General features: G+C 32.9%; 2 protein-coding genes and 1 long non-coding RNA gene across 5 annotated transcripts; all 3 read right to left on the bottom strand.

The window, feature by feature from the left end:
- Positions 1-40099: 40099 nt before the first annotated feature.
- Positions 40100-43913, bottom strand: LOC143230434 (uncharacterized). The gene is made up of 2 exons (XR_013016439.1): positions 43748-43913; positions 40100-40199 (listed from the first exon to the last, which is right to left on the bottom strand). It is a non-coding gene; the product is annotated as an uncharacterized LOC143230434 (long non-coding RNA).
- On the bottom strand, positions 40802-43749 carry LOC143230433 (uncharacterized). The gene has a single exon (XM_076463978.1). It carries the CDS (start codon positions 43478-43480, stop codon positions 42983-42985), a length of 498 nt encoding a protein of 165 aa, XP_076320093.1. The 5' UTR covers positions 43481-43749; the 3' UTR covers positions 40802-42982.
- A 27844-nt stretch (positions 43914-71757) lies between the features above and the next one.
- Positions 71758-131309, bottom strand: LOC143230432 (diphosphoinositol polyphosphate phosphohydrolase 1-like). Of its 3 annotated transcripts, XR_013016438.1 has the most exons (5): positions 131057-131309; positions 94626-94781; positions 84503-84587; positions 82370-82528; positions 71758-75241 (listed from the first exon to the last, which is right to left on the bottom strand). XR_013016438.1 is itself a non-coding variant. In XM_076463975.1 (4 exons), the coding sequence occupies exons 1-4, from the start codon at positions 131153-131155 to the stop codon at positions 75129-75131; spliced, it is 453 nt and encodes a 150-aa protein (XP_076320090.1). In that variant the 5' UTR covers positions 131156-131306; the 3' UTR covers positions 71758-75128. The 3 variants fall into 3 exon arrangements, 2 of the variants coding, with proteins under 2 accessions (XP_076320090.1, XP_076320091.1); XM_076463975.1 differs by lacking the exon at positions 82370-82528 and having other exon boundaries at positions 131057-131306; XM_076463976.1 differs by lacking the exon at positions 71758-75241 and having other exon boundaries at positions 81136-82528.
- Positions 131310-144179: the final 12870 nt, after the last annotated feature.

Here is a 144179-nt window from a genome sequence, read left to right as displayed (position 1 = left end):
CTGTTGCAGACTTCCAGCGAACCAAAAGTAAATTTATGCACTTCAATGCTAAAATACAGGATTTACCTCTATGTAGAGGAAAGAGTTTAGTATATTGTGTGGCTTTGAACTAAAAAATAATCTACTATAAAATAAGCATTACAACAAAACTTTAGTTAAACCATTTGTGATATATAGACATACCATGCATTTACTATCTTCTTATTTCATTGTAGAAATTTTCAAAATTTTCGTTTGCTATAAGTCTTTTGTTTTTGCGTAAAACGATGTCAAGAAATTCGTTATCTTTTAGCTGCATTAGTTTCTTTTCATTCTATTGAGGTCACACCTGTTCTGCCCCTGTTGTATATGGCTATTATGATGCACATTTTACTGGAATGCAGACGACATTGTCCTTTAATAGTAAATCAGGTGATATATTGATGTTACTGCCTCTCTTGTGTATGAATAACTAGTCAAGAGAATAAAACTTGTCATGATTGGTGAATCCAAAATCTCCATCATGTAAGAAATGGTAAATATAAACATTCGTGTACCAGCTGGGTGAATTGCTTGGGAGGAATATATTTTGAGAGGATAAATGGCAGTTTAACTTGAGCAACAAATCGTGTGAAAGACACTATTCACCACCCAGAAGCAAGTATATGGTGTTTTTGTCTTTTAGATTAGATTAGAGGAATGTAATGGATACAATGAAAACGCTGTATTAACATTGTTTTTATACAAGATGCAATTACAGTGCATGAAAATAGAGAGTGTGCTACGCCTCCCACGTCTTTCGTTCAGCCAGCACTTACCAACAAATCTATCATTTTAATTCGATTGTAAGGGCAAGATAATTGGACAAGTCTGCAAGTTCAGCTGAAGTCCTTTCTCCATACCATATTTCAAAATATTTTTTGGACACTTCCTTTTAGTATACTGATTCATATCTGTTGGAAAAGGAAGCCATTAATGCTTGATAATTGTTAGGGATCACTACTGGAAAACTACTTGATGTCGTTAAAGTTTATCCTTTTAAATAGGCAACTAAATGAATAGCTTATTGTTCACTTGGAAAATTATTTGAAACTGAGTCTGATATGCTTTTCATCATAGTTCATTGGCTTTTAAATTAGGCGGTGTTGTTGAATTGACCAACTAAATTCTGTAACTGGATTTAGTAGTAACATGCATAGAGTTTTCCAGAAATGTGTACAATGTGGATGGAACAAGCACTTTATGTATAAACCATATAATATGTTTTCTTTCATCTTTTGTATTAGATGGTGTTTCAGGTTGGAAATCTTGAGCAGCTGCAGAAAGATGTGTGACTTCTTTTATATTTGTATTTACAAATTTGTTTTGAGATACTTCATTCTGTTCATGACATTCCTTTCTTCCTCAATGATATCTGTTTTACACTTCTTCGATTTTGTCATTATAGTCTTTCTATACTTCATTAATGCCTTTCTGTACTTCTTCAGTCTTATTATCGTAATTCCTCTGTGAGTATTCATGTACTTCACCAGATTTGTCCTGTTGTTAGTGGTCACGTTGTCTATCTATTAATTGTTTGTCTACTTATTGAACATAACTAAAAGCTACTCGAGGGCTAACAACGCTAGCTGTCACTAGTTTAAAACTGATAGACGGAAGGAAATGCAGCTAATCAACACTACCCACATCCAACTCTTGTGTTACTCTTTGCAAACAAAAAGTGGGGTTGGTTGGATATTATAACCCCTCTCGGCTAAAACAGCGAGTATGTTCCGTGACGAGATTGAAACTCGTGACCTCTTATTAGGAGTCGATCACCTTACCCACCATATTACTACAGCTAGTATAAGCTAAGAGAGTAGTACAAACTTACATAGAGGTTGGACAGAGAATATCAGTTCTCCATTGTATTCTTCTTAAGGCATCAGTTTAGACTTTCTCATTTTCAGTCACTCTCTGAATCTCTACTGGGCGACTTCTGCTAGTACTCTTCTCAACTACCAAATCTACATATCAAATAGACAGAGCATTGTCATCAATTTCAAAACAGAATTAAAACCTTAATTTGAATGCAAGTCTCCAACCATGGTTTAACTATTTTGCACACGGCACTATGATTCTACACTAGTCAATTCTGAGAATTCAGCATGCTTCTTCAAGCTCACTAACCAGAATTTCCAAGCACACAATGATCTAGGCCACTCGATCTCTGACCTTTCACATATATTTATTGTTATGAACATCGTTTTGAGAACTCTGGTTCACTTTCTATTACTAAATACCTTAATCATCTCATTACAGGATATGTGATGCAATCATATACATATATTTTTCTAAATTAATTGCGTGTCTCTTATTTAAAAATAATCCTTTTAAGCTTCTTGATTTGTTGGATCATGTACTTCATGTTGAAATAATCGTGTCACTACTTTGTAACACTCTCATACGAATGTCTCACCTGTGAATAAACATATTCCATTAATTTTAAATACCCTTGAAAGCGTAGATTCCTTATATGGTTGATATACACTTCTGAATTTCTCAGCCTTGTTAAACAACATTCAGTTTCATGATTAGTTAAAGTTAATAATACAAACAACTAACAAACAGCAAGCAACTTCTATAATATTTGCTCTACAGGAAGTTATTATATTAATTTCCTCTTAAATTTTTTTAATAAATGAAGTTTTCACTCAGATCTCTTTGTATTTGTCTCAACTAAAAAGTAACGTTTACATATCTTATTTAAGTTTTCTTATTCTCAGTTGTTGCTTTATTTGATTACCTTAGAATATGTCAGAATTCTAATGTCTTTGTTAGTATTATCGTGCCCCGCTGGTATAGCGGCAAGTCTACGGACTTACAATCCAGCGATTCGATTTGCATTGGTGAGCTCAGCAGATAGCCGGAAGTGGCTTTGCTATAAGAAAACACGTCAGTTCTCATCATTTATAAATAACACTGTCTGTTAATTTTATTACTTTTGTCTGATAATCAAACTGATGCACATAGGTTCAGGACATACTACTAATAACGTCCGTTCATGTTTAACATTAAATAACCATGTACCTCGTATCTGGGTTAAGAAAAAGTAAAAGAACTTTGTCTAATGGCAAACAATTTAAATGGCCTATCCGTAGCCTTCAGTGCTATCTCTATAAGAGCTCACCAGATGCACAGCGTTATGTCCGTGAATTCACACCGTAAAAAGTGGGTTTCGATAATATTGGTGGGCAGGTCACAAATAGCCCATTCTGCAGCTCTATGCTTAATTACAATCAATCTTTATAAGTATTCGAAGTTTAACAGTAAACAATAGTTTACTGGTTAAAAGTATATTTCTGGAATGATATGGACTGGAAGTTCTTTTTTTTTTTGGAAAATGTATCAACAAGAAAGTTAGAAGACATAAGAATAACTCTTTAAAAGTATACTTTCATGTATATAGATGTGATCTCTTTATACGTATATTAATTCATATACAGGCACACAAAACGTTCAATGCTAGCAAGTCAAATTGTATTACAAATATACCACATTGTTGATTAACAAGTAGTAGTTATAACTTGTTGATGTTATTACATCAACATTTTTTTTGTTCTCTCATTCAGTATGTATGTCAAGGTGACATCACTGGAGACAGCTGCCAAAATATTCCTGGTAAGTGTTGGTTATCGTACTGTTTTGGCCCGGCATGGCCAAAGGTCGATCTCTGACCTTTCACATATATTTATTGTTATGAACATCGTTTTGAGAACTCTGGTTCACTTTCTATTACTAAATACCTTAATCATCTCATTACAGGATATGTGATGCAATCATATACATATATTTTTCTAAATTAATTGCGTGTCTCTTATTTAAAAATAATCCTTTTAAGCTTCTTGATTTGTTGGATCATGTACTTCATGTTGAAATAATCGTGTCACTACTTTGTAACACTCTCATACGAATGTCTCACCTGTGAATAAACATATTCCATTAATTTTAAATACCCTTGAAAGCGTAGATTCCTTATATGGTTGATATACACTTCTGAATTTCTCAGCCTTGTTAAACAACATTCAGTTTCATGATTAGTTAAAGTTAATAATACAAACAACTAACAAACAGCAAGCAACTTCTATAATATTTGCTCTACAGGAAGTTATTATATTAATTTCCTCTTAAATTTTTTTAATAAATGAAGTTTTCACTCAGATCTCTTTGTATTTGTCTCAACTAAAAAGTAACGTTTACATATCTTATTTAAGTTTTCTTATTCTCAGTTGTTGCTTTATTTGATTACCTTAGAATATGTCAGAATTCTAATGTCTTTGTTAGTATTATCGTGCCCCGCTGGTATAGCGGCAAGTCTACGGACTTACAATCCAGCGATTCGATTTGCATTGGTGAGCTCAGCAGATAGCCGGAAGTGGCTTTGCTATAAGAAAACACGTCAGTTCTCATCATTTATAAATAACACTGTCTGTTAATTTTATTACTTTTGTCTGATAATCAAACTGATGCACATAGGTTCAGGACATACTACTAATAACGTCCGTTCATGTTTAACATTAAATAACCATGTACCTCGTATCTGGGTTAAGAAAAAGTAAAAGAACTTTGTCTAATGGCAAACAATTTAAATGGCCTATCCGTAGCCTTCAGTGCTATCTCTATAAGAGCTCACCAGATGCACAGCGTTATGTCCGTGAATTCACACCGTAAAAAGTGGGTTTCGATAATATTGGTGGGCAGGTCACAAATAGCCCATTCTGCAGCTCTATGCTTAATTACAATCAATCTTTATAAGTATTCGAAGTGTGTCTTCTACAGCTGCAGTTGTTACATCTGCTCATGTAGTTGTAGTTTTCTTTTAATTTTATTCAACGTTTTCTAATTTACTAAGAGCTAAGTAGTGGAAACTTAATTTTGTATCCGCTGTTATGTTGAGAGCCTGAACTAACGTATCTAATTCTGTTCTACTGCTTATTACATAAAAGTTAATTGTTGTAGTTTATTCTGAATCCTTTTATTAAAACCTAACATGTATTAATTTATATATATAAGCTACTTACTGCTTGCTGATAATGCTCAAATTACCTTAGTGGTTTGGGATTTTTATAAGTTTTCTGATAAAGTTTCTTGGTGGGACAGCGATAAGTTCATAGAATACAATACTAAATAGTGGGGTTCGATCTCCCGCGGTGAAAACAAAAGATAGCCCGCTGTGGCTTTGCATTAAAAAATAAGCATATTAATAAACGATTAAGTTTTGAACAAGCTCTTTCAATATCTGTAAATACACGAATATGATGATATTGTAAATTAATAGTTGTTAACATTGGATTCTAAACCTTAGTTGTAAAATTGGTTCAGTAATTACAGTGCTCAACTATTACGTATAAGCATTACCTTCAAACATTGTTTGAATCGGGATTTTATGATAATATTTATATATATAAATGATCTTATTTACAGAAAACTCTTTCAATACTACAATAGATTAAATAAGAGATATACGATATTAATATTCGAATTAATGGATAACATGTTTACAGTGTCAAGCTATCTGAGCTTACATTTCAATTGAACACTTATAGTACCATTTATGAGATAAATTGTAAACTAAATGTAGTTCAGAAACTTTGTAAGAAATAAATTGTCGCTTAGCAAGAGAAAGAAGAAGCAATTTGTAGAAGAAAGACGATGAAGATGGATGGCATAACAAATTAAGAAAGCTTAGCAAAACTTAAGATAATTTAAGCAGAGGGAAAACAGTTGACATAGTCAATTGAAACTTCTGAAGGAACAAAGTAAAGTGACATTTTTTTATATTTTTATAGCACACTGTGATATCATATCCACACACACACTTCCAAAATATCGAGCAACTGCTTGATTATTGTAATTAAATGTTTGTTTTTTAATTACTCGCAAAGCTACACGAGGGCTATCTGCGTTAGACGTCCCTAATTTATTATACAGACTAGAGGGAAAGCAACTAGTCATCACCACCCACCGCCAACTCTTGGGCTACTCTTTTACCAACTAATAGTGGGATTAACCGTCACATTATAACGTCCCCACGGCTGACAGGGCGATTCGAACTCGCCACCCTCAGATTACGAGTCGAGTGTCTTAACCACGTGGCCATGCCGGACCTATTTTAATTAATAATATAAACGTTACTAGGGTTTGTGTAATACGGCAATACATATTTACATACAGGTTAGATAATGCCAATTATTTATTCTATAGTTTTTAAGAGTACTAGTGTCTTATTCTCAATCACTCTTTGAATCTCTGCTTGTCGACTTGTGCTGACGCTATTTTCACCCCAATTTATTTAGCAAACATGATGGCGAGAAATCCACTTGAAATTAAAATGTATTCATAAGACGCCTGGTATGGGTATTTAAACTTTAATTAAAATGAAGTACAGAACAATGCTTCAACCCTCTTAGGTCATCTGCAGTTTAACAAAGAGAGTTTGCAAGTGGCTATTGCTGGGCACATGTCTCAGGGACAAAAGTGTAAACGGGTAAGAGATTGTTGGGACGTTGCACCTAGATGTTAGGTTATTAATGTATATAGGTATAAAGGAGTTCCTTTGTATTGACTCAGTTTTGTGTCTACACGTATAAGTACCGTAAATATATTGTGAAACCACATTTCGTAATTGTATAATTCATAAAATGCTGCCGGAATCACACAAAAGCGCCTGGACATGCCTTTTAATCAACTTCGATAGCCTTAAAGATCGCACCATATGCTTTCTTTTGCTTTTGTCTACATATAAATCATTAAATTATTGTCCAAGTATAGTTTATTTTTTATCATTCATAAGCAATTCCCCGACCAGTATAAAAGTTCACCATGACAGGGAGATAACTGAAAGCCTAATTAAGGTAAAGTAAATAAATAAAACTCCAATAGAATTTAAAATGATATCAAACTATTACTAGTAATCCATAAATGAAATGGTAATACGTATAATCATTATAGCAAATTTCATATTTTTATAAGTGAAAATGTTTGCTGAAATATCCTTAAAATCACAAAAGCGTCAATTTCATTGGATTACGGATATATGAACAATTTGATTTGATGAAAGTGTTCCATTGTCCATTGTGTAACAATTCGGTGCTTTCGGTGAAACAGTCAAGTTCTTCGACGTTCAGAGTGTTTAAACATAACACCGAATAAGTTGCATTGTGAAACTGTGCATGAATTCGTGAATGTGTTATTGTAACTACCAACATAAAACTTGAGAAAAATATAAGTTCAGTTCCTTGTTAAATTAAGCATTTGAAAGGAGAGTGCTGTATCTTTGAAGTTTTGTTAGCCACTTTTATTTTACAAGTTATTTTAACCAGAGTTTGTTAAATATTTTCGTTACTGTTGATTTTGTCGTGTGGTGTTTCTTTCATATGCAAATGTACTGATACACTACCATTCGTTCTGTTACCACTGACGACTTGTAGTAGCACTTTGAAGGCAAATTTGGAAAATATATATTGTGCATACATCGCAGTAACACGTCGTCTAATCAAACATAATTCCATAACGCTGTGAATTTCTTCTAGGTTATTCTCACCTCTTATATCTACAATAAAACGTATATATTTTGTAATAAAATACTTCAAGGTGTAGGTATGTTCTAAACTTCCTGAAAAACACTATCATGCGTTATTGGTAAAGTTCATCGTTTGAGACTTTTGATTTTGCTTAAATTTTCTGAAGCTTATTTTTCATTTCGCAATAAGGAAGAAAGTCGGAAAAATCAGTAATTAAATTAGCTTCAGTAAACGCTTACTATATTATTATCCCAATTGTCCAATAAATGTTAACATGAGGGATAAATTCAAAACCAACAATACACAGTAACACCTTTTTTTCTCGCAAAATTTCAAATACATTTTCGTGTTTAGAAGCATAGTCCTCAGTCATTTTCCGTTTGCGACTTATTGCTCATTTGATGCAGTTGTTTGATAAATTTATAACCACAGTACAAACGAAAAGAGTGATGTAATGTAAGACAAACTGTTACCATTAGCAAAGCTGTTTAATAATGCTAGTAATTAAATTAAGAAGACTCACATAATGATGAAAAACTGGGAGAGCCAGGTAAAATTCTGGAGAAAGCTACACAATGGTCTGATTATTTGTGCTAAGTAAAATCTGATAAGAAAACTTGTTTCAATAGTGGTAATTTGTCAGTGAAAACTAATTACAACTGTGGAAGAGGTAGAAATGTCACCAGACTAAAACTGGTCTTTTAATTTGTTTTTAACTAAATCAGCTGGTACTGTGGATACATCGTAAGGTGCAACAACTGAGATCCCAAACAAGTTAAAGAGATAAACATACAGTTCAGTGTATTTCATTATTTGACTCGATTCAACTAAGTCAGACAGTAAACGATTGTTTCCTAAGTTCACGAGGAAAAGGTTCAAATGCTCTTACTTCACATTGCATGCTGGTCTTATAAAGGCTTTCGTTGTTTGTTAAAAATTACAAGAATAGCGTGGAATGTGAGAACTGTTTAAAGCGCGGAAAGCAAAACTGAAGTACAGACGTCATATTTGATTAATTCTTTGTCACTTTGGTGTCAAACTTGAACAATAGCAACAGCACAACTGAGATATTATTTTCTAACAAAACTTTACATGTTGAAGAATATGACAATATACAGTAAAGTTGAGTTTAAAGCTACGTATAATATTTTAAAGTATAAATGTACATATATTTTCTCCTGTATTTAAATTTACTTTAAGAGCTTTTATTAAAAACAAAAAGTTAGAATTATTGTAGCCCTTAAATTTATTTAAAGAGTAATTAGCACCAAAATAGTTAAGAATCAATAATATGATTCTTTTGGTTACAATAAAACACGTGCCATACTAATGCTCGGTTTCAGATTCAGATCATTCTAAGGAGTTCACACTACGTTTAACAGTTTTAATTGTAACAAGCTTCAGTGAAGTACGACAGGACCATACATCTGGACAAATCTTTAACAGAACTCCTCGGCCCCCTATTGTACATGCATGTCAGTTTTCAAAGTCGTAGAAGTCCGTTGAAGATGTTTTGGGGAACTTATCAGGGATATATACGTATATATCAAATAGGATTCCTGTTTCTCCATTTTCTCAGCCATATGTATCGTGAAAACAGCTAAGGTACTACTTAGCTAGCAAACTTCTAATAGTTTATTTATTCCAAAACCTTATGTACTATTTTGTGATATGCCCAGCTTCACCACAAAGCGGTTTTCGGTCGGAGGACTCAGTTAAGCTGTTACATATAATATATTTTTCCGCAGTATCACTCATAAAAAGAACAATTTATTAAGCATGATATCAGCAGTTAGAAGAAAAACTGAACTGTTACGACATTCTATTGAAAACTTAGTTACTACATAACGCAATGTAACAACATTTAGAGAAAACGTAGTTGTTACTTTCTGCGTTGTAGTATAATACTCAAAACTTAGTTCTTGATACTGTGATGTAACAACATTTACAGAAAACGTAGTTGTTATGTACTATGATGTAAGAAGATACCCGAATAATTTGTCATTGCCGTGTGAAAATATTAAATGGCGTTATCGTCTGTAAATGTACTTCAGAGTTAAAAGCTTAATAATTTTATTCCTTTGGCCTTAAAACTTTGTCGGGTTGCATTTTATCAGGTAATTATTAGAATTACTATTGCTAATTGCTGCTTCAAAATTAGTCGACTGAGACAAATTTCAACTTGAAGCAAGTTGGATGGAATAACTTTGTACTAGGGTGGAAATATTGTTTTTAAAACGTAATACGTGCAAAAAGAATTAAAACTGAACCAGAAAAAGAATATGATCCTTTAATTATTTACTCTCACAATGTTTCAGGAATATTTCTTTACACATGGTTCACTTTCTCAATTTTACGATTGTATTATAAGCACGTATGTATAACCATCATTCAAACTCTGTGATAGATACACTCACTAAATAGACACTGAGGTGCTAAATATCTGAAACCAGACTCAGTTTTCTAGGTCAATGTTTGCATATTTCTTTTGCCATTTTAGTTGGTGGGTCATGAAACTGGTTTTATCACACACGCACATTCTTCACTTTATGACAGTGACACATATCTATCATTCTATGGTAGAACCTCTAGCAGAAAACAAAAGAATTTTAAATGCGAATAAATTGTAGTTTTAATACGTTAAACCACAGTGGTTCCCAAACTTTCTCAGCATAAAACTCTCCAGAATATTTCGTATTGTAACTAAGCCCCCTTCTCCAATCAGCTCATCGGATCTACAGTCATGTGAAAAAGTTAAAACACCCTATGAAAGCCTGTTTGTTTTTGTAATATTTTTGGATATATAGATATTTAATCTCAATTTTAACAATACTGAGAGATTATGGGAATATAACTAAACAATTAAAACTGAAGAAAAGACTTTTCAAGATCTTCTGTAAGTTTTAATTGTTTAGTTATATTCCCATAATCTCTCAGTATTGTTATAATTGAGATTAAATATCTATATATCCAAAAATGTTACAAAAACAAACAGGCTTTCATAGGGTGTACTAAGTTTTCACATGACTGTATAAATACTGAGTATGTTAATATAAAGCTGTATTTTGTATACTTGAAAAGATCCTCTGAAACTTTTCTGTGGTCCCCAGGGGGTCGGCTTACCCGGTTTGATAATTCCTTCATTAAGTTATACGTAACGTGACAAATAAATGCAATTTTAATATGTAATTCTACCAGGGTCATGGATATATATATATTCCTGTTGATTTTGAAATAATTTGCAAAGTTTTGTATCTCACTGCATAACTTAAAGAAGCATCGTGTTGAGAGTTCTTTTTCGTACTTAAGTTAAACTTCTAATACCCGTTTTCTAAGCTGACATTTTCCATCTTAAGTCGAGAGTGTAGGAACTTAAATAGCAGATTTACTGTTGTTGAGTATTTGAGAGTAGGGATTGAAGTAGGTTAAGGACTGAATATGTAAGTCACTTGTAACTATTTTCCGAAATTATTCAATAGTGGGCAAATGCCAGAAGATTGGAAGCTAACTAATTGACTCCTTTTTCAAATAGAAGTGATTAAAAATTGCCACGGTAATTATAGACCCATAACATCAGTTGTGGGGAAAGTTTGAAAAGCTGATATATTGTTTTGCGAAGCCCTTTTACCAAGTTTAAACATTTGTCGGATAGTCAATATGGTTGTACTGAGGGAAAATCATGCCTTAGTAATTTCTTTACATTTTTTGAAGAGGTTACTACTTATGTAGATGATGATATAGGTGTAGATAAAGTTTATCAGGTTTTATAGAACGCAGTTGACAAGGTGTCGTATAAAAGACTTATTAAAATATGGGCATGGCAAATATATTGACTCATTAGACAGAGGACTAGTTAGATGGAAGGAAGCAAAATGTTATTAGAAATGATATTCACTCAAACTTCATTAATATCACGATTGGGGTGTTTCATGGCTCAGTTCTAGGGCCTTTACTCTGTTTTGACTTACATCAATGGCAGAAGAAGGAATGATAAATCAATTTTTTAAATGTGTTACTAAAGTTATGGGTGTTTCTGGCTATGGGGATGCTGCATCAGTTTTGCATTTTCTGATAATTTGGAGAATATATGATGCATAGTCTTTAATTCTATTATTTGCAATATAATCTGTATGGGTTATCACAATTTGAATTATGGGCATAATCCATGAAGAAAATAACTTTAATAGTGTTACTGGCGAAAAAAGTATCTTGGTATTCTAATTCGTCAGTGTTTCAACCCATCCAAGAAATGGTAGGGTAAAGAGGACTTTAGGTTGTATCTAAAGAAATACTAAATACAGTTCAAAAAAGCTTGTAATCCATTGTACAGTTGTAGGATTCATTAATCAGGACACATTTGGAGTACTATGTTAGGTCTTGGAATTTTTATTTTAAAACTTTAGAAATGACACTGAAGTGTTGAAAAGAGCTGTTAACATGATACCTGAGATGAAAATGTTATTATTTAAGGGCAGGCTGAAATCTCTGAACATGTTTGTTTCCTTTTTCTTAGCTATAGTTTTGTGCGCCAGAAATTCCTAGCGTAGAGCACGCGTATACCCAAATCGATTTTATTACTTATCAACCTACACTCAAATCTAAATATATGTCCAAAGTAGGGCATCGTGCGTATTATAATATTATTTCGGACAAGTCTCCTATTTATTATATTACGCACGTTACATATTACTATTTGAAATAACCGGAAATTTTAATTTGAGCTTAATAGTTAATCAAATGTTAATATATGGTCATTCCATGTCAAATCATCCAGGGGACTGCAGGTGACCCCCACAGAATGCCTTGAAAAAATTCACATATGCTCATCTACCCATATAATGCAAAATTGCCAAAGAAGGCTGAAATTTGCTACACTGACAGAACTAATCTCACAGAATTCAAAAATGGTCTCAAACCAAGTTTATTTCTCTTAGGATTTGTATAGTGAGGCTGTAAAATCACCTGAAAACCCAAAATCGTAAAAAACATTGGTTTATTTAATAAGTCATAGCTCTAAGACTTAATATAATACAAAGCTGAGTATTTTTTTTTCAAATTTCCTATAACATATCGGTTGATAAATCAGCAATTGTTATAATTAAAAGACTGTTACATCTCCTGTATCTCTAAACAATAGGTTTGTGCAAAGTGAGTTCAATTTGCGATATTGCAGAAGCTAGCAAGTAAAACTTTGACATGATCCCAAACGTTTCTACCAACTCCGACCTTTTTATCGGAGTTATTCTGGTGTGTCTGTGTGTTGTCGTTAAAACAGACATCCAGGACACTATATTACTGAAAAATGTTTTATCAAAAGCAAGTACATATGATTTGGATAAGAAGAACAATAATCCAATTATTGCAAAGACGTTAATGTATAATTCTCGATGGCGCGTCTTTATATGGAAATTAACCAATACAGGTAAAGAACAATTCTTCCTATATCAAATCTATTAGGAACCATCAGTGTTTTAGCCAACCTGTCAATAAAAATCAATATTGATAATATTCTGCCACTCTCAGAATGATCTCGTTTTGGCCTGTTTGTACGTCTATTTGCAAAACACACAAAAACGGCCACAGTGGCACAGAGTTATTTTCGGACTTAACACACTAGAAACCGGCTATTGATACCCCTGAAGAGGAGAGAACACATAATATATTATATAGTTTTGTGCTTAGCTACAAACAGACAAAAGAACGTATAATGAAGTTACACAACGGTAATAAATATGATGTAACGTATCAGTGATAGACATACTAAATATTTATTTGTTGCATAATAATTTATTTTGAATAGCAAAATACTAAACATTAAATTTATGAACTGTACTTTCGGTCAAACTCATGTCCATAGTTCCATTTAGATCAATAATATAAAACGTTAGCGAATTGAGATTTTCGTGCATTTTAATATTGCAAGCATGTGTGCTGTGTAGTTTAATTTCTACATTCCCCATTTTCACTCTATTGAAAGAATCATATTATGGTTCTACATTATGGATAATAAATGAGCCACAATAAAGTTTTAGCGTTATTATTTTTGGTCATTTTTTACGTACACCCACCGTTCGCTGAGTTATCCGAGCAGTACTAAAACTTTATTCACAGTAAATAAACGATCTACCCAACATCGTTTCACAAGAAATCTAAAAGTATTCATACGAACAAACCATAGTTTGTTGATACTATTATAAAGTTTTGCTATATATATATATATTTCACCAAAGTAATTTATATAAGACGTCAATATGTTACTGTTTAGTTGGCGATAGCATGAACTTTTAGTATTTTGTTCGTCAAGTCACCAATATCAACTTAATAGATTTTAAAAAATTATTACACTGATTATTGTTTGTGCGTTTTAATTATACATTAGTATACTGAATAACTCAGCTTCATTTGTACTAAATTAGGTAATTCATAACTAAAGAGCGAGCCTGGCATGGCTAAGTGGTTAAGGCACTCGACTCGTAATCCAGTGCAGACGTGTGTTTTTGAGCTCCGTAATTTGCTACTTCTTATATTTCGCTAGGCCTCGTTTTCTTAATATTAATTGTTTCTTGTGTTACTAATCGTTTTTGCTGTTTTTTCGCTGTGTAGTAGCGATATCTTCTAATGACGTTGATACGCTTGATGTTATGCGACATACTGTTTTTGTTGAATGTTCTAATGCCAGCCATGGTGAAGTTATCCATGCAGTTTGTTCAACTTTTGGAGCGGCTTCAGTAACTTCAGTTGTTCCACGACCCGGTGGCTATGAGGTTGCTTTCGTTTTATCTGCTGATGTCGATATGGTGATTGATTCTGGTTTATTGGTTAATGGAGTGCATTACTTCACGAATGGGGTTACCAAACGTACAGTTACTGTTTCTTTCATGGATGTACCTGAGTATATCGACGATGCTGTACTTTTGCAGAAGTTGAATGTGAGGTTAAAAGTCCTCTTGTATGGAAACGGGACCAAGGTATTTATTTAGGTGTTTGCCATGTTCGTGTTTCGTTTAGTGCCACATGTACATCTTTGCCATATGTCGTGAAGGTTATTGATCCCCTGAGAAAGGTTGTAATGCTCAAGGTAAAACATGACCATCAAATGAAAGTGAAAGTGCTGGAGATTGTCCCCATTAATTTGCCGGAACTGTCATGAGCAAGGTCACGTGCGTCATCGTTGTCCTAAGCTTGGGGTTTCCCCGCCTCTCCCTCGCGATAGTGTTGTAGTGGCTCAGGCCCCTATTGAAAGTGTAGAATCAGATAAGGGTGATCGATCAACTGACGTTCCACGACAAACAATGGAGGTTTCTCTCCCGCTGAAAGAGGCGGCTACCCATAGTGTCTCGCAGGACAAGTCTTCTCGTCGTTCGACTGTCTCTACAGGTGCGAGAGAACGAGCTAGTAGTCAACCCTCTGTTGGACGCCGACATTTAGACAGCCACTTCCCACCCTTCGAGGTGAGTCTGCCACCAGTGCTGTTGTGGAACCTGTATCTCGCCGATGGAAATATGCGAGTGTGGTGGCGACGGACACTCCTGGGACCACGAAGAAAGGTGGTGGACTGAAACGTTTATCGTACATGACGGTACTGCGTCTCTCTAAGGCGAAGTCTAAGACCGTATCTCAACAGTAGTTACCTATTTGCTAATTTTCTTCTTATTTTTTGTGTCATTACGATATTGTGCAAGTGAATAATGTACTTTTACATAGTACATTTTCTACTACATGTTGATATCTTTGTTCATCTTTTGTACTAGATTAATTTGTTTATTCATACTATGTCTTTTATCTTAGCATGATCCAATCACTTAAGGTGGGTGTATTGAATTGTAACGGTTTGCATATCAGCAAATTGTCGTATTTTTGGATTACTTTTCTGCTAATTTTTATGTGGTGTGTTTACAGGAAACTTTTTTTACTAATGATTTTATTGAAGTTGTCACGGAATATTGGAAGGGTTCTGTTTTTGTCAATAATTCACATAATGGACGTCAGGGGTGGCTATTTTGTTACAGCGACATTTGAGTGACAAAGTTATGCTTGATTTCTCGGATGGGGGTGGTCGAGTGATAACGTTAAAGTTCATATTTACGAATTTATCATTTAAATTGTTATCTGTTTATGCACCACGTGACATTTACGAACGACGGGATTTTTATCGTTCATTAAGATGATTGCTCGGGATTGATAGTAGTTTGGGATTTTAATTGTGTTTTGGATGAAACGCGTGAAAAATTTCCTGTACGTTTATCCCGTGATGCCAGTCGTCTAGCCTTTGAACAGTTCATTACAAGGTTTATTGTTCGGTTTATTGGATGCACATTCATTATTAACATCAAATACCCCTGGTTTCACGTGGAGGCGTTTTGTTCTTGGAGAGTTGATCACTTCCTGTCTAGACAGGGCCTTGATTACGGCTAACCTGCAGAGTACTGTCAGTAGTTTCCATATGATGTGGTTTCCTGGTACCGATCATGCTCTGTTAAGCTTCAAACTTAACTTATCTAAAGTTGTTACGGGTCCAAATTACTGGCACTTTAATAATCAGCTTTTGAGAGATGTTGAATACATAAATACCATCACATTCTTAATCGAAAGAAGCCGTAGTTGGCAAGTATATGGTCGTGACAAGATCTCTTGGTATGCGACCTTAAAAAATGCAATCTGTGATATTACCAAGCGATATTCGCTTCGTCGGGCGTATGACATTCGATTTAACGAACGTAAGTTGGAACATTCCGTTGCTCGTGAGTTACGTAAATTGGCGAGTTACCCTACTCGGTCTAGGGAAAAGTTATATGCATATAAAGAAGACTTGGAGAAATTTGATCATGACGCCATTGAAGGGGCTCGAATTCGTTCACATATTCGTTGGTTCGAGGAGGGCGAAAGGTCAACCTCTTACTTTTTGCGTATGGAGAAAGTTCGGCAGGTTCGGACAGAGTTTCGATCCATGCTTACTGAATGAGGTGTTCGAGGTGGATGATATAGCTGCTGTTTTACATCACTATTATTCTACTTTGTACACTAAAGAAGAAGTTCAGCAGGATGATGTAGATATGGTGCTCAACTTTATCGACAAAACGCTTTCCCCTGAACAAGCTCATATGTGTGATGCACCTTACACGGCCTCGGAATTGTTATCTGCACTTGCTGGTTTACCGACTGGAAAATCTCCGAGTCTTGATGGATTTACATTAGAATTTTACAAGTACTTTTTACCGTTATTTGTAGATGATTTTGTAACCGTCTTGTCCGACCTCTATCACTCCAAACAGTTGATCCATTCTATGTGGATTGGGGTGATTGTTCGGAAGGGCGGGGATCGACGGTTGGCGACTAATAGTCGGCCACTGACGTTGCTGTGTACTGACTACAAGTTATTGGCTAAAGTGCTGGCTCGACGCCTTTCCACCGTAATATCTAGTTTAGTGTCAGTTAATCAATCTGGTTGTAAACCTGGACGGGATGTCATTGATAACCCGTTAACTTTAGTTTTGCTTCTCCAATCTTTGGAACGTACAGGACAGGGGAGGATTTTTTTGAAGCTCAATCAAATGAAAGCCTTTGATCGGGTGAACCATGACTATTTATTTCAACTTCTGGTGCGAGTAGGTTTTCACTCGACTTTTGTTAATTGGATTAAACTATGTTATACTGATATTTCTAGCTGTGTTAAGTTTAATGGCTTTCTCACTGATAGGTTCTCCTTATCTCAAGGTATTCGTCAAGGCTGCCCAATGTCTGCTTTGCTTTATGTTCTCAGTGTTGAACCATTGAGAAATATGTTGGTCCATCATGATCGGATTATAGGTATTGGGGGTGATGGGTTCCTCAACACACCGTCCCTTATTTATCAACATGCTGACGACACTACATTGACTTTACAAGATTCCGATTCCTTGCCATACGTTTTGGATGTTTGTAGTATTTTTGGTCGGGCTTCGGGTGGTAGGATTAATTGGACAAAGAGTCAGGGTCTCTGGGTTGGGAGCTTGGCCTCTTCTGATGAGTATGTCCTGGGAGAGTTGAAAATCTCCCACAATCCTATACGGATTTTGGGTATTGTTTTTCATTCTCAATTTGATGTTATGCTGCAGGATACGTGGCGGGGATTTTTGCGCAAAGTCTCAAGTATCCTGGTGTCCTAGCGATATCGTTCCCTGTCGCTTAAGGGCAAATCTATCGTGGTGAATGCCTTGGTGGCGTCAGTTTTGTGGTATCCATTGCAAATCCTCCCATTGCCACAGCAATTTGAAGCTCGGTTTCGTCAAAGTGTATTAGATTTCGTGTGGCGGGGTGGTATTCACAAGGTTGCTTATTGGATCTTGACCAAGAATTTTGCTAGTTGGGGTATCCATTTGGTAGATATACACGTTCGTAAACTTGCTTTTCGCTTGAAATTGCTGCAGAGATGTTTGGACGGTTCTTGTCCGTCGCCTTTGTGGCAACTTCTTTCTGGGTTTTTCTCTTGTTATGGTGAACTCGCAAGGGGATTTCGGGGTCTTCAACGCCGGATTTTGCCGAGGTATGTGAAGGTCTTGCCAATGTTTATTCAAGAAATGTTTCGTGCATGGAAGGTACTGCTTGGGGATAAAGGGTTTGCCCCTGTTCCTCTTTCATCACATGTTTTTGACGAACCATTGTTTCTCAATTCTGTTCTTGTTGATGCTCGGTCACACACGTTTTATTTTCCTGAATTTATTAAAGCAGGATTGGTCCTTGTGCGACACTTATTGTATGAGGTGCTCCCAGGATTTCTCCCTGTGGAGGCGGTTGTGGAAATGTGTAGTGATGTCGATATGTCGTTGAATGTCAATACTATTGTTTCACATCTCACTTCTTTGACGGATGCATTGCCTGAAGATTGGCTGGCGCTCACGTCTACTCAGCCAGCTCCGCTGCCCTCGACACAGCATGAAATAGACTTGTACTTTGTGGACTCTTCTAATCAACGGGTCCATTTTAGGGGATTAACTCTGAAGCAGTTGTTTTGTTATTTGAATTGTTCACTTGCTCATCATGTCTCTGCTCCATCCTTTTGGGGGAATATTGTTCCTCCAGACGATTGGACACTCATTCGCAAATCTACCTTTTCATCATTTGTGGGTTTTGATGTCTGTACCGTGAATTATTTGTTATGGTTGCGAGCGGTGACTACTAATGTTAAGTTAGTACATATGGATAGGCATCCCACGGGTTTATGCACTTTTTGTGCACTAACGCGGGAAACCATTGACCATCTGTTTTTCATGTATCCTTCTGTCCAGACCTTGTGGTCCTATGTGTATGCTTTACTGGAATTTTATTATGGATGCCCCATCTCCAACTGGGTCTGGAGGAGATGCCAGTTAGTGGGATCTCATCCTCTCTTACCTGGTCGGTGTTTAAATATTTTTCGCTTATTAACTAGTTTGCATGGCTTGTTATCCAATCTGCGAGGTCTGTTCAGTTAACACGCAATCGCAAGCTTCATTTAATTTCGTTCTATAAAGTGCGTTTACGCAAACATATACACTTACGTTATCACAGATGTGTGTTACATGACTCATTAAGTGTCTTTTATTCATTGTATCACTATAACGGTAGGTTGGTTACAAAGGGAGTGCACGGATACCTGTTATGTGCTTTGTTAAGATAAAATGTGTTCTTTTCTACAATTGAGTTTTCTTTTTTTTATCACAGTGTTCCATTCTTTTCTTTGTTTTATTAATGTTTTTCGTGTAATTTGATTTAGATACTTACCGCTAACTATTACTTCTTTTATATTTTCTAATTCATTTTATACCTTTTGTTGTAATTTTTTAACAAGGTGGTATCTTGCAGTGTTTTCTCTCCATGTGATAATTATTTAACTAGTATTTTATTTCATGTATTTTTGTTTATACCCCCTCTTTGAGGTGGGATGAATAAAGAGAAAAAAAATACTCGACCCGTAATCTGAGGGTCGCTAGTTTGAATCCCCGTAGCGCCAAAAATGCTCGCCCCTTTTAGCCATGGGAGCGTTATATGTAACGATCAATCCCACAATTCGTTCGTAAAATAGTAGTTCAAGAGTTGGTGGTGGATAGTGATGACTAGTTGCCTTCCCTCTAGTCTTTCACAGCTAAATGAAGGACGGCTAGTGCATATATAGCCCTCGTGTGACTTTTCGCGAAATTCAAAACAAACTTATCTAACGAGCGTTTTAGTATTTTTATCACTTAAACACTGTTATGAATGATGTGATACCTTCATACTGTAAATGTAGAATAAACTGTAATGTGGGAACCAATATATCTTCTTGCTTTGATCCATTTCCAGACAAATTTGAATGTGACAGAGGAAAGAAAGTTTACTGGTTAAAAGTATATTTCTGGAATGATATGGACTGGAAGTTCTTTTTTTTTTTGGAAAATGTGTCAACAAGAAAGTTAGAAGACATAAGAATAACTCTTTAAAAGTATACTTTCATGTATATAGATGTGATCTCTTTATACGTATATTAATTCATATACAGGCACACAAAACGTTCAATGCTAGCAAGTCAAATTGTATTACAAATATACCACATTGTTGATTAACAAGTAGTAGTTATAACTTGTTGATGTTATTACATCAACATTTTTTTTGTTCTCTCATTCAGTATGTATGTCAAGGTGACATCACTGGAGACAGCTGCCAAAATATTCCTGGTAAGTGTTGGTTATCGTACTGTTTTGGCCCGGCATGGCCAAGCGTGCGACTCGTAATCTGAGGGTCGCGAGTTCGCATTCCCATCGCGTCAAACATGCTCGCCCTTTCAGCCGTGATGGCGTTATAATGTGACGGTCAATCCCACTATTCGTTGGTAAAAGAGTAGCCCAAGAGTTGGCGGTGATGACTAGTTGCCTTCCCTCTAGTCTTACACTACTAAATTAGGGACGACTAGCGCAGATAGCCCTCGAGTAGCTTTGTGCGAAATTCCAAAACAAACAAACAAACGTACTGTTTTGCTAAAGACTGACACATAAGGGGTACGCTTAAGTGTTGTTGTCACCAACAGCTATACAGCATTTGAATGTATCAAATAGGTGAAGATAATATTGGCAATTGGTGGTAAACCACAGTAAATGGAATAAACTGTCAAAAGTCTTTAAGCTCTGCAATAACTACAGTTATAACTTTTTTTCTATTTACTCTAGTTTTTCACTAATTGCTACAAACGATATTGTGTTATGTTATTACAATAATATTGGCACATTTTATCAACATTCAATATTATAGTGGATTGTAATATCGAATTACCACAAAACATTTACACACCTATACAACTCTACAGCAACAGTTATCCATTGAAAAGCTTCAAATGAGACACTAGTAAGGAATGACCCATAATAAAAAGTAACCAAAGTTAACACAAGTTGTTTGCATTCCGGAACCTAGGTCTAATTTGAAGAAAATATGCGAGTGTTGTCAGTTTTGAAAATTTTAGGTGAACTAAAAGGTAAAGCAACATCCAAATCAACAGATCATGTCTATTTGCACTTGAACACAAACAAATAAAGTTATCTATGAACAACGTGTTTCAGAGTTTAGTGCTTTGGACTCTTAGTCGAAATTTCGAAGGTTGTTCGTAATATGTTGTGTCATTGAGCAAGACACTTTTACCTCAGTGACTTCAGTCTACTCGGCTGTAGATGTCATTGTTGAATCTTATGTCCCATTCTGTCACAGAATGAATTTTGGTAACTTTTTCTTGGGCTGAAAAAAGTTTTTAAAGCTTTCTCCAGCATCTGACATTTACAAGTGTTATAGTAAGTAACTTCAAATGGGAACAAAAAACTTCTTTGAAAGTATCTCAAGACATTCTACATAAATACTCATATAAGTATTTTTTTCCTTAAACTTGTGCTATTTAAAACAGTTATCCAATAATCTTGATTTAACAAAGAAGGTTATTGTTTCCTCGATATAAGAGTGTCACATAGATAGAGCACTGAGTTACCCATTCTACCTGTAAGTGGTTAATAGAGTTTATGATATTTGAATAACTATTAAACAATACAGGACTTAATCAGTGCAAATGCTTTAAAAGAAGGGTGTGGTTGTTACACAGAATGTGGGCAACGCCATGCCGTTATTGATTGGGATGCATGGTTCGTTCCACTGGAGTGTCACCTATTTCCAGTTTGTTTTTAATTGCTGTCAAGATTCAGCTATCGGTACATTGGTGAATAGACTCACACGATCGAAACTCATCAATTGTATGCCAGGTGTTATGTCAAATAGATGAAGTGAGTGGTGTTCTTCACGTATAAGGATGAGTTCCCACTCAAGGAAGGTGTTATCTTGACCAGGAATGTACCACATGGATGACAAGTTCAGAGCCAGCAGCTGGCAATCCTTCTTAGTGATACGCCAGTCTGGTGTATATTTGATAAGCCGTTTACGTGTTGTAGTTTACTGTGATATTAATTCAACTCTCACGGTACCAGTTAATTATCCTTTATCGTAGTTCATAATGCTATACATTTTTTATTCACAGATTTAGGTTCTCTTTGCTGTTTCGCGTATGTCCCATCATTCAGTAAATTGCTGAGGTTGTGAGTGTACTTCTCTTCTTCATGACAACAGCGGCCTTTTGTTTCACTGCTGGGAATATGATGACTATGTCATCACTCTTGAGCATTTTCACAGCTGCTCACTCTTCTTTGGACAGATCCACCTGTGGTGTTTTCACCTTTTATTGTGTTTTTCTCTGGCTTTCCATCAAAGTTCCTATCCTTCTTCTTTCCCCAAGCGTGCTGCTGTATCTTCTAGAGAAGCTGCTATCTCGAGGTGGTTGATTCATTTGGTGATGGTTGCGAAGTTCAGCCTCCTGTTGAGTACTGCCTCTTTATACAATGTTAGTTGTCTGTCACTTATGTTAATCACTGCCTATAATAGCTGGTATGTTCGGCTCATTAGTTTTCACATGTCTTTCTTTGATTATTATCATATGATATTGACTATGTAATTAAGATCTGCATCTGTATTCTCAAGACTGCTGGTATGAGTATTAAAACTTTAATTAAAATAAAGTACAGAACAACGTGTCGACCTTCTTGGGTCATCTTCAGGTTAACAGTCTTCAGGTTTCACAGAAATCCTGAGGGGTTTTCTGCAGATACCCTTACCCTCCTTTCCTCAACTTAATCTGCATTTCATCTTTAGCTCTGCAGTTACGTACGTGGTTTCTTTGTTGCTAGGTCTTTATAGGTCAGGATACAGTTTTAGCTCTGGTCCATTTATACCATTGATGTATCTCAGGGAATTACATCTGACAACTTTTCTGAGATGTTATGTATGTGATATAGTCTCTGAAACTTGGTCCATTTATACCATTGATGTATCTCAGGGAATTACATCTGACAACTTTTCTGAGATGTTATGTATGTGATATAGTCTCTGAAACTATTAAGCCTCGAGTGACATGAATCTGCCAACAATCCACCCATATGACTTTTGTAGCCATTTGTCTCTGTCAGAGCTTCATATGCCTCCTATTTCCGTTTACCATTCTTCCCCATCTCAGACCTTACCTGTTTCTATTAATCAGGATACTTCTCATCGATTTTCTCAATGACATATTTCCCAACATCGCCAGTACCAATGAATACCCTGTGAGTTTGGGGCTGGTGGAGACTCAATTGGCTATTTGAGTTTCTTTGTCGCTAGCACCTTTTTATCAACGATCAAAAGGTGATATATATTCTATCAGAAGGATTTGTTATCCCGTTTCTTTACCTACCTCCTATTTCTCCTTGCCCCAATGTATTTCCTTCTCTTCTGGATCCTGTGACCTACTAGCGTATGTCAGAAGCAGTACGAGAACTGATTTTATTACAATAAACAGGCAAACCAGTTTCCCCATCCTTCTGGGGATTTTTATTTCTAACTTCATTGTCGTCCCCAATAAAAGCCAGGATTGGCAGCCAATAATAAAATTATCTCACCTAAGCCACTTTATTGTCCAACTTAAGTTTCCCATAGTCTTTTCTTATCCTGAGGTCGTTGATGCCTCTGACTCTTAGCTACAATTCTCGATAGCACATCGGTTTTGCCCTTACCTTCAGTTTGTCAATCTCAGAGTGGTTTACCGATATTGGGCCCTCCCTTTCAGACTTGCCTCAATACTCTGTGTGTTTTGTTGAACAGTCCGGGCTTTTGCATGCCATTTCCATGCTCTGTGGTTGCAGTTTCATTATTACATGGATGATTGGGTCCTTCCAAGCAACAATCAGCGTTTCAAACTCACCAACTTCTTTGTAATGTAGCTTGGGTGAGCTGGTTGATCAAGTTTATGTCCACTTCATGTCTTTCTCACATGAATATCAGTTGCACACTGCCTTTATTCCTTATTATCTTCGTTCAGTGGGACTTTTTGTTCACCATGCCCATTAGGCTCAGTCAGTTACTGCTCGCAAGGTTATTTTGAAGGGATGTGGTCCTTCATGACTACACTGGTCCCTCTCAGTCTTGCTCACATAAGATCCCTTGAATGTGTGCTTCACAAACAATTGAATCTTGCTTAGAATCTTCTTTCCACTACAGTCTTTCTTCTTCCTTCCCTGCTAGACGATCTTCAATGATGGCTGGAAAAAGAATATATATGTCAGTTGGTATGCCACTTCCTCCCCCACGTCCACATTTACATTTTTTTACAGAGATTGGGCCATGGCTCATTCATCAGCATGTTTTGGGTTGTTGATATGCAGATTAAATGATCTTATATTTTAATGTTCTCAAACTTATAGTCATATATTAGGCATTACATTAATTCATTCTTCTCGCCAATCATTGTCTGATGATGGTTCATTCAGACAATTATACAGTGATGGCACATATAAACCACTGAGGGGGTACCAAGTCCAGAGATTTATGTCTTCAGACGTTAGAACTATTACACTGGCCCACACACCTCACATCTGTCTTATAGCAGGTCATGTGCCGGGTACTTTCAATCTAGTAGTGGATCTTTTGTGTTCCAGTTGGCTCTATCCAATGAAGTGGGCATTAGATCCATTTGCTATCAGGGATCGTTACCATCAGTGGGGTTCTGTCCAAGTATATGTCCTTGTCACAGGCCTCAATACCAAGCTGTTCCTCCACAGGCTTTGGAAGTTAATGTTTTTATCCAAAATGGTCACACAATTATCTTTATGTGTACCCTCCTATTCAAATGCTTCATTGGGTGACTTCTCTTGTCCACTCCACTCCTTGTCTAGTTATCTTCATTGTTCCCTATTGGTTAGCGTAACCTTGGGTTCCAAGGTTACAGTGACTGCTCTTGTCCCTTTTCCACTTTCTCTCTCCTTTCTTCATCAACATTTATCGCATATTCTGCAATTCAACCTACACGTCTTGCGTTTTTGCACCTCAAAAAGTGATCATGAACTGTACATGTATTAATAGATCTGGTCCTTGTCACTTTCTTATTAGTTAGTTCCATATGGCCATCTTCCATGAAAGTAAACCAGTGCAGCAGAAACTCTTCCATTTTTGATCTACTAACAGGAGGTTTTCTGCTGACAAGCTCACGTGGCAGAATTCCACACCTGACTCTTTCACTGGGGTCTTTGTCTCCCTGCTTTCTGGATATCACTTGAACTTATCCCATCCCCTTTGTTTTTCCAGATATCATAACGTTTTTACTTCCCCTCTTACTACATTGCTCATGCGTCACTTCTGAATATGCCACTATTCCAGACCTCCTGCCTTTCTAAATTGAGACATCAATGTGGTCCTACCTTCTCCTACTTTAACACCACCTGAACCACTTTCCTTGTGTTCCTTGTATCATCTGTCCCTTAAAATATATTTAATTCTTCTCTTAGCCTGTGGACATCGATGGTTGGGTTTGTCATTGACATTTCACCTATCCTTTATCACCCTACCTATTTGCTCATTCATCCAGATTGTTCTTTTCTCCAGAAGACTTCAGCAGCTTGGAAATGTTGTTCCTCCTTTTCTTCTATTCGCCTTCCTTCTATATCCCATATTCATTCTTTAGACTTTGGTGCGACTCTTAACTGACAAGTTTTGTTCATATTTTTCTTCTTTCAGGGACTTTTCTCTAATTATTTATCACTTGGATTATGCTCAGTGGCGAGTAGTGCCTGAGCAACTATTGTGTAACTCCAAATATATACAATACATCCGTGTGAACTAATGATCTATCTTCCCTGACTTTGCATGCTCATGATAGACTTGCACTCATTCACAATGTTGCCCTATTTTGTAACAAATATAGCACCTCTTCTCCCTTTTGTCTGTTGAGTTCTTATCTCAACATTGGTGTTGATTTTCTTTCTGGTTTCAACTTTAATTGGTTATTTTTATACTTGCCAGTTATACTCTCTCCAGGGGATTCTAAAATCTGCTCTTCCAGCTTGACCATCTCATCCACGTCTTTTGGTGCTCTTTCCTTTTAGGAATAGTGACATGTCTGTGAAGCACGTGATCATGAACTGTACATGTATTAATAGATCTAATGGTCCTTCAAAAACACTTTCATACTTAGCCATGCCAGTCCATTTTGTAAAGTATCTCCATAGATGTGCCAAAAACTGAAATACAATTTATCCAGTGTCAGGTATGAGATTTCTGAACATCCAACAAAACCTTCCTTGATAAGTTCATAACATTTTCTACAAGACCACAACTTATCATACTCCATGGCATCTTCTAACATCATGCCTGCATACACTTGTAGTCATTTTCCTCTGAAAAGTGGGCTGACTTTGGGCAAATATTTCATATCTCTCCAGAAAAGCACGTGTTGTCTTTCTGTTCATTAGACTTAAGCAACTTTGGTCAGCTGGCCCTGAACCCATTGTCATTTTGTTTGGTGGTCTCAATTTATGCTCTTACTCTCTTTATTTCCAGTCTTTTCTTCTTTATCAGTTTGCATTTTTACTCTCTCTAGTTCCAGTCTCTCTTCTCTTTTCTTTCTCAATTTGTGCTATCAGTCTCTCTACCTTTATTTCCAATCTATCCTTATATTTTTAAATCCTTTTTCCTCTCTTTCCTTCTCTTCTCTTCTCTAGTTATTGATGTTGTTTAACAAATTCTAGCAGATCGCTGTCTTTTAGCTAGTGTTGCTCACCTCTCTCTACTCATTTATCAAAATCAGTCAACATGGTTCCATAGCATGAGTATATTCTCTACACTGTTGTTGCCACCACCACAATTATGCTTATATAGGCCTACTTCTGCTGTCGTTCATGTCTTCTTCTACTGCTATTCACCACTGTATAATCCTTAGTGACTCACCAAAACCACGTTTTATAAACATCTTTACAGTAGATGTCTATGACTTGTTACTGATAAATTTCAATAATAAACAAAGACAGTATCAATCCCCTTGTTTTAAAATAATATTTTCAGAACAAGTCAAATATATGTATAAATATTCGTTACGTTATTGCTTTTCACAGTTGTATCTAGAATGTGAAATAATTGTTGCTTTTTTTGTCAGTCCGCACAGGCTGGTTCAATCACTTTAGAGCTCCTTTGGCAAGACAAATTCTTATCTTCTATCTCTTTTGTTATAATACAAGTTATGAAACTCACTTTAGAAATTGTCCATTACGACTAAAATGACAAGCAGTCTAACTCAACCTTTACTTTCACTCACTTGATGTTTATGTCTTCACATATTTATCACAGATGACAGAAAAATCTACATATATCTAGCCCTCTGGTGGCAACAATATGACATATAACAAAAAATTCAGAAATTATCAATAAGATAACAGAAGCCTTGTACAACAATTCAAGTAAATACACAACATGCGAATCATACAGTTACATAATGAAAGTTTTCATAACTATCACTTTTAATTTATGTAAATATAGATTTTTTTCATTCCTCTTTTTCACAAATAGTTAATTTGTCAAACTTTATTAGTGCTTCCTAAGGAACGTTATTTGCTACAGTTAAGTTACCTTATAAAATAGTTATATTGTACTGTACATGTGATTAATTTACTAGTTTTATTTATATATTGTTAAAGACATAAGAAAGAGTGTAACATAATAGGTGGTTTGATACTTGATGACGAGAAACCCACTTGAAACAAAAATGTATCTCAGAACGGCTGATATGGGTATTAACACTTTTATTGATAAGTAGAGAAAAACGTTTCGACCTTCCTAGGTCATCTTCAGATTAACATTGTTCTCTGCTTATCAATAAAAGTGTTATTACCCATACCAGCCGTTCTGAGATACAGGTGGTTTGATAGTTTGTTGATTAGGGTTGTTGTCATGAAGAATTTCACGTATAAAAAGTATTAATGAATAAACTCGTTTTACTTTATGTGTGTGTGTGTGTATGCATTAATAATCTGTATATTACTTGGGGATTATTTTTATTTTTTAACATGTAAACTTCTGTTTGTTTTATTTTTGTACTACTTGTTGATACTTTTTTTTTTTTCAGTACCCTTATTGCAGGAATCCTCCCATTTGGTGCCTTGTTTATCGAGTTCTTTATATTTAATGTAAGTCAAAATATTTGTGTAACTATTTCAGAAGATATTATAATACCTATTTGTTAGGGGTATGGGATTATACATAAAAGAATGTGCAATAGCAAAATGATTTACTTATATCATCACATGGTGGGTCAGCATTAAGTTTCTAAACTTACTGTACCAAAATTCTGAGTTTGATTCCGCAATTTGTAAATTGCACAGATAGTCTGTTGTATAGCAACCAATAAATACAGAATTATATTGTAACAGTCATTCTAATAATAGCTAATGCAATGCAAGAAATTTATTCAACTTTTTTTACTGCCTTTTCAAATTATGTTTGTTCATTAGGTATATGTGTTTTGATGTAAATAAATTGTATATTTTCAAATCAGGCCTATACGAATACACACTCTGACAGCAAAAAAGTATTAAGCTCATTGTGCTCCTGATTTGAATAGTGATTAACCTGTTCGCAAGGGGATCAGTATAATATACATGAATTTGTCTACACACTTCCACACATCAAGTACTTGCATTGTGCCTTTTAACACAGCATGTATATCTTTTCAAAATTTGGTAGACTTTTAGTAAAGATTACAAGTTTTTGTACATAAAAAAATCAGATTTTTAACAGAATATGTTTGCTAAAGATTTGTGTATGAAAATAGTCTTTTTTGTTACTAGTCTGAGTGCAAAGTGATTTCATGTTATGATTAAAAAACTGTTTTTCGTTCTAAAAATCTGAAATATTAGTTGCGTAATCTCTAAAACCTCCTAAATACATTTCAAGTGCTTGTTTTCAGTAATACTTTATATCTTGTTATTTTCTATATTTTGTGTGGGGTCTGTCACTTGACCAACCTCGTAACCGTCACACACATATATATTATTTTTTATCATATTGAGCTTCTAGTCATGCCGATCTAACATTACATAACTTACATTTACGCAGTTCACGTGCACTTGTTACATATTCAGTAATATAAAATTGACCTGTAGTCGTCCCTGTCTTGGATATGTTTTAGTGGACTAGTAAATTATTAAATGTATTTTTCTTAAAATATAGAACAACAGATCAAGAAGTAACGTAAACAATTATCTTTTCTTGCTACGACCATTTTATTCGGTTGTTGCTGGACATAGATTGCTACGCCTTTTAAAATTTGGTATGTGAGAATATCAAACTTTTTTAGGTTTTATATATATATATATATATATATATACAGTTGAATAACCATAAAATCATAAATAACTACACTGATATCTTAGAATTCCACTACAATTTATAAAGCTTACTAACTAAGATTTATTTAGATTTTATAAAACATGAAACTTCGAGCAAACTAAATAAACAACCTACCTCATCCAAACCTTTGGGAAAAAAAAAAAGCACTCAAGAGACATTCTAAGTTGTTGGTTGGTTATTCACGTCATATATTGAAGTAATCGTATATAAGAGACCGTTTCAAAAAATCGAAAGAGTTGAAAGCGCTACCATGTTTGATTTGATACACAAGTCATATACCTCGGCAAAATAAAAAGATATAAGGTTTTTATTTTATATTATAGTTAGTCAATATTAGTAATTAGAGTTCCTAATTTGTACGAAATTATTCACATCAGGAACATATAATTTTAAACAGTGCTGCATTCATCATACTACGTGTTTCACTAAAATCTATATTTAGGTGTGTTCATTTAATATTTACTTCTAAATTAAGCAATTAACTTATAAATAGCATTAAGGTTTGAGTTATAACCTGCAGTTTTATTCCAAACTTATAGGCATAAATTCGTAAAATAGTAGTTCAATAAAAATTTGAATGCAAGTCAATAAATGCAATGATATGGCCTTTGACCCCTAACCAATTGCAAAAGGGTTAAAGCATACGTTGTCTTTGTGAGAGAACTGTCTCTTTTGGAGTTGAGGAATAGATTCTTGTCCTTGTGATACCACAGAATATTCCTTGCCATTTAAATTGTAGATACATTATAAGAATGGAAAGGTGCTGCTGACTGACCACCTTCTCTCTTTGGTCACTAGTTTTAAATTAGGGATGATAGCCTTTGGTAGTTTTGCCATAATTGGAAATTAGAAATCAAGTACTAGGTACTGTTTTGGCAAGACACATACATGTTTCATGTAAACCAAAAACAAAAATTTGTAAAATGTTTATACAGAAAAATATAAGTTGCATATACTGCGATAATATTACACAAGGTTTCTTAAATGAGTAGTATTGCATTCTGTATCTCTTGTCTTTAGATTTTAATTTTATTCCCATATTAAAATCATCAAACATTATAAAACAGATTGTAATATAAATTATATAAAAATCTGCTGATAAACTGTTTGACTAACTGTAATTTGAATTCATGTAAAAGTCTGTGTTTTAATTTTGTGCAAAATTACGCGAGGGCTATCTGCGCTAGCCGTCCTAATTTAGCAATGTAAGACTAGAAGGAAGGCAGCTAGTCATCACCACTCATCGCCAACTCTTAGGCTACTCTTTTACCAATGAATAGTGGGATTGATCGTCACATTATAACGCCCCCACAGCTAAAAGGGCGAGCATGTTTGGTGCGATGGAGATTCGAACCCGCGACCCTACCATACCAGGCCCTCATGTAAAAGTTTGCCAAATTCATATATTAGATGGCATTACAGTAAACAATTTTTTCTATTTTCTGAAATAAACAAATATTTAACTTTTTATAACGTGCTGTGGTACCTAATAAATTGGTTTTAACAATAAAATTTACTTAAATAAATCTATAAATACATCTGAATTAAAGTTTTATAGCAACTGATTATAAAACAGTGTAAATAACGACTACCAATGTAATATATCATAGCTGAACTCTGCTAATTTTTATATAGGCAGAAACTATGAAATTTTAAATTGTATCAAAAGTTCTTTTGCAATTTTGGAAAATCAGTTCTGTTATCTTTTAGAGTTCCCCTTCCTCATCATGGTTTAATTTCAGTTGTGTGGAGAGGTGGGTATTTTCAAATTATTGGTTATGTAATTTATCTGATGACTACAAAATTACTTTCCACAGTACTATACCTATATGTCTAACACACTCACTACAGATTTGGTGAAACTGACCTGGTATGTAACCCCAATGTGATCTTTATAGTTTTCATACAATAATTTGTATGTTTTGTGTATATTTACAAACTTTTCCAAGCTTTAAGTAAACAGAAAGTCGTTTGTAGAAAAAAATCAGAATTTTTAATGAAGTAGCTTCAATAAAAACTTATTCATTAATTTATGGAATCAAAAGTGTTGACTGCTCTGATTTTCATTCTAAAATAAAAAATACCTTCCTTCATCTAAACATTGTAAAATTTCATTTGTGTATCTGGGAAATCTTTCAAATAAATTTCTAACATTTTCTTTTCCACTAAAACTTTATATTTTATCTGTTATTTTCCCTACCATAACATTAAATGAAGTTGGTCAATTTGACCAATCTAGTAACCACCATGAAAAATTAAGAAGTCTAAATTATTCTTTCTCTTTCTACAACAACTTGATATTATAATATGAAACTACAGTTGTTTATCCGAAATAGCTTAAACTTCTACTTAAATTTTATTGCCCTTTCAATCGTGTCTAACAAATATCCTGCTACACTTGACGAATGTATATCTCACATTACCCTATTGAATTGTTATATATGGACTGTTCCCGTGCACCTTATGAAAGATTTTGATTATTATTTTTTCTTTACTTTACCTGATCTAACCTAATGGCTCTTGTCACATAATTAGAAAGCCAGAAAGATTGCACTAGTTAGTGGAAATTGTACACTTTTAGCATGCCATTAGTCTCTGTCTTTGGTACATTACATATTGAAATAAAAATTTCTTATTACATTACAACCATTAGTATAAAAATAAGGATTACATGTCATTAAATGTTGACAGCAAAAGAAAAGAAGACAGACGTAATTATATATTTCTTATTTTATTATTGTTTATTTTACCTAATCTAATCTAAAGAGATACCGATTTTCAGATTTAGCAACTGTTGTTATAATAATAATAGTAAAAATATTTTGCATGATTCACATGCAAGCAACTTGTAGTAGCTCATGGATAGTGTAATATGAGCTCCTCTTTTCCCAAGTGATTTACAAGTTATAATGGCATGTACAGTAGTAGATAGACGTGATTAAAAGGGCAGTAATGTTATTTAAGTATAAATAGGTGTATACTGTTATGAGCTAAAGCCATTCCAAAGAAAAAATTTTGGGAGGGGAGGGGAAGGGGTACAAAGCAATTCAAATTTACCATTCCTGTTTTGAGATAGGGTAGAGAAAAAACGTTTTACTGAAAAACAACATTTGAAATATATTTAAGAGGTGTTTATAGGATACACAAATGAAATTTGAGATTCTTTTTAATGAAGAAAAGTTTTTTTAAAAATCTTAACATGAAAATCACTTTCAATATATATAATATTTACAGCCAAATCTCTTTTAATAATAAAATTATAACAAAATAACATTCTCAACCTCAAGATCAGAAGAATCAATAAACAATTCAAAACAGAAATCGAGATAAAAGTCATTCTTAATAGACTATACATTTCCTGGGACTCAGCATAAGAAACAAAACAAAACTCAATATCTTGGCAAACCAAATAAACATAGCCACTAAGCTATTCTCACACAATAAAATTAACCAATTAAAACAACACTTGGTCAACATCAATAAATTTACTTCAAAACTGTCAAAAAAATTTAAAAATACACCTAGGCCAACAACAAACAAACAATAGCGAATTCCGTGAAACAAGTAACTACAAAATCCTGCACCGTTTCATACCATATATTACCAACATTTTGAACAAAATTTACAACAGAACATAAAATTCCAGTAAACATTAAATTAATTCAAAAACTTGATACAAAACTAAAACTTATATGTATAAAAACTATTCTAACAAACATAACACCAACATTATTTATAAGTTACAATGCAACAACTATCATAACTTCTATACTGGGGAAACAAACTGAAAAATGGAAACCAGATTAAATGAACACAAAAAATACCTTCCAACATTTTTTAACTCAGAAATTAAAAAACACAACATAACTATAGAAAACATCAACGTATTAATTGGAGAAACAAAAACATACAAATGTAAAATCAAAGAAGAACTACTTATACCAGAACTCAAACCAAAATTGAACTAACATAAAGGAATACCTATATTAATTACCACCTAACATCTGACTGTTGTGCCTGCTACAGGTCAGTCTTTGTTAAGCTGAAGATGACCTAAGAAAGTTGAAACATTGCTCTTGTACTTTATTGTAATGAAAGTTTCTAAAATCCACATGAGCTGTCTCTGCAACACATTTTTACTTCAAGTTGGTTTCTTTTTCTTATGAAATTATTTTTGTTAAAAAATATGATTTTTTGTGTCTGAAAGACTCATAATGTTGACTGAAATTTTATGAAGATATACATACTATATTAAAAGCTAGTATTATTAAAACTATAAAGTTTAATACTTCTAACTTTTGATATGATGTGTATATCTTTACAAAATGTGTCAGTCTTTCAGCTAATATTATAAGTAAGTTTTTCACAAACAGAAAAAATATTTTAATGAAATATTTATAGTAAACTAAAATACAGATTTGTCCATGAATATCATAAGTATTTGTTTTAGGTAATGTGCAAAGCAGTTTTCATATTAAGATTAAAAATACTTTTCTTCACCTCAAAAATCTCAAATTTTCTTTGTGTAAAATGCCTGAAGCCTGCTAAGTACTTTTCAAATACTTTTTCAGTAAAACTTTGTTATTTTTTCAAGACTGTATCTCAATATGGGATTGGTGAAATTTGAAAGGTTCATAACCATGCAAAGAAAAAAATCAATATAAATTTAAATTACCCTTTTTTTCTTTCTAGAGTGATTTCAAATCATAACATGAAACTACCTTTGTTTATCCTAAGTAGCTTTAAGCTTGTAACAGTATACATCTATTTATCATTACATTTTATTGTTTTATTGTTCTTTTGCTTATCATTTAAATCATGTTTAACTACTATTACATCATTATAAGTTGTAAATCATTCTGAACACTTGCAGTTCACATTACATTATCCATAAGCTAGTACAAGCAACTCATTTTTATTATTATTTATCTAATATAATCCCAACTAACCTAAAAATATCTCCATTTTTACATTGTAGCTACTTTTATTATCATAAATAAAGAATAACATGAAAAACAAGAAATAGATACTTACACAATTTTCCTTTTCCTGGTTGTCGAATATTGAGAACACTTAAGTCTATTTTTTATACTAATGGTAGTAATGCACTAAATAATTTGTATTTAATTCAATCATGCAGAAAGGACATTGACTAATAATATGCAGGAAACAGTTTCCTCTAACAATCCCAATTTTTCTGGCTTTCTAACTGTATGACAAGAGCCATTACAAATCTATTTAAGTTAACTATTGTGATTTCTGTGAAAACTAAAGTTGTATTACAAGTAAATTTGATGCCTATATATTCATAACATAACATAATGCAGTATGTCATTTGATAGATGAAAACCTTGACTTTCTGTTGGTTCTAGGTAATGTACAATTAAACCTAAGAAAGAACTACTAACAAATCCAGAAAGAGAGCATGTGACAAATGGGTGTGACAGAAGGGTTCTAATTTTCCATCTGATAGCTTTGTAACCAAACAGAATTAAAGGCTTTAAAAATTATGGTTTCTCTGAGCAATGACTATTTTATAGTTAGTAATTTATATTTAATTTCGTACTTTTTCAAGGGGTGGTGGATACAATAGAGGACAGAAAATGCCTAGAGGAAATGTGTCACACTGTGAGAAATTTAGGATTTTTTAAAAAAATATTCCCTTATAGAATTAAGGACTTAAAACTTCTATATTAAAATATGCATTATTAGCTAAGGTTTTATGCTATACTAACTGATATGACATAAAAAGTAGTTTAATAAAATTTTGAATTTAAGACACTAAAATTTGTGTCATTCACAGTAGAGGATACCAGGGTGAGAGGGTTAAAAAAGTACAAAAAGGTAAAGTGGTCAGTCAGATTGACTGTGCCCATGTTGAGAAAGTTAAGACTGAAGGCAATAAAAATTGCTTTGCCCTACTAATAACAATGAGTAATTTAAATTAAATTCTATACCATTTGGAGAAATAGTAAATAAACTAGAAAACAGGGATAACCTGGAGAGCAAATGTCATGATTATCAAACTAGAGGAAACTTAGCATTTTTCTTTTAATATTTCCTAATAAAATGAAGAAGTTAAAACTTATTAATATTTAGCTTATTAGTGACATTTTAGTGCCAAGTTTATTTATGTGCCATGAGAGTAAATTAGTAAAACTTGAGTCTTATATCTGGTCTGGAACTGAATATTTTCTCAACAGTTCATGATGAGCAAATTAATTTTAAGTTGATAAAAGTGATTACAGCTGAATTTATATAATGTCTTCATAAAAATACTAGATCCCAATGTTAATCCCCCGAAGTTACACAGTTTGTAATGTTCAAAATCTATAAAAGTTCCTAGTCCAATATCTATAGTTTCCCAATTAATAAGTGTTTATCACAGTTACAGCTTCAAAGGTTCATAGTATACCAATCATAGCAAACCAACAGTATATACTGTCTCTTGGCACATCAGTTTATAAACATTTAAGTGAGACAAGAAATTTCAGTTGGTCCAGTAATACTGAAGACATGCTAGTGCTTTTGTAAAACATATATTGTTGATTCTTACACTTGAGACATTTCTACAAATTTAGTGAATAAGCAAAAATTTCTGAACGTACCTTTAACAATATAAGTTACCTGCATTTCTAAATGTATATTTAACTAGAAAACGTTGATATTAAAATAAGTATATAATAGTAAATCCAACACGATATAATTATTCTCAGTGCCTCTTTTGTTATCCAGCTAAACTTGCCAGTATCCAAGTGCCAGATCCAGGGTATTGAACCAATAGAGCCTTCTAACTACATTGAGACATTCAACTGTTAGCTGTAAAGATATCAGTGCAAGTTACATCAGTCACCCATTTAAATTCAGCACAGAACCTTGGTAGTTCTTCTTTCTACCTGATAATCACTAATGGAGACAATTAAACACTCCTCAAAGCTTGTATGACTCTGTCCTGCAGCATCTACTATATTTAAAAAATCAAGATTTTCCCTAGTGTATGTGCAGCTGTTGTTTTTTTGGGCATGAAACATCAGTGCCTATATAGTGCAGATTCACTACTTGTTGATTCAATCAGTCATCTGGTCTAACAAATACATTATCATATCTGCCTAATATGCTACCATGTAATCTCTACTGTATTGGGCCTAGGTTTTTAGCACAATTATCAAAAATTAACTTTGGTGTATAAGAAGCTTTGTGTTTTGTTTTTGGTTCAACAGGGAAGATGCATCACTACCATTAGCTTTCGTTACTTCAACTTTATTTGCCATGCCTATGACCATTTCAGCATCCACCTGCAGAGTTGACCAACCATAGTTATAAAGCAACTTTGGAACTTCATCCCTTGTCAGATGGATCATGATCCAAGCTAATTCTACCTGCTTTCTGTACAAGAAATAGTCAATTTCTTTCATGGCTTCTATGACTACATGGACTATGACCATCAAACACCATTTGTGTATTGGAAGTACTGTCATTTCCTTTGCTATACACACTTGTGCACTTTGTTGTTCCTGGTCTTGATCTCAGCAGTATTGGATGATCTTCCCTTTGATCATCTTACCTATAGCACAGGCAAAACTGATGGACAGTTTCCACAGTATTCATCCTCAAAGCCCCCAAGTAGCACAGTGGTGTGTCTGCAGATTTATACTGGTACAAACTGGATTTCAATACCCATAATGGGCAAAGCACAGATGGCATTTTGTTTTGCTTTGTGCATAATAACAAACAAACTATCCCCAGGATATTAATTCCAGATACAAGGTTACTAATTTTATTCAATGGGTCACACCTTCTAGACTGAGCCAGAAGTTCATTTCTCCACTAATATACTTTATCATCATTCACCAGAATGAAGTTGATATTCACTGGCCAAAATGGTGATTTCAATTGGAGGGTGTATTGTTTATTTGTACATTAAAATATATTTGTGTATCAATGTTGCTGGCAAGTATTATAAATTTCATACATATCAACATTCAGTTACTTCTAAATACAAATTAAGTTTTCTGGTTATTTGAAATCTTCACACATGGTGTATTAATAATAAACTGGATACTTGTCTGAGATAAATTAAAATACATAACACTTCCCATATAACAAACAGTTTGTGAACAACGTTTTCAAGATTTCCTCGTCCTATTTGCCGCTTGCTCAGAGGCACTTTAAATTTAGTGAATAATACAGTCAATCATTATAATCCATGAAGTATGCTGTAGTATAATTCACTGTGTTGGCTTATCTACAACAGGATTATTTTTGCTAGGCACTGATGCCACTAGTAGTCCAGTTTGGGTAGTGTTATCTTAGTTGGAGAATGGAGTAGGAGGTGTAATTGCTTAGATTATTTGTTTGCTCATGGCTTATAAACATAGATATACTGAAAAATGAAAAAAGGATTGTTTATTTGTGGTCTTTGAAAACAGTATTTATATGATAGAAAGTTCACTGTTTGATTAGACCACATGCTGTTGAAGTGGTTGATGAGCCTAAAATACATGAATAGATGATGCCATTCTGGATAACAATGTTCTAGGAGTGTGATTTAATCATTATTGCCCAGACCTACAACATTAACAATGAGACCCTCTCTGTCTGTTCATTAAATGTCTTTGTCTTTATGTAGGAGTTGTGATCATTACTGCTATAACGATAACAAGACATATAATAGACGATTTTACTAATAGATGGATGCCATGAATAATGGTAGGGGAAGAGTAAATTAAGGACCCAGATCTAGCAGTAGGTGCTCCTTGCTGTGCAGTAAGGTGTATTTTATGATCGTTATCAACCATTGAACAATGATTCTCAGCCTATGTTGCAGCTAGTGGTCCCATGAAGTAATGAGATTCACATTACTTTGCATAATGTAAAGACTGTAAGGAATCAAGGTATTTTTGAAATGGTTATCTTTGGCTGCATTCAAATGCAGATGTTCAACACTGGTTTGAACATTCTATAGCATGTGCCATACAAATAAAAAGCCTAACTATAATGAAATGCAATTAACTTTTTGTTTATATTTTGTAAATAATAACCCTGGATATCACTGGTCCCCTTTTGGAGATGAAACAAGGCCACTAGTGACTCCCTGAAGTAAATACAACTAGTCAGTTTGTAGCTGATGCACTGGATTAGTCTAGTTCAGAGTGAAGAAATCCAGCAAAAATTTTAATTATTTTTTGAGCTAATTTTAACAGTTAACTTTTCATCCAGCATGTAACATATTAGGTATGGACAAGATGTACATTTGACTGTATCACCCCAAAATCTGAAGGTTTACTGGTATGAGTGATATAAACTGTCAAGCATATGCTTGATAAGTTTGTTAACCTCAACCAAACCAACTGGGATGAATATTAACTCTTCAGCAAGATTACATACCATACAATTGAATAGAGATCAACAGGTTATTTGCTGTATATGTTCATTTTTAGTTGAGAAATCTTAGTTGTAAATGTGATGTATGGTGAAATTCTAAAAAAAAAGAAAAAGTAGTGGTATTCAGTTGAATAAAGTGGACCTGGTTTTTGAAACAGAAAAATATCTACATGTAAATATAACAAAGCAACTCAAGTAAGTCATGGTACTGGAACTGCCTTAAAAACCAGTTTCTCTACTCAGTACTGGCAAAATTTCACCTCTGGTCCTTCACCTAGAGTAGATGTCTTTGTTTACACTCACACATAAGTTTGTTCATTAACAGTGAGCAGATTGTCAGCATATAACAAAAGAGGTGTTATGGTAAGACAGTGAAGAAATAAATGTACCACAAGAGACTAGGTGCAGCTATTTTGTGTGTCCACAGCATTGGAACCCCTTGGTTTCAACTGAATCTCATTTTGTTCTCCAATAAGTCAGACCATTTAAATAGTTACAGCAGTTTAGAAGTGTGCAAAAGTAAAAATTGTGTGTTAATCAAACTCTGGAAAACTGAGCTGATCAATGTAGTCAATTCAGAATGTTATGCAATCTCCTGCCCTAATGATAAGGAAAGAGGAGCTGAAAGTACATATGTGGCTGTTTGGGATACAGCTCTAACTGTTCATGGAACTGCTGATGACAACCTCCCAGTTGATATAACTGCATAATTTTGATAAGCAACTACTGTGATAGTCATGTAACTGAGAAATAAATAACTGAATGGGGGTGATTTTCACTTGATTGCTAGAAAGAAGGGATGGCTAGTACCAGAAGATATGTCTAGTACATTACAAATCTACTTAACTAGAGACAATAGCTAGGAGTTAGAAAATTAATATGGAAGTTAGACAAGGGCACTGCAAATCTTTGTTTCTTAGTTATTAGGTGACATTGTAAATTACTGTATATGCACTACATTGTATGTTTCTGTTAGTTTTTGTGGAACTAGGACATTTTATTGGTTGTAAAGCTTTGCAACCCTTACTTTCCAAGCTATCAAACAGTTTAGCTGTGAAAGATAACTGTAAGATAACAGATGATAATTGTTCAAGAAATTTTACAGTAATAATACGATTTAGAAAAAAAGAAGTAATGATATGGTGAAGAGTGAACATTATACTATACACTACTGTAAAAGCTACAAAGCAAAGAAAAGTCAAACTAATGGTGGTTGCTATAATACAGTGGTTATTATTACTTAAAATAATTAATCTATAAAAACAATATTTTTGAAGATTATATATTTAAAAATGGCTAGTATGGGTAGAGAAAGCACTAGTAGAAGAGCAAACAATGTTTCGATCTTCTTCAGTCATCGTCAGGTTCACAAAGAGAGGGTTACTGATCGGTAGCTGACCATGTTTGAAGGTGGTTGCATAACTGAGTGTAGAAATGTAGAAGGCATGCTTAGATGTTGGATATATTTATTAATACAGGTACAAAGGGTGATACTAAAGCCAGAGGTTGATTCTCCTTGGTAGACACAGCAGATAGCACAATGTGATTTCGCTATACAAAAAATACAAAAACACCCTAAACATCTAGACATCCTGCGATTTCTTTGAAGAAATGGTGACAGAACTGTACAAAGGTGTTAAGTAAAATATATATAACTTGTAATGTTTGTTAACTGTGAAACAATCAATTTTTACAAGTAACATTATCAAAGACATTTATTTTTGCTAACACAAAGCATTAATTTACCACAATTATTGAAATTATTAGTGAAATACTCTTTTTAATTTCTACATTAGGAAGAGATGCAAGTTATTAGAATCTAAAGCTTCTACTGTTTTAGTCATAAAGCTATAAATTTTTTCTTTAAACTCAGTGGAGTTACTGAAGATAATGAATAGGTGAGTATCAGTTATTTCTTTGATATTACAGTAATGTTGATAAAAAGTCTAACATATTTCAGATTATCAGTACTTGATAATTCTGTATTAACATGCTTATACACCTTATTACCTACAGTTTATGTGTTTTCAAAATAAAACTTAGTTCTTTATATAAAGTTGTTACATAAACTTTGTTTCAGATAAAAACAAAGTTATCAGCTGCTTTGTCAACAGGAGTGACACTATATCTACTATATAAGAAAAAACAGTAACTTCTTTCTTATTCAAAATTTATTCATTGTTGTATATTTGAATTTCCTTGAATATTTCATGTATATATGGATTACAGATTTATTTAGCTATTTTTTAGAAGTAATCTTATTCCAGCTTTTTTTTCACATGATTTCTCTAAAACTGAGTGATTTAAATAATTGCTATTATGGTTTGATTCCAATAAATTTTATGACATTCCTGAAACTTAGAAAATATTTAATTAAATGTTTTAAATCACCATTAATTGCAATGTCAAGGTTACCAGGAAATACATGGTCAATAGGAAAATAAATACCATTTGCAGTGGCAGGATAAAATGTTAGGTAACTCTTCATTCTTCATTGGTTATGTTATCTACCAGATTATTAAAAATATTTTCATGCCAATTACTCTCTTGCAAACATAGTTAATAATAGCTTTTCAACTTGTATTAAACTATTTCTGACTATAGATTCAGATTTAATTAGGTTATATGACTATGAATTAAATATTGTTAGAGGTTTATTCTTTAAATACAATGTGTGTGTAATAGACAAAATCTGTATATCCCAATGACAATTACAAAACATATTCTAGGTAGTTAAGACAAGAAGACAAGTTTAAAATATGAAACTTGTACATAACAGTGTTACTTTCCTAATAGAAGAGTCAGTCTTTGGAATAACTGCCTTCAGGTACAGTATATGCTGCAACACTAAGTTAAAAAAGGAGACTGCATGAATATTTTTCAAGTTTGAATATACGATGAGGGTTCTGTGCAATCTGGATTTTGGGAATAGTAGAAAATAAAATAGCAAAATTGGGCCTTAGAAATTAAAAGTACATTTGTGGAAATAAATATTACTTAAACCATGGCATAAAACATTTCTAATACTGAACACTTCAAATAATAATACAGATTTTTGAAGGTATCTCTTCAGCTGCAAATACTTTTTATATATATATATATAAAATGTAAAATAAAACAGATGGAAAGTTAAATCATTCTTTTAAGTTCACAAGTACAATGGTCAGCTAGTACATGGCCACATTTTCTAGACTCCTGAAATTACAGACACATAACCATCATAAAAAAAACTTTTGTACGATCACATTTTCTTCTGTTGAACTCTAACCTTACTGAACAATAAAAATCACTGAGGCTCTTAAATAAAAGATTATAAGATGCATAATTTTAAATGCTATTTTTTCCTTTATTTAAGAAATAAGTTAATACAAAGCCAAATTTTCAAACTCTAACAACAGTTATTTCCCAAAATAATACCTAAAGTGCCACTAGTTTGATATTTGAGATGAAAATAAAATTCAAAATTACTTTGGTGCACAACAAAGACACACAATGGCACAATAGTGCATATAATGTTTATTCTTTAAATACAAAGCAATATCTGTGTAAAAGACAAAATTCGTGTTCTTGGAAATAGCATTTATTACATTTTGACTTAAAATATTATTAGACTTGAAATAAACTTCATGAAATCAGCACATTTACAACAATGTTTAATCTATATATTTCAAGTTAACAAATTTTTGCATATGACCAAACAAAAAACATCTTTGTTCACAATTTTGCATTATTACATCTGCTTGTCAAAACTTTATTTTACTCTTAGATGCTTTATGTCTAAAATATATCTCTTTAATAAAACACTTCAACAATATGTGAAAACAAGTTTATGCATCTTAACAATAGACTATTAGTGCTTCTAATATGGTTACAATTTTACAACTGCATTTCAAACTTAAAAGATCTAGTAACAAATGAAAGTATTTTCTAGGAGTTATCATGAGACAAATAAAAATTACATCAAAATCTTGAGTTGAATGTGTATCAATACTGTAAAGACATATAAAATTTCTATGATTAATATGTAAATAACTTCCAAACCAAACAAGGGTACAGACAAATGTCATGACACAGGCCTGAAATTTTATTTCTTGAGGTTTCCATTTTTCTTTAGATAAATGATTAGAAAAACATCTATCAGAAAATGTCTACTGAGTTACAAAAGTTCATTCAGCAATCAGCCACATTCAGTTTTACAGCATTGTTCTGGGAGTGGTTAATTCATGAAACCTGTATAAAATACACCACTCTACAGGTAAAAATTAATTATACAATATGGAACTAGATTTTAAAAAATAGCAACTAGTGCAAAAAAACTAAATTCACTCTAGTCATCAGTCTGTACTACTAGAGTTATGACTGTGTTTTGTTCTACAAGATTTTTTTTTGTAATGTTTACTTTTTTGCTTATATTTACAATGTTTTTTAATCCGTTTCTTCTTCTTTTTAGGAACTTTCATACTGTTAGTTGACTCAGTGTCTACATCACTCAGTGACCCAGAACCATTTGAGGATTCTGGTGTTTTAGATCGATGTCTTTTTTTTCTTTTCTTCTCTTTGTTTCTTGCTGTTTTTTTTTGTTTCTTTTCCTTTTCACCCTGAGAATGTAAACTAATCTGTTGCAGAGGTGATACAAATTCTTCCTCACTGTCTGATTCTGAGCTTGTTGAGCTTATATCCAATACAATATCTTTATTAGGATTCACCTTTACAAAGTTCCGACACTGGTATGTAAAATGACCAGGATATCCACACTTTTGGCATGCTGGCCTGACATGATCAGATGTCTGATTAGTAAGTCGTGCCATCAAGTCCTTTAAACTATTCTCCATTTTGTAATGTAGCTTGTAATTAAGAATTTAGGTTACAGGCTAAGACTTCACACTACTTGTCAGATCAAAATGTCAGTACTACTAACAGTAACAACGATTTAAAAAAAATATACTAAATATTAAAAGTTTTATGAAAATAAGATACTTCGGTCAAATTTTTATTTTAAAAATTTAATACCGTGCCAAACCCATCCACATTTTATACAACACTAAATTAAATTTGGTACCATTATCAATATCAAATTTAATCGATCGTACTGCTCATACCTTTGTACTTAATTGTAAAACTCCACTGAAATATTTTCCTGTGCTTAATTTCAAACAAACAAGTTGTTAAATTGTGTTATATATTCTCGTTTTACCGCAGTTAACAAATATAGTGACGTTATCTGTCACCTAGTATGCTGGAAATTCTTAAATTACTTTTTACTTTACGCCATCTACTGAAAGAAAGGGCCTTTGGTAGTTCAATTATTTCGTTGAAATTATATTATTACCTTATACGATGGAATATTTAAAAAAATGATGTTGATTTTTATACATTTTAATACGTAATGTATAACAGGAAAATTGAATTATTTATAACTACAGATGTGTATATATATGCATATATATATGGAAGCAAATAGTAAAGTTAGTTGTTTTCCTGTAGTTTTATTCATTTTGAAATGTAAGTTTGATTGTTCAAGATATTCATACAAAGCTACATAAGAACAGTACTTCGAAGCTAATTTGTTTTCTGAATTGATTTTTTTCAGTTTAATAAATTGTAATTATCGGTCGTAATTTACGAACGTTGAATTAAGCCGAAATAGAAAAATATATATATAAGGAGTTCAGCTGCATTAGTTGAACTATTACAACTCGACTGTCGAAATTTATGTTTAAAAATTCAACCGCTCTATTATTTTACAACATATTGACATCGTCAAGAGTCACGCCATAAGTTATAACGTTTGTCTTGAAAATACACCAGTTGTTGTCTACTTTCTGTAACGCTACCTGCTGGGATAGCGGTAAGTCTTCGGATTTACAATGCTAAAACAAGGTTGCCGAATTTGGTAATTTTTTTTACCAAATTCTGTAAATTTTGCTAATTTACCTGTTGCATGGTCAATAAATGATTTTCAAGTTTATTACTTCCTTTACGTGGAATTTGACCTTGTGATAATACTTTATAAGGCGCAAGATAATTTCAGAAAATGATGATCCACCAGTGGCTCTTTTAGTCTTGTTTTCATATACTGTAACTATTGTTATGATTTCGTGAGTTGTGACTTATAAGTGTCAGTATTCGTTTACAGTGTATTGCGTTGTTTAATTTAAAATTTGTGTTTTACTTAATTTACATTTAACTTAACCCACAGATTATAATGGCTGAGAAAAGGAGCGATAAAGATAGTGAATTAGTAGAAAGTCCATGCAAGAAAGTAAGCCTGTATAAGCCTAGTTACAAACATAAATGTCAGTTGCCATAAAAATGGCTTAATGATTCTAAGTTTAGTTGTTTTAGTCTAGTTTGAAAAACTTAAATAAGTCATTTTGTAAAATATGCACTTGTGACTTATCTGGGAGTGTTACCATACATAGGAAACATCTTTACAGTGAAAAACATTTTAAAAGTATTAAAGCAAGTGCCTGGACTTCTAAAGTAAATGATTTCTTACGGCCTTCTACTTCTTCATGTAGCATGTCTCAAGTGGCTTCCACTGAACTGAAAATGTGTACGTTTGTGGCAGAACACAATCTCCGCATTTCAATACTAGATCATCTTCCAGCCTTTCTATCTAATGCATGCCCTAACTCTAAAATTTCTAAATGTGCAAGAACAAAAGGAACAGCTATTTTTCGTAATGCCATTGGTGAGGAATACTTGAAAATTCTTATAGCACAATTAAATAATATTAAATTTTCATTAATTATTGATTATTTATTAATTATTTACAGAGATATCTACAAGAAACAACTTGCTCTAATAGCTAGATTTAATGATAGCCGTATTCGAAAAAAACAGTTGAGGAAATCAATTGCTGCACTGCCCAAGGCATTTACAATTCTATAGTAAATTATTTTAAAAACATGGAATTCCATTTAAAAATCTGACAGGCTATGCAAGTGTAATGATGGGGTCAAAACGTGGTGTTAAAAAGTCTTCTAAAGCACAAAGTACCATATCTCTTTGGACAAGGTTGTGTATGCCATTGAATGCATTTATGTGCATCCTATGCATATTTTGAACTTCCTTAGAGAAGCTGACTAGAAATATTTAGTCATATTTGTCGAACAGCCCAAAGAGATTATTTGAATATGCAGAATTTCAGGAATATACCCAGACTGATATGATTTACATCATATCTGTACTCGATGGTTATCACTTCAGCAAGTGGTAGAAAGACTACTGAATCAATGGCCAGCACTTGTCCTATTTTTTACTTCAGCGGCATTAGAAAATGGGATGACTTTCGCATCTACAGTACTAGGTTTATATATTCCAACTGTAAAAATGTACTTAGCATTTCTAACTTTTATTCTGCCATATGTAAGTAAAATAAATTTAGAGTTTCAAGCTGAGAGCTTCAGAATTCATAGGCTACGTGCCTCCATCAAGAGTACTATGAAAGGTATCCTTGGTAATTTTATTAAAAGAGAAGTACTAAAAGATGCAGATATATAGAAGGTTAACATCAATGGTCCTTCAATTTATCCTCCTTTAAGTGAAATATATCGAGGAGCAAGAACTCAAAATATCTTTCTAGAATATTCTTCCAAAATCCAAACCAAAGAACTCGAAGAATTGTAGCTTAAGGTATTGAATTTTTATGTCAAACTAAGCAAGGAAATGTACAAACGGTTTGTATCATCTGGTATGTTTACATATTTACAGCTATTTGAAGGTTTAGGTCCAGAAAATGTGTTTCAAGAACAGCCACATTCAGTTATCCCACTGGCCATGAAATTTCCTAATACTGTTGAGGAAAGAAAGAGTATGAAGATATCAATAGAGAATAGCCAGAGTTAACTTTGCAAGATAATGTAATTTCAGGACCAAAGAAATACTGGTATTATACATCTCAAGAAAAATGTGGAGACAAATTTAATTTCCCAGTTATCTCTAAATTAGTGATATACTTACTCTAATTGCCTCATTCTACAGCTGAAGCAAAAAGGCTGTTTTTGGTAAACAATATAAAGGTAAAAAATTGTTCCCGGCTAAATACGGAAACACTAAATGCCTTGTTATGTGGAAAAAATATTTTAGAAAACACGACATATAAAGAATGGCAACCGTCTAAAAATTGTGCAATAAAATGAACGAAACTAAATTGTATACCGATGAAGAAGAAAAAACACTAAGTTTTTAATAAAATAAGGTTAGTTAAATGTTTTTTTTTTATTTAACTTGGTAAAATCCAAGAATTTTCGGTAAATTTTAGAAAATTATGTAGTAAAATCCAAGAAAATAATTTGGCAACCGTGCGCTAAAATTAGGGGGTTTAACTTTTATTTGTGGACACAAAAGATAGCCCGATGTGGCTTTGCTATGATAAAAAAACACACTTGCTGAAACATAATTGAACGAGTAATTTAAAATCACTTTTGTAACCTCTGACGTTCATAAACCCTCGAAAAAGGTGTAAGCCTAAACATTTGGTAGAATACAATAATGTTTATCAGAAGCTGTTTCTCATATTCATTGAAAATGAGTACAACACAGTTTTCGGTAAAAGTACAGGACTATCGCGTGGAGTTAATTTTAGGCACTACTTTGTGGGCGGTAGGTCTAATGTTTACAAAAACTAGAAAATTTCATACTGCACATACTAGTGCACTTAACTAAATTATACACAAAAACTGGACTGTCAATTAAAAAATTAGAAAGTCAGTGCATTTAGTCTTTCACTAGGTTAAGCAACATTAGAACGGTTATCACGACAATCGTAAGGCAAAGTGCTGGAGCTATTTTGAACAACTTTAATTCAAAATGTAGCCTGTCGCGGATTCGAGTCCCCGTCTTACTGAATGTACTCGCTCTTAGAGCCGTGACAGTGTTGTAATGTTACGTGCAATCCCACTATTTGGTAGAAAAAAATACCACAAGGGTTGGCTGTGTTGATTAGCTGCCTTCCCTCTAATCTATTACAGCGCAAAACTCCAAATAAATTAAACAGAAATACACAGCCACAAGTTGCCAGTACAGGCGAAAATTACAACTACATTTGAAATAAAGAGATATAGTACTAGTAGCATCGCCAATAATTACAATATGTTTGCAAAACATTTCCAGTCCTTCTCTTCGAAGACAGTTTACTGTGACGTGTTCTTCGAAAACACTATACCGTGTGAAGATCATGGTGGCAGCGAAGTATAATTTCACCCGAGCGATATTCAGTAACATCCAATATCAACAACGCCAACTGCCTTGACTGACCAATTGAAAAATGCGTGTAAAATAAAAATCACTTGTAGCACGTCAGAGTTTACAGTAGGAAGAGCTAGACCTATAGTCGGTTGTTTCATCTCTTAATTGTGTTTGTCTACTAATGGTAAAGGTAGAAGATCAACTAGGCCTAAATCTTACTCTACAGGGTGGCCCGTAAGTCCCTACCCATCCATATAACTTATGTATCCAGTGTATCTATATGCTGTCACCAGTATTCTTGCGCTCATATACCCACGTACTTGTCACAATACGCTCTTCTAGTGTAAATGGGCTTACATCAGCCATATTTCTCTGAAAAAAAAAGAAACAAATTTATAATACATACGTAATTGAATATAACATAATAACATATGGATGGGTAAGGATTTACGGGCCACCCTGTAGACTAAAATCGTGTATGTAACAACGTGGTAAGCCATGGTTTGACATAATGAGTTCATAATAAATGAACTACTAATAATGATTTTTGGCCTACAAATGATAACCATATATATGCGAATTCTCGTACCTTGTTTTGTTTGTAATTTCGCGTAAATTTACACAAAGGCTATCTGCGCTAAGCGCCACTAATTTAGCTACTCTTTTATCAACGAATAGTGTGATTAACCATCATAACAACGTCTCCACGGCTGAAAGAGCGAGTATTTTTGGAGTGAAGTGGAAGCGAACCTGCAACAATGAGATTGCGAGTTGAGTACCCCTTACCATTTAGCCATGCCAAGCCTATTGTCTTGTTTTAATAGTGCATCAGTTTTTAACGTTCTTTTAGTTTTAATTTTGTTATTTTCAATACATGCGTTGTAAATTATTTAGTAGCATTAGTTTGTTTTGAATTTCGTTCAAAACTACTCGAGGGCTATCTGCGCTAGCCGTCCCTAATTTAGCAGTGTAAGACTAGAGGGAAGGCAGCATCACCACCCACCGCCAACTCTTGGGCTACTCTTTTACCAACGAATAGTGGGATTGACCATCACATAACGCCCCCACGGTTGAAAGGGCGAGCATGTTTGATGCGACCGAGATGCGAACCCGCGACCTTCGGATTACGAGTTGCACCCCTTAAATCCCCTTGTCATGTCGGGCAGTAGCATTACTAATATACTGTGTTACCTATTATAATTTATATCCAACAAGTGTCTGAATTATGTTACTATACTAGGTATTAAGATTTCAAATGGCCGAAAATTTTAATTTTAATTTAGAAGTTAATTAGATATTAATATGCATCCAGTACATGATATTTGCAAACAAGATTGAGACACACAATTTTTAACATAAATATATTTTAATATACAAACAAAAAGTAATACAATTTATAAGAACGGTTATTGCTAATAGTTATTACAAATGATGGTTTATATGTGATACAAGTTTTACAAACTTACAGACAATACTCAGTAACTTAATACTGAATTGATATTGTCACACCTCCCTATAGCTGGTTCGGTTGGCCTAACGTCGCTTGCAAGCCGACTTTTACAGATGAAGATATTTAATGTCCTCGTAGAAATACTGACGTCCAAGGTTGATTTATTGAAGTGGAATGGTTTGTAACGTTAGAAATCTATAAATATTCTTGGTTCAGTTCTGTAGTTTTCCGATTAATAGACGTTAATCAAAATTATAGCTTCCGAGGCCTATAACACACTAATTGTAGCTGTCCAATAATAACTGTCTCTCGGCGCCTCGGTTTTAAAAGTTCCTAGAATTTTTAACAATGATCCAGCGCGTTTTTGTAAACAAATATTGTTGATTCTCACTTTCAAGAATTCTCTAAGTTTCGAGAAAAAGCTGGACTTGCACAATACACAGTCAAGAATATACGTTACATAGCACTAAAATAAATGTATAACGGTAAATCTCTTACAACTTTCAAACATAAGAAGCAGTTTCACAGCTATTTTGCTCAAGGGGGCCTAGCATGGCCTAGCGCGTTAAGGCGTGCGCTTCGTAATCTGAGGGTCGCGGGTTCGCGCCCGAGTCGCGACAAACATGCTCGCCCTCCCAGCCGTGGGGGGCGTTATAATGTGACGGTCAATCCCACTTTTCGTTGGTAAAAGAGTAGCCCAAGAGTTGGCGGTGGGTGGTGATGACTAGCTGCCTTCCCTCTAGTCTTACACTGCTAAATTAGGGACGGATAGCACAGATAGCCCTCGAGTAGTTTTATGCAAAATTCCAAAACAAAACAAACAAAACAATTTTGCTCAAGGATAGACCAAGTACCATCTCAGGGGAATGATACAAAACAATAGGTAGCTAAAGCAAAAGTAATTTAATTCTTTTTTTCTTGTACACATATTAAGTGTAAACTTTTGCATTAAAATGATATGGTAGAAAATAAATTGTGTGCCTGTATACCATACGTTTCCTACATCATTCACCCATGTTTCAGGTTTGTTTTCAAGCCAGCATTAACTTGAAACTTTAAAACCAATTAAATGTATACATGCACATTGGTCATTGAGTGGTGCTATAACTTTTCTAACTCCTACTAACAAATCTTTAGCAAATAATAGATCTTAATTACTTCGTAAAACAAAAATAATTTTAAAAAGATATGTTTCGCATAGTGGACAAAACTTTAAAAATGATGCATAATATATAATTAGAAATTATAAAAAAAAATTCATTTAACTAACACCATTAACAAACATAAATATACAACCCCTGAGCGAGATAATAATAATCAGTTGCGTAGCTAGGGTTTTCAGCGTCCGGGGACAAAGTCAGTTTTCGCGCCCCCTCGTGACGAACTGTAAGCCATAATTCCTAATTATGTAACATGAATTTGGCGTTCCCACCCCAATGCTGCGCCCGGGAACAGATATACCCCCTTGCCCCCCCCCCCCCTCGCTACGCCACTGATAATAATGTAATAGCTATCTAAGGAAACAAATTTTATTTGACAGAGAATTAATATATAATAAACTTTAATCAAATATGTAATTCAACTTGGCACATAAGAAACACCTTTTACCGTAGAATCTTGATACTTACGTCATATATATAAAAAAGATAACTTTAAGAAGACGTTAGAATCAGAATTAAAAAATAATACATACATATATTATATGTTCAAAATTAAACATTGGGTTATCTGTGCTGACAGTGTTGTGCCAACCACAGGTATTGAAACCCTGTATTTTAAAATTATAAGCTTTCAGACTAACCGTTGAGATACATATACATAAAAGGGGAAACCATTTAAATAATGTTATACATAATAATCAATATCATCCTCTAAGGAGTTACACTGCAGTAGTCATGATGATTTTTCGGGTTTTATCTAGGAGCAGATGGGTCTGCACTCAGCAAACTCAGTTAGGATGATCTCAATCACAGCCAGCATTCATCTGTATAGGACCCAGACTTTGGTATAGTGAGTAGACATCTCTTAAGAATGCCATTTCAGTATGGGGATCTGCTGCACAATGAGGTAAAATAGTTAAGAATTAAACCATTACATGCCATGGGAGTCAGTCGTGGAGTATTTTGGTTGGCAATGGCTAAACCACCATCAAGATATAAGCCATCACATAGCTTACACTGATGGAACAATGATGGGTCCAATAGTTAAAATTGATGTTTCTTTGCTTACGGATATTTCCTTTGGAAGAGGTAATAGATATGGTCTGATTTCTGACTGTTTTATCTTGACAGCTGCTGTGATCATTGTCTTAGTGGCGGTGACTGCTAAGATGGCAGGTATTGTTTAGAAGCCTATCCTACCATGAACCTAGTTCCAGAAAGGTTTTCTTTCCTTTTGAAAGGTAGTGGTTTCACTACACATAGTAACATATCTGTTGATGGTGATGCTTATTTCCAATGAAAGAACTTCAGAGACATGTTCTATTTTCTGTGTACTTTAATAAATATATAAATCTGCTCAATTACAGATATTTTTGTAATGTAACCAAATAAAACACTGGGCACAACAACTTTATATTTGTTATATTTAAACTATTATCTATGAATTTTATATACAACTGTTAATTTTATCCATTCATGAGTATTTAAATTTGATTCAATTAAAATATCTTACATCTTGAAAATACTAGAAAAACTTTGCTCTCTGTTAGATTTAGTGTAAGTTCTTGTATCACTATTATCCTTCCATGAGAATTCACAACCGCTTGAACATTTCAATGTCAAAATTGAAATATTTTCTTGGCAGTATTAGTGAAATAACAGGGCATTGTATTTTCAAATAATACTTTTCAGGAAAGTAATTGCAGTTGTCCTCGCATGCCAATTCTTCATGCAAAACATCCATTTGTATTATACGTTTAATACTCATTTATGTCTCCATGTAAAATTCATACACATGTGTACAACCATACCCATGTAACTGTTGATACATATATATCCACAGTAAGTATTGTTACATATACAATGAGCTTGGTTTTGTTTGTTTGTTTTTGAATTTCGCACAAAGCTACTCGAGGGCTATCTGTGCTAGCCATCCCTAATTTAGTAGTGTAAGACTAGAGGGAAGGCAGTTAGTCATTACCACCCACCGCCAACTCTTGGGCTACTCTTTTACCAACGAATAGTAGGATTGACCGTCACATTATAACGCCCCCACGGCTGAAAGGGCGAGCATGTTTGGCGCGACGGGGATGCGAATCCACGACCCTCGTATTACGAGTCGAGTGTCTTAACCACCTGGCCATGCCGGGCCTACCTCTAAGGTATATGAGTTTATAACAAAAGGGATGATCTACAATAAAAGACATATCTTTTTCTTTACATGAAATCATTTTATAAAGATCATTCCTATTAGTTCGCATAAAAACACTTCACCAACGTTATTAGATTATCTCTAGGCTCTTGTATTTTACATAACCACGCAGAAAGCTTAACGTACATTTATAATACTCTCAATATTTTAAGGTACATGAGAAAATTATATTCTACATACCTCAAAACTGATAATTTCTGTTTTCGACCTATTTGTTTAAAAATACTATTGTGTACTCACCAAGATTTGTATATAGTATAACTTCGTCAAAGTATAATTATAATACACGTTTAGTTTTTACATTTTAAACGTCAACTACGTTGTTATAAGATCTACGAATATTTAGTAATATTTAGTGTAGCAACAAAAATAAGTTAAAGTAATAAAATATGACCACACAGTTCACCTTATCTTACAATAACTTTTACAACAAAAATAACATTGTAGTGATAACATTTTCATTGTTGTACACTTACACACTGTCAAAAGATTGATTTTTATCGATTATCTCAAAATTATTGTAAAAATGAATAATATTTTTTCATCCATCTTAAGCATTCTTTTCCTTTAACACTATGGCTGTCGGCACCATTTTAAAATTAGTTTCTTCACATGTACTGCCTTACATTCCAAATTTAATAAAAGAACTTTATATTGTATATTGTTACGTAATATAACACTATGAAACAAAATTTTTAGTTTTTTTGTTCCTGGGCAGAAAGTATTATTTCCCAATTGCTTATGCCTAAAGTAAATGGAAAAGACCTATCTTTCTCTTCAAAGTGCTTTTGTGACCTGGAAGCGTATAACGAAAGCATGATTGGGAACTATATTTGGGGGCTGATACGTGAAAGTGATTTACATTACAGTCGCAAATCCCTCAGATTACGAGTCGCACGCCTTAACACGCTTGGTCATGTAGGGCCCAATGAGCTTGGACTGCTTTCAATTTATGCACAATTACTTTGGTAACCTTTTCAAGTTATTTTTTACAAACCATTCATTCGTAGTGTGCTTCTATTCATGTACTCTCAAAGTAAACGTTTTACCTTTCAAGCATTTCTTACGTATTATAATTAATCTCGGACGAGTCTCTGATTTATTATATTACGTATGCTGTGTTACCTTACAATTTCAAATAACGGAAAATTTGAATTTGAATTTAGAAATTAATTGAATGTCAATATGTATCAAATTAATAATATTTGCCAACAATATTGACACACACGATTTTCTAAAGTTTATTCTTACTCTTAAGAATATTCTAAAAAATTTAGAACATTTAATTACATACGTTACATGCATCAAACTGAAACAAACGCAGATATTAGAATAAATGCATAAAAATAGATCTGTTACACATTATAAAACAATAATTACTTCTAGAGTTCAGTCAGACTGGGGCTTTAAACTAAATTTATCACCAGTCACTGCAAGTGGAAAAGTTACACATTCTTTGCATCTACAGGGGAGAATCTAGTTAAATGCTACCTAAATTTCCCACCACTTAAGTAGACCAGGTGAGTTATCCTCTAATAGTCAAATGGCACTTTACTCCAAAAATTAACTAAGTAGTTCAGAAAGTAAGGTGAGTGATCCCTCAAAAGATCAAATGACACATTTCCTCAACACTTACTAGGTAGTTTATAAAACAAGGAACATAGTGCCATTTTAAACACTGAGCTCTCACATTTAGATGTACAAATTATTAATGTTTTAGACATTATATTTACCAGTACAAGCCATCGTAAGTTGCGTGATACATGAAAAGATACCATCTGCAATGCAAAAGATATATAGTCTGATGAAACTGCTAGATAGTTAATCTGATCTTATAACACAATGTAACACAAATTTTGTTCATGGACAGTATGTGATATTTCTTAATTGCTTATGTTGTACGAGTACAGAAAATGACCATTATTCCCTTCAAACTCTGCTTTTGTGATCTCGATAATGAAATTTAGAAATTAACCTATTTTCAATGTAAAAACGGGCAAATTTGCACATTTTTATTTACATAAGGTCTGAATAAAACAATATATGAGTCAAGATTTATATGTATTTACACTAAATTTATACAAAAATGAACAAAAATGTTTAGAAAGGAGCAGTTTCTCGAAATATGCGACTGTAATGTAAATCACTTTCACGTATAGTCAGTCTCCCATCATGTTTTTATTATACACTCATTAATAGCGGCGTTCAAAGTCCAGTATATCTTGGTGGAAGCGCCCGCCTTGCTCCTCTGAGTATGCTTCCATGTTCTCCTTTAATTTATCAAGATGAACATTAAGGATATGTACTTTCAGGGATATCCTGCAGCCCATTTTGCTGTAGTTCTTCACCAGAGCCTCAACCAGTTTCACATAATTTTCGGGCTTGTGATTGCTCAAAAAGCCCGAACCACTGTGACAAAGCTGTACAAAGCTTTTTTTTCCCTTCCTACTGAGCTTCTTGGGGATTTCTGTGCACTCCAAGATCTTCTTTATTTGTGGCCCAACAAAGACACCAGTTTTGATCTTTGCCTCAGACAGCTTAGGGAAGAAGTCTCGAATGTACCTGAAGGCAGCAGACTCCTTATCAAGAACTGTGACAAGTTGTTTCATAAGACCCAATTTTATCTGCAACAGCAGGAACAGCATCTTTTGGAGGTCTGCTATTGGCGTATACTTGACAATGTGCCTTCCACGAGAACATGGTCTGTTGTGACCAGTGCTTCCTGTTTTAGTGTGCTGCAGTGTCCCAAAGGCAAATATAACAAAGAAACTTGTTAAAGCCTCCTTGGAGACCCATCAGAAATGCCACCATTTTGAAGTCTCTGATAACCTCCCAACCATACTCATCATACTTCAAGGCAGATGCTGTCACAGAGTACTTTTCACTCTTGTCTTCATAAATTGGCCACATACATAGCAGAATGCGTCTGGAGAATGCTTGCAGCTTCTTGATGCCATCTCAGTTCACTTAGGCAGCTAGAACTAAGCTGAATTGGTGAGCCTCTTATATATATTACAATGGAAAGTTCTTGAAAATTCTCCTATGTTCTTCAACATTCTAGAAAGTTCTTGAAAATTCTTGTAAGTTCGAGAAAATTCTCTATCACCTACCCACCACTGAATCTACCTGGAATGTTCTGAAAAATGGGTAAACTTGAAAATTTCATTACCCAGGTTACAAAAGCAAAGTTTGAAGAGAAAAATAGATCTTTTCCATTTACTTTAGGCATAATCAATTGGAAAATAACACTTTCTAGCCAGGAAAAAGAAAAAGTAAAAATTTTGTTACATAGTGTAATTATTTCATGCCAATGATTCACAAGCTTCTGAATGACACTTCTATAAAATTCTTGGGGCTAAGAGGAAAAGAATGTAGAGACGATAGGTTTGACATCTTCATGTGTTCCAAGCACTTTTTCTTCAAGATAGTTCTGCTGACTTCAGAACAGATGATAATCAGATAGGGCAAGATCTGGAGAATAAGGAGGATGTGGAAGTTTTTCCCAGTCTAGGTCTTCAATCTTTGCAGATGTGATCCTTGCTGTATGGGGCCATGCATTATCCTGGTGTGACACAACACCTTTACAATTGATCAAGGCAGGCCTTTCATCTTTCAGTGCAACATTCAAGCGATTTAACTGCTGACAAAAGAAGTCTAATGTAATCGTTACGTTGAGGGGCAGCAACTCAAAATGGATCACACCAACAATATTTCACCAAATGCTTAACAAGTCATTTCTAGGGTAGAGGTCCATTTTGGACTATGCTTCACCACTTTACCTGCATTGAGCCATTGTCTGCAGCACTTAACATTATTATTAAGTATCCATTTTTCATCTCCAAACACTAACCTTTCCAAGAAAGGTGAGTTATATTCATTCACGAGAGTGCAGAGAAGTCCAAATGTTCACTCTTGCTCTAAGGTTGGCTTCTGTCAAATCATGGGGGGCACATTTTCTAAGTTTTGACACCTTTCCAAGCTGTTGCAGATGATGGTGAACTGTTGAATGGGTTGAATTAAGTTTCTGTGCTAGTTCATTTCTTACAGCACAATCTTCATCAAGTGCAACCAGCAGAAAGTCATCATTAAACTCAACAGGGTGACCTGAATGTGGTGCATCACTTAAGCTCTAGTCACGTAAACTGAACTTCTGAAACCACCTTTGACATTTTCTTTCATTGAAAGACTCCACACAATAAACACTTTGAATGTTTTATGTAGTTTCTGCTGCACTATTCCCTTTTTTTAAACTCATAAAGCATTATGTGCCTGATGTGACCCTCAGACACATCCATCTTCATAAGGATTTATTTGATTAATGTTCTGGAAAAGTGGAGTTGGGTTGGTTTCTTTTATTTGTCTGAACATTTTTACACACATCCTACTATAGATTTTAGTCATTAAAACTTTCTCTAAAGACAGAAGTGATGACACACTTTCTGTATTAAATTTTTGGACATTACTTATGGGATGATATAATGCCTAATAATTGAAATGTGACCGTATATTACAAAATACTAGTCCACTAAAACAAAGCCAAGACAAGGATGACTAAAGGTTAGTTTTATATTTCTGGATACGTAGCATGAGTGCATGTGCACCTCATCAATGTAAGTTGTGTAATGTTAACTGGGCATGACAGGAAAGTCAATATAATAAAAACATATATATATATATATATAAATATATAGTGTTATGAGACTCAAGCTACTTAGACTGAAAATTTGTATTTTAATGTAAAAATATACATTTATTCTAGCATGAAAAAAGCAAAATTTACATTTCCTAATTTTTTTATGATGGTTACAACGTTGGTTAAGTGAAAAACCCCATGGAGTTACAGTACAGAAAATAACACACATACAAAGTATTACTGAAAACTGGAGATTTTAGAAATTATACAAATAATATTTGAGATTTTTGGAATGAAGAATTGTTTCTTTTTTTTCAAACATCACATGAAATAATTTTGCACTCAGGCTAGTAATGAAACAGATTCAAACAAATCTTTAGTAAAAATATTTTATTAATACTTGCAATCTTTACTAAAAGTCAACCAACTTTTGTGAAGATACACATTCTGTATCAAAGGTTATAATGCAGCAAATATTTAAAGTGTACAACAATTGAGTCTCGTTTTTAAGGTAAGGAGCCTAAGATTGAACATTATACTCCAAATGTAATCTGACCAATAACGTGTACAATGGCATTATAACCTTGTCACACATTTATTCAGTATTTAGGTAGATACAACATTAAATTTAATAAGTTTTACAGTTGCAACAACACACTGCTTGGATGGCTTAAGAAACTGAACAACCTAGCCAGTAGCTAAAGATTTAAGATTTCATACAAAATTATTTTCCACATCTGATCAGTAGCTCCAACTAATTTAGTTGTTCAATTAATAGCACATAATTCTTTTATCATCTCTTCTGCTTTTTAATGTCATTTTGAATTTGCCTTCGCATCCACGCATGCAGATAATGTTTCAGACATAAGACTATTTTGTTGATATATAGTTTGTTGGCTCATCTAAAGTACCCAGGTTACAACTCATTCTTAATGTATGTGATTAGGATTAAGGTACTCTAGCCTAGGCCCAACCCAGTATTTAGTAGTTCATTGTGCAGTACAGTTTACAATTGATTATATGTTATGTATGTGTACCAGTACATAATGATCATTGTGTATATAGGCTACTACAGTATGTGTTGTTGATCACAAATTGTTTTGGAATACTTTTTCGCTCACAAAGAATTTGCATATTACCACTGACATTGCTTCTTGCATACAGCTACCATAGCAACAAACTTAATGAAACTTTTGCAATGACTAAAAACTAATTCTCCTAAAATGAATTGAAGCCAGTCTTGAATGGTTTTCAACCAATTAGAATGCAGCAAACCAATAAAGGTATTTATGAATTCATGTTTATATGCTGATGGACCTAGGTCCTAAGATAACTTTCTGACAATCTTTGTCTAAATGTAAACCTAGAGTTTAGTGTGTTTGACTGTCTAACCAACATTTTTCTTTATGAATTTCAGAGTTCTTCTAATCATTATAACTATATATGATCCATATTCTTTTGTGTTTTTTTAATATTTCGTTTCTGTATTTTTCAGACTACAAGATGAAACATGTTCAATTAAGTGGTAGACACAAGAGAAAACTGGCAAAAAAGAACCAACAAAAGGCTTTGGATTTAGTGGCCAAGACTGGAAAGCTGACTAATTTTTTCACTCAACTTACACAATATGATCCTCCAAATCAAAATCAAATGATAATGTTGATGCGTTACAGGTTGACTCAACTGGCACAAGTCTCACAACTGATCTCACTTTGCCTATAAATTCTCTTGATATCTCTAGTGTTAATGTTGGTGTTATTGTTAATGTTGTTAACCTCCCAGCCATACTCATCATACTTCAAGGCTTCTAGCAAGATCTTGATGCTGATGTATTCCTCTTTGAGGTGCACCGAATGAGCCAGGGGAAGAGACAGATACTTATTCCTGTTATGGAGCAGCACAGCTTTGAGGCTTCTGGATGAGCTATTAGTGAAGAGGTGCCATTCGTTCGGGTTACAGGGAATTCCAATTGCGTTGCACAGACTGGATACATTGTGGCAGAAGCAGAACCCATCTTGTGGAGTGAAGAATCTTGAAAAATGTCGGTGACGCTTCCTCTGACTTGTGACTTGCACACTTTCATCTGACAAATCCCACCCCTTGAGCCGAGATGTCAAAAGTTCGGCATTCGACTTTGTTAGAACAAGATCTCTGATCAACTCATTTAGGTCTCTTCAGTTGGGGTAGTATAGGTTTCTCTCACCAGCTGCACCTCTGAAATTGTAATCTAGATCTTCAGCTTCTACCTCCTGATTTGCTGCTCTCTTCTGAGGATGGCTTGCTTTCTCTCTGGCAGAGTGGGTACACTGGAGCGATGGATAATGCAAGGTTCGGATAATGATAGCAGATGCATTCTTGCCAACCCGATGTTTGGAAGGGTCCACTATGCAGAAGTAGAAATTGTTTGAGTGGTCAGTGCGTTCACACCCAATTCTTGGAATAGCGAACTCCATGACCCTCATTTCCCCTCTGTACCATCCTGCAAAAGAACAAAATAAAATTGTTATTATGAAGAACAAATTTATTTCATCCACAACTAATGTGTAAGAGGTTCATGCAAAATGTTTTATATGTGATATTTTTTCTATACTATTGGAAATTAAAAAAATAAATTAAAATATACTTAAATGTTGAAAGGTCTGATATTTTTATAATATAAAATCTTACTATTCAAACAAGCAACAAACAGCTTTCTTACCTTCTAGAGTTTTTTGCAGTGCTCGTAGGTAAAATGAGATGCCCAGGGTTTGTCTTGATCCCCGACAGTTATGTCGAAATATGTCTTGTTGGCTTCACACATTTTAGCAGATGCTGTCACAGAGTACTTTTTCACTTTTGTCTTGATAAATTAGCCACATACGTTGCATAATGCATCTGGAGAATGCTTGTAACTTCTTGAGATAGGTCTATGTGTTCACTTAGGCAGTTAGAACTAAACTGAAGTGGTGAGCCCCTGTATATATATTACCATGGAAAGTTCTAGAAAATTCTAAAAGGTTCTTGAAAATTTTTCCTAAGTTTTACAACATTCTAGAAAGTTCTTGAAAATTATTGTTAGTTTGAGAAGATTCTTTATCAGCTACTCAGCACTGAATCTACCTGGAATGTCCTGGAAAATGGGTAACTTTGAAAATTTCATTATGCAGGTCACAAAAGCAAATTTTGAAAAGAAAAAAATGGAAAAGACCTAACTTTAGGCATAAGCAATTGGGAAATAACACTTTCTGCCAAGGAAGAAGAAAAGGTAAAACCTTTGTTACATAGTGTAATTAATAAACCACCCTAAATGCTGGTGAGTAATAATAATATAATGTGATGCATACATTGCATCACAAAATATTATCTTATAGCTTTGAAAATCAAGAATTGCAACATTCTTTCAAATGTGTTTTCTAACTATTAGCAGCCATCTTCAGTTGTTCAAAAATATCTAGTAACTTCATCAATTTCAGCTGCATTTCATCAATTGCAAATCACGTATGCAATTTCACTTGATAGTTTGGGAAGCAAGGAATGTTATTTCCTTTTAATCATTGATTTTTAGACCAACTGACAATCTTAACTTCTGATTATTGATGTCTATTCCAATAACTTTAATCAAAGGCCATTAGTAGCCACTCAGCCAACTGTTGGGGCCGTTTCCCATCTCTAATATTAGTATTTCCTCAACTGGCTTGCAATGAAACATGATCTACATTTTTTTTAACTTATTAGTCTTGACCACTGAATCCTTCAAGCCAGTACATGAGAGTCTTCTCTATAATCTATGGATCCAGCTTATCAATATTTTTTGCCTGTTTTAACATATTATGTATGTTGTAACTTGCAAACAAATGGACCAATTTACTAAAGTACAAGGTACGTATTTGTCTAGCCAGAAGACCAAGCTATTTGTCTAACCAAGCTGCTACTGTGAGCACATTCCAAGGTGATGACTAGTCCCCATGCTGGTAATTTTGTTGTTTTACCCATCATAAGATTTCTGATTATATTGGCCTTTTAAAGCTTTTGGTATGCAAACTCATTCATGTCAAGTAATGAAGACCTTAACCACTAAATATTGTGTACATTGTAGGGAATATTTTAGGGAGAGGACCATACATAATGTCAAAAGGTAGCAGTGTTTCCTGCTTAAACATAAATATGTTTGAGAAACAATCTAAAGACTTCTGCATGTCATCATGACACATAGCAAATGCTTATCCAGGTTCATTTGGTTGGGAAAAACAAACACTACAAACATACACATCATTATCTGTATATTATCCATTCTACTACACCCCTGGAATGAGGATGGTATTGCAAAGGGTTCATTTTCACCATATCCAACACTTTACACACTCCAGGAAACAGTTAGCTGTCAAAATCATCTCCATAATTCATGTTAATTTCTTTTGGTGCCTCAAACTGGGATATCTCATAGTACATCAACTTTTCAGTTATGGACTATGCTTAAGTACACAATGACAACAGATGGGTACTAATAATCAGGCTGTAGAAGTGACCAGCAATGTCTCTGTAGAAGAGATCCAACAATTGTCTGCTGGAGTTTACCCTGTTTTGACCAACTTTTTATCTGGGTGACACACACCTTACAAAATTTACATAACCATTGAGCAAAACATTCATTCATAATACTGTGATATCATGATGTGCCAAGAATCATGGATTACTGGTTGCTAATAATGGTAAAACACCATTTCCTGCATTCTTAGCTGTCTGGATAAGTTCATCATATTACATGCATACATGCTATGCTCCTAAATTTGTGTTGGCGAAGCTTTACCATGCTGCAGAGCAAGAAGTACTCAAGGTAGTTCTGGATCTTTCAGTTTATCTCTCCAGAGGTTGTGAAATGTAGCTTAATATTAGTATAGCAGAAATGGTTTCAATTTCCATTGTTTGTATGTTGAGAAAATCCATCAGTAGTTCTGTGTTGTCAACATGGGTGATAAAACGTAAAATAACACGTTGTAATCTAATGTACTATCTTCTTTTCCAGAGTTTTAAAGTTCCTGAAACATTTCAACAATGCTTCATCCCCAAGGGCAGTGAACTTCCTACTATATAATGTCACTAGTGTTTTATAAAGACTTCATATTTGGTCCACGTTGAAGCTAGTCTTGTATCACTGCTATCTTTGCAGGGTTTGTAGGGGCTATACCCCTGCTTATCATGAGACCAAGAAATGTTCCATGCACATGAGAACACTTTCACAGTTCAAATTTCAAAACTGCCTTCTTTATCCAATGGAATACCAAATTTAAATGGTTCACATGAGATCAAGACATAAATCAAGCATCTCTCCCATTGCAGACTCTTCAGCATAAAACCTCTCAAAAGTGATAAGTGCTAAATGGCATCATGCAAAACTTTAACAAATAATATCTCTTGTAAAAAGGAGTTTTAAGTTTGCTCTTGTCATCCACATTCACCTATCTAAAATCATCACAGAATCTTGGCATACTTTCTTTTGTTCTGATAATCCATTTAAACACATCACTGGCTACATCCAGGAAAGCCAACATTGTAGTTATTTGATCTGATAAATTACTGTTGTTCGACTCAGTTGACCATCTAATATCACAGGTACCTCAACAATCACTCAATAAATAACTAAGTTTTTGCTAACTTGAGTCCAGACTATTTGCACAATTCTCAAACAATCAATCTCAGATATTTGGACAGCTATGTTTCATTATCAGATAAAGTGATACAGAAGCAACCCTTGCATTATTGCTACCCTTATTTTAACTACAGTACTAATGACCATTTCAGAAGGAAGCTGGATAACTAATTACCCAAAATTAAAAAAAATAAACCAGCCTTGAGACTTCATCCCTCATTAGGCAGATAACTACTTGAACTGGTGCTGCTTCTTTCTGGACAAAAACAGTATACTTCACCTATAATAAAGCATTGAACAACATTTGGAGGTAATGTGCTTCCCTCTGCTACATACACTCTTGTAGTCCACTGTTTTTTGGCTCAACCTGCCCCATCTCAGTTAACTCTCCTTAAGAACATGATTTCACTTATTGCATAGTAAAACTGACTGATAATTTCCACACTGTGTCTATTCAGAGAACAACAATGCCATAATGGAGGCAGGAGATGTCTGTCTTGAATCTTTGAGTGACACTTTCAAAACAAAATCCAGACTTACATTTTACTCGTGCAATTATGAATGAGTTGCTGGGATCAACTTGTTATTCTGCTGCCTTGAATCAGAAACTGAATACTTGTCCAAGGATTGGAGTCTATGTTAGTATACTGCATCATTTCCTCAATGTTAGCAAAGTCTCAGCCAGATAATAGCTGGGAAGTCACAAAGTAGAGGCTCTGGCCACTACCACAAGTCCCTGTAAGACACAGCAGATTTTTGCCACTGTGTTCAAAAGTGTAGTAAAGAATACTTAGAGCTATTTTTCAAATATTGCAGGTAGGTAATTGACTAGAAAACTGGTGCCTAATCTTGAGCTTAGATGGCCCGGCAATAGACTCCATTATGGTCTTAGGTAACAGAAAACCTGACAGAAAACTGAGCAATCCATAATGCTGAGTTCAAGGCTCAGAAGAGAAGTGCCAACAAGATTCTGGACATTAATGTGCATGGTCCGCACTATCTGTATGCTAAAGCATACTGAGCAATGACTTCAGCTGATTGTTAAAATGTTTCATGGATAAGTTTATCAATAGACTGTTTTCATAAGTAAAGAGGCAGTTTCCAAATCAAGAAGATACAAGATGATTGAATTGGTTGTAGGAGTGACAAAATCTGGCAGAGGTAACTGTTGTGGCTGCACCCCAGAAAAAAACATTCTATTCAGGTATTTATAGGATTAACTGGTTACATCCAGATCCTGGCAATGTGATACTGGTTTCTAGTCAACTGGCAGAGTTATTCTGGTTCTGCAATTGTTTCCATGTTGTAGCATCTGCTGATAATCCTCCTGTTTATATGTAGTTCCAGAAGAAAGGAAATAAAAAAAAAGTATATCCTTTGTGTATTGTCAGTATTTTGCAAAATAGTGAGGTAGGGAAGGGTATTGGTCCAGAGAACCAAAAACACTCATACTTCAATAAGTAGTAGGTTAGCCAGTATGGCCTGGCAAGTCATAGAAGAAACAACAAACGAGCCAAACATGTTGGGCCTGGCAATTAAACTGGGGTAGCATAATAAACAGCTTATGCTTAAATGTTTGATGGTCAGCCCAGCTCTCTCAGGAATGGGTGAACTTTATTATACATCTTCAAGGGTACAAGAACAAGAGACCAAGTTTTTGATTGATACAAAACTAGTCAGAACAATGGTAGATCTCGCAGTATACCATACCAACCAATTTATACCAGTGAATACTGTCTTGGATTTGGTGACTACTGATAGACTAGACATTTGGGGAGAGGACTAGCTTTAAATTTATCTAGAACATGGTGCTTACTGAAAAAATGTAATCATCTTAAAACTCAGTTCTGAAAATGACATTAGTTGTACTGTAAAATTTATTAGTCAGTTTTGTCTATGCAATAACTGAACTGAAGTTGTATATGGAAGTTGCCAAACATCCATAAGAGTACGTGTTTGGAATTGATGCAGGACTTTGAGTTACAGTCACACTCCTATTATTCATTGTAAGTCCTTCATAATATTGGAAATAAACTTTCCACGTGAACATTTGTACTCAGCACAAGATAAATACTTAAAAAGCTAAAATTCTGCAATAACAAATCCTGGTCACAGCACAAAAATCGTTCATAACACCAATAAACAAATCATTTAATTATAATATATGAGGAAGTTCGTAATATTTAGTTCATAGAGTTGTAATTCAAGCTGATTTAACCAAAAATGAAAGAAATTGACACAAATAGTTTATGGATTCCCAGTCAAGAGAATCTGCAGATAAATTTAAAATTTTAACAAATATAGTCTATCTTTAGAATTGGCTAATCTATGTATAGCTGCAAAACTAGAAGAAAACACATCAACTCATAACAAAGGCCAAGATTTAAAATGTTGTTTGGCATTTCATGATGCAAAGTAACTAGGGTATCTACGTGAAACAATCAGTGAAAACACATACACTAAAATTATTATAAACTGTAAAAGGAAATTAAGTTAAAATAAATACAGTGGCCGAACGTCGGATAAAAACTTAAAAAGGATTTGAAAGGCTAATAACCCTCAAAAAAGTTTTAAAATGTGCCACCATTGCCGATGACACTATTCAACACCAGTAAAAACATGTCTAAAATGATTCCATTGCTCACGGTCGCAACAACGGCACAACAATAAAATGTTGGTTATTATTACTTGGGTATCACACAGACCACACATAAGTGATTCAGCTCCAGATAAAATAAAACAATGAGTTAAAAACTGTAACTAATGCATAGCTTAGTTAGGACTACTTCATCCTTCCACTATTTATAGAAACAAGACGGCCAAAGCCCAATAGAGGATTTTATCTGGAAAACTATTACCACATTGATCTGTCCAAGTCAACTGCCAACTGGGTCGTAGTCATGAATGGAACAGACACAGCAGTGATAGTACCAGAGCAAACAGACATAGCTGTAGTGTCAGTGAGCTCATTCTGCAAATACCAACGTGGCCTGGTATCCAGAAAAACTGAATAGAAGTAGATGATAAAAAGAAATGGGTCAATCGGTTTTATACATCAAAGAGAACAGGGTGAAAACTAACATGAAGCGATTCTAGGGCCTGCAAAGAGCTAAGCGAGTCAGTATAAATAGTACAGTTCGTGTACTGTATAAGCTTCTATGTGATCCAGAATAAGAGAAAGTGCGTACAATTCGGCAGTAAACACATAAAATGTAGAAGGGATCCTGTGTGTAACCACTAAAGCACAACAAACCATGGAAGAGCCCACAGAGTCAACTGAGTTCGAACCATCATATAAATTGGAAAGGAAGGATGGTTCGAAAGATGTTCGGCAAATTGAAGATGGTTCTTCCAATCAGAAGTATCCGCCTTCTTCAGACGACTCAAAAATAAATATCACACTTGGAGTTAGTAATAAGCCACGGTGGGATGGGCTGGCCAGTGGAGACAGCAACGTTATCCAAGGACAAGCCCAATTCAGCCAGCTGCACCTGGACAGGTCAAAGGAACAGTGGCAGACCATCTATTCTGGAAAACATGGCCCAATGAAGAAGGAAACACAGCCCCAGGTAGGATGATGTGGTAAGGACAGAAAGTTTGAATATATAGTAAAGACAATAGCAAACAGTGGAGGTGTAGAGGAGACTCATGAGATTCAGCGTACAAACTCTGGACTGGGAAAGTGTAAAAAGTTTCTGTGCAGAGCTGGAGCCTAAGATGGTAAAAGGGGCCCAACATTTTTAAGGCCAAAGTTCGGGCACAGCCATAGACTCATAATCCAGTTTCATTCGAACGAGGGCATTATAGATCTTTAGCATAAAACATTGATCTACTCTCCAAGAGGTGGAAGAGAGGACACAGACGATGTTCAGTGCCTTTGTAGACTTGACATATAGCTGCTTGATGTGTGGAATGAAAGTCAGCTTAATGTCAAATATAAGTCACAATAACTTTGCCTCAGGGACTACAGGAAGCACAATTTCACCGAGATGGAGTTCGGGATCGAGATGAATTCCCCATTGGTGGTAAAAATGCATGCAAACAGTTTTAGAGAGAAAAGTTAAACCATTTCAATAAACGACTGAGAGCAGTCTGTAGCTGCTGCTCAATAAACCTCATGCTCGACGACTGACATGAGATGTAGTTGTCGAAAGAGTCCATTTGCAGCTGTAAGAGGGAGTTGTCCAGTTATGACTCCAAGTTTCTGTGAGAAAGAAAGGAAAGTGTCAGACCCACATGAGCTTGGAATCACTTGTCTATTTAAAATTTTTTGACAAGAATTGGCAAATGGCCACACAGCCCACGTGAGTGAAGGTCTCTCAAAATGCTATACCTCCCTGTAGTATCATATGCCTTCTCAAGGTAAAAAACAAAACAAGATGTTGCTTGAGAAAGTCAAATTAGGTGGTCCACGGTGAAGCACTATCGTTAAAACTCATATTGAATGGGTGAGAGCAGGCAGCTTGATTCGGTGGACCAAACAAGACGAGTATTAACCACCTTCTCTAAGATCTCACAGAGACAGATCGTCAAAGCAATTGAATGGTTGTCCGAAGTATTTTCCTGCTAGACCTAGTTAAAACAATTAGAAGAATAGCGAGAGAGAGATGGCACAGCACCATGTAGTGAATATTCTCAGGTCTGACTGATGTGCTGCCAGACTGATGAAAGGCAAACTTAAGTTTTACCAGTGTAAGGGGGTGATTATATTCATAGAGACGATCAGCCTGAAAGGAAAGAGGCGATCACTCTGCCCAAGTCATGATGGCTAAAGAGATGGAGGATAAAGCGAAAGTGCTAGATGCAGGAGAATAGCTTTTGCCGAAAGTATAAGCGATGCTCTTCTTATCATTGGAGAGCAAGACTGAAAGGGAGAAAAGTATACTATCCACTGACCTTCTGAATTTTGTTGCATATAACGTTAGAACTGTTGGTGGAATATATGCTACTTGAATAGTTAGTCCAAGATTCCTTCTGGCTTTGATGTCTTACCTGTTGGGTACGTGCACAGGCCCACTGAAAAGCGATGGGGTTTTAAAGTGTGAAAAGATATGAAAGGTATCTCAAGCTTGCTTTATGCCTTCTGTGTTATGTGGCAGGCAGGATTCCACAATGAACAAGAATAATGCAAAAAACGTGTTGAGGTTTAATGAATACATTGAGCAGCTAATTGGACAATACAGTCGGTCACTACTGCCATGCAGTCGTCTGTTGACGGCTTGCAGGATCATATTCTGAGATAACAGTCAAAAAGGGTAAGTTGGCCTGGTCCAACTTCCATCAGGACACTCATGTCGGTTGGCACCAACCACAAGCAGCCTCTCTCAAAATAATAGCAAAATGAACACTGCCCTGTGGTTCACTATCAACCCTCCAACAAATATAAGAGAAACGTGAAAGGGAGCAAAGAGAAAGATCAATAGCAGTAAAAGACTAATTTGATGCATGGAAATAAGTACAAAAACCAGTACTGAAGAGAGAAAGGTTGGGATCTGAGAGCAAACACTCTACTAAACTCCTCCCATCAATATCTATAGACCAGCATGGCCAGGTGGTTAAGGCACTCGACTCGTAATCCAAGGGTCGCGGGTACGAATCCCCGTCACACTAAACATGCTCGCTTTTTCAGTCATGGGATCGTTATACAGTAACAGTCAATCCCACTATTTGTTGGTAAAAGAGTAGCCCAAGAGTTGGTGGTGGGTGATGACAAGCTGCATTCCCTCTAGTCTTATACTGCTAAATTAGGGATAGCTAGCACAGATAACCCTCATGAAGCTTTGCGCGAAATTAAAAAAAACAAACAAAGCCCATCAATATCAGTACCACCCCTCAGGAATAAAAATGGAGGCAGTAACTGTTCAATGAGGACATCAAGCTCTGATTGATTATATAGGTCTCTTAAGGTGGAGAGAACAAATAGTGATGGTATGACCCAAGGAAACATGGATGGCTATGGCCTCCAAAGGCGTATAGAGAGGCAAATGCTGATCAACCAGCAGTGCCACCCATCCATGCAAAAAGGTGAGTGCACCACAGATTTCAGAAACATTTTCTGATGATAAGAATCAATCAAATACTTAATGTCAACTGTACGCAAAATAAAACCTTAACAATTAAACTATCAAAGTGGTCATTTTTATTTAGGTGGAGAATTTGGCAGAGCCCTTCTGTTTTCAAATACGGTTTTTTCTTTATTGAACCTATCGACTTCTATAAACCCTGCCCTGTGTCAAGTAGGCAGGTCTCTATCTGTGGACAGAGATTCCAGCAACTGAAGACTTGAATGAATAATCATTCTGCATCTCTGGGCTGGAGAAGAAGACTGAACTGAGAAAATGCCCAAAGCTGGAGCCAAAGGAAGTGGACCCAGAGAGCCATGAAAGGAGTGGCTGGGACAAAGATGGGAGTAGCCATAGACTCATCAAACTTTTTTAACCATGAAAGGCAAAAAGACTCTTCAGACACTCTCCAAACAACTTTGTTGAAGGCAGTGGAACAGAGTGCATCAGTATGTCTGAGATAAAGTGGGGAAAAATAATTTCCGAGCCTCTTGGTAAGAGATATTGTTCATAGTCTTCGAACAATGCACCTTCTTCTCATCCACCCACTTAAAGTAAGAACGAAAGTAAGGGGGGTGTGGACCACTACAGTTAACACAATGTGGTTCCAATTCATACTCGTAGGTGTCAGTCTTTGCCACCACAATGAACACATGTTAAAGAAACACAACATGGTATCTTTGAATGACAGAACCACTGACACTGGAAACATCTGAGAGGGTTGGAAGTGTATGGCCATAACTTACAATGCAGATAACCTGCCTTGACAATGACAGGTGGGCATGGTGATGTAAACATCAAAATAAGAACATTAGTAGGCAGCATAATTCAAATATTTACGAGTGGATATTTGGCACACCACAGAAATGCCTTGGCTGGAAAAACTAGTCACTGTGCAGTTTTGTAATCATATTTTATTCAGTCTATTTCAAGCCAGCAACTGATAGCAGTGTTTAGAAACAAAATAAGAAGGATCCAGGCCTGTATTGATGCCAATGGGGGTCACTTTCAACATTATTTATAATTGTTATTCATATTTACCTCCTGTATTCTATATTGAAGCATGTCTGTTAACAAATATACAAGTGCACAGTGACTTTCTGAACACCCTGTATAATAATATTCACATGATAAAAGACAACCAGTGAATATGTTGACATCTGATGCTAATGTTCTTTCAGTATTTTTCTATTGGTTATATGGTAAATTTCTTCTCACATCCAAACTATCATTAACCAAAAAGTGTCCAAAAGATTACCAATGAAAACTGAGCTGACCCCACCAAATTGTAGACATAACCATACATTGTTAAAAAGCCAAAATTTCCTTTAGTAGTCAGCAGTTTTTTGAACAAAGGTTCATTACCTTTCAATAATTAGTTCAATGTAATGTGCTGTCTGTTTTTCACATACTCCCATATTTGAAAACCTTCCAAATATTTTCAATTTGAAAAGCAACACATGGCATACACAGAGTGAAATCTTTGAGAAACACTTTCTCTTGCAAGTCACAAAAATGATTGCAAAATTTACTTGCTCCTTCTCTGTTAGTTGCTTTCTGACCTTCTCAGTTTATACACAAAGCTTTAAGAATGTTCATGCCAGAAGTTTCTGGAGGTCAAGTCATGACTGAATGTTTCACAAGCCTTTTTACTATAAAGATATTGTTTCACTACAGTATAGTAAATATTATAACAAACATTTTCTGTACTGTAGTAAAAATTTCACTTGTTCAGACCAACATAGGGTAACTAAATGTCCAAGTAAAACTGGGGTTATTTGATCAGAAACAATAAAAGTATTAAAATGCTCCAGTTTATGTATACATTAGAGTACGTTTGCTATAGTTTGTAAATTGTGCTTTTATAATCACTTGACAAGATTACACAATACAATGTTCTCTCCTTCTCTGGTATGTTTTCTTATCTCAACTTGTTTTTAGGCAGCCACAGGTAATTAGATTTGAAGACCAACCCAACCACCTTGTAAAGTTGATTCAAGACAACATAGGTGAAGTTTTTATTTTATTTATTATTATTTTTTAAGTAGATAATAAGCTTTTAGCAAATTTTGTGTTTCTATGGTTTTCAAATATAATGCAATAAACATCATCATATTTTGCAAATGATAAAGAATGTCACTGTAATTTGTTTTTTAGTATTGTTAAAGTGTCAATCCATATGGAAAAAACAAAACACCCCACTTCTTCACTGTGGAAATCTGGTAAACACAGGCAATGTTCTCCACTTATGAATTGCTATACCATGTTAAAAGTTATACTTAGTTTAATCAGCATATTAGTTTTAGATTCTTCCTAAACCTATAAAATAATGTGGAATAATCTTTATAATAGGAAGTTCTAATAACAGTAATAAAGACAAAAATTAGTTATAATAAATATAAAAACAACGTGATAGCCTCAGGAGAAACTATGTTGAAGAGTTATTGTAAACAAGATGCTTGAACATTAGGGCTGAATGATTAATGGAATTCGCTAATCTACTGTAAGATTCATTGATTGATTACACTCAACTACTTGATTATTCTCATGGGCCTTGAATAGTTGGAATAACTGGAAATAGTACTAATCTAAAACATATTAATTTCAATCTATATTTATTAGTTGATCATTTTTGAAGTCATGAAACTAAGTAATTAAGTTGAACAACTTTTAATTAATCATAGCTAATAATGACAAATGATAAGAGCAATTTTTTAGAATAATTGGAAATGCTAATTTCAATTAGTTTATTATTGTCATGACATCAGTTGATTTATACACGATTTTTATTAATCAGTTATTTTATATAACACTAATCAATGCTCATAAGTAATAAATTAATCAAGTTAATTTCCCAACTCTAAATTGGTCATCAGATAGAGCATGACTTGATGTGGTAACATGGTGAGGTTTTAAAATAATTTTAGTATAATGTACACTCACTCTCTGTATGTACATACAGTTTGATAAAAAAAAAAGTTAAGAGTAACTAAAAACAGTGCAAAAAATACACAAAACACAAATATGTTAAACACTGTATTATTGATTCAGTATAAGTACTTAACTATAAATTATTCAACAAAACACCACTACAGATAAAGAACCTCAACAACAATTTTTTGTACACTTTTATTTGTTCAATTACTTAAGTTTTCAACACTTCTCACAAACTTATGTGAAATGTAAAAAAAAAAAAACCCTCAACAAACCAATTTCAAGTTTTCACAATGCATCACACAATTTTAAATTTAAAATTATTGTACAAGAAAAGGAATACTGCCTGCTATCAACAATTATGTTTGGAGGAATTACATCTAGATTAGATTATTTAATAGCCTAATTTTTAAACTTTTTTATCTGAGAACAACAAAGTTACATAAAATGTTCATTGAGTAAAATTGAAAGGTGATTTTATAAACCATTTCAGCTGCAATTATCTCAGAGAAATAAAATGAGCAGCCAAATAATGAGGGGATTGTTTTTAATCTCACATTTCTTTGTTAAATCAGTTAATAATCCAATACATTTTTCATAAAAAAATTCAACTTCAAAATATAGTGTTTATATATTTAGTTTTTGCACACGAAATCAGTTATGTGCTAACTGTTTAACCAATATGATTGTTTTAACAAAAATGGGCTTCAAGTTGTTTCTTTACTTAATGGTTGCAACATAAAACAAGCATGTTAAAAAATAGGAGGTAAGTAGACTGAGCAATTAGTGAACACTGAACTATTAATTAAAACTAGTGCTTGTATAACCTATAAAGTTTAGTGTATACAGTTATTTACAAAATCAGTAACTACCAATATTTTTAATTTAAAGGTCTCCAGTTTAACTACACTATTATAAACTAGTTGTAGTAGGTTTTAAATATATATGTACACATACATACACATTGTATGTGAAATTATCTTTTTGACACTTAAGTCACGATTACTGCTTCCTCCATTAAAATATTTAACTATCAAGTCCAAGAAAATACTGTTCCCTATTTTCATACGAAGTGCATGCAGAAAGCCTTACATTCAGTGAAAACACTGCTATAATACAAAGTATGTAGAAGTATGTCAACAGGCTGTTTTCTGATTTGATTTTCTTATTGAAAAGTTTAAAAGTAACATTAGAAAAACACAAAAATGTATTTCAAATACATTCTTGAAGTTTAAATCACCCATACAAAACTTTTACTTTGCAGGCTAAAATATCAATTATTTCATTTGTTTCAATTAATTTCAATTTCTTGTTCATTAAGTATCCACATTTTGAAGACATTCAAGATGTATATTAAATTTACCCAAATGACTGTAACTCTAGACAGAAAACCAAAGACAACATATTAGGTATCTAATAAAAAAAACTTGCCATTGGAGAAAATCTAGCATCTTAAATTCATATATTTCAATTTAACTTCACTTTCAATTATGGAAAAATGTACAGATTCTCAATCTTTAATAACAACTTACAAGTTCAATATCACCATGTATAATATCATGCTAAACAACCTGTTATAGTTACTTTTTCCTTCATTTTAAGAAACATAACTACTTTAGTTTCATACTTAATATATTATAATGGTTTTTAGCAGATTGTAATAACATTCTAATGGCAATCATCACAAAAAATGATCAAGATGTTAATATGAAACCTTTGTGCATACTAGCTTTGGTGTCACCATAAACTGAATACACTGTATAAAAAATGGAATAAAATAATAAAATGTAATATCAAGTGCTTCAGATAAGAAGCTAGAAAATATCTTTAAATTGAAAAATAGCCATTAAATTTTCATATGTGTCTTGAGTTAATTTTGACCAGGTTTAAATATTTCAAAAGTAAAAATGAATTAACCAGAAAATTACTTTACTTGTATTAACTTATTCCACATCTATAGTCCTTCATTTTTAGATAACTGAAATTTTATCCAAAAAGGCCATTATTAACTAATTTTTCAAGTGTGCATACATTAATAAATAACATTTTTAGTCTCAAGTTAAATGCAATTCATTCCTCTGAAAAAAAAGAAGAAAAAAAAACACCAGACATGTTGCAGCAGAACTTTACTTGAGGACAATTCTACATGTATCTTCAATTTAATACCTACAGCAGTTTCTTCACACAGAATTTACAAAACTTCATTTCACTTATTTGGAATAAAATTTGAATAAAAGATTAACTGTTATTATACAAATTTCCTGAAGTCATATGTAACTACATAAATGTTATCTTGTTGGTGCTCTGTGTATTTTCATCAACTTTTACAATCGTTACGTTTTGTTTTAACTCACAACCTAATTTTCACTTTGCATTGCATTAGTTTCACTTTTACTTCATGATTTAAGTAGTTTTGTATTTACTAGATTCATTTTATGTGACATTGAGGTTTACTATTACATTATGACTTAAACTTTTTAGTCAGTTTTCAATCACATTACTGGTATACTTTGCATTAAACCCTTACTTTACTTATGACTAACAGATCAATGTTTTGCAAGTATTGTGACTTTTGTTTTAAATCAGAGTAACAGATCAATTTCAGTTTAACTAACAAATTGCTTTTTTTATATTGTCAAGCCAATTTTAAAAGAGTTTTTAAATCACAGACGAGAATTTTTCTCTTAAAAAACAGTTTTACTTTACATCCTAACAGAAATAATCATTACTCCATATCAGGTTAGATACAAATAGATTCATCCTTATTCAGAAGCATCCAAAATAATTCATCTTAACATACAGAACAAAAAAAAGCCTTATTATAATGGTTTTTCAAACATATTCAATTTACTGTTTTCTGGATGATAAACTTTTGGTTTTGAGTGACAAGCAATTCACCACACACACACACACACACACACACACAAAGAATAAAAAAAAATCAACTATTTAGAAACACAAGCCTTGCAGAAATAAATACATGTGGCACTGGCAGCAAAGTTGCAGAGGACTTGTACTGGAAATAACAGGAAAATATCCAGGAAAGAGGCCAGATCCACCTATTCCAGCAGTGAAATGGGCCCTCTCCCAGGACCAATTCATAAAGTCACATGCTTTGGTAACAGAGTCACAGAGCAGTACCATACAAACGATGACATGAAAAACAAAAGAAGACCATCTTCTTTTAGATGTACTACACAAAGAACCAATGTTATGGCACTTTGTCATTTTTAATGAGCAATTTTATGTAATCACACTGTACTGGCTTGTGAACAGCCAACACATCCATTGCTTTTTCAAGAGTAAACCACTGTCTCTTCCGACCTAAAAATACAGAATATTTTTTTTATAATTGCCATTTTAAAAAAGTACTTCATCACTGAAATAAAAAGCTAAACTATCTACAAAGATTGTTTCATAAAAATAAAAATACATTTCTGTGTAACCAAAACATCAATAAGATTCACCTGTTGATATGAATAAAAAAACAAATTTTCCTTATCTGACAATGTAAGATAGCTCTCCACAGAACTGAAAGCATTACATTTCACCACTGTTGAAAAAAATTATTACACATGGAAAAGTCTTAAACAAAACTCTCACCCCTACACAGATTAACATGTATTAGCAAGTGTATTCTGTAATTATCATAAGACTCCAGCCCTTCACCAACAGGAGGGCAACACATTCTCAGTGTACAACAGACCCCATTAGCATGCATGTTTCAACAAGTATAAGGGAATAGTAGGAGGATCTGTGGAGAGGTTAATATCTATCTGAAACATAATGTCAGGTAAAGAAAATGTTAAGTTTGGAAACGTTACCTATTCACAGAACTTAGAGCTAGAACCTTGCACTGATAAAATGGTGGAAAGGCTAGTATAGATAAAGAAATTTAAAAAGAAGATGAGCTTCATTCTGTATTTATAGCATCCTCGTGCAGGGAATACTTTTTGTCCAATAAAGGTGAGACTGCAAAAGGTAGTGTTAAAAGAATTTTCTGTGTGGTGCTTAAGTGTCACCTAGGTGGAGAGAATGTAAAATTGCTCCAACTAGTCATTATACCTCAAGCATTCAGTTCAGCATGGATGTGAAGTGTGGATATGGTGATAAGTGAGGCAGCACAATATACAAGAAATACTTCAATGCAGAGAGAATCATCTCAGATCTGCATCCCGAAGCAAATGCACAACACATCCAGCTAGACTTGTTAACAGAAATGGTTTGGTCATAAAGAAAAGGATAGCCTGTACATCCCCTTCTTTATGACTGGGATGTTATCTGTAAGGTAACATATCAACCTGACTTCCAACTGTGGAATTAATCTCTAACTAGTGACTTTTTTGTTGTCTATTTATTATAAAGTACAAAGCTACAAAATGGGCTAACTGCACTGTGCCCACCATGGTATCAAAATCCAATTTAAATGTTATAAGTTCATAGACTTATTTCTGAACCACTGGGGTTGGGACTCACAATGGTGAGATTTCCCATGAATTTGATCATTCCACATCCACCTCCCCAGTGGCTTAGGGATCAGGAAGCAAGGGTTCTTCATTTACTCCACTAGAAGAAACATCTTATATCCCACTTTATAGCCTGTGTCCTGCTGATCTTTTTAATTTATGCAGTTTTAATTGTAGTTGATTTGGAAAGACCACTCTTTGGGAAATCAGAACAGCACCATACCAGGAAAGAAAAGCACTGGTTAAAAGTTTGGTGTGTTTATCATTAAGCAAAAGGTTCACAATGAATTTACTGTGCTGCACCCATAAGTACTGATGCCAATTTTGTAACATTAATTGAAGCAGCAAGAAAAGGAAAGAGAGAAACACAAGAGAAAGCAGTGAATCTCTATACATATTCATCTGATCAGTCACAGCCCACTAAAGGGAATAATACCTGTGCATCAGCAAAGAGCATGGGACTCATGAAAAAAATCTTTCTTAAAAGTGACAAAATTTCTAGCACAGGAACAGAAAATATAAGAACTTTAGTAATTGGAAATCCCAAGTCTTGAAGATACAAAGGAAATGTCTGAGCCAACTGCACATACAAATTAACCCTGTCACCATAGGTATCCTTTACTGAGCATGACACAAGGTTTTAGTGCCTTACAATCAAAATTTGATTAAACTACTTTTTGTTTATGTTATACCAATTACATATTTTAATAGCATATAAGTTTTAAGTTCTTAATTTTACAAGGCAATACATGAAAAAAAGTTGTGAATTTTACTGGAATGACGTTTTCTCTTAGTATGTCATCATTCCTATTTTATCCACTATCCCTCATAAAGGTATGAAATTAAACATAAACTATCTATAAAATTGTTATTGCTCAGACAAACCATAATTTTTTTTGTCTTCAATTTTGTTTGTTACAGAGCTAACAAATAGAAAATCAGACCCCTTTTACCACACCCACTTGTCATGTCTCTCTTTCAGAGTCCATTAATAGTTCTCTCTTATGTTTAATTATACATTACCTGTAATGAATAGAAAGTGAAGGTTTTCTTATATCATGCAACCTATTGTATAACATTATGTTCTGAATGGTACCAACATTGTTCCTAATAGTACAGCTTAGATTAATTTGTAAAAACTCTGGTCACATAATCACAAAGCCAAAAAAATTGAGAGGTAGGGAATGTGTGTCTACTTTTTGCATATTATCAATTTATATTGTTTGGTACATTACTTAATTAAATAAAAATTATTAATTGCATTACTATAAGCAAATTAGGGTTAACTTTTCAAAAACTGATAGCAAGAAGAAAGAAGACTGGTTAAGTAGTTTACTTCTTATTTTCATGCTTACTCTTTATGCATAATTATAAAAGTAACAAATTTAAAAATAGAGATCCTTTTGAGTTAAATAAGATTAGATTAGGTAAATTAAATAATGATAATATTATAATAAAAATGTTTCAAGAGGCATACATGCAAGCAGCTCATAGTAGTTCGTGGGCAATATAATTTGTTAGAATATTTGAGCTGCCAAATGTTGTGAAGATGTATACACTATATTTAGAGTTAAATGTATTAAACCTAAAAATACTTGAAATGAGTAAAGAGAGATTATGTAGTTGGTCAAATCAACATAGCCCATACTAAAAGAGTTAATAAAGACCCCTTCTCCACAGTTATTATTGGATGGTGATCAGTAGTAATTTGGAGATTATGATCAGCCAACTCAAACAAGATGACTCACAAAGGTGAAAGTAAGTTGCAATAGTGAATACTTCATTGGATGGAGTAAGTAAAAACCAATCATCCATTACAGAGTAGTAGAATGAAAGCTTAAAGGAATATATCCTTCAAACATAATTGAAAGCATACAGGACTGTATATAACTTGAAGGGAATAGCTTTTTATTAATATTTGAATGTTTTGGATGAGCCAAAGGAAGCAATAATGGAGAGAATAAATTAGAATGTGAAGAAACAAAGCATTAAACTTGGCATCCACGTGGTAGAGAATACCCATCTATCTTGAAACAAAAGACAATTACAGCTGTTTTAAGTTGACAGACTGGTCTCCAATCATTGATTTATAACACACAAACTGACTCTGTGTTCCAAAAATGTGCATAAAATCCTGGAATGGGGTCAAGGATCTGTTCTACAGCATTCATAATCTGGAAGAAGGGAAAGTTATATCTCTGAAACCAGCAATAGCAACAGGAGAAGAATGTTAGATAGTAATAATAAGATGAGATGAATGAGAGGCGGCCACCCCATAAGGCTCTTAAGAGTAAGAAATCTGGTGGAAACCCCTGGTTATCAGAAATGCGAGAAACAAAAGTGATCAAAGATGATTACTAATGTGCTGCTTCAACATGAGATTCCATTGTACAAAGAAAACCCAACAAAGAGGAATGATGCAGCAAAGAAATAATTGAGAATATGGCATTGTAACCAAATAAATCTAGAAACAAAGACAAGTTAACTTGTGTTTAGTTTGTAAATTTTGCACATTTGTAATCTGCAGATAGGACAAGGATGTTGAAAGGTAAGAGAAAGCATCTGTGCAACCCAAAGCTCTTTTTCAAAAGAAGTTTAGGGGTGTAGGAAGTAGGAGAATCTAGCTCTCAATGAACTGAAACCAAGGAGCAATTCTAGAAAAAAGTTACTCCTGATACCATGACAACCAGCACTCTGAAAAGAGGGAATATATCATATAGTAATAAAATAATATGAAACATGACAAACCAAAGTGAAAAGAGATGACTTCTGATAAACTGTTTCAGTTTTATTTTCAATGTTTTTGGAAAAGCCAATTCCAGTTGCTAATTACGTAAGGTAGAGTTGATTATGTCATTGAGCAATACTATTGACAGTTTAACCTTAAAAACTGTAACAACTACAGAAAATGTACTTTGAAGCTTCATTCAATTTCAAACGATTGAAGTTATCAATGAATGTGCTATGAAAAAAAAAAATTCCATTTTTAATTGTGTAGAATAAAAAAGGGGAATGACCTTGTTGTTAATACATGAGCAATACATAATGTGCCCATTGAAAGAGAAAAATAAATTGTTCAGGTTCATTGCCTACATTGATCATGCACTTCAACCATAAGATATTTCTTATTACTCTACATATTTTGAACCAAACAAAATACTCCAAGATAAAATAAAGTGACAGCATTTAAGAGTTTTCATTTGTAAAGAGAAATCTCCAATTCAGTTGCAAATTATTTCATTTTAATTGCCCTTATTAAAAAATGCTCCTTTCTGTATCTTTACTGTGTATGTAATGATCAACTTTCTAACCTTAAACAAAGAAAAAGAAATGATATTTTTAAATGCATTATGAGAAACTCCACATTTTGCTGGTTGAATTATTTAAAATTTATTGTCTCTTGCCTCAACACACGCTTTCATCAATTGTGTTTTAAAACTCAGCACTTACTCTGTGTCATTTCAACACATTTGTATAAATTCACAAAATATTACCATTTAGTTACACTACCCTGTTAGTTACAAGTGCAGTATGAAGTTGGTTACAAGAATTGTCCATCTTCATGATTCTTGTTTTTCAATCATTTATCTTCTACTTGAAAAACCCCAAGCATCTTGTTTGTTTCATTCAAAAGCAATCTAATTAATCAGCAGTTATGTTTGTCAAACTATAAGCAGTTTTATGGTAAGATCTTGGAACTATACATATTCACAAACAACAGGAACGTCAAACAATGAAATGAAACTTTCTATAGTTGTCCAATAGGTTAGTTATTTTTAAATATTTGTATATACCCATCTACCATTTTCAACTTATAGTGAGATCTTTGACAGTGATGTGTATTTTATAAAACTGAAAAAAATCCTCCTTCTGGAAAGTAATGGGATATTTCAAAAATTCAATTGCTCTGTTGTCATGTGCTTTTTGCTAACCCCCACAGACAATGAATTAATACACAGTGCAGTACTATTGTATTTTCATGTAAATAACCTGCCCCTTTCTATACCTTACATCTGAGAAAAAATAAAGTGCTCTAAGAAACATTTAGGCACATTTTACCATACTCATATACACCTTGCAAACCAGCAATACAGACAAATTTTGGAAAACAACAAAAATTAAAGGATCCTTTTACATAAAATTTCCACTAAATAGAGATCTCCTGGTTATGTCATGTGATGAAGCCAATGAAAGGTTAAAGGTTATGGTGATGCTATGGACACACTAAAAATGACACCTACTCAACTTGGAATATGTCAGTAATTAATTAAGTTTCAATTGTAATATATTCAAACATTGATGAATAAAGTCAAAAGTACTTATATTTATAATTTGTTCCTTGACTACAGAATAACTGGTATTGCTAACAGATGTACTTACCAGCTAATTCATGAATTGCTCCAAGTATTGAACATGAACAATGTGAATGAATATTGTGAATGGAAAAGTTCAGTATCAAAAATAACAAATCCCTGCACCTAGTCTGGCATATAACATGTGGGTTATTTGTGTGAAAATACAGTAATGAGGAGCTATGTGATCTATCATCCTTGGAACTTTGTGAGAAAAGCTCAGATAGATCTCTGGCAAACACATTATGTATTAGCTCTGTGCATAAGGTTCTGTCACTGACTGTTTGCTAATGTACAGTCCATAAAGAAATGTGAGTGCTTTGCTATATGAGGTGTATTAATTTTTAACCTTTCTTTCATACAATGTATCAACTTATGGAAATAATGAGACACAGGCTGAGACTGTTAAACTATTGTTTATTCTATGGTCAATAATGTTTCCTGTTTTGGGTTAAAGTACATGATCATGATTGTAAGTATACTTACAAATCAGAAGACTGTTTGTAAATACTGGTCTAGGATATGTTATTTCTAATTTCTTGGCAAATGTTTTTTTCTAATCAGGAAATTCTATAAACTGTACTGATTCCAACCGTTACTCAATTATGCAATAATTGTCCTGATTCTTACTGTCTAACTGATTATCAGTAAAACTTTGCATAATATAACAACTTAAAAACAAGGAATAATAATGCAATTCTCATGATGTTTTCTCCTAAACATCTTCTGCATCTACTTTGCTTAATTTCACCAGGCACAGCAAGAAGAGCCAGCCATGGCCTGCTGTCACATCTGGGGTTAAGGAGGAGCTAACAAAGGCCAGTGGCCTTTTTGACCTACTGCTGTCTGTACCAACTAGCTCTACTGAAGCAGAGTGAGGATTCAAGCAAGATGAAGGTGATCAAGGCAAATTTTAGATACTGTCTGGGAGCTGACAGGATCACTGATTAGTTTCAAATTATGCTTCACTTGCATTCAATAAGTGACTGATCACGTAACAGCTATCCATCTTTAGAATTCAAAATCACTTCTAACAAGGAGATCAAATGCTGGAAAGGTCCAAACTGAGAAACAGGTGCATTAGACATTAGCAATGAAATATAGTTGATTTCATCTGAAGATTTATTTTAGTTAGGAAAAGATACCAAATGAAGTTTAATTCATTATCACCTAAGATATTTCAGAGAGAGTTGCATGTTTTCCACATGTTGCTAATTTGAGAATTTTGGTTATTACAAATTAAAATTCATGAATGACAAAGTAACAGCCATTTCAGAACATGAAAGAACTGATTACTATAAATTTGGTTTTAATATAAAATTGCATGATGTTTCCATCTCTTCATCAAATGTATTTGCCATTTCATTTATAAATATGCATCAGCTACATGGTAGTAGGTTATATGGGAACAAGAACAGATTACATTGATCATTATCATTTTTTTTTCATTATTTATTTTGATTATTAAAGAACACTACTTCAAAGGAGAACAAAAAATTGCTGTTATACTATGCTTCGAAGAGAAATTAAAGATCATCTATGAAATAAAAATCCTTTCAGTGGTCTAAAAAGAAATGAAATGGTTTGACTTTTTTTTTTGTTAAATATGAGTTCACAATGAAATAAACTCATACATATTGATATCTTCAGTTTCCTTCCAATTTATGCAACATCCACTATTTAATTCAGTGATTTTTCTGATAACCTCCATTTTTACAGTGACCTACAGGATTGGCCCCTAGAACTCCTAGTGGGCCCCTAAAAATGCATGCTTTGGGAATCTGGCTGGCTCCCTAAAAATAAAAATTTAAAGGGGAGAATTTGTTAATATATTTGGCATTAAAGCATAGTTTATAATTCAAAGATTTACAACATCTGTTTCATTTCTTAATTTCAGAGGAAAATATTTAAATAACTTTTTAATCTTTACTTCCCTGTGTCATGACACATTTATGCTTTCTCTTTCCACCCTAATATGATCTTCAGAGTGTCCAGATGTACATATTAGAGATTAATTAGAGAAAATGTAAAAATCTGTTTTCAATATTCTTGCTTTACAGTGAAATATCCCTATAATTGTCAGGTCACCCACAATATGCTCTCTCATCTCTCATCTATAATTTGTTCTGAATTGCTAATTAGCATATTTACAGCCAAAAGAAAGATATGTTTCTTTACAAGATTTTTTTACATACCTATTTCATTTCAATAAGTCTGCAATAAGTACACACTATACTTGTCATTCATTTTGTGCAGTGGTTACTGTTCAGCTCCGATCAATTAATGGTAGTATTTTAACCTATTTATAGCTTAGTTAGAAAGTCAATTAAATTATAGGAGTTTGCCTGAAATATACTACATGACCAAAAGTATGTGGACACCTGACCATCACACCCATATGTGCTTGTTGAACATCTTATTCCAAAACCATGGGCATTAGTATGGAGTTGGTCTCCCCTTTGCTACTATAACAGCCTCCATTCTTCTGGGAAGGCTTTTCACTACACTTTGGAACATGGCTACTAGGATTTGCTCCTATTCAACCACAAAAGCATTAGTGAGGTCAGGCACTGATGTCGGGCAAAAAGGCCTGGCTTGCAGTAGACGTTCCAATTCATCCCAAAGGTGTTTGATGGGGTTGAGGTCAGAGCCCTGTGCAGGCCAGTCAAGTTCTTTCACTCCAACCTTGGCAAACCATGTCTTTATGGACCTTGCTTTGTGCACATGAGCATTGCCATGCTGAAACAAAAAAAGGGCCTTCCCCAAACTGTTGTCACAAAGTTGGAGGCACACAGTTCTCTAGAATGCCACTGTATGCTGTAGCATTAAGATTTCCCTTCAGTGGAACTAAAGAGCCTAGCCCAAACCAGGAAAAACAACCCCAGATCATTATTCCTCCTCCACAAAATTTTACAGTTGGCACTATGCATTAAGGAAGGTAGCGATTTCCTGGCATCCACCAAACCCAGAGTAGTCTGTCAGACTGCCAGATAGTGAAACATGATTCATCACTCCAGAGAACACATTTCCACTGCTCTGGAATTCAATGGCGGTGTGCTTTACACCACTCCAGCTGACACTTGGCATTGCGCATGGTGATCTTAGACTCATGTGCAGCTGATATGCCGTGGAAACCCATTTCATGAAGCTCCCAATGAACAGTTCTTGTGCTGACATTGCTTCCAGAAGCAGTTTGGAACTCAGTAGTGAGTGTTGCAACTGTGGACAGACAATTTTCATGTGCTACTCGCTTCAGCAGATATGTTCTGTGAGTTGTGTGGTCTACCACTTTGTGGCTGAGCTGTTGTTGCTCCAAGATGTTTCCACTTAATTATAACAGCACTTACAGTTGACTGAGCATGGCATAAATTTGATGAACTGACTTGTTGGAAAGGCGGCATCTTATTTCAGCCACACCCACTAAGTAGAAGAGGTGTCCACATACCTTTGCTCATGTACTGCATTTTGAGTGTGTTCTAAAATGCATATTTAAAAATGATATGAATTAATTTTGAAAAACCAACAATGTATGAAGAAATAGTCTTATCAAAGTATGTTTTTATGCAGAAAGTCCTATAAAATATTTCAGTAGCAGCAAGAGGTAACAGCTCTTAGTTTTATGATGAGGTAAATGGCATTTCTGAACTATATTTTCATCACAGTTTGTTTTTGTAGAATTATAATCAGAATATTCATTTCTGTAACAATTCACAGAAGATCTTTCAAATGGATTGATAAGTTGTATTACTTTCTTAAAAAAATCCTACCAATGTTTTTTGAATCTTCCCATTCTTCTTTTTCCTCCGTAACAACCAAGACAAACACAGACGTGCGATGTTTTCTTTCGAGGTTCTGTAAAAAGACAAGGATAAAAGATACTGTGTGTAAATTTAAAATATTAATTAAAACCAGAATATGATGCAAGAGAAAGGCTTCACATTTTTAAAATTGACCTCAACAAAAACCATTTTTTACTATATCATGTTCAGAATTAATGAAGTCACCATGTTAAACCTTATTTCCATTTACTAACTGTTTAGGTTTATGAATATTACTTAGCTCTACCAACACAGATTATAAGTCAAGTGATGTGTCATTGTTTTTAATGACTCAAATTCAACATTTTTATGAACTACTATTTTATAAATGTCTGTCAGTAAGTTTGGTATAAAATTGTACATTATAACTCAAATGTTACTATTATACATCAATTAATTTCTTAATTTAAAAGTAAATGTAAAAAAAAAATCACCTAAATACTGATTTACATGTGTCAAGTGGTATGTTGAAAGCAGTACTGGGTCAAATTAGATGCAAATATAAACTCTACAGTTTCTTATGAACTAGATATTCAGATTACCTATACTAACTAGAATGTAACATAAGAACCTCCTATCTTTTCGATTTTCTCAGAAATTAATACATTATTGAATCAACCAAGATAGAACTGTGCACTTCTTCCCTTTTTGAAAGATATTTGCTTATTTACACCTACTTTGCCCAATGACAAAGTAGGTTTCTCAGTCTCTCTGTAAAATATTTGCACAGCAAACTCTTTCTTTTCATGCTAGATTCCAAGTGGTAAGGTAACACATTGGTGAGCTTCAAACTTCATATATTTTAGATTCAAATACAGTTTAGTTACTAAGCTTGATAGATTAAAAGTGGAATCCTATAGTATTAATATAGCAATTAATGATTTTGGTCATTTCAAAATTGATATATAAAACCTAAAAATAAATTATTTCCTTTCACATCCTCCACATGCAAAATTTCATAAGGCTTAGCAACCCACGGAAAGCAGCAAACAAGTACAAAGTTCATAATTAGAAAATATAATTGTTTGCTACATTTCTTTATTTACTGTTTTGGGTCTTACGAAAAAATAATTCAAATTTAAGAATTTGTTTGTAAATAACATTATTACTATTCATATTCTTTAAATATATTGTAGTTAATACTCTTAATATTATTAAAGTGGAATTATATGGTATTGGTACAGTTATTTATGATTTTCTGGTTATTTAATTGTATATATATAAAACCTTAAAAAAGTTTTGTGTAATATCATCCACATGCAAAATTTTAAAAGGCTTGGCATCCTACATCCAGACACAACCAAATACAAAGGTCATAGCAAAAAGAGATAACTGTTTGCTTTAGTTCTTGATTTATTGTTCTATATTTTAAGAAAAATAAGTTTAATAATTTATTTCCAAACAGTAATAATCTATACATACACACACAAACATATATATCAGATCATCCCTCAAGTAATGTCCAATTTTAGGTTCAGAAAAAGAAAATTTCAAATGCTTTTAATGTTATTTAATCAATAATGTATGTTCCATTATTATTAACACTATGTAACACAGATTTTGTTCCTGGATAGTATGCATTATTTCTTAATTGCTCATGTTGTAAAAGTACAGAAAATGGCCATTATTCCCTTCAAACTTTGCTTTTGTGACCTGGATAATAAAATTTAGAAATTAACCTATTTTCTATGTAAAAATGGGCAAATTTGCACATTTTCATTTACATAAGGTTTGAATAACACAACATATGAATCAATATTCACATGTATTTATGCTAAAGTTATACAAAAATGAGCAAAAATGTTTAGAAGTGAGAAGTTTTCAAGATTTGCAACTGTAAAGTAAATCAGTTTTACGTATCAGCCTCCAAATATAGCCTCCCATCATGTTTTCTTTATACGCTTCTTGATAGCGATTTTCAAAGTCCACTATATCTTGGTGGAAGCACTTGCCACGCTCCTCTGAGTATGCTCCCATATTCTCCTTGAAGTTATCAAGATGAACATTAAGGATATGTACTTTCAGGAATATCCTGCAGTTCATTTTGCTGTAGTTCTTCACCAGAGCCTCAACCAGTTTCACTTAATTTTCGGCCTTGTGATTGCTCAAAAAGCCCGAACCACTTCGACAAAGTTGTACCAAGCTTTTTTTCCCTTCCTACTGAGCTTCTTGCAGATTTCTGTGCACTCAAAGATCTTCTTTATTTGTGGCCCAACAAAGACACCAGTTTTGATCTTTGCCTCAGACAGCTTAGAGAAGAAGTCTCAAAGGTATCTGAAGGCTGCAGACTCCTTATCAAGAACTGTGACAAATTGTTTCATAAGACCCAATTTTATCTGAACAGTATCTTTTGGAGATCTGCTAGTGGCTCATACTTGACACTGTGCCTTCCCACAGAGAACTCGGTCTGTTGTGGCCAGTGCTTCCTGTTGTAGTGTGCTGCAGTGTCCCTGCTGTCCCAAAGGCAAAAATAACAGGGAAACTTGGTAAAGCCTCCTTGGAGACCCATCAGGAATGCCACCATTTTGAAGTCTCCAATAACCTCCCAATCATACTCATCATACTTCAAGGCAGATGCTGTCACAGAGTACTTTTTCACTCTTGTCTTGATAAATTGGCCACATACATAGCAGAATGCATCTGGAGAATGCTTGCAGCTTCTTGATGCCATCTCAGTTCACTTAGGCAGCTAGAACTAAACTGAATTGGTGAGCCTCTTATATATATATATTACAATGGAAAGTTCTAGAAAATTCTAAAACGTTCTTGAAAATTCTCCTATGTTCTTCAACATTCTAGAAAGTTCTTGAAAATTCTTGTAAGTTTCTACCCAGGAAAAAGAAAAAGTAAAAATTTTGTTACACAGTGTAATTAATTCATGCCAATGATTCACAAGCTTCTGAATGACACTTCTATAAAATTCTTGGGGTTTAGAGGAAAAGAATGTAGAGAGGATAGGTTTGACATCTTCATGTGTTCCAAGCACTTTTTCTTCAAGATAGTTCTGCTGACTTCAGAACAGATGATAATAAGATAGGGCAAGATCTGGAGAATAAGGAGGATGTGGAAGTTTTTCCCAGTCTAGCTCTTCAATCTTTGCAGATGTGATCCTTGCTGTATGGGGCCATGCATTATCCTGGTGTAACACAACACCTTTACAGTTGATCAAAGCAGGCCTTTTTTCTTTCAGTGCAACATTCAAGCAATTTAACTGCTGACAAAAGAAGTCTAATGTAATCGTTACGTTGAGGGGCAGCAACTCAAAATGGATCACACCAACAACATTTCACCAAATGCTTAACAAGTCATTTCTAGGGTAGAGGTCCATATTGGACTATGCTTCACCACTTTACCTGCACTGAGCCATTGTCTGCAGCACTTAACATTATTATTAAGTATCCATTTTTCATCTCCAAACACTAACCTTTCCAAGAAAGGTGAGTTATATTCATTCACAAGAGTGCAGAGAAGTCCAAATGTTCACTCTTGCTCTAAGGTTGGCTTCTGTCAAATCATGGGGAACACATTTTCTAAGTTTTGACACCTTTCCAAGCTGTTGCAGATGATGGTGAACTGTTGAATGGGTTGAATTAAGTTTCTGTGCTAGTTCATTTCTTACAGCACAATCTTCATCAAGTGCAACCAGCAGAAAGTCATCATTAAACTCAACAGGGTGACCTGAATGTGGTGCATCACTTAAGCTCTAGTCACCTAAACTGAACTTCTGAAACCACCTTTGACATTTTCTTTCATTGAAAGACTCCACACAATAAACACTTTGAATGTTTTATGTAGTTTCTGCTGCACTATTCCCTTTTTTTAAACTCATAAAGCATTATGTGCCTGATGTGACCCTCAGACACATCCATCTTCATAAGGATTTATTTGATTAGTGATCTGGAAAAGTTGGGTTAGTTTCTCTTATTTGTCTGAACTTTTTTTACACACATTCTACTACATATTTTAGTCATTAAAACTTTCTCTAAAGACAGAAGTGATGACACACTTTCTGTATTAAATTTTTGGACTTTACTTATGGAATGACCTGATATAATGCATAATAATTGAAATGTGACCATATATTACAAAATACTAGTCCACTAAAACACAGCCAAGACAAGGATGACTAAAGGTTAGTTTTATATTTCTGGATACGTAGCATGAGTGCATGTGCACCGCATCAATGTAAGTTGTGTATTGTTAACTGGGCATGACGGGAAAGTCAATATAATAAAAACATATATATATATATAAATATATAGTGTTATGAGACTCAAGCTACTTAGACTGAAAATTTGTATTTTCATGTAAAAATATACATTTATTCTAGCATGAAAAAAGCAAAATTTATATTTCCTAATTTTATTTATGATGGTTACGAGGTTGGTTAAGTGAAAAAACCCACAGAGTTACAGTACAGAAAATAACACACATACAATGTATTACTGAAAACAAACATTTTAATTGTATTTAGGAGGTTTTAGAAATTATACAAATAATATTTGAGATTTTTGGGATAAAGAATTGTTTCTTTTTTTTCAATCATCACATGAAATCATATTGCACTCAGGCTAGTAATGAAACAGATTCAAACAAATCTTTAGTAAAAATATTTCATTAAGAAATCTTATTTTTTGCATACAAAATACTTGCAATCTTTACTAAAAGTCAACCAAATTTTGTGAAGATACACATTCAGTATCAAAGGTTATAATGCAGCAAATATTTAAAGTGTACAACAATTGAGTCTCGTTTCTAAGGTAAGGAGCCTAAGATTGAACATTATACTCCAAATGTAATCTGACCAATAACGTGTACAATGGCATTATAACCTTGTCACACATTTATTCAGTATTTAGGTAGATACAACATAAAATGTAATATGTTTTACAGTTGCAACAACACACTGCTTGGATGGCTTAAGAAACTGAACAACCTAGCCAGTAGCTAAAGAGTTAAAATTTCATACAAAATTATTTCCCACATTCATACTAAATTATTTTCCACATCTGATCAGTATCTTCAACTAATTTGGTTGTTCAATTAATAGCACATAATTCTTTTATCATCTCTTCTGCTTTTTAATGTCATTTTGAATTTGCCTTCGCATCCACGTATGCAGATAATGTTTCAGACATAAGACTATTTTGTTGATATATAGTTTGTTGGCTCATCTAAAGTACCCAGGTTACAACTCATTCTTAATGTATTTGATTAGGATTAAGGTACTCTAGCCTAAACCCAACCCAGTATTTAGTAGTTTATTGTGCAGTACAGTTTACAATTGATTATATGTTAGATATGTGTACCAGTACAGAATGATCATTGTGTATATAGGCTACTACAGTATGTGCTGTTGATCACAAATTGTTTTGGAATACTTTTTCGCTCACAATGGATTTGCATATTACCACTGACATTGCTTTTTGCATACAGCTACCATAGCACGAACCTCAATGAAACTTTTGCAATGACTAAAAACTAATTCTCCTAAAATAGATTGAAGCCAATCTTGAATGGTTTTCAACCAATCAGAATGCAGCAAACCAATAAAGGTATTTATGAATTTATGTTTATATGCTGATGGACCTAGGTCCTAAGATAACTTTCTGACAATCTTTGTCTAAATGTAGACCTAGAGTTTAGTGTGTTTGACTGCCTTACCAACATTTTTCTTTTTGAATTTCATAGTTCTTCTAATCATTATAACTATATATGACCCATATTCTTTTGTGTGTTTTTTTAAATTTTTTGTTTCTGTATTTTTCAGACTACAAGATGAAACATATTCAATGAAATGGTGCACAAAAGAGAAAACTAGCGAAAAAGAACCAACAAAAGGCTTTGGATTTAGTGGCCAAGACTGGAAAGCTGACTAATTTTTTCACTCAACTTACACAATGTGATCTTCCAAATCAAAATCAAATGATAATGTTGAGGTTTTACAGACTGACTCAACTGGCACAAGTCTCACAACTGATCTCACTTTGCCTATAAATTCTCCTGATATCTCTAGTGTTAATGTTGGTGCAAATTGCTCTACAAGACAGTCTAAAATTGATATACTTGCTGAAAATGAAAATCTATTGGACTATTGTAAAAGATAAAAAAACTAAAGCAAAAGATCCAGGGTTGTGGCTCGATTTATCTGCTGATGATGTGGCTTATTGGATTTCTTGTGGACCCACTGACTGTCAACACCACAATGGGCCTTTTGGCAAATCGTTCCAGACTTTCAATAGTGGCAAACCAACAAGATATTGTTCTCAAAAACGTTTCTTTAGGGTAAATACCAATGGTGAGCAACACAAGAGAGAGTGGTTATTGTATTCACCATCAAAAGGAGCAGTTTACTGCTTTGTTTGTAAACTTTTTGCCCCTAAATTTTCCTCATGTTTTGTTGAAAGAGAAGGGTTCAGTGACGGGCAAATTATTATTGTAATTGATCATCATGAAAGAAGCACTACTCACCAAGACCCTATGCTGACATACTTAACTCACATACACACAGAGGAATGTGGTTAGGAAATGTAGTAACAAACAGCACATACAATACATGGAAGCCTATCCAGATCAGACGTGGAATAAATATGAGTGATGTAAGGAAGTAAAATTGGTAAGAAGGAAGAATTATCTTCATCAGCAATTGAAGTCTTGGAAAAGAAAATCAATCTGGATAAAGAAGAATGTATGTGGAATGGTACAGAACATAGGAGACATCAATGGCAAATATATCAGACCAAAGATACCCACAGTAGGAGTTAAGTTTTAACAGATAAGTGAAGAAAACACAGGTAGACAAAGTTCAAATGGAGGTAAAGTAGGGCAGTGAAGAACCACATTAACATTCCAATCCAAATGGACCACTTGACAAGAGGGTCTACAAATCCAAATGGAGCATAACAGCATGAAGAGGAGGTAAACACAAAATGTTACCAAGAAAAGCAAAACATCCAAAGATGTGTGAGTTTGACCACCAACAATGATCATCTAGAAGAGAAATAGGAAGGGAAATGAGAATTGAAAAAGACCCCTTTAGTGGACAAGATAATGGGTGGGGAACAGGAAAGACTTCTCCAACTTAATAACTCAACTTATTTGAGCAGCATTTGAAAGGAGACAAGTGTGACAGGAAGACTTCATTTTGGAATGAGCTAACAGAAGTCAGTCACTCATGTAGTGGTTTAAGTCCAACCCCTAAGAATGTAAAAATTGGGCAAAAGCTTGGATTCACCTGACAAAAGATACACAGTGTTGAAGCAAGCTAGAAGAGCATGTGTTAATAACTACTACACAACCCTGTAATTAACAAACCAATAATGCATCTGCACCATTTAAAAATACGAATGTGTAGATAAGCATTTGAGACATATTTTGGTCATCTACAATTACAGTGTAAGAAAATATTCCATATAAAAATGGAAGAGATCCAGGAACTGATTGAGGCAGGACAGGTCAATCACAGAATGCCAGTCTCCAGTTTTCTTGGGAGCATAAAGAGCCTTGTAAAGGACAGTTGATAGACTCGACAGTTCTCTGTGATAGAACAGCCTGAACCACATTAGAGAGACGTTAACTGGTAACAATATCCCAAGATAATAGAAAGGATATGGGTATAGGAGATAATGGGGTGGGGAAAGGAGTTGGATGACAAGACCTTTAGAACCCAATGAATAATGATTAATTCCTGCCACATTTGAATAACTCTGATGTATCAAGCTTCCACTGGGCCATAACCCACAGGCTATCCACCAATACTGCTGGCAACAGTGAGAACTGAATTCATAAAAAAGATGAATGGTAAAACCCCTAGTGGGAAAAACAGGTAAAAAATAAGAGGGTGTAGGAAGTAGAACAGGAAAAGTGATTTGCAAGGGCTCAAACTGAGACAAATGAGCAACCAATGATGATATGATCAAATGTTGCATCACAGATTTCACAAGCAATTCCAAAGTTTTAGTAATATATCTAAAAATGAACCTTTTTAAAATGAAGCCATCTACAAGTCTTGAAGTTCAGTTGATGGCAAACAAATCTGTAAAAAGACAGTGCCCCTCTCCAAAGTGTCTCAACAGCAAAGAAACCACATATGACGAGATAAAGAGCTCAGAATTACAACTACACCAAGGTAGAGATAATGATAGAAAAGGTATCCAATGGAATGCCTCAGAAAGGAAACTTATTGTGGACAAGTACCAAGAAGAGACGTAAGGGTAGGATGAAGGCAGGAAAACAGGACCTGGGATAAACAGACAAGACTATCAGGGTCATCCCCACAAACTGGAAGTAGTAATTCTAACTGTTGAGAATCAAGAAGGGGGTAGTAGTCCACCTGATGGTAAACCAAGGCAAACTGATCTGTGGCTGTGGAGGGCAAGGTATGCTAGCACCAGCTTCTACCTGAGAAATAAATTGCTCAGCATGAACCTTAACATCAAAAGAAGGAGAGAAAACAAAATGCTGAGAGGAAGGAACAAGATTACAGGAAATCAGATCTAAAATAGCTGAACTAGGCTTGGCAGATTCCACAGGAGAGATAAGAAACAAAAAGATTTAGCTTACTCAGGAGGAAGTTAAGCATTATGGAGAAAAGGTTTAACTCAGATAAATAAAGACCAAAAATTTCTCAATCAAGTTCCCTCCACTCTGAAGCCTGTATAACAGTGGCAAAAACAGGTGGTATAACCTCCAAAATAATCACATTAACCTCTCTAATCATCATAAAATGATGACAATTCGAAAGTTATTCAAATAAAAAAGAATAACTAAAGGAAGTTTGCAGATAAAAAAATATGAAACTGAAAACAGCAGTAACATTTACAAACAATGTTTCCACTTTATACAATATTAATAAAAAAAAGAAACATGAACAGAGCAAGCACAATCAGAACACTTCTTGACTGTAGTACTGCTAAACAAAAAGTGATAGTACAGTAGAATCAAACAGAAAGTGCCACATGTGATTGGTTGTGTCACACTCCTATTGGTGGAGGGTTATCTCAAGTCAATTTGCATGTAAGATGCAGTGGAATCATGATAACTGTAAGTAGAAGACTAACGGCATATGAAACACTTCTGCATATAGAAGGCAGTGCTGACTGAGAATTGCTATATTTGTGAGGAAAGGTAATGCACCATATCAGAAATAGATTATGTTCAACTGTTTTCTGACCAACCATTTCCAGATGCAAATTACTGGAAGCTAATATCAATGAGATTTTTCATTTTGATTTTTCAACTTTGTGGCATATTTTATATTTTATATAATAAGTCTAAATGTGAAAAATTGAGAATTATATTAAGCTTGAAATACAGTGGTCAATAAAAAGAATCTCATATTGACTACACAGAAAAATGTTACTTGTGTGAAAATATATTTCAGTTTAGTACATTTTGGGGTTCTACAGTGAAGGAAACATGCACTAAATTGACATTGAATATTTTCTTACATTATGTAAGAGGTACACAGAGACCATCAAACAAACTACAGAAAGTATTAAGACAAAAAATTAAAAAAAATTGTATTTGAAATAAATATTTTGTTAAGAATACAAAACCATAAAGACATTAACAGATGTCCATGGTGCCTATTTTAGTTTTTGAAGATTTTAGACCTCTCTTGTACTTTTGGCAAAAATGACAAACAAGTAATGGTTCTTCAAGTTTGGAAAGGCACTACGCATTTAATGTTGTACATGTATGGAATATACAAGTATTAATCAGAAACAGTATCCTTACACAAAACCACCAATGTTCAGCTATTGCATAACAAGGGTTTTAGCATGTTGTAACTAAAATACTGTAATCTCCAATTACCATTTAATTGTTTTGTACAGTGTACTATAATACATCAGCCATCCAAGAAAGCACCGTATCCAAATGAACTCCTCACAAAACATTTGTCCCATGACCTTAGTCAAATATCATCAAAATCCAAGATTCACCAAAAAAAAAAAAAAGTGGAACATTGTTACAGCCTCCCTTTTTTTTTAATTAGGTTTCAAAAAGGTTTTCTTTCTCTGCCCCTACACACACACACACACACACACACAAGGAATAGATAAAAACTAACTTCAAATGTGCCAAGACAACGCCCTAAGGTTCCAGTTACTCCTGCTTCTTCCATAACTTCTCGAATAGCAGCAATATCAGGCTCCTCATCAGGTTCAAGGCCACCTCCTGGAACAATCCATTTTTCTGGAGCACGGCTACTTGAAACCAGCAAAACCTTGGCAAAAACCAAACAACAAAAAAAAAAAACAACTTAATACATTTTCATTAAATTTTATTTTTGTAAAAGCATTCCACAGGATATTATCATACCTCAAATTAATAAAAATTGCAGAAGTGATCAGTGCAATATACTTTCAAATGGAAAATGCATTTTCAACCAACTTTTTAAATGATCATTTAAAAAATATATGTTTATGTATCTGTTTGTATGAAAACTCACACATATACACAGCTACACAAATATACAAGCTCTTGAAGTTTAAAATTTACACAAAAGTATTTTCTTTTCCCCAACATCGTGTGCAAATACACACATTCAAATTTAGTCTGTATTACTAAACAAAATACACACAAGTAATTCAATGTTTAGTTGATCATACAGTTAGAAATAAATATACATAGAAGATGTACAGAACAACCATTGTATAATGAAACCAATAACTTATTTTGTTCTTAAAGTTTTTTTTAAATGAAAGTTCTGCTTGTTGATAAATCTATGGTTATTTTTAATTCTAGCAAGTCATTTGACACTGTCAAGTTTTATGCACAGGCTATATTCTTTACAGTAGGTGTCAGTGACTTGTTGGTGATCAATTTCAACAATAAACAGCACACAGTCTAACTGTTTTAAACGAATATATTAAAACAAGTCAAACATATATATAAAAATTCATTACACTGTTGGTTATCACAATTCCATCCAGAGCCTTAAATAATTGTTTCTTTTTTTGTCAAAGTCCACACAGCTGATTCAATTACTTCAGAACACAGCTGACAAGAATTATTCCTCCCTACTCTATTATTACAACCTGTGATAATTTCACTTTAAAAAATCACCACTATATGCTCTTCATGGTAAACTCACAACTATGCAGTCTAGATAAAACTCTCATAACTAAAATTCCAAAACATATTTACGCCCCAATAGAAGTCTAAGACATTTCATGCACTACTTAACATTATAATGCAATAACATTCAACTGAAACAATGAGAAAGACTCAGAAGATTCTGGTAACATGATGTAGTAACATAATCATCAATTCATAACTACTGAACAACACAATGTATGACTTGTAGTCAGTTATAAAAACAAACTTGCAATAAACTTTAACTTTAACACTCATGCAATATAAACTATCTAAATCATAAAACTTACATTAAATTTAAATTAAAGCAGTCATTCAAATCTAGCACAAATGACTAGTAATTAAATCCTTTCTGTTTATATTCCATTTTTATGATACCAATATCTGAAATTTGTAAGACTGTAAAGTGATTCCCTATTGAAAAGAAGATCAAAAAAATAATGTATGCCTATTAATTGAACTTGTGGTTGCTAGCAAGGTCAGGAATTATTTAGAAAAGCACTGGAAAGTTGGAATTTAATAATCAGTTCTTAGAATGGTTTTAATATGGGGTTTACTTGTCTAACTAGAGTTTTCTAATAAAACCTCTTCATTTATGGAATGAAGGCACTGATACTGCATACTCTGACTTTCATAAAACCTTTGGTAATGCAAGATTGGATTTAATTAAAATACGTATGAAAATTCTATAATGATAAAAAGCTAACATAATTGCAAGAAGAATAGTGGTAATACAAAAAAATTTCTTTCCAACTGGGAGAGTGTAACTAGTGGAATTATTTATGAGTCTTTTAGTGAGGTTTGATGCTCATAATTTCTTTAAAATTAAGAATAGTTCTTTAAAAATAATATAACTTAAATTTTTTGTAAGCACTGCATGTTTCTCTTATTTGAAAAGAACCAAGGTTTTGGTGACTAAATGGAAAATGACTTTCAATACCTTTCTCAAGTTGGCTGGTATGGTTATTAAAACTTTAAAATAAAGGACAGAACAATGTTTCAACCCAACCTACTAAGGTCATCTTCAGGTTAACAAAGAGTTGGTTAGTTGGTTGATTTAGTGTTTTATGGCACAAAGCAGTTAGTCTATCTGCGCCAACATCCGGTTAAAAGGTAAAAGTAAATGTAGTAAAATTCATAAAAGAATATTAAGGTAAAACAAAACAGCATTGAAAAACATAAATAGCATAAAACCAATGTTTTTAACTTCTACAAAGTTAAGAGAGAAACCAGAGTAAGAGAAGCTGTAAAAGACTTTCTGTAGGATAATGGTAATTATCATAACCCACAAGGAAGACTAACAGGTAAGTACAAGAACCACCGCCAGTCACCTGAATTTGGCCTTTCCAGTCCTGGTTCCAGGTTATGTGTCATTACAGCCATTAACAAAAGGTAAAGGTAAAGTTTTAAAAGACATGTAGCAAAGTTGTAATAATAACTTGCCAAGCATCCAGTAAAAAGGTTAAAGTAAATGTAGTAAAATTCATAAAAGGAAATGAAGGTAAAACAAAACAACAATTAAAAACATAAATAGCATAAAACCAATGTTTACATCCAGTTTACAATGTTAAGAGAAAAACTACAGAAAGAGAAGTTTTAAAGGGCTTTCTGTAGCACAATGGTAATTATCATAACCCACCAGGAAGACTAACAGGTAAGTAGTAACTGTCAGTAACCTGAGTTAACAAAGAGAGTTTGCAACTTGTCCTCTCAAACTCCTGATTGTTTATGTTCTGAAACATTGATAAAGATTGTTTCAAGATTTTTTTATTGTTTCTGACTAAGTAAAGTTTAAGAAAAATTATGTTTTACTTTGCACTACCGTTTTTGTTGAAGCTCCAGTGATTCCATAGCTCCTACCTGAATACTGAAAAGCTAAGTCAGTGAATCTGAGAATACCACACCATTAACATTAATGTTTTCATACTATAGGCCTAAGAAATATGAATAATCTAGAAAGAGACAAAGGGTTTATTGTAATCTTCAAAAACAACAGTTTTTCTGATGTAAGAATATAAATTATATTATTAAAAACTATAATACTGCCTTCTATTTACACTGAGTTTATGCAATTTACATTTAAAAAACCACTTCAACAAACTTAACATATGGTATCTTCTGTGCTATTTATTTGAAACTTATTTTCTACATTTAAAACTTCTTCTTCTGTTTGACTATCTATCAAGAACTGTGTTTTATTATCTGTTTTACATTCCTTGAAAGTGGTAACGTCCTTCACTTTTAATTTCCATTATATAATGACTTATATACTGAGCAATTACATTTACAAGAGCTCTACTGCCTATAGTTTCAACTTTTGTTGTTGTTACTGATAAATTTAGTACATATTGAGTTTAATGCTGTATACTATGAAAGAGCATCCATGGACAGGTCTTTGAAATTAATTAACTGGGAAAAAGAAGATCCTTGAAATAGATGGGTTACACCTGAATAGGATGGAAGTTGATATTTTTACACAAGATATATACTTGATTATAAGTTTTGATAAGAGTTAGCATACAGGATTACATAAAAAGGTGCAATGAATTAAATAGAAGACCCCACAAAAAAAATAATAGTCAACTACTCAACAGTATCTGAGAATTGTGTCTTTTTTTTTTTTTAAATTCATTGTTCAGTTATAAGAATGGTTTTAAATGTAAGATAATATCGAATATATGAATACTGATATAATTGTGAGTACAAAGCGAATGGAAACTGGGAGAAGATGTTTAGTGGAGATGAGGAGAAAGTTAGTGCTGTTGGGAATCAAACCATAGGGAAGCGGATGAAAAGTAATGCTTTAAAATAAGTGAAGATATAATCTTAAAAGATGTAAAAACGGATGACTTCAGGGTTCTCTTTGGAACATTCTTTTATAATGGGTTAATTAAAGCATGGTCATATTTAGAGAATAATGTAATAGAAATTAATTTAAAATCTAGGGTAAATATTACTCAGAAAATAGAAAATGTTGGTGGAGGGCTCTTTATACAAGAACCAAGTTGCAGCCTGTGAAAATAAAGGATATCAAGCATGAAAGTAGGTAGAAGAATTTATACAAGTTTCAGGCAATGGATAAATGAGTAGAAGGTTAATAACTGGTTCCTGCTGGTGTATTTTGCAAGACAAAAGTATTTCTCAGAAGGTTTTCATTTTAGGCATACTGATTTGAAGTCTTAAAAAAAGAGGGCTGTTTTCCTTATTTTTCAGAATTTACAGTACATACCAGAGGAATTTAGACATTTTGACAATAAACTTGGAAAAAAAAATTACTTTTGCTCTCAAGATAATTTTTTTGTTTTTAATTTCAGCCAATGTTTCACCACTATGGTTGCTTCAGAGCCAGTAGTACAGGAACAGTTTATTTTGTGATATATAACATCTCTGCCTGAATTCCTTAGGCTTCATTAAACTTCCTCAAGTTGATGATCTGTTTTCCAATCCACCTGACAATATAATAATCCATGTATTAAATAAATGCTATATGTAATGAGTTCAATCTCCCCAATTTTCCATTACAAATAATAAATTTTCAGTTCAGATTCTAACAGTTATGATACTACTATTCCTGATGAAGTTGCAATGAGGAAATCTCACTGGAATAAAAAGTTGTTTACTATTACCTGGAGTTCATGTGTCTTTTTTTCTAGCTTTAATGCCAAAGCTGCTTTTAGAAAATGATTAAGAAACCAACTAAAGAAGATGCAAAACTTGATTTACTGTTAACATCAAATGACATTATAGATAATAGGGTAGAGAATGGGAAGTATTCAGGCACATTTCTATCACTAAAATCAGAGATGGAAAGCTAATATTTGTATTTGCTTAAATTGACATTCCTACAATATACTTGCTGTAAATAACTTTAACTTTAAAATTATTTGCTTTACATAAATAAGGAATAAAGTTTATATAACTACATGTAACAAATTACTATCTAACTGAACAGATGTTGTGCCTTTCTCATTTGACAGTAAAGTTTACCAGAAGAGTCAGCCTCTCTTATCTATGAATGCAAGAAATAATCCCAAAAGCACAATCCATTCTATAAATTAGTAACCAGTAACTTTATAACAATTAAAATGTTTATAAAAAAGTCTATACTTTAACTGGGGAGAACACAAAAACTAATATTTGTTACTACGCCAAATGATTTACTAATACATGTAGCAAAAACTTGAAAGATAACCACAGATAGATGACACCAGTTGAATATGCACTTGTTATATAAAATTGTTCAAGGTTGGCTTTGGACGAGACACATCATGTTCTTATGCAAGTACAACCAATGAGATTTATTTTTAGTACCATTTCTCTGTGCACTGGTGTTTTAGAAGTTTCAAAATATTTTTAAAATTCACAATAAAAGCAGAAGTTCACATCAAGGAATTAAATTGTGTCTGCAGTCTCTAAAAAGAGTCACCACAGATTCTTCAGATGTCTCCTAAAAGTAGTTTCTCCTATTAGAGCTGGGTGATTAGTGGTATTTATTAATTAAACAATTGAGGAGTTAATTAATCACTTAACCCTTTCAGTACAGACTCGGTTCTTGGAACTGATCTCATAACCATTTTGTGCTTGTTACAGTTTTCTTGCTATAATTATTAAATTAGTGTGCATATGTTCAAGAAATTTGACAGATTATCAGTAAACATTACAAGGCTTTCATACACAAAATATCAGGTTTTTATTAAGTCTTAACTTTTGTTAAGCATCATTTTCTTTTTCACATGTTACTTATTCAACATGCAATGTAATTTTCATTACCAGGTTAAAAATACTTTTATGCATCCGAATACTTTCACATTTCATGAGAATGTTGTTTTTTTCAGTTTTCTGTTTTGTGAAATTATGTTGATGGTTTTGTGAGAAAATTCTTTGAAAAAATCATTTACGATGTTGTTTTTAGGTGTCTCTGGAGAATATAATTATTTTTTAAACACAAGCAATTAACACAGCATTACATCCACCACTATATTGGTACAGATATGTAAACAACATAATTGAGGGATTCACATCTACAGAACACACACTTAATTTTTTCAATCACATTAACTCTATACATCCCAACATTAACTTCATATGTGAACAGGAAGAAAGCAATCAAATATCATTTCTTAACCTCAAAATTACAAGAACCAATACACAATGTAAAACAGGAATCCACTGAAAAATCACCCATACTCAGCACATGAAACAAAACAAAAACTCAACATACTAAGAAACCAAATAAATACAGCCATAAAACTATGCTCACAAGATAAAATTAATGACGAATTAGACAAAATAAAACAATACTTCATCAACATCAAGTTTCCTCCACAAACCGTAGAAAACATTATACGCACACACCTAGACAAAAAGCAAAATCAACTAACAAAAGTAAATATACCCTACAATTTAGAAACATCACAAAACCATATACAGGTGCATACCATATATTCCAGACATCAGCAGAAAAATAACCAACATTTGGCAAAAACTAGCAACAAAATATGACATTCCAGTTAATATCGAATTTATTTAAAAACCAGGCACAAAACTAAGTCTATACTATGTAAAAACTACACTGACAAACACCACACCAACATTATTTATAAAATACAATGTGATAACTGCCATGACTTCTATATTGGAAAACAAGTAGAAAGAAGGTTGAAACGTTGTTCGCTCCTCTACTAGTGCTTTCTCTACTCACACCAGCCATTTTTAAATATATAATTTTCTCTACAAGTGGGCTTTCTCATCATCACAGATTAAATGTAATAACATTTATATATATTTATTATTTTTCTTACATTGACCTTTCAGCTGTGTCTGACTAAAATTACAAAAGTTACAATGATGTGGTACATTTGCACTTTATTACCATAACCAATAATATAAATCTAACCTTTAGATTTTACAAAGTGACATGTCTTTTCTGCACTTTAGTGAACTGGTATTTAGTAAAATAGTTACATTTCAATTATTATACATTATATATGTATATACATTATTACTTCTTGCAAATAAGTTTTTTAACTTATTTTTCTTAAAATATAGAACAATAAATAAAAAAGTAAAGCAAGCAATTATCTTTTCTAGTCATAACCCTTGTGCTTATTTACTGCTTCTCATAGATTGCTAAGCATTATAAATTTCATAAGTGGAGGATGTGAAACAAAAAAATTTGTTTTAGATTTTAAATATACATTTGAAATAACAAAAAAAAAATCATAAATTACTATATCAATACCATAGAATTCCACAATAATTTATTAAGCTTGGTAATTAACCTATATTTGGATTAAAAAAATATGAAATTTCAAGCAAATTAAAGACTCAAATTATCAGCTTGAAGTTTTGTATCAAAAGAATGAGAGATGTTATGAAAATGGCTAAGAAAGCCACTAGGGGAGGCACTCTGAGATTTCAATTGGTTATTTGCATGCCAAAGACAAAGGTAAGTGTATATAAAAGTGTAACTTGTCTGATTAGATGACAATTTTATTTGGTTTATATAATAAAAAAACTCATGTTTACAAGCAATGCAACTCAATAAAACCATTGTACATCTACTAAAAAGTAAAAACACCATAATTTTAAATAAAGAACCACATTAACAAAATCATTTTACTAACCCTTATATATATCTAAGTAAACAATACTTCTACCTGATTGTCAGAAAACCTTTTCCAAACATCTTACATTTCTCACACTGGCAAATGTTCAATAGTTTCCTTTTTTAACTACTCAAAACATCCTTAAACTGTATTATCTATCTTGTTTTATTTTATATCTTCACAATGAAGAAAATTTCTGTAGCTTTCAAAAATAACAAAAATATTTTCACAATGAGAGGAAGGTTTATAGAAACTATAAAAAACAGCTCTTAAAACCTATATATTTACTTTGTTAATATGCAACAGTCCATTCTTGCTCCATCCAGTCATATTTAAGCTTTCTTTACAGTTGTTTTGAAAGTTGTGATTTATTAGTAAATGATAAACTACTTGATGTAGTGCCATAGCAAGATTTCAACCAAAGCATGTATAAAAACTAAGAAATATGGTTGAAAAAATAGACCATATATTTTTAAGGGGTTATAGTTTTTTGTAGTAAAAATAAGATTATTCTATGAGATGGGTTTGTTTGTTTTGAACTTCACATAAAGTTACACAAGGGCTATCTGTGTTATTCATCCCTAATTTAGCAGTTATAAGATAAAGTGAAAGCAGCTAGTCAGCCCAACTCACTACCAATTCTTAGGCTACTCTTTTACCAATGAATAGGCAGACTGATCATTACATTATAACACTCCCACAGCTGAGAAAGCAAGCATGTTTGATGGTGGAGATTCAAACTTGTGACCCTCAGACTGTGAGTTAGTGCCCTACTTACTTTTCAGATGAGCAGAAAAATTCTAATAAGAAACAAGTAGGTTGTTTATTTTACAGGCAGAACTCTTTACAACTTGAAAGAAATGTACACATTAAAAACTTTTTCTTCATGAATATACAAAATATCAATTTCATAATGTTTATCGAGTTGAAATTGCTATGAATGTTTGTGATGAAAGTATATGAAAAGCTACAGGAAATCTTAGCCCCAGGTGCAATAATGTAGGAATAAGCTATTTTGTTCAACCTAAAATGTTGCACATGAAAATGCTTTATACATGCAAAATATTAAAAAACCTGTAAAAATCTAAAAATTTCAACAAGACGACTTTTGTTGTTTTCTACTTATTAACTTGACACTACTAGTAAGTTTAGTAATAAAACCATTTACCTATAAATCCATTTTTAATAGTTTGGATGGGTTATAATAAAATAAAATATGAAGCTTATATCTATTTCTAGTAAGTGATCAATATGGAAATAAAAACTGTTTAAAAAACAATTGTAATTTGTTATTTAAAATGAAGAAACTATAATTATACTTAGAAAAAAAGAATTATGAAGTCTACACCTAAATTAATTTCATCCAGTGGAACAATGGTAAGTCTACAGATTTGCAATGCTAAAATCCAGGTATTTTTCCCAGAGATGGACACAGCAGGTAATCTTATGTGGCTTTGTTCTAAAACAAACCTACAGAAATGTCTAACTTAATATTTTAACATTTGTAAATAGAATGACTTTCACTTTTCCTTTTTTTCCATCACATGTACAGTCACAGCACTTGCTGTTTCACTTATTTTGGATATCAACAAAACAGAAACATCTTTCTTGGAGGCAATATAACTTTCAAACAAAGAAAAATCAATTTTGTAGTATGTTACAGGTTTCCTAAGCAATACTAACTGTAAACAGTTCTTGTACTACTAATACTGATGAAATCAGGATGTCAAAAGATTAGATGAAATAAAAAAAGTTTACTATTATTATTATCTGAAGAGTAGATAACCTTTTCTCCCTAACTTTATTGCCAAAATGACTAAATCCTCCAGTATGTACCATAAGTTCTGAAAAACATTAACTTTGATGAAAATAAATATCAAATATAGAGTAATGTTTCTCAACCTTTTTGATACCAGGACCAGCTTGCTGGCTCCTACAATCTTACAGACCACTAAAATGAAAGTACAAAAAAAAAATCACAATTTACATGTTAATATTCTGTCACTTTGCATTTCTTTTCATGAAATTCTATGAACTGGAAAAGTGGTAGTGACAGACCAATGCCAGTACATAGATCTGTAGTTGAAAGACACTGGTCTAGAAAATGCATACATTGTTAGTGCCAAGGAAAAATAAAAACAAAATGATTTATTGAGGCAATGTTTAAATGATGTCCATACTGTCACATCCATTAAGAAATAACTAAACTAAGACCATAACAAGATTTCTGTTGACTTAAAAACACAAACATTTATTGAGGCAATGTTTAAATGACATTAATATTGTCATATCCATTTAGAAATAATTAAGCTGAGACCATAATAAAATTTTTTGTAAATCCCAGCTGTGTTGATTTCATAAAAACTGAAAAAAAAGCTTTGTATGGTAACTAATAGACCAAATAAAAACTGTTATCTAGTATTAATTTTTGATACCATATGGCTGTTTTATTATTTTCTGGCAAAAAAAAAATGGAGTTTGGACCCTTAGTTCTGTGCTTACTTACACAAAGTTCAAAAATAAAATTAATTTCTAACAAAAAAAAAAAAAGGATGAGTCTTTTTCTTCCCTTAAACCTTTCCACTAAATCCATGTCTACTTATAGAACACTAAATAATAGTAATTAATTTCTAAAAAAAAAAAGCAACCATTTCAACCTGCAAATTCTGTGAATACTTACACAACATTAAATAATTGTTATTAATTTCTGAAGAAAAAAAAAAGGGGGTTGGCCTCCTGGACTCCTTCACCAGATCCACATCTGTTTATACAATATTAAAGAATACAGTTACATAATTATAAGTCAGAAACAAAACACAATGTAAAAGAGCAATAAATTTATACTTTGCTGAATATTTAAGTAACAAGAGAATTGATGATCAATGCTACCTACTACTCATTTTCTCTCTAATCAGCAATACAAAACTAGTGACACTGACAGATACCTTAGCAGCTTTGAAATAACAAATACAAAATAAATAAACTAGTGGTAATGGGAATCATTACCAAACCCTAAAAATCACATTATGTAAGTTTACACTAAATGACGAACACACACACTGGTAGTATTTCAAACACTTAGATATTCAAAATAATCAAAAACCCTACTTTTAGTTGGTTGATTATATTTGACACATTAATCAATGAATCAGAATTTGGATTAATCAATTAGTTTTTAGGTACTAATCAATGTAATCATTATTCATTCAGATTCTCCATAATTTTTCCCAGGTTAGGATTAAATGACCTATAGGAGTATAACATTAAAAGTTCTTCAATCAAAAGGGACCAGCCCCTTGGCCAATAAATAAATCTAACCTCTAATTCATAGCTTCTAAATTGAATTTTTGGAAAATTTAAGCTAAAATTGTACTATTATAACAGGAAACCTGGGAGACCAAAATCATTGCAAGTGGTATTTATTTAATACAATGAGTATTAAGAGGCTTAGATCAGATACCATCAACTCAAGGAACTTTATGTGACAAAGAATTCAGCCAGAGATATTATATATCACAAAACAAGTAGTGTTTGCTGAATTACATCTTTAACACCCCAAAAAAACTTTTAGCAGTATCCTGATTCTACTTGTTAATAAAAAAATTATACAGTGCAAGTTTAGTTCACAAGACATTCTCTAAGTCTGTACTTTAATTGAGCTATTCATAATGATTTCATAGACTTTCTAGCTGATTTTATTAATTAAGTTATTAGTTGTAAATAGTTATAAGTAAAAATGAATAAATAAAACTATGAAATTAACATAAACTTATAATTAGTGCTAGCAGAGGTCTAGTTGGATTTTTATAGATTTTTGAAATTTTGCTATGGTACCACATGAGGTGATTGAGTATTTTCCAATAAAACAAAGTTTTGAAAACGGCTATAAAGAAGTTTAAATATTATTGGATAGAGCAAGAATTAGAACTAAAACATATTAATATAGTAAATACATAGGTCTATAGTTTATGTAAGCTTTCCTTTTGCTGTGAATTGTGAAAGTATTTGTGTGTTTAATTATATCTGAATGCTACAGAAACCAAAAGAACACCTTCAAGACACATCAAGACAAAAATTCAACCAAGACAGTAAAAAAGAAGCTGAAAATGTACTTAAACATTGTGCTTGGCTTGAAAAATTACTAATGGAATTAAAACTCTCCTATAGCTGTATATCTGATCATATGAAGTCACTACAAACCAAAAGCAAAATTCATCTTTAAGATCCACTGCGTAAACATATAACTATCAACGGATTGCTAGATCAACTGTTTAAACCATGTCTAAAGTATGTTTCATCACAGTTAAACAACACAAAGGATCTGTCAGAAAAAAATACACTCTTCTCTGCAAATAATATGCATTCACTTCATTTTCCTTTCCTTAGATGTAATTACTTTGTACCCATTTACACCCGTAGAAGATGGCATTGATAACATCATTAACTTTTACATCTTCACTTAATCAACATATATTCCCAACAAATATCACCTCAGAAACCATTCACACAATGCTTAATTTTGCCTTTTACAACACTTATTTTGAACCTTGAGACAAAAAAAAAAAAAAGTAGCAAATGTAACAGAGTAGCAGTCAATTTACGATATTTGTAATTATAATGGTAATTTGGAGAGAGAAGTGTGACATATCCACATGTAAAATTACAGCCAAAGTAATAATCAATATTAATGAATGGTTTATTAAGATGCAAACAATACTGAATATTCACATTTGAAATACAATTACATCATCAACACCAGAGGGTGCATTGCTAGTTGATGTCATACAATTTCTTCATGAACACCAAGGGGCACAACGCTAGATGACATAATATGATTAAGACATCATCATCAGAGAATGCATTGCTAATACTAATCTTTTTCATATTATTTAATTACATTTATAGATTTTGCTTTTATATTTTATATTTGACATCATTAACATTTACATCTTCACTTAATCAACACATATTCCCAACAAATATCACCTCAGAAACCAAAAGAAATCTTTAAACTCTTTTAATCTCTTTGGAAGTATTGGCATACAATAAACTTAATATAACTTTATTCTATAATGAATAAATGATTCAAACATTGCATATTTTACATTATCAATTAGGTTATTATTTTGCTTATATAGAACACTATGTTTTAAACAGATACTGTCAATATATGTTATATAGTTAATATAACAGTTAATATAATATAGTTAAATTACAGACTTAAAACAAATAGTTATAATGTATGGCTTAAAAAGGCAGCTGATTTTCTTATAGGCATACGGTGCTATATACTTCTACTGGACTGTATGCAGAATTCATCTTGTCTTGATCTATGTTTATTTTATAGACAATTTGCAAAAGTGGAGCCCTACAGTGGCACAGTGGTATATGACTGCAGACTTACAACACTAGAAACTGGGTTTTGATACCCATGGTGGATAGAGCACAAATAGCCCATTGCATACCTTTCTGATTAACTACAAGCAAACAAAAGTGGATGGGCTCTTCTATAGGTAGGTAATGTGTTACTAACACATTTTATGTACAGTAGCATATGATTATACTTTTCACATCTATATTTCATTTACGTGACACACTTTTGCATTTTCTGGCATTTTACATGTAAAACTTATCGCTAATTTATTATTTTTCATGTATATAATTAATGTATTGCATAACACTTTATTACTCTGAGAAGGACACTTACACCTCTAAATAATATGCAATAATTTAATTTTCATGTTTATTTTCTTCTGTTTGATTCACCAAAATTTAGATGTAAAAGACTTATGCAAATAACTACATTTAACCATTACTATTCTAGAAAATTATATCCTTAACTTTCAATAATCTTCATTTAGAACTTGTTTCTTGCTGGTTTGGAACTTTATGCATAATGGTGGATAATAAAACCCTACACAGAGATATCCTTCCATCAATATATGGAAGTAAATTCACAAACTAATAATACTGTTGCCACACATACTGAAGCATGAATTATAAAAAAAAAACTTTAAGTATTAAATAGAGGATCATGATCTCAGATCAGCTGTTCAGATTTATAGCTGATCATTCAATGTAAACTTACAAGAAAAATGAGATACAAGATTAATACTGATGTTCACTGTAAATATTAGAAGAAAGAACCTTTTTAGTCAGTGTAGACATAGCTTTCTCGTTCTGAAGATGTGATAGCCCTGAAGATAACCTATACACTTCAATTGTTTAAAACACTTATTTTCTTCTGATTAACATTTTTCATCTTCTCTACTGCTTGGACAAAACCTCACTAGAAAAACACAAAGCCTATTTAACAGTAATCCTACAGCCCAATGTAATATCTAAGGTATATCTACATATTCTATCATGTGAGTAATCAAATACAATATACTACTGTCAGTCAAACATACGAGGCATTCCCAATGTGTGTATTAAGTAATTTATTTGGACTATCACCATGTTTTTTTAATGGTGATAGTCCAAATAAACTACCTAATACAAATACGGGTACTTAGATTAAAAGCCTAAAAAGTTACTTATTCCTCCATGTGATTCACCTAATATGACAATAAAACATTTCTTCATTTAGAAACTCTACCAAACAACCATGCACTTAGAAATGGTGAGTTCACTATCCACTTTGTACTGAAATTTTAAGCAACAGATCTTTTAACCCTCAAGCTTCTAGTTTGCCACTATGTCATGTTACTATGGAGAACTTCTTGACTTTGGTAAACTCTCAGGTACACGACAAAGGGAGTATAAAATGTAATCAAGTCAGTAAAGTAGTTCCCTCCTATATTCAACCACACTCTACTCCTTAAAGATTTTAAGGATGCAAAAACAAACAAAGAAAAACAAACTTATCACCAGTCTCTACTAAAGGAAAATGTATGGGTTTCTTGAGTTAGAGGGATATCTGAACACATACGGAATAAGACTGATAACATTTCTTTACCAATTTTACTTTATTGACCATTGACTACTGATTCTAATGAAAATAAACAAAATTTGGATAGCATATGCAGACTTCTCTTTTCATTTTTAATAAATAATCTTGCAAGTTTGTTAATGAATGTTTAGCTATAAACTTATAACAACAGATCTATGATCATATTCTCTTATACTTGAAGTTTTGTTAATAGATACTGGAAACATTGAGTATGTAGGTCTAAGTAAAAAGTATACAAGAATTGTACACTAAGCCATGTATATTGTATGAAAGTCAATTTAATCTTGGCTATCCAGTATTGTATAATCCATTCATGTCTCAGTTTGTGTTATTCCTAAACATTAAAGATTATCAACATGTCAACAAAATCTCCCAGGTAGATTTGAAGAACATAACCCAAATTGTAAAATGAATGATACTGCTATTTCTTTACTTGTTTAAATTATTGCATGCTGAAAAGTTAGATGATGTACAGATCTTAGCAAATTATATTTGTAAATAGTATTAGTTTCAAACCACAAACGTGCAAGTTCTGGATTGAAAAAAAAGAGTGGTAACTCACAAAGGGAAAATGGCTTCCTTATGTACTCCCAAATCTTCAGAAGGAAAATGTCATAAATGTACATTTGGGTTTCTGTAATGTTACGTAAAGTGAAAAAATAGATGTATTCATTTTTACTGACTGTTACATTCAGTGACAAACAAAACCTGTTTTTCATTAAGTAAATTATATTTATAGAGAATACACAGCTTATTTTGGTTGTCAGGTAATATGATGAACTTAGCAAACTACAATAAATGTACATTAACTTTTTTGTTTATAAACTATATTAAAAACACTTTTATGAGATCTTTACTACTGACTGCTAAGGTTGTGAACATATATGTATATACACAAAAAACCATGCATATTAGACTTACAAGGAAAAGAAAATCCACTCAAAATGGTCCCTTTCTAATTCTTCTTACTATTGTTATTATTCTCTTGTCAGGCTACAACAAAAACAGCTTGGTATACTGCATACAAACATCATTTTGTAGAACACTAAGTATGGTACTGCAAAGATTGTAGGGGTATTGAACAGTTGACTTGTTTCTTCTATATTTTACGTAACCTAAAAAATATTATAATTCTAGTTTAAACAATGTTACTTGAAGTTAGCTTTCATAGTTAAGTATGGCGTGAAACAGGAATTATCAGCCAAAAATAGATGAACATTAGATGATTGTAATATGTAGAATATTCAATGCTTTGTACACCATACAATCAGTCCCTTCAGGTAGCCAACTTCTGTATTATATATAAAGTGAAGGAGTACAAAACAATCAATGCACATAATACTGAATTTTATTACACACATTGATAAAATACATTAATTTTCATTCAGGGGAAAAATATAACAAAAGTAATAAAAAACATTTTGTAAATGTAAAATAATATAAAGACAAAAGTGCCAAAAACAATGCAAACATAAATATAGGGATGATACAGCTAAGCACATATCACATGTTCTTTCCACACTGTAGGTTCCTCAACATTAAGTCTCAAGAGGTCAAGATTATAATATATCATAGCTAACTATATGGTACAAAGTCAACATCTGAGGTCACTCAACAAGTGAAATAAAGAAACTGACAAAACTCAGATGATATTAAAATATATATGGCCATTGAATTATAAAAATAAAACAAATGCTCAATTATTAACCTACTTCAATAAAACTGTTAAAGAAACATGTTAAGAATGAACACACAAAAACCTTGTCTTTGCAATAATAACTTTTATCTAGAACAAATCTTGAATTCCTGTCAGTTGTATGAATTCAGATTTGAATAAAAGCACTTAAACTAAATAGGGCTATACAGTATTACAATGGCTAATAACCATGAACTTGTAAGATTGACTCAACATTTACTAGCTACTTATGTAGAGATTTTTGTATGGTTGTTTTATTCATCCCTCCTTTATTTCTATAATTTCTGGCATTGACATCCTTAAATCACACAATTTTTGCAATTTTTTTACAGCCTGTTAAATAAACAAACTGATACAGGTTGAACTCTGTATGCAGTGCCATGGAAGTATAGTAATATCCACATATATACACCATCTACCTTTATAAGCCATACATGATTATTTATTTCAGTCTCATTAAGTGTGTGACTTTAACTAGCATATACTTATATCTGCTAAAACCATATTACGGTTTTACACAAGTGAAAGAACAACCTACTTGAAAATGCAAAATATGTGACAATTATAAACTAAATTATAATTACTAAAGATTAATCACAAAAGCAAAAACTATAAATCTAATGAAGAAGATCAAAGTAAAAAAGTGAATATTCAATATTATTTGGAAATTAACTAACTTTAATTAACAAAACATTAATATCTAATTATTAATTTGCATCTCATTTGCATTAATTAATTAACCTTTAATTACTAATCCATTAATTCAATGTTGATTAGCATATCATTTGCATGTGCTTATTAATTAGATATGATATCAATCTTCTGCTTCTAATGGAAAGTTTATGGTTTCCATAGCAATGTAATAGCTACTAATAATGATGTATACACTAGAAACAAAAGCCACTGACAGAAATGTGGTATAGATACATCAACGGCATACTTGATAAATGGAATCATGGAAAATAAATATTATACAGGTTTTACTATTTTCTATACAGCTCTCACCAATCAGCCTAGTTCACAATAAAACTATCCAGAGCAGAAGTAAACTTCAAATTCTCGGACATAACCCTAAAAGTCAAAGACAGACAAATATGTAGATCCATGCATAACAAAGAATGTAAGTAGCCAGGGGACAAAACAGCTGGGTTCAAAATCACTATCCTCTATGCTTAGAATAATATGTGAATCCTTCCTTTCTCTTGTATGTTACCTATGAGACCTCCAACAACACAGTGAAAGTGCCATAATTTTACCATTTGATATATCAAAGCCAAAACTGATGTTTATTTCTCTAAAATTCTGCCAAACAGCACATAGTTGTTTAAAAAACTGGTGTTCACAGTCCAGAAAACTACAATAAGTATGTATATTACATACACTGCCAATTCATCACTAAGCTGATTCAAATTCTCTCAATATGCCACTGTTTCAAAAACCAAACACGTGACCATTTTTATTTTTATATAGTTTTAATACTATAATGTTTAACACAGTATGTGTATCTTCACCAATTTGGCATCACTTTAGTAAGTATGACAAGTTGTTTATACATAAAAATCAATTTTTAATGAAATATTTTTACCAAATGTTTGTCTGTGAATATACAAGTATTTTCCTGACCAGTCTGAATGCAAAATTATTTTCACGTTAAGATTAAAGATGTAAGCTACTCTAAGCTGTTTCCTTCATAAAAAAATTATTATTTATTTTACTTAAGCTAACCTTATATACTCTAAGGAGTTTCCTATTTTTGCATTTTACTTACTTTTTTAATTATACATATACAATTCACATGAAAAAAGAACAAGGTACTTACCATGGCCTTCTTTTTATTCACTCTTGATGAAACTTAACCCCACCTTTTTTTTATATTAATGGTAGTAGTGCACTAAATAATTCTTTAATTAAATAATTCACTACAGAGCATAGGTTAGTAACATGCAAAAAGCAAATAATGCCTCATAACCATCACAATTTCTCTTGCTCTTTAATTAATCAACAAGAGTCTTTACAAATTCATCCAAGTTAGGCAATGCATTTTCTAAGGAAAAGAAGCTTGCACTGAAAGATAAATTAATATATTTCTATATAAAAAACAATAGAATATGTCATTTGATAGATGAAAATCTTGGTTTCCTATTGGTTAAAAATAATATAGTATTAAACATAAAAGAGAACTGTTAACAGATCTTGATAGAGAAGATGTGACAAATGGGTGCAACAAGGTTCTAATTTTCTATTTAATGGCTTTGCAACCAAACAAAACTGAAGACTAGACGAATTTAGCTCTATGTGAGTGATGACAATATCATAACAAGTATTTTACTTCAAATTTTGTACTTCTTGGAGGGAAGATAAATTAGAGAAAAGAGAATGCCAAGAGAAAAAAAAAAGTCACATTTTTCACTCTAGGAAAAATCCCAGATAATTTTTTATATTCCCTCATAAAATTAAGAACTTAAAACTTGTATACTATCACAATATAGATTATTAGCCATGATTTTATGTTGTACTAATTGGTATAACATGAACAAACAAAAACTACTTTAATAAAATTTTGAATGTAACTCACTAAAAGCCTCATGATATACACAATAAAGATGTCCATGATAAGAGAAGTAATTACTAGTCATTTTCTTCTTCAAAAAGTCAAGACGACGAAAATGATAAGGTTTCTCACACAAAAAAAAGTAAATTTGATTGATTTGGAAAATGATTTGTTGGAACCTTGTTCAATTGTAATATCTTTAACTTACATTTTTTTTTCTGGTTAATCAAATTGTTGAATTATTTTATGACAGTTGAGATGTTTGGTATTTCTTGCAGTTTTGAAGTTTTAATTTATATACCAGGAACTATTTTGTTCATGAAATGCTTTCTATGGTACAATTAAATATTAAAGATTTGATGCTTAAAATTTTACCATCTACCAAGGTAAATGGGTGCAACAAGGTTCTAATTTTCTATTTAATAGCTTTGTAACCAAACACTCCAAAACTAAATTGGAGTGTTTATAACTAATCATCTATTAGTTATAAATGCAATTGACAACTGCAAATCAAGTCACCAAACTAGTTTGTCCCCTGAAATCTGGTATTTCTCCATTACATATCCCAAAACTCAGAACAAATCAAAAGGGGAAAAATATCATGAGAATTATAAAAAATAAATCAAAACTACTCTATGCCAAATGCCATTCAAGCAGCATAAAACAACTTAAAAACACTTGTATTAAGAAATGGATACCTCGATTTTTATATCAACAATGTTTTCAAATCACAAAAAGCAAAACCATGACAACAGCAGCAGACCCAAAAATAAAAGATACATACATGAAAACACCTACAATGAACATTCCTTTTATAAACAATACAATTATGAACAAATTTGTAAAGCTATTAAACAATCCCACCTGACAATCAATGTGGCACAAAACTAGGTTAAATACTGAAAGAACTACTAGTTAACTCTTCATATTCACAAACAAGATATGCCAAAAAAACACTTTAAGGTAGAGAAAATGGGGCACAACAAATGTGCCACTTCAAAAATGTAGTTATCAAATCATATGCCTTGCATATACAGGATAAACCAAAAGACCTTTTCACAGATACATCTCAGAATACATCAGTGCATTATGTAAGTATGATCAACACAAAACTATTCCAATAAAACAGTTCCTACACAAACATGGAGCTCAAAATACAGAAAATTAAAACAAATTTAAAATTTTTATCTGAGAAGCCCAAAGATTTTAAAGAAAGAAAATAAAGGGAAGCTATATTCATTAAACCCCATCAAAAATGAACAAAGACAATGGATGATTTGTGTAAATAAACTACCATTCAAAAAACAGCATATCATACAAGTATTCTTAACATTATTTTTGAATTGACAACTGCATATTCTGGTGAATCACAAAGTCTTACATCTGGTTTTTAGCACTGCTAGTAAACTTTATACCCTTTCAACTAATTTTTACAAAAATTCTTGAACACCTAAGAAGTTGCTCAAATGGACAGTAATGTACCTCTTGGCTCATAATTTGCAACAGTTCACAAAAGTCCCTGTCTTCCAACTCCTTGAGTACGACTGAATGTATAACAAGATGGTTGAAAAAATTCATTACACATATATTTAATGATGAGATTTATGATCCACATATAAGAATTAATACCTAATGTCAAATATTTACAAAACTCTACACATCTTTCTAGCTACAATCCCTCATAGTGTCAAAGGTTGGATTCTACATTACTGTGCTGAGATGGTAGGAAAAAAGAAAAGGTAGTAGAATTTAATAGACTACAAGATAAATTAAGAGCTTAATGAGGACGATCCATTTTATTCAAGTATTGCTCTCGTTAACTCATCCATGTTTAGTGGATATAAGATAAATAACTTTCATGAAGGTGATGGTTTAACTGAACATAATTTTAACATGATAGTAAATACATTGAAAGATAAACGTCTTAGCAAAACACTGAACCTACTCTTGAAGGGATCCCATTTCGCTCTGCAACAATTTGGAACTAAACCTACTCTTTGATGCTGAAACTGGTATTGAAAATTTAATTACCATAGTTAGGTGGATATATTTTAAACAATCAAGTCAAACAAAAACATAAAAGAGCAAATTAATGCAAATGATTATATTTTTAGTAGTGGATAATATACACAGATGGATACAAATACACTGAAACCAGTTTTTCCTTTCTAAGACTTCATATAAATGGCTGATCTAGGCACAAAAAGGGAGCTAACTCATCTGTTAGTATATAGATAACATTATTTGTCTCCTACAGTTCATCTTCAATAATAGTCACTTACATTTTAGCAAAAAATCCTAAAAACAAACCATTGGTGTGCCAATAACAAACTGTATGGCACCCACTTCTGCAATACATTTTATGCATGAACTGGAACCCCAAGTCAGTTTAGAACCATTTCAAACATTATCATCAAAATACAGAAACTGTCCTCAATAAAATGAATCAGGCAATTTGGGATAAGATATGTAAACTTACAAGATGTAGAAATAGATTTGATGGCTAACAAAGAAAACTTTATTCAAAGTATATCATAATAACAAATGTAGAATGTATGGAGTAGGTTTTGTCATCCTCATATACAAGCAGTTTACCTAGACACAAGAATATATATCCAGTATGAAGCAAAGTCACATGACTTGAGACTGCTTAAGGCTTAACAAAGTTATCTTGTTGATGTTTAATTCTTTACTTAAAGTTATGGTATTTTTATTTTCAAATAGATATATTATAGTAGGCAACTGCTAAATATTATGATGACTCACATTTTTATCAAGTTTCATTTTTGTGTTTTGCCATCCAAAGAATGCAAATAAATAATCTAACTAGTCATTTAATTATATGTAACTGTAATATGTCATCTTAGAAATAAAAAAAACATTAGTACCCTTATCATGGGAGTAAAATGTTTTCATTATCCAATTATCAACTTTTCTGATTTACACAAGAGCAATTGTGAGGTGATATTTGTTCAACATTACTAATTTATCAGCCAAACAGGAAATGTCCATAAAACGTTTTGGAAAATATTTTTTTAAAATGTTTTCACAAATGTGCAAGTAGCAACATTCAAAAAAAGGAGTATTATATGAAATTAAGGGTAATTCAAAAATTTTGTTAAAAACATAATCAATGTAAAATGTTAATAGGAAAATTAACATCATGTCAGAATAGTGTAGTGGTTGAAAATGTTAATGTGGTAGCACATATCCATTTTGTTTTCAGTTTTTGTTCTTGTGATACCTGTAGGTGGCATATTGTACTAATCAATTAAGAAGCCCATTGATTAATACATTACCAAATACCACTAACTGCTCAGTTTTAAATTCTGATAAAAGAAGTTATATAAAGTTATTCAATGATATGTGGTATCATAAAAGAAACCCAGTACTGATTCACCATAGAAAAGTCTTGCCAACCTACTGTTGTTAGTTTCTTTTATGGATGTAGTTATTTGTACAGTTAGTTTGTGAATTTGCTGTAATAAGAGAATCTCAGGAAGTCATGGTAGTACTTGTTAGTAATGAACTGGTTAACAGGATTGTAAGGTGGTTGCAGAGGAGAAAGCAAAATGTTACTAATGAATCCTAGTCAAATTGGAGTCATGATTAAACTTCTGGTTTTTCTTAGATACATTAAATGATATTGATATTGGAATAATTAGTTAAGTCTACTGATGATATTAAACTCCTGGGTACTTCTAACTGTATTTGGGATACTGAGGTACTATAAAATGACTTGGTTCATCTAGAAAGTTGAAAAAATATTTAGCAAAAGACATAGAGAGTAAATGCAAGTTAATTTATTTGGGCAAAGGTTTTAAAGTGCATGAAAACTTACTATAGCATATCCAGAAAAAAGTATCTAGATAGTTTTTAGATATTTTATTCAAGCCACTGAAACAGTACTCTTATTGCCAGTAGTCAAACTAACAATTTTAGGGCATATTATTAATATTATATACTATTACATTAATTATAATATTATTATATAACATATTATGGATATAATTATCATATAAAGATAGGTTATGATTATTTTATCATGAGAAAAAAAGAGTAAGAAGAAATATTACTGAAATTCAAAAGACAGAATAAAAGACTGATTTTTTATGTGCTATATCCTAAAGATAATAGACAATGGAAAAATGATTTGGAAAAAAAACAAACAACTAAGCTCCAATTAATATATACAACCTTAGTTTTCTAATAGAAGGACTGACATATGAAATGAATTGCCATCAGCAGTACTAACAGCCAGCATCAGGACAGCAGAATATCCAAAATCATCAAGATGCAAATTTAAAACCTTTTGAACATATGGATTTTTTTCATTAATGAACATCTTTACTTTTTGAATGCTCAGAATTTAACTTTGGACATTGGAAAATTAAATGAGAGAAATACTCAGAAAGTCCATTCTTTGACCTCATACATCCATATGTCTAAAATAATATAATTCTTTGTTTCCAGTTTCTGACCAACATTATTTTATTGCTGTGACATGAAAAAATTGTCAGTCTTTTTTTCAGATTTTTGGCATGGGCTTAAAAACTTACATTGCCCTATGAATCCTTTCAGTACACTTATAATGATTTCAAAAGTAAACCATATACATTATTTTACAGTTGTAACTTTAAGTTTCTATTGGCTATAGGTAATATATCAATAAATGTAAGAGTAAACTATTAATACATTATGAAATAGAGAATGAGACAGGTGGGATCTGATTTCTGTTTGATAGCTCTGTAACCAAACAAAGTTGAAGACTACAATAAGTGTAGTTTATTTGAGTTGTGGTGACTTTATAGAGAGTAACCTAGATTTAATTTAATACCTTTTTACTAAGTGTGGTGGATAAAATAGGGATGATGACATACTAAGAGAAAATTTGTCACGTGTGTCACATTAGGGAATTTTTTTTTTAAATATTGCCTTGTAAAATTAAAACTCAAAATGTATATATCATTCAAATATGGCTTATTAGCTAAAATTTTATGCCATTCTAATTGCTATTATATTAAAATCCTCAATGCATCTGGAAAACCCAAAAATCCAATATCAAAATCAAGCTTTACTTATCTCTTATGTCCCCATATAATTTTCAGTAATATGAATACAAAAAAACAACAAAAACCAAGCATTAACCTCAATAGCACACCACTAGTAAAAACAATCCAGTTTTCAACTGTCTCCATCAATTGTATTTTCTCTTACTCAGGCACCTAAAAATTTCAGAAAGGACAAATACCCAGTGATGTCTCTTGAAAATATTGATACAAAAATATACCTTTTTGCATTTCATAAGTTACTTACAACTATGCACAAATAAAAGTTGGAGATGTTTCTGTGCAAACTGATAGATTACAAGCTTGGAACTAACAAAATATTATTCCCTGTATCTGTTTGTATGACACATACAACATAGTATGTATAGAAGCAGTAGATCTATAACACATACACAAAAACTTCCAGCAAAACTATTATACAAGGAACAAGTGAACAACTATCTTCATCAAGGATCAGCAACAGAGTCATTCCAAATTTATGTTATTTTTGTCAAATTATTCTTATAATTTAAATTATGATAACCTATATGCATTAACTTGCATCTATCATAATTAAAACATATATGCCATTTATTTACCCAACTCGCCAAGTAATCTAAATCCTCTTGTAACACAGAAACATGCTTGCTACAGTTAGCAACTCCCATGACTTTAACATAATGAGCAAACTTAAGAAATGTATTGATTATTCCTTTATCTACAACACTGATGTAAATCAAAAAGAGCAAAGATCTTAAAAATGAGCCTTGAGGTACTGCCTTGTGATATCAATCCAATTTGGCTGAACTTCATCCACAACTTTTTTTTCCATCTGGTCACTTTTCTACCCAAGGAATCAACTTATACTCCAAGCTTATAGGTATTTCTTTTTTTCAACAAGCCTTTTACGTGGCACCTTGACAAATGTTTTCTGAAAATTTAAATTAACACCTCCTAGCCTCATCTCTATAGGAAGTAACTTCTTCAAACAATGTCAAAGTATTAGTAATGTAAGATCTCCATAGCATTTAATTTGATCTACTTCACTCATTGACTCAACCAACAGCACCATCAAGTGATAAAGAAAGCTCAGGCTTATAAACACCTCTATGAGCATCTCCTTTATTATGTGAAGGTAAGTATATGAACTTTTTTCTGTTTGAGGGGATGGACAACTTTTGCTACTGATCAAACAGTAGCTTGCATTCAGAAACAAGAAGACCATACTTCACCTACACAGAAAGCAGCCATTTGGAATGCTAAACAAACAATGGACATCAAGTGCAGCAACATATTTTCAAAAAAATCAATGTGACTTGATACTGATCTTTGTTACTTAATGTGAATAAATTTAAAAATATGAATCCAATATACAGAGAACCTTTATATTGTAAGTTTTTAATAAGTAATATCAAATATATTGCACATATAGCTTCCTAGTTGTTTCACACTAAAATTTACCATTCTAATAACTTATTCTGCACACCATTAATTTCAACAACAGTAATTACAACAGTAATTGAATTTAATGACTGAAGTAGCATGCTAATTCCATTAGTTTGCACTTACTGTTAAATGCCCTTGAAAAAGCCATGTAATTTTGTGTTGCCTTCAATAAATGAAAAGTTTCTGAACTACTCTGAAGAAATTTCTTATTCATTTTTTCTTACATGTTCACAAATTAAACTTAAGCTGTTAATAAAACAGCAGAACTGGATGATTACTTTCAACTAATTGATTATTCTTAAGTAAGATGTGAATAAGGAAAATATTCATAAAAGTAATAATCAGAAGTTAACATTTTCCTTACTTGAAAATGTATTTCTGGCAGATACTCACCTGTTTACACAATTAAGCTACCTTCCATGTGGGTATGCCTTACAGATTTGTATACCTCTCCTATGAGGGAGTTTTGGCAATCTTATGAGATTTCTCATGAATTGTAAGAATGCCCATAATAACAGGAAAGAAATGCACCTCTTTGCATACTAACTTCTACTCTTTTGAACTCATGAATTTTCATTTTTTGACAAGGCAAGGAATACTAAGATGCACCAGAAGTGAAAAGGAAGGGTAAGAATGTGTAAGAAGAGATGAATATCAATCAGATATACATTTTCATTTAGAGATAGTACACACATTTACACACAGTTAAGCTAGAATCCCACATTAATTTACCTAGATTAGTTCCCTTCAGAAAATGCTTAAAGGAAACCCATAAATGTGACACCCAATGGCAGGGGCTCCATATCTAACAAAGATACAATTACTTCATTTTCATTGATGCCTCTAACAAGACAAGAAAGTAGGTCTTATTAGATGTGTCTAGCCAAATGCAATACTTTCCATTTTTAATCCCACAACAGTTTCAAGAACAATTTCAGGAATGGTACATATAATCTAATTTCCAGATGAAAATAATGTGAAATCAAGGCATCCATGGAGATTACTTTTGACTATTGACATATGCTCATTCACATCAGGAACACTATTTATAACTAAAACTGCTTTTGTGTTATTAACAATAACTAAAAAACTAATTAAAATTTTCATACAATAGAATAGTTTTTCCAACTCTCAACAATGTGATTTTTTAAATAACTTCATCTATTTCCTTCCTAATAATCCAAACATTACAAAAATATCAACTAAACTTGATTTTTTTTCTTATTTACTACACTTGTATTTAAATCAATTAATATGGGGGTACACTCCTGAATATGACACACATCTTATTCTCTTCTTAAACCTCTAAAGTGTTCTTATGCTTTTGGGGCAACACTTTAGAATTGAAATTCCCAAAATCATTTGCTCCCATGCATATTTCAAAAAGGGAATGCCTCTTGGTACTAGCAACTAAATTTTCAATGTGCTTTCTAAAAGTCCTATATGCTAGCAAGTGGCAAGAATTTTGTAGTTCTATGCTTTCGTGCTCCCTACTATAAATAATTTTAATTCTTACTCAATGAAGGAAACCAAATGTTCAAAACTAGTAACAAATAATATCTGAAGCACAGAAGTAGCAGTGTAAAACTTAAAGTGTTCAAGTTGTTAGATTTTTGGACAATCCTCATGTGAATGGTCTGTCTAAATGATGGAAGGAAAGGTTCAGAGGTGTTAACTTGAATACTATGATAACTTAATATATAGACAACAAAATGCCATTTGGTCCTTCAATGTTGTTCTTGCACATACACTCTTGAAAAAAAGTAAAAACTGAAACCCACCTTTTACTTTTCAAGAAAACTTTTATTCCTCATCTTAAGCTGCTATAAAATGCTGCTACTACTACTAATGACAACTTGTTCCTTACGTCAATAATCTTGTTAGAATAATAAAACTGTTTTAACTCCATGGTTATGGGTAGGTCTATATAATTATATTCACCACTCATGTCACAAGATTTTGCTTTGTTACATTCAAACTTTCTTTAAAGCAACCTTACTATCAATGGATATCAATAAAATTAGCATTTGACATTTACATTACATTTCTAAGTTTCATATTATCTAAGATTTAATTAATTAGTTTGTTTTAATAAAAACCTTAAAAATTCTTAAACTTCAGTTGGTTACAAGGTTTTAACATTTGGACATTGTAACTTGAGAACAGCTTTACTAAAATAAACCTTCCCTGTATAGAAAAAATCTATGTTAATTGCTGTTTTAACATTCTCCTTTAAATGTCCATAGGGCATATTGGAGGGAAAGTTGCATACATACAGTTGCAGTTTCTCAGCTAATTATACTGAGTTGAGCTACATGTGTGTAACTAACAGAAAACCACATCTTGAAATAATATTTCCCAAAAATTATTTTAATATTGGCACAAAGAATTCCACAAAAAACTTGTCAAGCACTCTCTGCATTGTTGCTGATTGTGTTCCTTTCATGTTATTTCCCATCTATAAATATGCTACTTAGAGTTAAACTGTATTTAGGTTTTAGTTTTATATTTAAATTAATTATGTATTAAAATGCATATTACATTTAATAATGTTTCAAAATATAAGCCAAGCTGCCTTAGTTTATCAGGCTTAGTGTAATATACAAATGTCCCAATGTTCTAACAATGACTAAAATGTTGCTGCCAATGAAGTCCCTTAGGACAGCCATTGACACGTGTCACAAGTAATAATGCTAAAGGATGAGAAAAGAAAACATCAAACATTAACTTTTTGTGAAAAAGTAAAAACTTACAATTAAGAATATAAACTAAGATTTCCTAGATTATATGATGAAATATTAAAAGGCATTTACATTTTTTCTATTTTTAATTTCAAATATTTCACTACACAATATATCGATGATAACACTTGAAATATTCACTTTGAGTGGAGGTAACTACAATAAAAAAATAATAAACCTTTAACTAAAATACTGAATCAATCTCATTCTTTCTATACAAACTAATTATAATCTTTAAAAAAATCTTACCAATTTTAATGAAATGGCGTCTCATAGCATAGAATGGCTAGAGCATGGTAGACTGTACACAGTAAGTCAACTACATCCTAAGCTTCCTTGCTGGGTACTGAAATCTGCATGAGGGTAAGATGAGGGTCATATAGGTCTCACTTCAAGCCCTAAAATTCTGGTGTGAGGAAAACACCAACTACAGGGCATGATACAGGATTAGCATTGAGCCAAAGATCCAGAAATGTGTTATCCAGTATCTAAAGGAAGCTTGTTGCATGCAATCAACTGTTGTAACCATGAGACTGGTTCAAAACATCCAAAGCTCAGTAAAATCCCTGTTGGAAGAGATAGAATGAAGGAGTGGCCAGGACAGAAATGTAAACATGCCACATATACCCTCCACAACCCACTAAGTAAGAATCAAAGTTGGAAGATGGACAATCCCAAACTTGTGTGAGGACTTAAGTTGATTGGTTCACTTAATATCCAAAACCAGCCCACAAGGTACAGATAACTGCACGAGGGTAGGATGAGGTCATCGACTTGAAGGTGGAGCTGCACGAGCACATCTCACTCTGTGGTATGTGTCACTCAATTCAGAGAGTAATACACTTTCTACACCACTGCCCTAGTGTGAATTGAATGGTAATAGTCATCTATTCGAAACTCATTCAGAAGGATATCTACTTCTTCAACAACCCCAGTGGCTTGGAAATGGTAAGTGGTAAGAACTCCAATAATCCACTGGAAGAAAGGGGGGAGGGCATAGAAGAGCCTGGAGAAATGACTATACACAAGACAATGCAATGGGTAATTGTGAAACTATTTTGTAAAGCAAACCATACCAATTTATTCAACCCAGGTATGGGAGGGATGGGTAACTATTCCATTCTGCCTTATCCATACTTTCCATGGGTGGTATTGAGCTGGGATGGGTCTATTTATGAAGCAAATATCATTCAATGATCTTGTGAAACAAACTAACTTAAAGGGAGAATGCAGAGCCATGAAAAGTATACACGAATCAACATGATATACGTTGCAAATCTGTTTGTTTATGTAAAGAATATCTGGTCAGGCACCACTTGTCAGAAAATGGGATCCAAGAGATGAAATTTAAAGCAAGGGCCCTTGAAAGAAAAGAAAGCATTAATAAAGACTTACCTTGTGACATCTGCATCAAAGTCTGAAGCATAGCCACAGGTGGTAGGTGATACCTTGATGAAGCAGAAACCATGATAAGATTTTAAGTACTGGGAGATGAACATCTCAGAGGTGGTCCACATGCCTGACTGCAGAATTTCCACCAAAAGTTAACAAAGACAAGAAGCAATGAAAAATGATAGGTATCAGTTTTTATGGAAGGTAACAAAGAACAAAATACGTCAGGAAGGGGGTAAAGATAAATAAACCAACTGGATTAAATGATGAATCCAATGTGAGAGAGATCCTGAGAGGAATAGGATTGTCATGAGATAAAGAGAGGAGAATGGAAACCCCAGGAAGAAATTGTGCCAGCAATAAAAAAACAAAGGGCACACACATGGCACAGAAGTCTATTCAGATCAAAACAAGGATGGTGATGAGAAATAGAGAAAAGTGAAATGGGTGAAAAGGAGGAGTTACCCTCAAGAACTAGCTATGTCTTAGGAAGGAAGAAATGATCTGGATAAAAGAGAAGATAGGTTTGGTGGTAATAGAGTGCAAGTGATGTCAACAAAAAACAGATCCAACTAAAGTTTCTTCAGGCCAAAAGGAGAAGGAAATATGTGTTAAGGGATAGGTGAAACAAGCAGTACAAGGCAATGGGCTCAAAAAGAAGTAAAGTAAGGGAATGGAGTATCACATTAATGTTCCAATCTGGAAGTACCAGATATCTATGTAGCAGATGTACCTGGATACAATTCACCAAAATGTCAAGGACAGGGAAAAGAATAACTTTACAGTAACTAAACAAATGGAACATATGGGACACAGCTACCAGATAATCAGATACTGAAGTCACTTTCTCAAAAATCGAAGCAAAAAAAACTCAACTGGAGGATAAGAAGCTAGGACACTCTCATCCAGAACCCAAGTGTAAAAAATATTTCCACTGATACACGGCCGTGGATGGAGAAAAAGGAAATGAGCTGAATGAAATGCCATATACTGTGAAATACTGGATCTCCTCACCAGGGATCAAGCAAATATATGAAAAAAGTAAACTAAAAAAGTATAATACTGAAATACTAACTGATGATGATTTGTTCCTTAAGAAAGTATTATAGAAATATTCTAGCATATCCAATGGCCAAATGCAGTTGAGTGACAGAGATTCAGCTAAAACTCAAACAAATAGAGCTTGAACATGCTCGTATCAAAGCTGAGAAAGAAAAAGTTTGTTTTAAAACCAAAAAAGAACAAGCTTGTATTCAAGGTGATAGAAATGGAAATTAAATTCAACTCCAACAGATCAAGGTAAAACAACAACTTGAAATTAAAATATGTTAAAATACTACCATTCAAGTAAAATGAAACTGAAAAATATTTTCAACATTTTAAAAAGGTTGCCCAAACCAGAATAGAGGAAGTTAGTAAGGAGGGGTGCGGCAAACAACAAGAGAATTATGAACAATGATAAAACAAAACAACAAAACACCATTGAGTGTGGAACCAATCCATTGGTAGGATGCAGAGAAATCAGCCCATAATGATGTGCAATGCTCCAGAACCTAGCAGGTTATACTCAAATTTGAATAAAACAGACCCAGAACTATCTGCGAATATTTTCTTCTATATATAAATGATAACAAGTAAGGAAAAAAAGATAAAACATTATCTACTAAGATTACATGTGTGTAGCCATATCTAAACATTGGCTCTGGATGATATAGTATAGAGTAAACAACTATGTCTGAAACCCTATCTTTGAATGGTACATGAAAGAGTAAAGAACTAGGACACAATACTACCTACAAAATAAATGCATAAGAAGTAATGTACCATAACAAAATATTATTGCAAAGATGCAAAATGTCAGAAATAAATAATTACATCTGAACCACATCCTTTAATTGTACATAAAGAAGTAAATCACCGGATCTAATTTTTATAGGTATGTGAGCATATTAAGGAGCAATAAACAAAAATAAAACATCATCTATGTGTAAATGCTAAAATGTAATAGACCATAACAAAATATTATTGTATATTTGTGGCTTATCAAAGAGTAATAGACAGAAACTAAACATTATCATCCATTGGTAAACCTTATGTAGTAAAAACTATGACTAATCATTAAGTGGATACATCAGTAGTATCAAACAAAGTCTACAGATCATTGTCAAAATGTTGCAAATTAAGGAAGAATAAATGACATTGAAATATTATCTCCTATGTGTACAACATAGATGTAATGAAAGAGAACTAAATATGTATGCTAAAGTGTAGACTGAAGTGTACAAGTTCAGGAGTAATTAACTACAAATACATCATACCTACTAAGTGTACATGTTAAGGAGTAATGAATAATGATGAAACATTGCATTATAAGTGGCATTTTGAATAAGGAACTATGACTAAACAATACTCTATGTATTATACATGACAAAGTAATAAGCTAGAACTAGATATCAACATCTATGTATGCATAATAACAGTAGAAAACTATTTCTAAATGTCAACTGTTGTGTATGTAGAAAGGATCAATAAACCATGATCAAACACTATATTCTAGGTAGGACATGATAAGGAAGAATTAACTATGGTTAAATATTATCTATATGTCCATGTAGAGGAATAATGAAGTTTTCAAAAAACAATATTTTCAATGTAGACATGTTAAGGAGTAATAATTAAAATTAAATATTGATATGGATGCATACATGGCAGGCAATCAAGACTAATAAACGTTATCTTCTATGTGTACTTGTGAAGAAGTAATGAACAAAAGCTACAAATTATCTTCAAGTTATATATGTTAAAAAATAAGGAACTAGAATTAAACATAAACAGTTATGTATACATGACAAAGTATAATCAGTAAAGACTAAGCATTATCTATCGCAAGTTAATCACTAAATATGAAGAAGTAATCAAGTTTATAAAATATTAAATTCTACATGTGGACATATTAAGAAGTAATCAACCAGAATATAATACCAAAAACTATGCATTATGTGTAAAAGAGCAACAAACTGTAACTAAACACTAATGTCTATTTCACATGGTAAGAATGAGCATGACCATTCTTCAACATCTATATGAACATGTGAAGGAAACAAACTGTGACTAAACATCATAGTCTGTGTAGTGCATGTTAAGGAGTAATAATAATTCTGAACAATACATTGTATGTGGAAGTGTTAAGAATAAATTATATCTAAATGGTAATATCTGCATGTTACTAAGTAAGTCAGAAAAACAAGGCTTAAAACAATGGAAGTGAAGTTAAACCCAAAGGAAATAATGAATGTGAAACTAATTGGTTAGGTAGAAGAATCAAAACTATTGGTAGAATGTGTCATATGTTAAATTACATGAAGTTTACCAACTATTACTTAAAAAGCTTTTACTTTTTCTGTACTATAAATATACACTGTGTTATTGTTGTTGGGCTTAGGATCATTCTGCAGTAGGTGCATGCGACTTGTTGGAGATAAATTCAATGATAAACAAAAAATACACATTCCACTTGTTTTTAAAATAATATATACACATATTTTCCAACTAGTTAAAGATATGTCCAACAAATTATTTACACTACAAAGATCATAGGGATATCATGCACAGAAAAGACTGAAGCATTCATGAAATCTTGAAGGGTCCAGGGTCAGAAAGAATTGACCAAGAAGCCCACACATAGAAAACTGGAATCTTAGCTTCAAAATAGCCTTCATACTTTCCCAAACAACAAAGGGAAATTACTGGCTGTATCTGATATTGTCACATTGCTGAATGTCATCATATAAGAACATAATGTAAACTAGCGATCTGGATAACCAAGTCAACATGCATCAACAAGATCACTGATCAGATATCATCACATGCAAGATCAATGATAAGGAAATAAATGAAGAAAACACAACCTTATCACCCCTCTAATTTGATCAAGAATCCTCCATTGTGCCAAATTATTTTTCAAAGTTCCTACTGGGTATTCATACAAGTGATCCAGAGAACAAGAAGCCCTTCCAAAGATCAACATGCAGATGCAATCTTTTTATCAGGACAGGATATATATATGCTAATGATACAAGGCCACCAGAAAACCCCAAACACTTGATAGTCTCCTACACTGTGAAGACACTAACATCTAGAAGAAAATAACAAAATGACAGCTCTGTTTCACCAGAAACTTCAGGTTAACATCAATTAGCCAACTGTTATTCCTTATGTTTTCCTTAATTTAGCATGGGACAACATGGACTGGCAAGGAGACAAAAAAGTGGCACTAAAGTATGCATAAGAGTCCTTGACATTGAGAAGATAACAGATGATGTCAGGTCTTGACAAGCATGTATGCCTATACAGGATGTGGCACAGTTAGTGCATTTGCAGGAAAAGGAAAATAAGTATCCCCAAAATCCTGAGTGTCAACAGAAAGGCAAAGGAAGCCTTCTCACAGTTGAAGGAGGAATGAGATCTGTCTGAAGAGCTGTTGGACAAATTGCAGAAATTCATATGCCATCTCTATGCAGCCAAACCTGCTACACTGAGATATCACCTTTCTGTGCAAAGAAAGGTAAGACTGGGGTCACCAACTGTTCATGCAGAAACTCTCTAAAGAAACATACCCAGTTGTTTAATTTATAATTGATACGGAAGAGGTGTCCAGTGTCTGGATACATGAGAAAAACATGATTAGGAAACATCAAGTTGATTTGATGGAAGAACAGCTGCCACCTCACACTGTACTATATCTACTGGCCTGTGACTGTCCCATGAGGTACAAAATGCCAAAATATGTTTGGCAAGTGGCTTCAGTAAAAAATGATGACAGTTCCTCCACAGAAGAGCCAGATGATGATGATTAAGATTATTAATATATTGTATTAAAAACTGCTATTCATTCACATTTTTTGTTCTTTCTTGTAATGTATTTTTTGGAACAGTTTGATCTGTTCATTTTTAACTGTCCCTTCTTATCCAGTTCTTAATTTCATTTCTGAGCAAAAATTGTTAATTAACATTTTTTATGCCAGCCACTTTAAACAAATTTCCTCTTAGAAATGAAGAACTGAAAGATTGAGATAATCCCTTTTTGATAATCCTAAATCCCCTTCTGCAAAAAAGTTATAAAAAGATAAGATGATAGTGTAAGTGGGTATTAAAATAAACTGTCAACTAACATTTGAATAAAAGAGTATGCTCACAAATTATGTATTAAAACAAAGCACACTAAAGAAGTTGCCAATGGCAAGCCAGTGAAGATTACTAAATGCTTTTTGTTGCACTAGTAAATGCAGGTGCTTGGCTAGCTTATCTCTTCATTTTAATATGACTTAAACAATTAAGATTTTACAGGAAATTGATAAAAAGACAGTAGCACAACTGTAGAAATCTAGCTACTAGTTAATTCATGGGTAAGGTTGAAACATAGTTATAATAGAGTAGGCAAAACATTATGCAGTGATATCATCTATTTTCCATCTCCAGAAATATAGATTTTTCCAAGTATCATAAGTCTTTGCTCCCTACCTCCATCTCATGAAATAAAATTGTGTTCTAACCATTACTATGCTTTTTGTGCTTCAGTTAGTCTAATGAGCTTTGGATTGAGCAAAATGCAATCTCAGCAATGAATAAATATGAAGAACAGTACAGTTGAATACTGTTATTACATACTTTCACAGTTTTTAAAAATCTTTAAGGGACTAGATAAAAAAATGAGGTGTGTTAAAATATAATAAGACTAATACTAATATCATGCAACAAATATAATTAGTTATAACCATTTTTATCAACTCTGAATAAGCCTTAAAACCATAACAATAGTGCATTTGTGCAGTAAGTTAAAATGCAAGAATAATGCACTGGTGTTTTTTATCATATTAAAAGATGACTGTAATCTAATTAATTGTATCTTCAGAATACAGCATATGACTAAAAATTACTGTTAGTAATATAGCAGTGAAAAACTAGAGATAAGGTAGCTAGTTATCACTGTCAACCACCAATTATTGTCCTACTCTTCTAACAACAAATAATGGAATTGATCATCACTCATATTGCCCCCATTACTAAAAAGGTGAGCATGTTTGGTAAGATATGGTTTCAAATCTGCATCTTAAGACTGTGAGTCAAGCATCCAATCCACCTATGTAATTAAAGGGCTTTAGTCCAACTTTTTTGAAACTTCAACTAAATAAAGAATAATAATATTTAAAATATAAATGTATAGTCTCATCATAGCAACATATGAGGCAAAAAATAAATTAACTTATGTTGGTACAAACCTAAAACTTAGTACAAATTAAAGATTCTTGAACAGACTTTCAATATTACAGCCATTCAGATATCTGTATTCTAAAAACAAAATTAATAATGTATGATGTATGGATGCAACTGCTGGCAAGAAAAAGAATACACCTCAGTTCTTAAAACATAAAAATATGTTTAATTTATTCCAAGATGGAAATCTGCAAAGTTAATAACATAAGTAATGTTAATCACATTGTTTGGATACCCCTTTTTGTTTTCTTTTTTGGCTAAAAGATATCAATAGATTGTAATTTGTTATGAGTAAAATATGAACGATATTTTATTTAATACATGGTAATGAGCTTCACACTCAATAATGAGTATTATTTTATTACTCATAGGAATATGTAATAATATCAAATGTATACCACTAGGACAACGTAAAGTCGGTGAATATAACGATAATTTACCATTACAGTACAAAACGCACCTGAATTTTGAAATAACGAAGCAACTAAGAAGAAACTTAACTCTACCTAGTCTTGTAAGTTCTGAGATAGTTAGCCATTGTTAAAATGTTCTGAAGTTACTGCTACTAATAACAATACTAGAAATACTCTTACACAATAGTACTACTACTAGTATTAGACAAGTATAGTACTACCAGTACCACAGCAACTAGGAGAGGCCTGCTTGAGCTTCAAGGTGAATATTTACGAATCTTACCTCATTTTCGTCTTCGTTTTTTACACATAAACAAGCAGCACGCCTTCGAAAACCTTCCCCATCATAGGTTCTTGTGGAATTAGGTTTTTCTTTAACCATTTTTGAAAAAATAATCCACACGAGCGTCACAAATTGAGAGAAGTATTATAGCAAAACCACAAGTTAGTAATGCAAGCAACAAATATTCTAGCCATATTGAAAATAAGCCGGTAGAACCGTAATCTTGTTCTCAGTTTCTTAGTTCTTACCAAAAAATAGTAAAAACATTAAATTTATTGTATAATTTTACAAACATAATAGTTTGACCTCATATTTTACGCTGTTAATAACAGTTAATGGTTATGAATGATAATCAGTTCAGATTTAAAGTGGCTATGTTAAAACTTTTTTTCTTGATGGCAAAAACTCACTTGAAATAAAAAAGTGTCTCAGAACAGCTGGTGTGGATATTAAAACTTTTATTGATAAGCAGAGAAGGTTGAAACGTTGTTCTCTGCTTATCAATAAAAGTGTTAATACCCATACCAACTGTTCTGTGATACAAAACCTTTTTTTTTTCGGCAACTGTTTTTATAAATCGGAAAATGTACGTATATCGTCAAGTTTTCCAGTCCAAATCCCCCCCTAGTGACACAGCAGTGTGTCTGTAGACGCAAAATGCTTGAAACCGAGTTTTGATACTCGTGGTGGGCATATCACACATAGCCCCTTGTGTAGCTTTATGCTTAATTCCAAACAATTTTGTTTTGAATTTCGCGCAAAGCTACTCGAGGGCTATCTGTGCTAGCCGTCCCTAATTTAGCAGTGTAAGACTAGAGGGAAGGCAGCTAGTCATCACCACCCACCGCCAACTCTTGGGCTACTCTTTTACCAACGAATAGTGGGATTGACCGTAACATTATAACACCATCACGGCTGAAAGGACGAGCATGTTTGGTGCAACCGGGATTCTATCCCGCAACCCTCGGATTATGAGTCGAACGCCTTAACACACTTGGCCATGCCGGGCCCAATTCCAAACAAGCCAGACCAAAAGTCCAGTCCATAAGTTTCAGATTTTAAATCCACGAGCTTCAATCTCCAGAACTTGAAAGTTGCATATGTAACGGTTAGTGATCAAAGAAACGATTCGTAATTGCAAGGAATCATCTGAAACAATTTCCATAATAAAATAACAGAAACACAGCTTTTTCGAGTAGATTAAATTATTTTTTTGCACTCCGTAACGAGATCGATCACTCGTGTAGTCATTACCTTATTATGGCCACAGTAGTGAGCGAAACGTTATTACTAAGTGAAAAAAAAGAACAATCCACTAAAAAAAAAGTGTGCTTAAGGTATACAATGAATTTCCTCTCTATATAATAAATTCCCAAAGAAACGAAATGGAAAAACATTTTTCTCAGCCTTGCATCAAAACTGAGAGGAGCCAAGAGGTAAATATATCAAGCTGCGAACAGAAGACAGAGGGTTCGAGTTTCCTATAATCATTTTTCTGGTTAAGGGTTCTAAATGAATTGGAAATAAATATGTCTGAATCTTGTGGTTTCTAGCCTGGTGATTTACTCATCTGTTGCGTAAAATGTCATTCGGTTTTTCTGGATTTTCTCTCGTTTACTCTTTTGTTGGAGCTGGAATGAAAAGTTCTAAGTTGTAAAGTTGGGTGTCTTCTTGCAATTCATATTGTCTCTTTAATCTTATATTTCTTTTTTCCTGTCTTAGGTTTCAGTTGGACTACTTTTAGGTTTCCTTCTTCTGACTTGGTTTAGTTTAACTTCAGTTATCTTTTAAGTCAAGTTCACCTCACAAAATGTATGCATATAGTTGAAATTTGGTAAGATGATAAAAAGGTTTAAATAGAAGTTAATTAACTGTGTGTTTGTAAAACTCTTCTGTCTCTTTTGTTGTCCTCTTTTTCACACACACATTCCATTTACAAACACCTATAACTTTTTGTTGTACATTGGTGATTTACTTGCATGTATTATACTCCTCCCTCCACAAGGAATTTCATAAAGCTACACGCTTAAAAGCATGATAAGATTATTGACAAATATTATATGTGCGTTGGCTAACTTAACAAAAAGTGATATTTACCAACTTTAATCCCAATATTGATAAAGTATTGTTAGCGATTTGTAAAACTGTAGTATGTGAAACAGAGTAGGTGTTTATTTTTCTATCTAGTTTGATAGATGAACCTAAAAATATTAGGAGTTTTTAAATAATATACAAGTTTTACAATAAAAAAATTAGTTATAGTGTGTGGCTAATTTATTTGTGCCATAGTTACTCAGTATCACAGGTTAATTTTCTAAGATGTTGTTGAGCCAAACTGCACAGAATATACAAATTGATAACTATGTGGTTTAATACAGTTATTGAGGTCACATGTGAAACGATCAGAATGTGGATAAATTATTCCCTTTGAGAGAATCAATACTCATGTGTTTTGTTAATTATGGTCACCTCTCTCAAATCTGGGAGAATATATTTAGTTTTTGTCTAGAACTTCTTTGTCAATATCTTTCGACAGTGAAACATAAATGATGTTTGTCGTCTCCGTGAAATAGTCTTTTATTTATTTATTTTTTATTTTTGTTTCGAGTTTCGCGCAAAGTTACTCGAGAGCTATCTGCAAGAGCCGTCCTTAATTTAGTAGTGTAAAGCTAGAGGGAAGGCAGCTAGTCATCACCACCCACTGCCAATTCTTGGGCTACTCTTTTACCAACGAATAATGGGATTGACCGTCACATTATAACGCACCCACAGCTGAAAGGGCGAGCATGTTTGGTGCGACGAGGATTCGAATCCACGACCCTCGTATTACGAGTCGAGTGTCTTAACCACCTGGCCATGCCGGGCCTACCTCTAAGGTATATGATCTTAAAACAAAAGAGATGATCTACAATAAAAGACATATCTTTTTCTTTACATGAAATCATTTTATAAAGATCATTCCTATTAGTTCGTAAAAACACTTTACCAACGTTATTAGATTATCTCTAGGCTCTTGTACTTTACATAACCACGCAGAAAGCTTAACGTACATTTATAATACTCTCAATATTTTAAAATACATGAGAAAATTATATTCTACATACCTCAAAACTGATAATTTCTGTTTTCGACCTATTTGTTTAAAAATACTATTGTGTACTCACCAAGATTTGTACATAGTATAACTTCTTCAAAGTATAATTATAATACACGTTTAGTTTTTACATTTTAAACGTCAACTACGTTGTTATAAGATCTACGAATATTTAGTAATATCTAGTGTAGCAACAAAAATAAGTTAAAGTAATAAAATATGACCACACAGTTCACCTTATCTTACAGTAACTTTTACAACAAAAATAACATTGTAATGATAACATTTTCATTGTTGTACACTTACACACTGTCAAAAGATTGATTTTTATCGATTATCTCAAAACTACTGTAAAAATGAATAATATTTTTTTCATCCATGTTAAGCATTCTTTTCCTTTAATACTAGGGGCCTGGCATGGCCTAGCGCGTAAGGCGTGCTACTCGTAATCCGAGGGTCGCGGTTTCGCGCCCGCATCGCGCCAAACACAAGCTCCCAGCCGTGGGAGCGTTATAATGTTTCAGTCAATCCCACTATTCGTTGGTAAAAGAATAGCCCAAGAGTTGGCGGTGGGTGGTGATGACTAGCTGCCTTCCCTCTAGTCATACACTGCTAAATTAGGGACGGCTAGCACAGATAGCCCTCGAGTAGCTTTGTGCGAAATTCCAAAACAAACAATCCTTTAACACTATGGCTGTCGGCACCATTTTAAAATTAGTTTCTTCACATGTACTGCCTTACATTCCAAATTTAATAAAAGAACTTTATATTGTATATTGTTACGTAATATAACACTATCAAACAAAATTTTTAGTTTTTCTTGTTTCTGGGCAGAAAGTGTTATTTCCCAATTTCTTATGCCTAAAGTAAATGGAAAAGACCTATTTTTCTCTTCAAACTGCTTTTGTGACCTGAGAGCATATAACGAAAACATGATTGAGAACTATATTTGGGGGCTGATACGTGAAAGTGATTTACATTACAGTCGCAAATCTTGAAATACTACTTACTTCTAAATATTTTTGTTCATTTGTGGATAACTTTAGTATAAATACATGTAAATCTTGATTCATATGTTGTTTTATTTAGATCTTATGTGAAAGAAAATGTGCAAATTTGCCCGTTTTACACAGAAAATAGGTTAATTTCTAAATTTCATTATCCAGGTTACAAAAACAAAGTTTGAAGGGAATAATGGCCATTTTCTGTACTTTTACACCATAAACAATTAAGAAATAACACATACTATCCAGGAACAAAATTTCTGATACATAGTATAATTTATTTCGGATGAGTTTCCGATTAATTGTATTACGCGCGTTACATATTACTATTTCAAATAACTGGAAATTTGAATTTCAGTTTAGAGGTTAATTAAATGTTAATACGTATTAAATTTGTGGTATTTACCAACAATACTATTCGCACAATTTTTTAAACACATATATGTTTAATACACAAACAAACAAATAATAAATTATAACGGTTATTATTAGTAGTTCTCACAAATGATGATTTATATACAAGAATTTTACAAACTTACAAATTATTCTGAACCTTCTATTTCGTCTGGAACTGAATATTTTATAGATGGTCCAGGTCCATGACAAGCAAATTAATTCTGAGTTAATTTTGTTACACATCCCCTAAGTTAGCGACGTCTTTTCTCGGCTAGCTTCACATACTTACAAGCTTTCTTCTTCCGGCGAAAATATATTTAATATCCTCGTACAAACAATAACGTTTGATATAATTCACTAAAGTTGAAGAGTTTTTCATGTTTGAAATTTATAAACATTCTCTAGTTTTCCGATCAATAGGCGTTAATCGCAATTATAGCTTCTTAGGCTTATTGCACACTGACTGTAGCTGTCCAATAATAATAACAATCTTATTTGTCTCTAGAACATTCACCAAGAATACTTGGTGACAATATTGCCACTAGTATTATATACGCACCTAGTACATTGTTGTTTCTTACTAAAGAATCTTCTGCAAATTTCGAGAGCAGACGGGGCTTTTGCAATACATAGTCAACAATATATGTTACATGGAAAAAAGAAAACTATAATGAAACAGGCTTAGGTCCTAAAATAGACGTGTATCGGTAAATCAGTTTCAATATATAATAATGTAATTAACATAATAATGTATGCTCTATACTGCAGCTTTTAGAAAACTAAACTTTCCTTTACTTCAAAGGAAACAACAAAAAATTAAACTTCAGTTTTAGTGTCACGTGACCCATGCACTTTTGAAAATTTCGATTTCAGCAGAAGTTCAGCATTAGCCACATAAGCTAGCAGTGTTTATTTGTATATATGTTAATGTTCATTGGTTGACATACTTGGCATGTCGTATCCAAATCTTACAGCTGCTTTGCCTGGAAAACAGCTATACATTTTCCAACCACTAATGAATGCCACTTCCACCTTCTAGACTTTGCTTTTAGATCTGCTACGTACTTGTAGCTTGTAGACCCAAATGTTTATAGTGGTTTGAAAGAGATAATTTTAAACTTTTCTCCAACAACAGTTAAGTTTAAATTGTCGCGCAGATTTCCTCATAGTGTACATGTTAATGTTGTTAGTACAACATTTACATTGGTCTTTAACCTAAATACGCTGTAGTTAGAGAGAGACACTTGAGTTGCATTTAGGTCTTACTATTATATTTTAGTTAATTTTGTAGTATTTACAATTATATTTGAAAGATTTAATGATTTTTATAAGTTTAACTTCTTGTTACCTGGAACGTAAAAGCGAACATTCAAAATGGTGGCATTCGCAGGTGCAATGTATTATTGTAACCAGTGTCTATAGGGGTGTCGCCCAACCATAATAACAAAGTCTCGAGGGAATTAGTTTATATAACTGATATAAATGATAGCAGACAAATAACTTGAAAATAAAATTAAAAATAAATTATCAGTGAAAAGATAAAGATGTGAAATTACGCATATTAAAAGCCAAGTTTCAGAGGACTTCTGTGATGAGATAAAAGTATGTATATTCGGATTATTTTCCATCTTAAACATTTCATTGCATGCATGTTGATGATAATAGGTAGAGTGGGTGATAAAATAGGGAAAATAGAAAATAAAATATAAAGATTTACCTTAAAAACTTTTGATATTCATTTTAAAAAGCACAAAGCTATACAATGGACTATTTACGATCTGTCCACCACTGGTATCAAAACCCGATTTGTAGCGCGTTAAATTCAAAAGCTTACCACTGTGCCACAGAGGAGCAATATTTCAATGAGGAGGTTCTAGAGATTATACAAATTAAATACGAAAATCGTATTATCATAAATAATATTTTTATATTTCATATAAATATCACCTTGAAGGTGAACTATTCAGAGTCTGAGCGCAAATAACTACATTAAACAACAACTTTTTGTTATTAGTTAAGCACAAAACATTGGCTATCTGCACTCTGCCTACCACGGTTATCAAACCCGGTTTCTTACATTGTAAGTCTGCAGACACACCGCCGTGTCACTAGGGGGTTGGAAATAGTAGATATAATTAAAATTAAATGTTTTATTTTCCTGAAACTACAAACTTTTACAAATATTTTTGTGAAATTTCAAACAATTTCACCTGAAGTTTTATGTTTCGAACGAAATATTACGTGAGTGGTGTTACCTTCTAAACATTTAGAAGCCGACACCCAAAGGGTTAGTAAAAAACACAGGGACATATTTGCAGCAATATGTTATGACTATAACTTATTTCTAATACTACAGTAAACATTGATAATTTTTTGTAAATCTTTATAACAGCCTTTTGATGTTTAAGATGTAAAAACTATAGCTCTATTATAACAGAAAAGAATTTCCTAATCTACCATCAAATATTGAGAAGTTTATGATTGTACATTTCACTTTCTGTATTGTTATATAAAGTGCATGAATAAATAATTTTGTTTTATTGCGATTTACGTTCAGCGACAAACAAAATCCATTCTTCATTGTCAAAGTATAGTGAACAGCTTATTTTGAATATAAGCATATTATATTTATAAAAGGGCCCGGCATGGCCAAGCGTGTTAAGGCGTCCAGCTCGTAATCCGAAGTTCGCGGGTTCAAATCCCGGTCGCACTAAATATGCCCACCCTTTCAGCCGTGAGGCGTTATAATGTGACGGTCAATCCCACTATTCGTTGGTAAAAGAGTAGCCTAAGAGTTGGCGGTGGGTGGTGATGCTGCCTTCCCTCTAGTCTTACACTGCTAAATTAGGGACGGCTAGCACAGAGAGCCCTCGAGTTGCTTTGTGCAAAATTCAAAAAAAGAAACAAAGATTTATAAAATATAAAATAAAGTATTTTCTAATATTTTATCATAAGAAACTTAAAAGACGCCGAAATAGAATTTCTAGTTTGTCTGTTAGTTTTGTATAAATTAATGCATTACTTTTTTTTTTCAAGCAGTGGTCGTGTCATTAATGAATAAAGATAAAAGTATTAGTCACAGTGTTTTACCCTTTGGCGTTATTTCATAGAATTTCTTTGACCTAGATTAAACAGAAATAATAGACAAACACATCTACAGACATGGCTTATTACGAGAGTTTGCCTTGCAATGAATATTTTAAAATCATGTGATTATCACTTTTGGTGAATGTGCTATAATTTGTTCATAGAAATTTGTTTCCTTTACACAGTAATATGATTGGACAACTAAATATTTATTGGACTATTGATCTAAACAAAATAAACATAATACATTTGAAATGAGAATTTGTATTGAAAATAGTGAAGAATAATGCTAGTCTTCTTCTGAATAAAACGATTTTATTTTTGTATAAACATATGAAATTTAAAGATCGTTTTCAGGAACATCACATTCTGAGAAAAAAAGCTATAATTGCACACATCATTAAAAACTGATATTCATTAATATTATTTATCATAAAAGACCAAGCTAGACAAATGTAGATTAGTATTTTATCAACTAGGTTGGTTTCTTAAATATTATATTAGTGTATTTTGAAGTTTTGTTAACAAACGCTTCAGTATTTGTTATAAATAAAACCGAGATTTTTCTTACATGCACTAAAGTTAGCACAAATTAAAAGTGATGTTTATATAAGATACTCACAGAACACTAATTTGTATAATTTAAGTAAAAGTAGTTACATAACAGTTTCAAACTCTATGTGAGGAAATATCTGCTTTGAAAGAGTAATAAATTGATTTTTTTCTTAATCTGCTAACTGAAATCTTACATTTCTAGTTTGCATTGAATCATTTATTCATTTATTTAGTGACATGTCTTCACTACGATACCTTGTATTAATTCGGTTTGTTTCTACGTGTTGTTACACAATTGAAGAATATAAACTCTAACTGAAATTATAATAGGAAGATAATATACAAAACCTGTATGAATGTTAATCATGTATTTTATAAGCTAAGATGTTTCAGTGCAAGTAACAAAAGTTTATTTAAAAACTTGTATGATCAGCTTATGAAGTCCAGTTCAATAGAAATTACACAATAATTTGTGCTGATTGAAATTTACATGTCCTGTCAAATACTGAGAGATGTAATATCATGAATACACACTTAATATTTAGTACCACTACGTAAAGCAGAAAAACTGTCTACTGACTTTTAGTTCAGTGATGCAAAACGCCTCAGTTAAAGTATAGTTAACATTCAAATTTTGTAGAAGGTATAAACTTATGTAGAGTGTGAAACGTTTATTTTTAATACTAAGTGTAACGTAAATAAAGAGATAGTGACAATGTACTATAATTGACTATTTCAACTTTTGTTTTAAAAAAAGTTTCTGCTATATTGATAACCCTTTTCTTTCAGTAAACCACGAGTTAAGTAGAGTGTTCTGTATTCAAACAAAATTATTATCTGTTTTAGTGAACACAGAAGGTTAAAAGCTTTTCAAAACTTAATGTCCTGTCTTGTATATTTTCTAAAATCAAAGTTTATCGGGTTGGCTAATGGTCTTCAATGTATCAAACACGTGATTCATATGAAGGATAGACTATAAGGAGTTAGTAAGAAACAAGCTCTATTACACAAAGAGTTAACAACAGTAATTATTATACACATAAGTCCTTTAAACTCAACCGACTTATAAAACTAAATATGAAAATAAGCGTCCTTTTCCAGACAAATTGTCTGATATATAGCAACACTGATTTTAGTTGCTACCACAACATTGTTTCAAAACTGTAACTTAGATTTTCTGAGTCTATGAAAATCATAAGAGGAGATAATTAAACTAAACTTGCAACCGGATGTTGTAAAGCAAAAGAATTGTACATTATCGTTTATAAACTATATAAAATCTTGCATATTCAATTGGATTATATGTTTTTGAAGTAAAGCACTAAACTACACAATGGGCTATTTGTGTCCTGTCCACTACGGGTACCGAAACTCGATTTCCAGCATTGAAAGTCTGCAGACATGCCTCTATACCACTGTGGGGCATCGAGTTGGAATGGACATAATTTGTATGAAAGCTTTTGCAGTAATTTATAAGCAATGACGCTCATAGGGCATGAAAGTTTTGTTAAGAGTGTATGATACTTGTTAATTTTACTTAGGTGAGGTAAACTGGACTATGATGAAATGTTGGTTTTATTTAAGAAAATCACATAATACTATTTCATAACTTGTGATCATTCTATAAAGTGAAATAAACGAAGAACCACAGTTAAAAGTTGGTTATGTTAATTTGTATGTTTGTAAAATTAATAAGTTTAAATGAAAAACAGAAAAATAAAATGCCTGGTTTATACAAAAGAAAGTATTATTTTAATTCTACAAAGATATCAATGATATGTTTGTTGCAAAACATTTTCATGTAAATACATCCTTAATAAATACGTCATTTTATGTACTTCATTTATCACATTTAGTTATAGCAAAATAAGTGTACTTTTTAGGACGATAATTGTAAAATATGTGCTCAGATATAAGAACTAAAACTATAATCAGTGCATGTTAAATGTATACTAAATCAATACACTTTTCAGCAGTAAGTTAAGTGGGTTAGTGCTATTATTGTTATTTAGAAGAAAATGAAAAATAAGATGAGACATGTTGATATCTCTCCCACGTCCTACGGAAGTAAAAAAACATCCTTGTAAAAGGTATGTAAGTAAAGATATGTTAAAAGTCTGTATACAATCCCTAGTAACATTGCTCCCGTTGTAAAACACATGTAATACAAATATATTTATAAATTAAAGTAAGAAAAAACAACATAAACTTCACCTGTTTACAGCCCTACGAAACTGTCAACTTTTGTAAGTTCTATTTAATGATTTACTTATGAAATGCAACTGCAAAAAATATGGTTACAAAATTAGATTAAATAATCAGTTTTAAGATTTTGTTATTATATTGTTGATCTATATCAAACTAACGCGCCATCTGATGACACTTCGTGGCCGTAATATAATATATTACGCAATACTATGCGTAACAAACTGTTGTATATTACCTAATAGTTATGTAATACTCAGGTGTATATTAAATTGTTTTTTTTTGTTTTTTTGGAATTTCGTGCAAAGCTACACGAGGGCTATCTGCGCTAGCCGTCCCTAATTTTGCAGTGTAAGACTAGAGGAAAGGCAGCTAGTTATCACCACCCACCTCCAACTCTTGGGCTACTTTTTTTGGTTTATTTTGGGCTTAATACAAAGGAACACCTTTATATCTATATTTAAAAAAATAATATAATAATAATAAAATAATAATATAAAATTATATATTCAAACATCTAAGTTCGCCCTCTACATTCCGACACTCAGTTACACAACCCCTTTTAAACATGTGGTCAGCTTCCGGTCAGTTACCTCTCTCTTTCTTTGTCAACCTGACGATGACCGAAGAAGGCCGAAACGTTGTTCACTCCTCTACGTAAAAAATGTTCTCAACCCAAACAAGCCGTTTTTACAAATATATTTCTTTACAAGTGGGTTTTCTCGACATCACTGATTACTTTTTCAAGATTGATGTCTGTCTTTTTTTTTTATAATTTTCACAGATAGCAAATATTTCTAGAGTGTAATATTGCAGCTATTTAAATCAAGGTAACATTAACAAAAAGTCAACGAGCAAATTGCACTGACTAAGGAGTGCATTAACTAGTATTGATCCTGCAATAATATCAGCTCCAATGAAACAAGCATCTCAAGATGGTCCCTTACTTGCGTGGTAAGTAGAACAAAGATGAGAACTCTCAAAATATACTGTCAACTTTTATAAAACTGAACAATTCTTAATTGATTCGTCACGTTTGCAATTAAACTTTACAACCTCAAGTCTAATGGTGACTAATTGTATTAAAATACAATAAACTGTGCAGGCTTTTACAGTTGCTGTTAGCTTTGTTGTGTAACGACATTGAGTGTCCCTACCTGTCTTAAATTTACTGCTCTATTAGTCTACGGATTTACAACGCTAAAATTAGGAGTTCAGTTTCTCTCGGTGAACTCAGCAGATAGCCTAATGTGGCTTTGCTATAAGAAAAACACAAACACACACGCACATTTACTACTACACCTGACTGCCTTTCAGATAAGGCAACATTAAATCTTCATATAACTTTTACAAACATATTCCATGCTGTTATACTTTACATAATTGTTGTGGTGTACTTACGGCCGTCTTCTGCAGTTGAAGTAAAGTCTTTTATATACATGGTATGAACTACAGTGTTAATTCACTTAAACCTCTTATATTTTTACAATACACCTAAGGTCCTATAAACAAAAGCATTTATTTCGTGTTCGATTTAAGTAATGAGGACTAAGAGAAGAAGGTCGAAACGTTGTTCGCTCTTCTACGTAAAATATTTTCTCAACCAAAACGAGCCGTTTTTGCATATATAAGAGAAGTTTTATTCTTCTATCGCAGCTTTATTAAGTTTTATGGCGTAGAAAAATTTAGATTTGTATGTAAATATAGGTTATGAAAACAGGAAAATACTCGTACGTAATTCAGCTTTTATATTAATTTTCGTGCACAATACAATTTTATTTGTAGTTCTCCCTTAAGTTATCTTTTTTTTATAATTAAAATACAGTAATAATTAAGATCTTAGGTTTCTTAACATATTACCAGTAATTTTATCCTGTAATAAAAATTAACATTTAAAATATTACAGGTATAGTTTAATTTTTCTGATCATCAACTATATAACTTTAGGTGTTTTTTTCTTAATACTAAGAAAAGAAATGATAATTCTGGTTTCAAAATAAAAAAAACTTACTTTTATGTTAATAAATTTGTGTATAGTTTTATTTTCATTTCGTGCTATATGTCAAGAAAATCTTCTATAAAAATAAAAGCCACCGAATACCGAGTAAAATGATTTTAACTTACCTTGGGATCCAATTTCATAAACTTGTAGTCAGATTTTTTGTTCTTTCATTTCGTCTTTAAAATAATCTCTTTCTTACTTTATCGCAACTGTTGTCTGAAAACTAGCTTTTCATGCTCTCATAAAGACGAGTATATTATGGAGATTCAAGGGGTGTGTAAAAAAGAATGTGATGACAGCTAATCTACTAATAGGTTAATTTTGTTGACTTCACACTTAACAAACCACATTCATTTTAACGTTAGATGCGAGAAATTGTATCGTGAGAAACACCAGTACAGTGTAGTTAACCTTTGTTAACTTAAGAATGTCGAAATGTTGTTCTGTACTTTATTTTAATTAAATTGTAGTAAATGATCATTCAAAAAAAAAATTGCGCCTTTCAGCACCGGTAAACATCTTAATCATTCGTGGCCAATCCACTCCTGAGATAAAGTGATTGGAGCCCTTTCGCTTTGTGATATGCGGATATATCATGGGTTTCTCATCGTTTATAGAAATACGGAATTATTCTAAATTACTGATTATTCAGTTTCAACACCGTCATGGCAGAAATGTGTGATCTACAGTTTCTGACATTATTTTATTCTAGCGACTTCACCTTTTATTCTCTAGTAGACAACATCTCCTCCATCCACAAGGATGTTTCAGTACTGTTGT

The sequence above is a fragment of the Tachypleus tridentatus genome, chromosome 10 (genome assembly GCF_004210375.1).
Source record: "Tachypleus tridentatus isolate NWPU-2018 chromosome 10, ASM421037v1, whole genome shotgun sequence".
In the NCBI taxonomy this organism is placed as follows: Eukaryota; Metazoa; Arthropoda; class Merostomata; order Xiphosura; family Limulidae; genus Tachypleus; species Tachypleus tridentatus.
Note: the sequence above shows the minus strand (reverse complement) of the source record. Positions and strands in the feature narration are given on the sequence as shown.

Excerpts from the sequence above, each read along its gene's own strand:
- LOC143230432 (XM_076463975.1), bottom strand. The coding sequence starts at position 131,155 with ATGGTTAAAGAAAAACCTAATTCCACAAGAACCTATGATGGGGAAGGT. Across the intron at positions 84,588-94,625 it reads GTTGTCTTGGCACATTTGAA|AACCTCGAAAGAAAACATCG; the intron begins GTTAGTTTTTAT and ends GTCTTTTTACAG. Across the intron at positions 75,242-84,502 it reads GGAAGATTCAAAAAACATTG|GTCGGAAGAGACAGTGGTTT; the intron begins GTAGGATTTTTT and ends CTGTATTTTTAG.
- LOC143230433 (XM_076463978.1), bottom strand. The coding sequence starts at position 43,480 with ATGGAGAATAGTTTAAAGGACTTGATGGCACGACTTACTAATCAGACA.